We start from the raw sequence: 144,179 nt of genomic DNA on the forward strand, positions 1-144,179 counted from the left end.
TGGGGTTTTTCTCAGATTTGGGAATATTTACATATACATATTGGGATATCTTGGGGGATGGGACACAATTCTAAACTTACAAAATTCATTTATGTTTCATATACATCTTATACGTATAGCCTGAAGATGACTTGGTACATTTTTAGTGAACCTGTGTTTTGACTATGACTCCTCACGGGAGCTCAGGTATGGAATTTTCCACTTGTGGTACCAGGTCAGTGTTCAAAAAGTTCCAGATTTTAGAGCATTTAGGATTTCAGATGTTCAGATTAGGGATACTCAACCTGTAGTTTAACAAGTGAGGCATTTATTTATCTCTCACATCCTAGTTGAAGATCAGTGTGCCACCTGGATGGGCATAGCTGAGCTTTTTTTCCATATTTGTATTGGCGCATTATAGCTGTGCATAATGGTGGGATTTGTTGTTACATATTCGTATGTTCAAAAAATATAACAGTATAATTTAGCCAATATCATTCCCCAGTATTTCCTCTTTCCCACTCCTCCTCCCTCTGCCTGATCCCTTTTATTTAACTGATGTTTCTTGATTTTCATGAGTCCCACCCCCCAACTTTTTTTCCCTTTCTCCTTTATAGCTTCATCAGATGATAGAAAATATTCAACCCTTAACCTGAGTTTGGCTTATTCTGCTTTACATAATGTTCTTGAGTTCTATCCACTTTCCTGCAAATGACAATGACATTCCTTATGGCTGAATAAAACTCCATTGTGTACATCTACCACATTTTCTTTATCCATTCATTCATTGACAAACACCTACACTGGTTCCATAGTTTGGCTATTGTGAATTGTGCTGCTATAAACATAAGTAGGCGTGTTTCACAATAGTATGCTGACTTTTCTTTTGGAAAAAGAAATATGAAGGTGTGGTATAGCTGGGTCATATGGTAGTTCCATGCCTAGTCTTTTGAGGAACCTCCATACTGATTTCCATAGTGGTTGTACTAATTTACTATCCCACCAACAGCGTAAAAGTGTTTCATTTTCTCCACATCCTCTCCAGCATTTATTAGTGTTTGTATTGTTGATAGCTACCATTCTGACTGGTGTGAAAAGAAATCTCAGTGTAGTTTCAATTTGCATTTCCCTAATTGCAAACATGTTGAACATTTTTTCACATATTTATCATTTGTATTTCTTCCTTTAAAAAGTGTCTGTTTAGTTCATTTGCCCATTTGTTAACTGGATTTTTTTGTGTGGTTTTGTAGTTAAGTGTTTTATATATTCTGGATATTAATCCTCTGTAAGAAGAGTAATTAGCAAAGATTTTCTCCCATTGTGTAAGTTCTCTCTTCATATTCTTAATTGTTTCCTTTGCTGTGAATAAGTTTTTGTTAACTTGATATCATCCCATTTATAAACTTTTAATATTATTTCCTGAGCTGTAGGGGTCCTATTGATAACATCATTGCCTGTGCCTTTATGTTGGAGTGTTGGGCACAGCTGTTTTATACAAACCAGGTGAGTGATTGCTCTGCTTCTATAAACATATGGCTTCCAAGGTTGAAGTCTAAGAATGGAGATGTCCTCTTAAGAAAGTGGGGTGGAAGTTCTGCTCACGTTCCACTGAAATAACTTAACCATTGCTGGTAATTTATTCCCCATGATCTTAGGGTAACTTTTTTTGTTGTTGTTCACACAAGAGTGATCACTCACTGAGTGGATATTCCATCTTTTCACATGTCTAATCTTAAAAATCTAGCATGTTAATTAAAACTAGACCTATTTTACAAATAGAAAAACAGCTGCAGGTAACTTCAAGCTCATCTGTTTTACATTTAATCAAAGGATCTCTCCTTTTTAAGTGATATTCAAAAGCTAAAGATTAACCACAGCCTAAGAACAGAAATAATCAAGGAAACATAAATAATCAGGAGACTAACCAGGGAGGCAAGTGGGACAAACATTAGACAGGCAGAGTGAAGTTTGGGGGCTCTAGTAGCTCTGCCACCTTCTACTGGGTTGGGCAAGCCATTCTCCTGTCTGTATTTCCATTTCCTCATCTGCAGAATGGGCTATTGAATTAAATATGTTAAGTGGAGGAAAGGGGAATGGGTAATTTTTTAAAAAAATGTTCTAATTAAGGAAATGACTAGAATAGAGAGATTTTTGGTGACCTACACAAGGAAATCAGTTGAGCCTCCTCCAGTCTCAGAAGACAAGCCACAACCTGCTAGGTGAGTCACACCTGTTTCTCACATTCCTTCCTGGGGCAACTGCAGGTCTGAGTCCAAATAGTAAAAGGTGAATTAGGAAGGGAGGGAGTTTTCTGGGGGTCGAGGCTAGACCCTTGAAGGTTATACTAGTTCAGAAGTCCTGAACCCAGTAGAGGTAAGCTGAGTTTCACAGAAGCATGAGGAGCTTGGAGGAAAGGACCAGGAAAAGCATTTTACCTGCTGGGTGCATAGGACAGCAACCTGGGGTGGGAAGCCAGAGCCAAGGTTTCAAACCCCGGCTTTGGCATGTGGAGGATGTGTGTTCAAGAGAGTACTCGACTTCTGTAGAACTCAGTTTTCTGATGTGTGCCATGCATATCATTTAGAAAAGAGAATTTTTTTTAAGTACACTGAGCTCTTGCCAAGTGCCCAAGTTGTTCTAAGAACTTATACCAGTCACCTCATTTCATCTTCACAATAATAAGATATTTGTAGTTTCATTTAACTAATGAGAAAACGGGAGTTAAGTGACTTCCCAGCTTAACGGAGCAGGCTTTGAACACAGATTTGTCAATATTTCAGTTATTTCCAGTAACTCAATGTCTCGAAGATTATACATGTGAAAAGTATGTTTTTGGAAAGTGAATGCTATAAAGTGCAGAGAGTCATCGTCTGGAATGAATGCAGACACTTATAGATATTATACAGAAGTGACATACCAAAGAAGGAATGGCTTTTGTGGGGAGCTCCCTTGTTTAACTGTCCACTCAATCTGTTTATTTTTTAGGCAGTCAAGTGATAGTTTTCTTGAAGAGACTCTTGAAACAATGAGGCTTTCTAGTTCCAGCTGTGCCAAAGAAACATTAATCTAGAGAAGGCACTTGCTCTTAAAAAAAAAAAAAAAGAAATGAAATGAAGGTTAGGTCAGAGGCCCTTACCAAGGTCCTTTATGCTAAGACATGTGAGTGACTAACAGAGTGGAAAGCACCCAGGGAGCCTGAGAATGGAGTCTTACTCTCATTGCTATCATTCTTACTTTGGGCACTGTCCTACGATGGGGAGTCAGCCCACATCCTTCCCCAGCCCCTCTGTGAAGTCACATCTTGTATGAGACTAAGAAGATTTTTGAGGCTTGAAGAGCAGTTCCTCCCCAGCTGGGGTGGCAGCAGACTCTCAGATCCTGAAGTATTAACTTCGCCAGCACCAGACACCCCCAGCACAAGCTGCAAAGACCGTGGCTGAGAGCAGCCTCCCCCCATTCTCACCCATGTTACAGTCTCCAGGGGTTAGCAGAGACTGTGGAGGTGAGAGGGGCACAAGATGGATTCCTGGGCGAGAAACTGAAGTCCTGGATATAGCGTATTAGTTACAGAATATTTGATATGCCACCACTCCCTCCTTTACAGTTGCCCAGTGTACCCTCAGCTTCCTGGTTATTACTGTCATCAGGCTGCCCCTTGCACCATGCTTGGCTTCACATAAATAAGTGCAAATGGGTGAGGAGGAGGAGAATTCATGAAAGAGCCAGGGCCTGGGTTTTTACAGCTACTAAGGGAAAAAAATCTTTACAGCACATTAATAGTAAAATCCTAGAGAAAACAGCCATGTGCACAGCCAGCTCATAGGGCTGACCACAGACTGGCTGTAATTTCATGGGAAAGTTTCTTAACCTCTCGGAGAACTTCAACATGTTGAGCTTAATAAATTTTCCCAAGGACTAAATGAGAACAGTACCTCCTAATTCAGAGTAGGGCTGTGAAACAAATTAGACCTTTCCCTCTGTACTGGTGCCAAGGCTTGTTTAGAGGTAGTCAAAGAAGGCTGGCTCCTCTCTTAGCCAGTCTAGCCAGTTTTTGCCTCCTGCCTCAAACCCACCAGCATTTAAATTGGCCAGTTAGGGCCGCTAAGAAAATACCACAGTGGCAATATGAAATGACCACTCTGCAAAAAAGAAATGTTAGGATTCGAAATAAAAATACCCCAGTCATGAGAAATCAGAGAGAAGAGGCCAAAGTGGTATAAATCTGGAGGGAGTATTCACAAACTCCATCTTTTCATCTGTGCCTTTCCCATATTTTATTAAATGCATGTTTTTTAAAAAAAATCACAGCAGTATTATCAAAGACGACATATATACAAACATTTTACAAAAGAAAACATTACTGATATCAGCTGTAATAAGGGAGAGCTGAGAATCGAAGCTGTTTCTGGGGCAGTCTCGGCCCTCAAACTAAGACATCTAAAATGTGTTCAGGCAGGCAGTAGAAATAGGCTTCTTTCCTAGTGACAAGCTGTGTGGTCGGTAATACAAACGATGGTAAATGAGGATACTACACAGGCCCAATTAATAAGGAGGGCCATGATAACTAGGGAGCTCATCAAATAACAAACTCAAGATAGTAAAAGAGCTGTTTGCCTTCTAAACTCATTTACAGCTTCCAGATCCATCTGATCTGATCACTTGCAAAGAGGCTGGGTTGTAAGACACTTGCTTCTTACACATGGCTCAGTGCCATCCTTCCCTTAATTCCCAGAGTTAGTTTTCCTTGGACCAAAGGGAAGAAATTTTAGAATTGCTTCCTTCAAGACAGAAGTCAGGAAGAGCTGTCCTCTGATACCAGGAAATATCAAATTTATCAAACTCGGTGTGTGTGTGTGGAGGAGGGAGGGGGGGGCAATAAGGATTTGGGAAGAAAAATGTCTCCTTTGGGCCAAGAATCAAGAATTGTGACTCAGTTTGGTCTGAGATAATCTGATACCCACCCCTCTCCCTTTCCCTCAGGGTACCTACAAGCTGGGTTCATTTCTCAACTCCCCCAGTTCTTTGATCTCCACCTTCTTATACTTCCCGGACTTCCTCCGGTTGGTGATCACCAGGACAACCAGGCCAGCGACCAAGGCTACCACGACCACCACGATGACGGCGATGAGGCCGGCGGTGAGGCGCTTCATGGAGAATTGGGGAGGCTTCTCGTCCAGGTAATAGATGAGCGTCTGCTCCACGTGCAGAGGCTCACCGCGCACCTGCATGTCCAGGCCTCCTGGGCCCGCGAACAGCGACTCGCCCTTGATATCTCTCTCAAAGTAGTAGGCGGCGTCAGCTATGTCCACGTCGCCGGGGACTTTCTGCGAGGCGTTCTGCCACAGCTCGATCTGAATGGTAGGTTCCTCATAGTGCACAGCCGTCAGGAACCTGGGGTGCAGCTGATAACGCTCGCGGAAGAGCCGCCGCAGCTCGGTGTCCAGGTCGGAGTGGTTGAAGGCGCGGTCGGTCGCGCGGTGGCGCATGTCAATGAGGATGTGGTGGGTACGCACCACCTCATCGCAGCGCAGGCTCTGGTCGCCCTTGTCTGTACGGCGCACACCCACCGAGTTCACGCACCAGCACACCGACGTCTGGTTGCACTGGCGCGCCTTGAAGCGGCCCTCGTGGTCACATTCGGGGTCGTAGAGGCCATCATTGTCCAAGATCGCGTGCTCGTTCGGCCGCACCAGTCGACGACCGCTCTTAGGGATGCTCATGCGGGCCTTGAGCAGCAGGCACTTGGAGGTCAGCTTGGAGCAGTCGACCACCACGCCCGAGCCGAGCGCGCGGCATTGGCAGCGGCCCCCAGGGCCATCCTGGGAGCACACGGTCATCTTGTTGGTGGGGCATGTGCAGTTGTACTGCGCGACAGCGTAGCCAGACACCGCCGCCAGCACCAGCAGTGCCAGCAGCGGAGGTGGCGCGAGGCCGGGGCCCCTGGCCATAGTGGGGCGGAAGCGTACGGGGCACTGGAGGATTAGGCGCAGGGGCTCCGCTGGCTCTGACTCCGGCTACCAGGACAGTCTGCAGGCGTCTGCCTCCTGGCCGCTCCTTCCCGCTCTTATACTCCGCCGGACCTGCCCGGCTGGTTCGGCGACTACTCACCGGGGCTGGTATTTGGGTGACACATCACCCCCACTCCTCATCCCACGGAGGGCCCAGACTGCCCTGCGCCGCCCGCGATAGGATCGGGGCAGGAGAAGCTGCTCCCGCCTCCTCCGACCGAAAGCCGGGAAGAGGGAAACCGATACTCACCTGCGGCTGCGGGCACCGGCCCCGCCCTCCTGGCCCCACCCCGGGAGGGATCCGCCCTCTGCAAGGCTTCCAGCCCCAGACCTTGGGCGTCCCTGCGGCTCTCCGGGGCAGGGATTCCCAGGAGTTTCAAGGGGGAAGTGAAGCTCAGGGCAGCCGCTGGCCTCCCCACCCTGTCCCCACACTCCCTTCCTTTCTCTCTCCCTTTCCCCAACACTTTCCTTCAAGTTCTTTCGTTCCCTCTCTTTCTCCCCAAGTTCCAGTAGCACACATTTATAAAGTGCAGTGTTCACAAGCATTATCTCATCCTCACGCCAGCCCAGGCAGGCAAGACGACCTACCATACCCACTATACAGGTGATACAGGTGAGGCTTAGAGACTAAGATCTCCCAGCCAACAGTTTCCTCGGATTCCTGGGAAGGACCTTTGATACCCTGCCTAGCTGTTGTGAGATCTCAAATAAATGTGGAAAAGAAACGGTGCAGAATCTAAAGAAAAGCACTGGTAAAACCTCGGTGTCCCAGTGTCCAATTATTAAAGGTTCCTTCACACGCTTGGTACATTATGTCTGTATTCAGTGTTAGGAGATGAAAAGGGAAAAAAATGTTAAAGAGCCAGCAAGACTATAAGGAGTTCCTGTATAACTTGATTCTAGAAGAGCAAAGTTTTCTTTTTCGGGTATGTCTCTGAATTCCTGCACATAATGAAAGAATGGAGCCGGTGAGAAATTGCTCACCTGCCACTATGTGGCTCCTTTAATGGGATGGAGGAGTTGCAATCTCTTTTTGAATCATTGAGAAAGTTCAGAGTTCCAAAGCTGTGGTAAAATTAACAATAATTAGAAAGCTATAATTATTCCTGGGTCCTCCATCAAAGCACGTTTTATATATTCAGCAGTTAATATGCACCGCCAGTAGCACAGAGGTGTTGTTTAACACATGAAAGGCAGTCAAGGACTCTGTCCCATTAATTTTCAAGCAATTCCTGAAGCAGGTAGCTGGAAACATATTATTCTGCCTTTACAGGTAGAGGAAGTGAATAGGTGAAGGACAATTGTCTACCTACCAACACCAGAAGTTGTTGAATTCGGCCTCTGCTTTCTATCCTCACTGTCTCTGTTCAGTTCTTTGGACAAATAACCTAGCCAGGTTCCCACTTTGTTTTCCCTCTTCAACCCCAGTGCACCCTCCTTCGGAGAGACATTCTAAATCACAAATATGTGCCACCTTCTTTCTACAAAGAGTGCTTCAAGCCTTCTCTTAGGATATGTGGCTCTTAGGATAAAATTCCTACTTCTTAAGTTAGCACATAGTATCCGTTCTATATTACCATATCTTCTCTGTGCCTTAGTTTCTTCATCTGGAAAATGGGGGTAATAAAAGCACCTTACATGATAGGTATGAGGACTAAGGTAGAGAAACTACTGAGAATAATATCTGTTTCCATAGCATCTGCATATGGTAAGCAATGGATAGGTGTGAACTACTATCATTGCCATCTTCACCATCATTGTCATCATCATCATTCATCTTACTTTTGAAACTTCTTCAGCATTCCTAATGGTTTCAAGCCCTAGCAACGTCATCTACCTGGAGTTTCCCCTTCTTGGTCTACATAGTGCACAATTGTGTATTCCTACTCAGTTCTTGAGTCACCTCCAGGAATCCTTCCCTATAGGTCCTCCCTATTGCACTCAGAAGTAGTCATCTTCTCTGTGCTTTCCTATCTTATATATACTGCAAATAGCATATAATTAACATATACTACCTTTTCTGGGCTTCTGTTTCCCTCATCTGTAAAATGGGTATAAAACAGTCTCTACTTCATAGATTATTCTGAGAATCAAATCTAAATAGACGAAAGAGTAGATGCAAAGGCTTTGCAAACTCCAATCATCTGTTAAAAAGAAGTTAGATTACATTTCCATTTTTAAAAATATCTTTCCTATCTTCTTACTTCTTCAGAGATGGACTAGGTTGCTACAAATCTGTGCAACTGGCAGAGCCATCTGGTAATCATTCCACTGGGTCCCAGACTGAAGAGAGGAAAGCTGATGGGAGAGGGTTCTCAGGACTGAGGGATGTTTGTGATGATGTGTTGCCTTCTTAGCTAAGCCAGCCTCAAGTGGCAGTACATTATTGGGGCTAGTGCTCTGAGGTCTCAAATCCTCTGCCTTTTCCAGTTATGTTCTATCTATTCTGGGAAGACAGGAATAGGAGGGGCCCAGCCTCTCTATCCTCTGTGGGAAGCTGGTGGACCAAAGATGACCTCCATATGTCCCCGGTCCCTTTCCTTCACTTCTGTAATTCATGCATCTTTCCACAACAGGCACACAAACACCAGAATGGGTTCATAAACAGTCCCAGCTCTGATACTTTCTTTGTCCATGTCCTGCTTATTTCTGAAAAATAGCATTTTTTAAACAAGCTTTATCTTGTGGTATTTTAAAAAATTTATTTGTAAACATTTAACATAAAGCATTCCATCAACTCAGTATTTTTGAGTGTTTGTAAGTGGGCAAGAACCCCATCTGAGCACTCCAGCTCCAGCACCAGCCTACAGAAGACCCTAAGCAATGTGTATTAGATGAATTCATGTTGCTTTGGCCCAAAATGTTACAGTATTAACATCCTCCTTCAGCAGTCTTCATGTGGACCATTTCAAGACTTCTAGCTTAAGTCTTACCACCTACCGCAACCACAGTTCTCCATCCCTACCCTAACTCACACTCCACTCACTCAATTTCAAGGAAGACTAGATAATGATGCCATGAGTATTACTTTTGCTTTTATGCATGACTCCAAACTTTAATTGGCCTTGTGCTTGGATGGAGGAGGAATGTGATCAGAGGAGGCCAGATTGATTCTGTAGGCAAGGCATGTAGTATGATTGAAAGAAAATGGACTTTGGATCCAGTTAGACTTAGGTTTAAATTCTGGCATCATAGCACTCGTTGGCTGAGACTTTGAGCAAGTTATTTTGCCACTCTGACCTACAGTTTCTTAATTGTCAAATGGGGGTAGTAATGCCTACATTTCTCCAATGTCTATGAAAAGGATGATTTCCCACAACGTTCTTTGCTATTAAGAGTACAATTTTCTCTCCCTCTCCCTAAACTTGACACTTCAGTTGTTCTTGTGCTCTGTTTTATAAACTCTTAGTGATTATCCAGTGCTCTCTGGGTTAAAACTAACACCAACATGTGAGTTTTATATTGAGAGATATGATACACTTATATATCATGTAACAAGACACAAATATAGAACTGTGTTTTACTAATTTAAAAACTAATATCATCCAGAATTATTTTAATGATTCAAGATAAAAATTATCAATATCCAACATAGTGTTTGGCATGTAATAAGTAGAATAATCTTAGCTATTGTTATCTGCTATCTCAGGAATGTGAGAATCTTTGGAGATCATTAAAGTATTCTACAAAAGATTGGTGATTCTGGAGACTGCTGAATATCAAGAGCAAGGAGCTGGGTGCTAGGGAAGAGAGTTGCAGGACACAGGTATACATAGAATATCCAGGTGCAAATGGAACTTTGGTATAATTTCTCCCATTGTTTGCAGCAGAGCCTACAATACCCCCAGGGGAGTAGGCAGGGAAGGTGTTATTATCCCTATCTTACAGATGTGGAAACAGAGGCCTTGGGAGGGGAAGGGAAGAACCTGCCATGGTCACATGCTTTTAAGTGGTAAGGCCACATCTAGAATCCAGGTCCCCTGACTGCAATTGTATGTAGAATTAACAAAGATAGAACTAACAAAGGGATGAAAGAGATTAAGGTCTTATGTTACTGGGGCTTTTAAAATATTTTTTTTCCTTCTTTGTGCAAATATTTTTAGTGAGTTCTGGTTTTATAAAGAATGACCAAATAGCTATTCACGTAGGCTACAGCTATGTGCCCACACCTGAAAACCCCGGGACTTGGGCCATTGACCACCACTTCCTCATATACTCTAGAGTGGAAGCGGTCCTGTTGTCTCTGTTCTGCCTCAAAGAAATAATCTGCATTTGAATCAGTAATGCCCTATATTAGCCATGGACTCTCTGTAGGTCTTTTCCCTTGGCTTCCTTTTTCCCAAAGTAGAGATAATGATGACCTCTTAGAGATGTCATGAGGCACCACAGGCATAGTGTCTGCCTGGTGGCATCTTGGGAAGATTCCTCACCTTTCTTTCTGGCCTGACTGTGGTCCCCTTGAGCCTGTGTAAAGAGCATCTTTTGAGACAGTAGCCGCCCTGGAAGGCCAGGCAGAGCCTTCTTTCCTCTTCAGAGTGCTCTTGGAGCTCTAGAGAAAGCAGGGGATTCTTTAGCCAGGATGCAGGAAGTACAGCGAGAGGAACCTGCTGTGGTGACTGTTGGCTGAGGATGGAGGAAGGAGGCCCCAAGAAACAGAACACAGAAGAGGAAGTCAGCCCAGGACCTGGGAGTGGGGTTGTAGGAAACCCAGTAGACAAGACCCAACGGTAGCCTCAGTGTTTCGTTTCCTTTAAAATGTAACTCCAGTACTATGAAGTATTATTATTGGAAATAGGATATAGACACAGTCTGGATCTTTTTTTTTTTTTTTCTTAAAATGTTTATCATATGGCAGGCCCGTCCCCCTGGGTCTCTCAGAGTGTCCCATGCCAGAGCAAACTGTGGCCTTGAACCATGGCCTGGCCTCTGCCTATAGGCTGAAGAGGGCTGCACAGTGGAGAAATAAAAAAGAAAAAAAAATGTTCATCATAAAAAAAAAATTCACATTAAGTCAATCCCATACATTTTTGGATGAAGTATTTGGGGGTAAGTAAGGTTTCTGTTTTCGCTTCCACTTGAAGTTTTCTTCATTTCCATAGTTTCTGTTGCTATGTAAATTACCATTTATTAATCATCATGTTACAAATGTCTTATATTCCCCCAGCAACTACAGAACAGTTATTCTTCCTACCTGAGCAGGAAGCTGAGCCTTAAAATCACAGAGCTAGGAATCTATCAAGAAAGGATTGGAAGCCAGGTCTAGTGATACAGACATTTTTTTTCCATGACACGGTTTCATTTCTTGCTGAAGGGTTCTGAATGAGGAGAGTAGACCAAAGATGTTAGGATGATAAGCTGGCTGCTCAGGGGACATTTGATCTTTTCACTTTTCCGGGAAGACAGCACATTTTTGTTTGTACTTGCTCATTTGGGTGGGGCCTTACTCCATTTCTTAGGGGGGCTGGCTGAGAAGACTGTGGTCCTGGTGGCTGTTTGAAGTTCATCTGGATTTGAAATGACTGTGATCCCATCTGAGAGTGTGTCATGGTTTCATCTCGGCCTCTCCTGTCTGTGTTCTTCTCTTCGTGATTCCCTTGTTATGAGCCGTGAACCCTGCCTGGCTCCCATCTGGTTCCCTCCAGGGGTAGCTGGAGTCTTTTCTAAGGGATTTCCGGTGGGGCAAAAGCCAGTAAAACACCCAATAACTTTTTACTTCTTTTGTTGTGAATCTGACAGGGCCGGCAGTTTCTGGAGAGATCTGACAACAAATGAAGAAGAATTGGGAAATCTTGGGTTCATGAGGCAGCCACGTTGCTGTACCCACAGAGATGAGTCACCTGTGCTTGCTTTCCCAGGGCCAGCCAGGTGATGTGTGAAGCCCATTGAGAGGGCCTGCAGGTGCTTGCTGCTTCTAAGCACTTCCTGTGTTCTAGAGGTAGGCAGGTGACAAAGACTCTCAATGTGCTACTTCCACCCCCAACTGCCTGCTTTTCTGGGCTGTGCTGGCCCTTAAGATTGTTGAGCAGGATCTGAGGGGACATGTCTCCCAACCAGAGGAGGAATCCCTGTTCCAAATCCTGCACAGGTGCTTTTGAGCCACCTGCAATGGTGAAACTACCTCTTTTCTCAAAAGACAGCCTGTCCCATCCCAAGCGACTTTATGAGAAATTTCACTGTGGTATTCAGGGAGCTCCTGTGCTCTGTAATTTTCACAAACTGATCCAAATCTCTACTCACGGGGTAGCAAAGAATAAGTGTTTTTTTGTCTTGTATTCACTGTTTCCTAGGGCACGGAAGGCAGGTCTCCTGTCCCCAGCTCCTTCTCTCCTGCCCTCTCTCTGCGTCTTCCCTTCCCTCTGTGCAAAGGAAACATCCCTATTTCTCTATCCTTCCTCCTGTGCCAACACCCTGAGTTGCGGTGGGTGTTTTCCCACCAGTGGCCCAATCCAGCAAATGATGTCACCTAACCAGGCAGTCTGGGGAGATGCCAACCAGCCGAGGATCCTGGGGAAGCTGTGAAGGAGGTTCACTCCTGCTGTCTCCTCTCTCTACTTAACTACCCCCTTACCTATCTATGTGTTTCCTGTTTCCCCTGGAACAGCTGGGGTCTGGGAAATACTTATACTTAATTGATAGACTGTGAAGGGCTGGCAGTTCAAAATGTGCTGCCTCCAGCTTTACAACTCCTAAACGAGGCAGGTTTTGTTTTTCTCTCTTCGTAATCAAGGAAGCCCAGGCAACAGGGCTCCAGACTACGTGGATAATAAAATATGCACCTATTTGCAGATAGGCGACGGCAGAGCTGGGATCCACGTTCATTGTGTCTGGGTCTGAGGTTCTGCCTTTTCTGCGACCTACTGGCACACCACATGAATTTCCTGGACCCAACTATTTAAAACTCCAGTACACTGGTGTAAAATCTGCAACTATTCCCCCTATCTCTTTCTTCTACTTTTGCTAAAACAGAGGACAACAGAGGAGGGGACAAAAGTCTCTCAACTGAAGCAAAGTAATCAAAGGGTTCTGGTTCTATCCGACACCTTTCACTTTTGCTGTCTGCCATCTTGGTTGAGCCTTGTCCTTTGGGAAGGCAGGAGGGCATGGCTAGCACTGGGCAATGAACGATGTGTAGACTGTCACAGGAGAGTGAGTGATTTGTCCAAGCAGGAGAGCAGGACAAGTCTTTCCAGTCCCCTTGTAGAACACACTTTTCTTAGTCCTGTGTTGCCCTTCTCATGGATATAGATGCCCAACACCTTGCCTGTGTCACTATCCTGAATGTCACTTGGCTTCTCCCTGCCTCTGCTGCTGTTCACCTTGAGATGTCTCTGGTCACATCAATCCAGGGCTGAGTGAGGTGAGGAGCAGGCCTCCACTCTTACTGTCAGTGCTCATGAGTCACCAGACACACTGGAGATGGAAGTGGAGGCGAGGAAGAGTGGGAGAGAGGAAAAGTTCAGAAGTCCAGGTGTGAAAGAGGAGACTTCATTGTTCAATAATTCTGGGACATATGTACCCCAAACAAGAAAGGGCAAGAAAGTCTCCATTGTTCCCCTGGCCTAAGTGGGATGTCAGAAATTGGATTCATGTTTTTGGATTCTTATGAGAAGTCCTGGCTCTGCAGCTGAGCCTCAGCTGTGAACTTTCAGACCATGACTGGCAGAAACAAGAGGCCGCTCTCAAAAGCTTCTGTGAGGCCAGGGAGGCTACCAACTGGAAGGCCACCAGAAGCCAGCAGGACTGGAGTCCTTATGCCCTGGACCGCCTCTCTCCTCTTACTGTTCTGATTCTACAGCCATCCATTGAACCATCCATTGAACCACCCATTCATCAAGGCTGCTGCCCAGCCATCCTTATCAGATCCTACCATGTGCCTGGCCTGTGCTGGACTGAAGGACACAAGGAAAATCACACCTAACCCCTGACTCTGAGCAGCTCACAGTCCATACAGCAAAGACCATCTAAGGGCGGGGCGGCTTAATATATATTTATTGACATAGGAACATCGAAATAATTACAATAAGGATTATAAACCTCAATTCCCATCCTCCCCACTAATACAATATTTACTTGGAGTTGCAAAATGCAACGATAGAGAAACCTAACTTGACCCGGGCATGGTGGCGCATACCTGTATCCCAGCCTCTAGGGATTCTGAAGCAGGAGGATCACAAGTTTAAGGCCAGGCTGGACAATTTGGGGAGACCCTGTCTCAGAATAAAAATGTAAAAAGGGCTGGGGATGTGTCTCAGTGGTGGAAAGCCCCTGAATTTAATCCCCAGTGGTGAAAAAAAAAAAAAAAAGAAAGAAAAAGAAACCTTACTTGCTCCTAAACTTATTCTTTTTTTTCTCATATGTTTCCAGTGATGACTAGTTATAGAGGTTTGGGAGTAAGGCAAAACCCAACCTGACAGATAATACATTTTCAAAAGGCAACTGAAGTATGTAATATTTGAGTAGAAAAGACAACCTAAAGAGAGAATATTTGAAGACAAAAACGCAAGTAGAAAACTGATGAATGTTGATGCTGGAAAGTACCTCCCAAGAAAGCAAGCCCCGCAGAGCTAATCTGTAGGAGTCATGGGGTCTATTTCCAAGGAAGGTGATGGGTCATTTTCAAAACTAGTGCAATTTTGCCCAAACACACTATTTTTTGTGCAGTTTCCAGTGGGAGAGTCACAGAGCCCCTGAAGTTTATTCATTTGAAGAACCCCTTCTCCCTCATTTTAGAATCTCTGATGGAGTTTAATAGGATCAGTGAAATGACTCATTCAAGGTCACATAGCCAGCCTGTTATCGAAAACACAAGGCAGTTTGGTCTTAATACTCAATATTGAGGATTGAATACAGGAGTGTGCAACCACAGAACCATATTCCCCAGCCCTTTTCATTTTATTTTGAGACAGGGTATTCCTAAGTTGCCCAGGCTGGCCTTGAACTTGCAATCCTCCTGCCTCGGCCTCTCAGGTAGCTGGGATTATAGGCATACACCATTATACTTGGCCTATTACATTTCATTGACACTAGTTATTTAAAGTCTCTCAACCTCAACGTCTTCATTTATCAAATGGGGAAATGATTTTAGCAATGATATATATGTATAAAATTATGTGTATGACTTTGTGTGGGACATTATACACGAACTCAGTCCAATACGTTCTTTTTCGTAGTTCTTTGGGAATCTAGAAGAGGAGTTTGTTGTCTTTTTGTAATCACCTAAAATCACAGCTGCCATCCAAATGGTGATGCATTAGTTTCCTAGACTGAAATGGCCACAAAGTACATGACTTAATGTATCAGAAATTCTTCTCATAGTTCTGGAGACCGGAAGTCCAGCCAAGATATCCGCAGGGCCACGCACCCTCCCCAGACTCTCGAAGAGCGTCGTTTCTTAATTCTTCCAGTTTCCGATGGTTTTCGGTGTCCTTGGTTTCTGGCCATGTGACTCCAATCTCTCCTTCCATCTTCTCACAGCAATCTTCCCTTTGTCTTCTGTCTTCACTTTCTATTTTCCCTAACAGATATCAGTCATTGGCTTTAGGGTAAAACCTACATCCAGGATTATTTCACCTCAAAATCCTCAACTAATTACATCTATAAAGACCCTATTTTCAAATAAGTCACCTTCTGAGATTCTGGGCAAACATGAATGATGGTGGGGGGGGGCACTACTGAACTAAAGTAGTAATACCTCCAAATGCTTCCAACTCCTTCTTATCATTTTTCTTATTTTGACTACAACCCATACCTTCACCTCACATTTTAGGAGTAACTACTTTGTGCCAGACATAGTGCCAGGTCCCAGGACACATAGATGGTTTCTTAAGGAGTTTGTAATATTTTGAGAATGATGCCCATTAAATAGGTTCTCCAGAGCTAAAGTGAAAAAGGAAAAAACCAGACAGTGCAGCATCCCGAGGTTGACCAGAGGGCTTTCTACAGTAGGTGAAAAAACTGCAGTTGGGGGGGGGGGGAATCTAGAAACTGTGTTCTTTATTATACAGATTCTTTACTCACAGGTTCTTTATTCATCTACTCAGAGGTGCAGGACTGAAATGAAAGCACAAGGGGAAAAGAAGGAAAGGGGATTTGGATGGTCTCGCCCTCTAGGTGAAATAGGACTTGGATGGTCTCTTGGTTGTCCGGTCTCTTACTTCAAATAATATTGGACACAGCATTTCAGACAAATAGATATCAATGTACAACAGATAAGAACCCTGCATTATAGCATTAAACTTAAAAGAGAGGATCTATATTATGCTTTATGTTTATGGAAAAATACTTTTTTTAATTTTTACTTTTATTTTGGTACCAGGGTTTGAACGCAGGGGTGCTTAACCACTGAGCCACATCCACAGCCCTTTTTTATTTTTTATTTTGAGATAGGGTCTCTCACTAAGTTTCTGGGATTCTCGCTAAGTTGCTGAGGCTGGCCTCAAACTTATGATCTTCCTGCCTCAGCGTCCCAAGGCACTGGGATTTCAGGCATATGCTACCACATCTGACTGATTTTAATTTTTGGATTGACATATGATAATTGTATGAATCTGTGGAAAACAGTGTGATTTAAACTCACGTGTACGTTGTACAGTGATCAAATCAGGGTAATTAACATACCTATCCCCTTAAAAAAGCTTTTGAGTTCTTTGTATCCTGTTTTCTCCATTTACTAGTTATCTGACCTCAGTAAATTACATTACCTCCTCTGCCTCTTCTTGCTCATTTGTAAAATTTTGATAACAGTAACTTACTTCATAGGGTCATTGAAGGATGACGAGCTAGTCCATGTTAAACACTTAGAGCAAGGATTATCAGATGTTTTTGTTAAAGGCTAAATAGTTTAGGCTTTGTTGGATAAAGACTATATATATATATATATATAGTCTTTATATATACATATACACACACACACACATATATATATATATATATGATTATTTAACAACATGAAAACCCATTATTAGCCCATGTTCCATATAAAAACAGAATTTAGCCAATGGTCTATAATTTGCCAACCTTTAGCTTAGAGCAGCACACAGTAAGTGCTCAATAAATACTAATTTCTGTTATGCAAACTAAGGCTCTTTTGACTGCTATGAAATGCTTATGATCCCTGAAGTATAAATAACAACAGGAAACAAGGTGTATGTCAAACAACTTAGCCAACCTGTTTGTTAAATAATAAGCAAGGATTACCGAGGTATACAGTACCTCCCTGCCTCACCCTGTTCAAGGCCTTCCCATCCATGTCCAGCTTGAGGAGGTAAAGCAGGCTAAGCTCTAATTATTTTCAGAGAAGCCTCAAGCAGGTGGCAAGTCAAGATGGGGGAAGAGTTGGAAGGGGATCACAGGCCTTAGTTCTGGGCAGAAGAGAGAGATGGGAGGAGAAAGGGACCCATCCCATACAACCAGTGTTGCAGGCTCTGGAGCACCCTGCTATCTTTCATCTGTGGGGTGCTGAGAATGTCCTGCCTCTTGCACCTGGAGGAGGCCAGGTCAGCTTCCTCCTGCCCACACCTACCCACTTCAGACACAGACTCTGTCGGGCAGCCCCAAACACAAACTCAACCATCATTGATCCAATTGCCTCATATTATAAATGGGAAAACTAAGACCCAGGTTGGAGAAGTGATTTGCCCAAGGTCCTATAGCGATCATAGCCACACTGGGACTAGAAACCCAAGCTTCTGCCTTCCAGGCCAGTGCCTATTCCCTGCCTGCAGTTATTCAGGTTTCTGTCTTTGCCACATATTGGAAATACCCCAGGAGTTGCCAGTCCAGGGTTTATTGTCATCAGATGCAGCTGGATCACCTCGGATACAGCCCTTGCTGAGTATATTTGCTTGTTTATCAACATTATCAGTTCTGTGCTGGATGTGAAAGATGAAGAAGGAACCAAAGTCTGCCTTCAAGGAGCTCAATTTACAATCCAGTTACAATCATTGTTACTCACTTGTTGGTTTGTGCATTTGTTCATTAATTCAAGGAAATGACCTCAGTAAATCACATAACCTCCCCTGCCTCTTCTTGCTCATTGAGCATATACCATTGAGCATATACTTGGTGTGAAGTACCGCACTAGATGCCCAGAAATAAAGCATCAATAAAGTCTGTGCCTTTATGGAAATTATAAGCTGGGGAGGAGATAAGTAGTTAAAAAAAAAAAACATAGACACAGTCGTATTCAGGCAGTTGTTTGTATATGAGAAAGAGAGAGAGAGAGAGAACCTTAATTGGTATCCTTTGGTGACTTTGTATAAGTATTCTCCATGTGGCCAGTTTCAAGGTAACAACATGGCATCGATTTGGAAAACCTGTTTTTCTATTTGGGAGGGGTTCACACATTTGGCTCTTGCAGCACAGCACTGTGTAGGCACTGACAGATGGTAAGCTTTGAGGGGAAATGAGTGGATTAAGAGAAGAGAATGAGGGAGGATGTGCTGCTGTAGATTGACAGTCAAATGGCCTTTCTAAGGAGGTGAGGTCTGAACAGAGACCTGAAGTGAGGAAGCCAACTATTTCATGAATATTCATTAGATGAGCCTCACAGGCAGCAGGAACCACGTGGGCAGGGGCCCTGAGTCAGGACTGTGTCTGGCCTGTTTGAGGAATGGCAAGAAGGCCAGTAAGTATAGGATTTCTGGGAGCCCATAGGAGAGGAACTTGAATCCAACAGATATGTGTGGGGTGGTGATAGTGGAGCACAAGAATTGAGACAGGCTACCCGGAGAAGACGTGTTTGCAGGGAATCTTAAAATAGGAAGTCAAGTTAACCAGAGGTGAAGAGAGAGAGCAGCTCTGGGCAAAAAGAACAGTGTGGACAAAGGCCTTGAGGGTGGAATGGAATCCCGTGCCTGGGGTCAGGTGTATGCAGGCAGTCCATCCTGCACAGGTCAGTGAGAGTCGCATCATGAAGGGCCTTGGGAGCTACAGAAGTTTTCCACTAGGGAACAGACACAGAGTGTCAATCCTGAAGGACATAGCTGATGGGGAGATACAGGAGGCAGAGAGACTGCTCTGTGCAAGAAAGAAAGGACCTGTGTCTAATTTAGGACAGAGAGGAGGGGATGGACTTGGAAAGATAACCTTATGTCCCTTTAGTGACTTACACTAAGGGCCTTCACCCCGGCCAGCCTTCCTCATCTTTACAATGACCCACATGGGATATGTGGTGTGGCGGATTAGACCTGGTGGCAAATATTTGTCATTCTCCCATTTCTTTCACTTGAAACCACCTGGCCCCATGTCCCACCCATAATCAATAGGATGCAGCAGAAGTGACACAGAGGGACTGCTGAGGCTTGGTCTTGTTTCTGCCTTGATCTCCTGGCATTCTTGCTCTACGGGAAGCCAGCTGTCACATGAGAAGTCTCACTACCCCAAGACCACTGTGCTCTGAAGAAATCTCAGCTTGCTAAGTGGAGAGAGCCATGGCCAGGAGGTGCTCAGCCAGCCTCTGGCTGTTTCATTCCACCCAGCCCAAGTGCCAGGCATGTGAGCTGAAAATGTCACTTGGATATCTAGTCCCATCACACCTTCAGATGACTTTAGTCCTAGCCACCATCTGACTGCAATTGCATGAGACCCCAAGCAAGAGCCACCCAGCTGAACCCCATTTGTGTTTTGAACACAAAACACCAGGAGGTCATAATTGTTGCTGTAAGCCATTAAGATCTGGTGTGGTTGATTATGCAAGAGCAGACAACCAGAGACACATGGCATTATCACCATTTTCGTTGGGGAAATGAGGCTTATGAAGATCAGGAGAACTTGTCTAAAGTCACATGAATGGTAAATGGTAGGTCCAGAACTAAAACCCAGGTGTGCTGACCTTTAGAACTGCTGTCTGGACTCTTTCCTGCTCTATCATGACCATCCCCTCCCATACCCTGGGCCCAGAAAGGTCAGAGAGGGAGGCAGTTAGTCACCTGAGTCTTTCTGCCAGCCCAAAGGGGAGGTCCTTGGTGGCAAGTGTAAAAAAAAAAAAAAAAAAGTCCCTTCTAGCATCCTGGTGCTCAGGAATACTTCTCCTGCATACCCCCATATTCTCCCCCTCTCCATTCAGTTCCTGCTTTCAACCAGCTGTCCACTTGGGAGTGAACAAATTCACATTTTCTGTGCATTACCTGACGAAGCCCTTTTACATGGTGTTAGGTCATGCAGTCCATAGTGTTGTCAGTAGGTGCTGCCTCACCTAATGGAAACAGGCTTAGGCAGGGAAAGGCCTACCCCAGAGTCGGACAGCAAGAGTTTCAGAGCTTAGATTCCAATTCAGGTTTGTCTGTCCTACCATCTGCATTTCTTCCACTGAAAATGGGGCTAATGTTATACACAACTGCTGAGGTGTGTTGCAGAGGTTAGGGGACATGACTCTTGTGGACATGCCAGAAAGTGTCTGATCCACACATATATCCAGTCCATGCTAGAGTCTTCTCGCTTTCTCTCCCTCCATCCCTGCTCCATCCCAAGGAAATCCATAACCTGTCAAGGGCAAGAAAAGTCCTCGAATAGAAAAATAACACTCAATATTTATTGAACTCTGTGGAGTAGGCTACAGATTATCTAATGTAATCCTCACAAATACACCATGAATTAGGTGCTATTATTGTTTCCACTTTACAGATGATGAGGTCAAGTCTCAGACAGGTAAGTAACTAACAGCATAAGTAACAGGTAAGTATAACTGAGATTATATTTCTGGTAAGAGATGAATTTAGGGTCCAAATCTTGGTGTGTTCATCTCCAAGTCTGTGCATTTAACCAGCAAACACTGCCTCAGCCCCTGGACTGGGAGTCCCCACGGCAGGTACACACCTGGCAGGCTGCCTGATGGAGCAGGACTGGGCAGGCTGATTAATGAGGGGACCAACGTGGGGAAGGAATGAGGTCACATTCCAGGAGGCTGAGGCAACACAACCGCTTCAGAGAATTTGCTCTCTTGGAAAAATACTAGCATGGTTGGTACTTGTGCCGAATAAGAGAACTAGACACATAAAAGGGATATGAGGACTGAGCAAGGCATTTCGCCCTTGGATTCAGAGAAGCTAAGAGCCATCATCCTCCAAGGACTTGCTCATGTCCTGCCCACTTCCCATTTCTAACCCCTGTCTCCAGAGGGCCAGCTGGCATTCCCTTCAAGCTTTTATCCCTCTTAGTTTGTGGCTTAAGCACATATCATGTTGTTATTAATGAACTCATTTGTTTTACTGATCTATTTCCAGCACTGACTTTATGTCAAGCACTGTGCTAGGAGAAGTGGACATGGTATGTTTGTTAACCCTTTAGGTCTGAGACATTAAACTGGAAATGAACACTGTTGATGAGTGAAACATAAAAGCAAACTTCCTAGCCTAGCAGGGTGGTGCATACCTGTAATCTCAGCTACTCAGGAGGCTGAGGTAGGAGAATTGCAAGTTTGAGGTCAGCCTTAACAATTTAGCATTCCCTGTCTCAAAATATAATAAAAAGGACCCAGGGTGTAGCTCTCTGGAGAAAGCTTGCCTAGTATGTATAAGGCCCTAGGTTCGATCCTTAGTACCAAAAGGAAAAAAAAAAAAAACTATCTTCTTTCCTTCTTTGTGACCCACACTTCCTCCTTTCTTCCTTTCCTTCCACAGATACCTGTATCTATGCTGAGGGCCATTGCCAAGTAGGAATGACACATCGAAATCCTTGCCAGCGTACCCCATGTTAAATGGACTTGCCTTGGAAATCCGCTGTGACCTTGCATGTGTGTTTGAGAAAGGCGACCCTGCTCAAGGACGAGGGTGGATCTAGGTTTAAGGTATATCCTGCAGGTTTGAGGAAGTATCCCGCTCCTTGGGTTTAGGACGTTCCCGGTTTAAGACAATAGGGGTTTTAGGGAAGTTGGAGGTTGAAGATTATTGCTGCTGGGATTAGGGTGTTCCTGCTGCTTGTTCCCATTGAGTTCCCCTGAGATTAAAATGGGATTTGGAAAAAAAGCCTCGTGGAGTAGGTGAATGGGGCGGGCAGATTTTGGATTTCCCCTGAACGTGTTTGTAGAGGCCGGTGTGAGTTCGGGATAAAGAATTGCTGTTTGAATCTACAAGGTGTATGGTGGCTCGTGATTCTGTGCCAAGCCGAGACATTGGCATATCTACTGTGTACCAGACCCAGTTTTGGTGCTAGAGATAAAGCAATATTCAAGGGACATATGATCACTGTCCTCTTGGAGCTTAAAGTTTCAGTGACGATTGGGGGATTTGACCCAGGACAGGAACAACTTGTGAAGAAACTTGGGGACCATATTGAAGAGTATGGATTTTTATCAGACTAGCAAGAGAGAACCAATATTGACTTTAGACAAAGGTATGGTCTGAGTAGATTTGTGGTTTCAGAAAGGTCCTACACCATTAATGAGGAGACCAACGTGGGGAATGAATGAGGTAACATTCCAGCCACTGGAAAACAACATGGAAGGTGAATGGAAAGAGGTGAGACTAGAGGCAGGCAGATCAGATTGGAAGGCTACTGAAGAGAAGTTATAGTGCCCCAGACCCAGCAGGGTGAGGAGAAGGAAAGAGCCCCACAACTTACTCTTAGCCAGTGACATTGGCATCCTGGATGCTTGGACAAAGCTGTTCCTCTTCAGACTAGTTTTTCAAAAATTATGGACATCTCTATTTAGTGGGCATGGAGAAAAACAAATTATTATTAAAAACTGCACTCCTCTGGCTTCATGCTAATTACATGCACTGACATTTCAAATCATTTGATATTGTCTTTTATTTTGCAACTTCTCTGTTGCTTACAGGTGGGTGGCAGATAGCCATTGTGTGGTTAGTCCGATTACCCTGCTGGAGAAGTCCATGGAGAGGGACAGTTGTCCAGCTGAATTCAGCCTTTGCTGTTTCCACCAGGGTGCCAAGCATTTAAGTGATCACAGGACAGGATCCTCAATAATAGGATAACAGTGATAGGATAACAGACCAGCCTCGCTGTCAGCGGAACACTACTGTGTAACCCCAGCTGAAGTGTCTCCCAGCAGAGCCCTGCATGACTTCACAATCCATGAATTGTTACATAGAGTGAAATATTGGCATCTGCAAGCCACAGTTGTTGTTTGCTGTGTATCAGAAAATAAATGAACAGCCCCATTTGTTGACACTCAAGGAACATCAAAGCTGGAAAGCCTCTGCTCCATTCGGAAGCCTTGGCATGTGATCCCAGAGAGCCCATCAGAGCTGAGTCTCCAACTCCCATTCTACTCCCACGGATTGCTTCTCCTTTCCAGAGGCTGTGCCAGGTAGATCTGGGGAAGCTTGAGGCAGTATGTGCCCATGAGGCAGGAGGAGAGGCTCCCCAAGATTCCAGTAAAGCTCTTTCTAACCTCTTTCTCTCCTTCAGTGGCTGAGAAAGAAGACACATGTGTCCCAATTGCCATTGGCAATTATCTTCTGAACACCAAGGAACCCAGACTTAGGAAGAGGCTGGTGCTACTGAGGGCACAGGGAAGAACCTAGGGCCACAAAGACATAGGGAATCACCAAATAAGCCAGCCCTGCAGACTGCCCTGCTGTTGGACAGCTGCTATGTGAACTAACTGTTTGCCCTTAATTTAAGCTAGGGTGTGGGGGAGTTTTACTTGTTGCTCAGGATAACCTACTTAATGTTGTATTTCCTTTTTCTGAAAAATTGGACATTGGTGAATTCAATTTCTTTCTTGCTTATCCTGAAAACAACCTATGCTTGCTTGCTGTAGCTAAAACCCTAGAATGGAAAGCAGGAAAGAAATGATTTTGATCTATTTGCAATTTAAACCATAAATTTGACTTACTACATGAAACCCATGCAATCAATGCTTCTGAATAGTAAGTGTGCTACAAATGGATATTAATAACAATAATTAAGAAGAATAACAGCTATCATTGAGGAATTATAATACACCACACATTGCTTTAAGTACTATATGGATTACTCCATTTAATTCCCACAATACTTGCATGCGATTACAGATATTTTAATCTCGATTTCATAGAGTAGAAGCTGAGACAAGGAAAACTGAAGTTTATTTTCCTGGGTCACATGGCATCGAGTGGTGGGATTAGGATTTAAACCGAGAAAGTCTGACTTCAGAGCTCTGCTTCTTCGTGGCTATTCTAAACCAAGAAAATAGGAACCAAGAAAGATGTAACGCCAAAAGGGAAAATTAAAGATCTCTTAGATTTGTTAGGAAAAGAAGACAACTGATAGATGAGGTGGATTTGGGACGAATGGATCCATCATGAGGCACAAGTAATCCCTCACATCTTGTATGCCCAGGAACACCACTGAGATTTAATAAATCAATATATTCCATTTTCATATATATGCATAAACACAAACATATACACACATACTTACTGTGGATGTCTACATCATTTCTATGTGGCCTTGCTTACTTTAGTTTTGTTGACTGTGGTAATATATTTATATTTGTGACTCTAGACAGCAGGTCTTACAACCAAGCCCCACAGCAGATTTTTTTTTCCCCCATGATTAACACAGCTTCTCCCTCTGGTTTTGTCCCCTCTTAGCTGACTCTGAACTCAGTATGCTGATACTTTAATTGTGAAGTCAGTTGACTATGGAAAGGAGTAGAGAGGCTGCAGCTCCAGAATAAGTTCATTTGAGACAAGACCTTGGTTCAAGGTCCCTCCTATGTCACCACTCCTTCCATTTAGAGAAAAGGAGTTTCAATCATGCCGGTTTTGTGCCTGTGTCTAAGCATCATGGTGCCAGACATATGTGTACTAGTTAGGCTCTTTTTTTTTGGAGAGGTAAAAGATTTTAGTGTTCTGGCTCAGCTTCTCCTCAGATCCCACCCTCACAAACAGGTTCTCAGGTGAGATCCGTGGATAATTGAGTTTGTATTCAAATCAGACCCTTGCAAGAGCTGTTCAGAATCTGAAGAATCCTTCTCTGTATTCAGTCTGCTCTGAGCGTGCCTGGGCTGTGGTAATTCCTGAACTCCTGGGGTCAAGTACCCCCTGGAGTGTTGCTCCTGGTTGGAGATGGGAGCAATGAGTGGAAATTCTGTTCCGCTAAAAAGTGAACTTTCCTATCAGCCTGCTGAGGAAAGTCTTCTTTTCACTTTTTCATTCACTGCTTAGAATGTGATGGACTCTTCCAGATTATGTTAAGATCTGTCAGCAATGTTGGGTAGCTATTCTGCAAAATAAATAATGAAGATTGCAGTTATCTCCCATGTCAGAGGAGCTTTCCTGCAACTGATTATCTATATTGCCTTATTTCATGCTGTTCCCAAGATACTTGTCCCCATTCTCTCATTTGTACATTAATGTATTCATTCAACACATTCATTCCACATAAAGAGACCCCATTGTTCCATGCACCACTCAGGGAATTGAAGATACAAGATAGGTACAGTCCCTGCCCTCATGGAGCTTAGCAGGGAAGAAGGACCAAGGTCTTGGAGAAAGGTGAGTCTATTATAATGGAAATCGTAGAGTGATATGGTGGGTGTTCTCAGCTAGGACTGGAGATGATGTGGCACTCTGAGCAGAATGAAGGTCAGGGAATACCTTCTTCAGCAAGAGAAATCTAACCCAAGACCTAAGGATGAGCACTACCCAGTCAAGGGAAGAGGAAGAACAGTGTTTCAGGCTATGGCAGGTGTGGTCCATTGGCACTGATATCTACTCCAGCCTACTTCAAGGTTGCTAGCCTGGAAAGCTAGTTTATAGTACAAACTCTGGTGAGTGACCTCCACCCATCAGATGCACTCCTTCAGGATTTGGAAGATGGGAGTGACCAAGTGGCCTTACCTCCTTCTTCTGTGGCTTTTGCTGGCCAAGAAGCACTGCATGGGTGGAGGTCTGGCCTTCCTAAGGCTCCTCTTGGTTGTGGTAGCTTCCTGGTCATTATAGCCTCTAGGTTGTGGTTGTTTGCTGGTTTGGGTAATTTCCTGATCCTGTCAGACAACAGTTGTAGGCAGGTTCCCACTCTGGCTGTCAGCTCCATGGTGGCAGAAAAGGCAAAAGCCCCTCTGGTTGCGTCACATTCACAGTCTGATTGTATCAGGGAAGTGGGGCAGGTTGCTGAACCACACACACAAAAAAAGTGTCCAGAATGGTGTGCAAGACATGACTTATTGGGGAAAGCTTACAAGAGATTGTGACTCCCCCAAGAAGAGTTCAGTGGTGACCGCAACAGGCTGAACGGTAGCATCTCCGTCCCTCATGGTACTTCACCAGGCAGTGCCTCCTCTCCCTCACAGTATTTTGTTCAGTAGCAGCTGGATGGATGAGTGACACATATTCTTTCCTCAGTTCTGTGCCAGTGGCCTCTGAAAAAGGGATTTGATATGTTGGGCTGCAGAAGCAGTGACATCAGCACATTAACTTGCTTTCTTATAAGACCAGCGTCCCAAGGAGCAACTGTCCTGGTGGACATGTAAGAAAGAAGCTTTCTACAGGTAACACTAACTTCCTGTTTCAGTCAGCTTTTTCATTGCTGTGACCCAAAGACCTGACAAAAAACAATTTTAAGCAGGAAAAGTTTATTTGGGGGCTCATGATTTCAGAACTCTTGGCCCATAGATAGCCAGCTCCATTCCTTGGGGCCCTAGGTGAGACAGAGCATCATGGCAGAAGAATGGGGCAGAAGAAAACATTGTACCAGGGAACATTGTACCAGGAAGCAGAGAGAGATCACTGCTCAGCAAAGATAAAATATAAACCCCAAAGGCACCCCCTCCCCAGAACCTACTTCCTCCAAACATACCTTACTGCCTGCCTACAGTTAACCACTCAGTTAATTCCTATCAGGGAATTAATTCACTGATTGGGTTAAGACTCTTATAACCCAAACATTTCACTTCTAAACCTCTTGCATTGTCTCCTACATGAGCTTTTGGGGGACATTTCACATCTAAACAATAACATTTGCCCAAGTTCTTAGTAAGCATTCAAGAAAGTCAGTGTCCTTTAAGATAATATGTATCTGTAGTAATCTGATCCTTGACAAAGGTGCCAAAAATATACATGGAGAAAGGACAGCCTATTTAACAAAATGTTTCTGGGAAAACTGGTAATCCATATGTAAAAGAATGAGACCAGAACTTTATCTCTCATCCTGCACAAAAATCAACTCAAAATGGACCAAAGACCTAGGAATTAGAGCAGAAATTATGCAACTCCTAGAAAAAAATGAAGGGTCAACTCTCATTATTATAGACACAGGCAATGACTTTCTCAATAGGGCCCCTAAAGTTTAGAAAATAATGGCAAGAGTTAATAAATGGGATGGTATCAAATTAAAAAACTTCTTCACGGCAAAGAAAACAATTCAGAATGTGAAGACAAAACCTATTGGGAGAAAATCTTGGATAGCACTCTTTTGAAGAGGATTAATATCTAGACTATATAAGGAACTAAAAAAAAACATAACACCAAAAAACAAAAACTAAATAATCCAATTAATAAATGGACAAATGAATTCAACCGATACTTCTCAAAAGAAGAAATACAAATGCCCTCCTCCCAAAAGGAAAAAAATGTTCAACATCATTAGTAATTAGGGAAATGTAAATCAAAACTACAATGAGATGTCATCCCATACCAGTCAGAATGGCAGCCATCAAGAATACATATAATAATAAATGCTGGAGAGGATGTGGAGAAAAGGGAACACTTTTACACTGTTGGTGGGATTGTAAATTAGCACAACCATTATGGAAATCAGTATGGAGTGTTCTCAAAAGACTAGGAATGGAGCCACCAGATGACCCACTCTTTGGTGTTTATTCTAACAAATTAAAGTCATTGTACTATAGCGATATAGGCATACCCTTGTGTATAACAGCACAATTCACAATAACCGGACTCTGGAACTTGTCTACGCGTCCATCAATGGATGAATGGATAAGGAAAATGTGGTATATATACACAGTGGAGTTTTACTCAGTCATAAAGAAGAATGCAGTTATGTCATTTGCAGGAAAAAGAATAGAACTTGAGAACATTATGTTAAGCAAAATAAGCCAAACTCAGAAGGTCAGGAATTGTGTGTCTCTCTCATATGTGAAAGCTAGAGAAGAAAAAGGGAAATAAAGTTGGAGGGATCTCATGAAAATTGAAGGGAGATGAGGAAACAGGCCAGGGCAAGGGAGGAGGGTAGAAAAATGGGAAATACTGGGGAATGATATTGGCCAAATTTTATTTTTATATTGTGTGAATGTATGAAAGGTGATTAATCCCACCATATGAACAACTATAATGCACCAATAAAAATGTGGACAAAAAATATATAATATGTGTCTGGACATTTTGGACCAGGATTATGCTCATCATTCCCTTACTTTCGCTAGGTTTTAGGGAACACATAAGGGCATTCAGGGTCACTGTGTTTTACTCTCCCTTTTTTTTTTCAGTTGTAGATGAACACAATATCTTTATTTTATTTATTTATTCTTATGTGGTGTTGAAATCAAACCCAAAGCCTCACACATACTAGGCAAGTGCTCTACCATTGAGCCACAACCCCAGCCCCTCTTCCTTTTCTCTGTAAAGATGACATGGGTGGTTAGAACTGTCTGCAGCTCTGAAGCCATTTAATATGTTGTAAGAAATAAATCCCTTTCTGCTTAATACAAGTAAGAGTGGATTTTGATTTCTGCAACTGACAACTTACAGACAACAGGTGAATGTCCACTAGGAAAAAAACTGGTAGCATTCCGAGTATGGCCATCGTGGCAAGGGTAATGCCACTCTAAGCAAGAAGAACTGGCTAGGCAAGAAAGGGCTAGATTATGGAGTGCCTTATGAGTCAGCCTGGAAATCTCTACTGAAAGGGCAACTGAAAGGTTTCAATCAGGTTAACCCCAGGACAGGACCAGATTCATCATTTTCAAACACAAAGCATAATAGGTGGAGAGTAGATGAAAAGCCAGGGTTGGACACAGGAACAGCAGGTGGTACCTATAGTGTTAGTCCTGGATTTAAATACATCACATAACCGTACTCAATTTCATGCTGAAATACTTTTAGTTAAAACAAAGATGTTCTTAATTTTTTTGTATATAAATTAAATTTTTGTTTCTCTCTATTTTATTCCAAATAGTGTGACAGTATGCAATATTTATTGACTACTTGTTGTCCTTCAGTGGATGATTGCAGCCCTGTAATGAGATCCTCTCCACATAGTCTGCCTTCTCTTGTCTCCCTTCCTTCCTTACCCTCCCTTTCTCCCTGTTTACCCTCATTACAGTAGAGGTTTCCTTTCCTCTTCCCTTTGTCCACAGAGAGAGAATGTCTCTTGAGCTATAATTGGCTCCTGGGTTCTCTGCAACTCTTTTTCCTCTGGTGGCTCCCCTACATTCCACCACTTTCCATTTCCATTGAAAACAGTCCTTTCGTTAACTCGTCTCAAATTAACCTAATTTGAATTGTGCCATCTGTTTCTTGCTGGAACTCCCAGGAATGTATGAGATCATTTTTCTTGTAGAATTTTTCTGCATTCTGGATTGGGCCAATTGTCTCATTTCCCTCTCCTCCATACTTCCTGTCAGTTGGTAGAAGGACCCAGAGGCTTGCTGAGATTAGGATTTTAGTATCTTGTTGGGGCAAGGGAATGGGAGGAAGACAGGATGGTTTCTAAGTGACCTCGATGTATTTCCTAGAGCATCTCATTAGGAGCCAGATGCTGTCTGGTTGTCTGACCTTTAGTGGTATTAAGGTTGATTTGTGGGTTCAGGTGTTTCAGCCTTACTGATCCATCATCAAGTTCTCCATCAAGTTCTCATCTGATTTTATTTTTCAATGTCACCAATGCTTGTTAACTAGATGTGTTATTTCATTAGAGAGTTGCAAAATGGTAATTTTCTTTTCAACCCTTCTGCCTGCACTTATTATCTAGGATTCTTCAATAAAGGAGAACTTCCCCTAATCATCCAAAATCTTCTTTTAAGACTTCTTCTCCGTTTTTCTGCAGTTTCATTACAATGTAACTGGATGCGAGTAGGAGTCCCACTCTTGGACATCAGAAGGATTTTCTTCTATTGTCTCATCACATATATGCTATCATTATCACGTATTTCTATTCTACATATTATTGTTATTTTATTCTCATATTTCATTTCAATGTTTACTATACCATATTACTCATAAATTTATCTCTTTCCTTTTCATTCTTGCATCTCTGACTTCCAACCTGAGTTCAGACTATTCTTGACAATTTCCAGCCTTAAATTTTCTGACTATAGAAGCAGATTCTCTTTTCCCATGGAGGGCAAGAAAGTATCCAACCAGGCCCTAAGACCCTAGTGGTCTTGATTCTTTTATTTATCTCTTAAGGAGATTTATCCAAGTTACCCTAAATGGGATGTTCTTCATTCTATGTTTACAACAGCCAGAGCACTCAGAACATCCAGGCTGGAACTTCCTGGATAAGCAAACTTTCTGAGCACCTAGGCACTCCTGGGTGCCTAGGTGCTCAGAAAGTACTCCGTCTGTTTACTCTGTTAGGATATTCTTTTGTTCAACCCGTCTCTCCCATCTTAGTTTCAGATATGAACCTTCACACCCTTGGGCCCTTGCATCAGTTTGGACTGGATTAACTGCAAGTAACAAAACAATCCAGCCATACTTTACAATTAGAAATTACACACACACACACACACACACACACACACACACACACAGAAGTTTATAGTTGCTAGGTCTATGACTCAAAACATCAGGGCCAAGGACTCCACCATTTATTTATTTATTTATTTTGGCACCTGCTTCATGGTTAGATGGGTAGTGTCACTCCAGTCACCACATCTACATTCCAGACAAGTGATAGAAGGGAAAAAAAGAGTAAGTGGCCGCACTTACATCAGATATGTGAGCCTGCCCTAGAATCCTCATTAGACTTTTGCTTACATTTCATCAATCACAAATGTCAAATTGTTGTCTTGATCTGAATGTGAAGCTAGGTATGGGTGTCTTATTAACGCATCGTGTACCTTAAACAAAAAATATAGTTCTGCTAGGGAAACCTTGACTTTGGATTGATAGCAGCATGTGTCCTTTCCCTACTGTTTCTGGGCCTGGAACACCCTTTCCTCCTCACCATCTACTGAGATCTTATTCAACTTTTAAGATTCTCGTGGAATGTCACCTCTTCCAAGAAGTCTTCCCAACTTATCCCAGTAGAAATTTTCTTTTTAATGCTTCAGATTAATAAGCAATCTCTTGGGTGCCTAGTAAATGCCACATACTATTAAGATGCCATGAATAGAAAGAAGTTAAGCTGGAATTGCTGCCCTGAGAGGGCTCAGTTTACTTGTGGTGTCTGAAAAACAGATTCAGGTCATTGCTTATTGGTTATAAAGTTTCTGTTTGAGATAATGAAACAGTTTAGGTAATAAATGGTGAAGACAGTTGTTACAGTTTGTGGTAATGCAAAAGTTTTGGAAATAGAAGGGGATGACAGTTTGAATGCAATTAACACCACTGAATTGCATGTTTTAACATTGTATGATTTATTAAATTGGCAGATTCTGTTCTACAGGCGCGCGTGCGCGCGCGCACACACACACACACACACACACACACACACACACATACAACCCCTTACTAAAATGTCAACACAGTCTAACAAATGCAAGGACAGAAGGAAGGACAGGGTATGTTAGGATGCATAGAAGAGTTATCTAAATTGCCCAGGTTTAGGATCCTGGCTCTGCCACCAATATCTGGACCTACTGGAAAACAGACACAGACTCATAGTTAGGAACAAGACAATACAAGGAATGAACTTGTGAAAAGAAGAGGAAAGAAGTAGGATTGGGCAGAAAAAGGAGAGACTGCACAGCAGATAAAGCAAAATCTGTCAGCCTAGGAACAGCCACCAGAGGAGTCCCATTCTGGGTGGAAGTGCCTCAGCCTTCCTCCCTCCATCTGTCCCACTGCAACTTGGGCTGAACTGGAAGGAGTTAAGGTTTACCAGAGAGCACACAGCTCCCACCTCCTCACCACAGGACAAGAGATCCCTTCTTGAAGGACCATAAATGCAGCTCATTTCTTTCACAGCTGCTATTAGCTGTATGACCTTGAGGCATTTGAACTTTCTGTGCTTCTGTTTTCTATTTTGCAAAATATAACAACACTAGCAATTTTATCCAGTTATTGGGAAAATTCCATGAGCTAATGAATGAAGAGTGCTTAGAATAGTGCCTAGTTGATAGTGGGTACCACTGTGTCAATTATTATCAATAATGCCTTATTAATATATATATATATATATATATATAATGTACTTCATGAAAAAAACACAAAATAAACAAATTACAAATGATGTGATATAAAAAATGTAATTGAAGCCCTGATTTTTCAATTGATCATCTTCATTTCCTTCTTGGACTTATAGTTTGGAAAAGAGATGATAGCAACTGGTAGTGGTTAAGATGGTGACAGTGGATCTAGTAAGATATGAACAGATTCAAAATGCATTTTAGAATTTTAGGAGTTGAACGAAGTGGCTATGGAGACAGAGGAAAGGCATGCTGACTCCTAGGTCTGATAAACTCAGCTATGTGGATGGTGCTGTCCTATGCTGAGGAAGACCAGAAAAGAGAGAGTCAATCAAGACTCCCCTAAGCCTGGGATATCCGTGAGGTGGTGGGGAAGCCAAAGAGGCAGCTGGGTATGAGAGCTTAGAGATGAGACAGGGTGTTTAAATCCATGGGAATGGCCATCATCTTTGGAGAGAGAATAGAATCAGAGCCCTCCTCCCTCGGGCAAGCTTTGGTTCTACCTCCATGTGTTCCCAGCCCTCTTCTTCATGCCCAGTTTTATTGCACCTGCTCAGTTATCATCAGTTCTCCCTGGATGATGACGCCAGCCTCTCAGATTGGTTTCTATGCCCTTTTCTTCCTCCCTCTGTCCTATACTACTCCTCTGTTCTTCTAATCCATCCCCAAAATGCCCACAAATCATTTTTCCAAAAACCTAATCTGATTATGCTAATTTAATATTTAACCTCCTTAAAGTTCTTCATTTGCTTCCACTGCACTCAGGATAAATTCCAGCTTTATCAGCCAAGTTGAGCTCTTCCTCACCCAGGTCTTTTGAATGAAGCCTTACAGCTTGCCTTTCTGGCTCATTCCAACATGATCTCTACTGTGCATTTCACAGTCTAGTCCTACCAAACTATTTGCAAGTCCTCTGTTCCCCCTTACTCTCTCAGGCCCTGCTACCTCACTGGCTTCAAGGATGCCTTGCACACAGAGGAAAATCCAGACTCCTAAGCATGTCTCTCTCTGAATTGGCTCAGACAACACTCCAATATCATTTCCCACCTCTCTTTCTTCCCTCTGTTCCACATTAGCCATTGGTCTCCAGAATGTGCCTTTTCTCTTTTATTTCCCTTTCTTTTTGAAGACTATTTTAGAGGAGTTTTGGGTTCACAGCAAAATGGAGAAGAAGGTGCAGGGATTTCCCAAATACTCTCCTGATCTACACATGCATCATCTCCCCCATTGTGAACATTGCCCACCAAATTGTACATTTTGTTACAAACCATGAATCAACATTGACCCATCATTATTACCCAAAGTCCATAATTGAAATTAGGGTTCCCTCTCGGTGTTGCATATCCCAAGAGTCTGGACAAATGTGTATCTACTATATGGTATCACAGAGTGTCTTCACTGCCCTCAGCATCCTCTGTGCTCCAACCTCTTGGCTGTTTCTTGAACTTGAAGGAAATTCTAGACTTAGCACTCTTGCACTTGCTGTTCTCTTTGTCTTGAATCCTGTTCTCTAGATGGTCCCAGGGCTTAGGCTGTTATTTCAAATGGATCTTCACTTTCATCTTCACACTCCATGCAAGAGAGGCTCTGGCCTCTTTCTCACCTCCTCCTATTGCCTCCCTTTGTCTTCTTACTCTATTTTTTTGTCATTGCATTTTCCCCCGATATTATATTGCATGTTTATCTGTCACTTCTTTATTGCTGGAATATAAATGCCACAAAGGCAGAGATCTCAGCTGTGTTGTTCACTGCTATGTCCCCACTGCTTGGACCAGTTGCTGTACTTAATAAGTATCCTTCAGTAATAGTTAAGTAAATACGTGAACACAGGAATGAACACCACCATTCCTGACAGTCAGTCCTATTCCATCTGATTGACTCCTACTCATTATAGAGACTCGGGTGGCATCAACCCCTCCAGTAGGTCCCTCAGGCCTGTCCACCCAGGCAGGGTTGAGGGCCCTTTGCTTTTCTTCTGGCCCCTCGCAGCCACCTGGGCTTGTCTCTACTATATCACCTCTTACCTTGCACTGGGATGGCAGGAAAAGCCTCCTACCTCAACTTTTAGGATTCTTGAGAACAGAAATAATTTATCTATCTCTCAGTGCCTGGCAGAAAGTAAGTGCCCAGTAAATGATTGTGAAATGAATGGAAGAATGAATATGTGAAAGCTTTATAACAATGTAAAATTTGCACACAACTCTGATGTGCAAAATACCTTAAATTTCTTTGGCAATAACTGACCGACTGTTCTTACATCCTCATTCCTACTAATAGTAGGAAATAATCCTTCAACTTTCCACTTAAAGGCAATGTAGTTTGTTCTGGATTCTACCTAATTCAATCATATTGAGGTTATGGTTTGATTCAGGCGTGAGCCTTGTATCAATACAGTTTCTCTCCTCATTTTAAAGACTTTTCCTTTCCTTCTTTCCCAAGATGATGTCAGGGAGCAGGAGTGAGTTTCTGCTTCCCCATGGTCATGGGAATGGTAGAAAGGAGAGTTCAGATGGGGGAGGAACTCAAGTCTGAGTTTGCTTAGTTCTCAGTGTGCTCCAGAGGGTTAGCAGGGTTGGCTAGGTCCTTTGGTACCCTGAGTAGATGTCTATTGAGGATTTCATAATTCCTGAAGTCCTCTTGATATCCTCCAGCCATCTGTGGCCCCTGATGCTGAAGACTTCATCCCTGTTTTACCCTCTAATTGTGAGGTCCCTACTCTGTGGCTTCTATTTCCCCAACCCTGGACCTTCTAGAAATGTTGTTTCTCTACCCCAAGTTAGTGTGCAGCTTCTCTGACATAACCCTCAAGCACTTTCATGTTGTTATGAATATGGTGCCGTGATGAATCTAGACTTTGGAATTTTCTAGACCTGGACCCTGAGAAGCAAAAAGAGGACTGTTTTGCACTGTTGTCCCCAATCCTTGCTCACAGAATAGCTCCTGCTTCAAAGATGACACCCTTTGCTTGGACTCTGTACTTTTTTGTCTCTACTGTCTCAAATCCTAGTGGCAAAAGAGATTTCTGATACCCATTTCTGCCTGTAAAGATGTCCCTTTATTTCTTATCTTCCCTTTTATTTGCATTTTATAGCTTTCTATGTTCCTCACTTTTGTTTCTTGGGCAATAAGCTTTATGACATAACCACATGATATGGGGATGCTGGAGATTTAAGAGAAAGGAAACTACACTGTAGATGTTCTATTCCTATGATGGATGGATGAATATTAGATGACTTGTGTCATATCAGCAGGTTCTTGCATAGAGAATCCAGGACTCCAAGCCAGATCTTCTAACCACTCTTTCCATTTTGCCGTTTGAATTGAAAATCCAGTTCCTCAACTTCCCAATTTACCTAAATGCAATTTGCCCTTTTGGAAAGCTTTCTCAGAAGGTAATTATATACCTCAAGAACTCTGAACTGTTTGGACTCATTTTCCAAAGTGTTCAGAGCAGTAATTTGTCCATGGGTTTCCCAGTGCCTGTTCTCTGTAGAGCCAGCTAATTAAAGGTCAGATTGCAATTTTGGAAAATGAAAAGACAGCAGGTTGGTCATATTTTCACTACAAAATTCTATTTTAAGTTCCCTACACTTTTGCCCAAATGGCCTGGGAGAAGAATTTCATTTCATGGCTTTTAAAATTTTGTTGGTGTTATTTTATTTCTTGGTACTTAATCCCTTCTCCCCTGAAATCTATGCTAGAACCCAAGTGCCCAAGCAAGACTCGGAGGTCCACTTGGCGTTTTAAATCAACATTTCCAAAAAGGATTCCTGATTTCCGATTCCCTCCAAGCTCCTCCCTTCATCTTCTCCAAATAGTTTTTCAAGTCTTAGAATCACCCATGACTTTCTCCTAGCTCACATTCACTCCAGCAGCCAATTCCATCACTTGTGTTTTTGCAATATCTTCATTACCTGATTTTCACACTGCTTCCACAGCTGCCACCTGCTTCCAAACCACCACGGTCTTTGCCTGGACTATGTCAAGAGCTCCTTGTTGGGGGCTGGGGACGTGGCTCAAGCGGTAGCTCGCTCGCCTGGCATGCGTATGGCCCGGGTTCGATCCTCAGCACCACATACAAACAAAGATGTTGTGTCCGCTGAAAACTAAAAAATAAATATTAAAAACTCTCTCTCTCTCTCTCTCTCTCTCTCTCTCTCTCTCTCTCTCTCTCTCTTAAAAAAAAAAAAAAGAGCTCCTTGCTGGGATCTCTACTCGCACTTTTACTCCCTATCTGCCTGTGTGTGTGTGTGTGTGTGTGTGTGTGCGCCCGTGCATGTTTTCAGTTATTCTAACCTATATAAAAAGTGGCTTAAATGAGACCAGGGTTTATTTTTCACTTATGTGGCAACCTGTGTGGAAGCAATCCAGGGCTTGTGTGTCAGACTCCCTGCTATTGTGTCCCCACCCTCCTTAGGGTATTTCCCTTGCTCACATGACCCAGATTGCTCATCACCACGTCTGTGTTCTGTCCAGTGGGAAGGAAGATATGGAGAAGGAGAGGGAACACTTCTTTTCTTAACTGTTTGACCCACCAGTGGTGCCCAAAACTTCCATTTATCTGTCTTGGTCAGTATTTAGGCAGACAGCCTCACTTGGCTGTTGGGGAGGCTGGGATATGTGACCTTGTTCTGGGCAGTCAGGAGTCCAGCTAAACCCACAGCTCTGCCACCGCACAAAGGAATTGAATGGACATGGGGCTTTCTGCCACGCACACACTCATTACTGTCTGTTTCCCTGCAGTGGACAAAATGGATATTACAAGCAGATATCAGGGCATGTCTCTCAGAAATGGCACCATGGCATTCAAATATGTGCTCAGTGCCTCACTTAATAAATCCCAAGTCATGAGAATCAAGCCTGGAATCAGTCTCTGCTCCCTGGATGAGACCTCAGAGAATACTCAGCCAAAGAGCTTTCAAAATTCTCTCTCATCCCCCACCCCCACACGCTTGGAGAAAGTCTCATGAAGAAGGCTACTATGCAAAATGGATGAAAACTCAGCTGCTCTGTTTGGATCTATTTCTCTTTCCTACCTGAACCTGACTTGGTACAGATTCTGAGTAATACTCCCAGAACTCTTAGGATCGCAGTTTATAAACAACTGATTGAGCAGAGCATCTTCATTTTCCTGAAAAGGAAATCAAGGCTCAGGGAACGGCAGTTGCTTCTTACTGAACGGCTCTCTCAGTGAAGCACAGAGCTAAGTGTCGCACCCCCAGCTAATTTTCCCAAAGGTGGGATTCTTGTGGAAGAAACCCTAAGGGGAATGTCTTGCTAAAATGCAGATTTTAGCTTGGCCAGGGGTCAGGAGTGAGATGAGGTGCTGAAATTCCTCATTGTCAGCAAAAATCTTGGTGATGCTGAAACTGCTTTTGCCAGTGACAATAAATGGGGGGAAAGAGACCCCACTGGAGCAGAGGCCAGATGGGCCTGAATCCCAGACTCCCCTCCTCCCAGTCAGCTCTGGGACTCAGGCAGCCTCAGCCCTTTACCTTGGGCATGACAGTACCAGCTTTGGACCCAAAATTCACCTCTCTCCTCCCACCCAGACCCATCTGAGGTGGGATGGGCCACCTGCAAAGTGGGAGAAAGGATTCCCTCACCCTTTCTCTCCACTCCTTCACTGCCCAGATCCCACTCACTTCCTCCCATTGCCTGTTTTGTTTGCTTAGTTCCTTTATCTTCACTTCTCTGAAATGCATGATCATACTCGCCTTTCAGGTTTGTTGAGAGGGGTAGTGGCTCTCCCCTGTTCTCAGAAGCAATTAGGCCTCTCCCCCAGTAACCCTCAGAAACCCCGCCCTACCCCAGCTCAGGGTTGCTCTGTGTTCTCTACCATCATGGCACCCAAGTGTCACCCCTAAGGGACCCTAGTGTCCCTTCCAGTCTTAGCCTTGGGTCAGGCACTGGAGAGCAGCCTCACTGGGCCAAAACAAACACCCAGAGAGGAACCAGCCCTTCAAAGGAACAAGATAAACCTCGTTCCGCTTCTTTCCTGAGACTCTTGAGAGGTCACGTCATGGAATCTTTCTGTCTTATTCTGCCAGTGAGGAAGCATGTCTGCTTGTCTCCTGTCAGTCATTTTTTTTTTCCCTGATGGACTTATTATGATTTCCCCTTGGCAGGTGACAAAGGCAGACCCACTTGTCAGAATCCTACAGCTGACAAGTGACAAGATTCAAACCCAGACCTTGGAGATGCTATCTGTGTCCTAGAAATCCTTTTGCTGGAGGATACAAACCTGCTCCCTGTGGAGTGGCAGTGTTTGTACATTTTTTACATATTTTTACCTGAGGCAGGAATGATAGAGTCTGGAGGCAAGGGGCAAATGGTTGAAAGCTAAGGTTTCAAGGGACAAATCCCTGGGTTAAATCCCAGGTGAGAGCTATGTGAGATCAGCCTATAAAAAAGAATAAATCCCACAACCTACTCCGTAAGACTGTTGTGGGGATTAATGTGCTTATCCCCATGTCTATCATATAATAAGCACCTAACTAAATCTTAACTATAATTATTAATAATACAACTGAATTCAGACTCTACCACTTCCTCAGTTTGTAATCTTGGATAAGTGATTTAGCCATTACGAACCTTGGCTTCCTTTTCCATAAAATTCCAGTGACCCTCCTTCTATCTGCTTTGGTGTAAAGATGATATAGTCTGACACAGGGAAAAGGATCTAGCACATGCTGGGCACAATGGAGTCGATAATGGGGGAACATTTATTGCCAATGCCTGGTGTTTCCTTCCTGTGAAGGAACCAAATTAGTGTTGCACTCAGGGCGTCCCTCCCCTGACTCTGGCCTTTGAAAAGGTGGGGTAATTTCTCTTAGGTAACATAGGGGGAATAACTGGGCATGCTCTGTTCAGCTCTGCCCATCTTCCTCTTGAAAGCAAGCCTGCCCACAATAATATAGGACCCACTGTTCTTCTTCCCTGGGTGATTCTCCCCTACCCTGGGTGGGCATCTGCTTAACGCTGTGGTTCCCTGCAGACTCATTCAGCCCTCAAACTAAGCTGCATCTTCCAACATGGTATCTCTTAGTAGTCAAGGTGACTTTTGGCTTGTGTCTTTACTTTGGACTTATTTCTCAAATTGTTCAGAAGCGTTATTTTTTAGAAATTATAAGGAAAGTGTTCATTTTAGCTAGTCTTCTATTTAGTTTTCACTGCGATCCACTATGTACCAAGAACTGAGCTGGAGCATGAGATGTAATTGAGACAACACCTGCTGCTCAGGTGTTTTCAATGGCTGTGGGTCACACAGGCGTGCAAACAGACTATAATGTGCAAAGGACTATGGGAGAGAGACTGACTGGCGGTGAGATTAAACTGAATATAAAAGATGAGTACACATGTCTGCAAAAACGTATAGTGCAACATCACTGTTCAGCATCCTCAGGTGCACAATGTCTCTTTCCTGATAGACTGTGAGCAGAAACACAGAAAGTACACCTGCCTGCTGACCACTTTTTGCCTGTGTCTGATCCATAGTAGGCACTCATCTGTTTATCCACTAAATAAATAGTGGGGTGAATGAATAAATAAACAGGATATAATGCAATTAGAAATAGGATATGGGATGGGGGAGGGAAGCAAAGAAAGGAAACTGGAAAGAGATGGGAATGGGTGCTGCCAGTCTGGACTGATGGAGGCCCTGGCCCCTCCTGGCAGTGCCTAAGATGCAAGGAAGGTGCTTTCAGGGATAATATTGACAGGGATGGGCTGAGACCTTTCCAAGCAGAGGAAAGAGGAGGGGAGGATGAACAGGCATCAGAAAAGCTCATGACATGCCAATGTGGGGTGGGGCTGGAGACTTGACTTAATCTCCAAAGGGGACAGGAGTGCCCCCAGGAGGCATCTCTGAATGACCCCTTGACCACAAGGCATGATAGTGAAGCAAGAAAAAAGATCAGGCAGTTAGTGTGCAGAGATGAATCTGCATGGGTGGGGAAGATGGAAGGTGAATAGAGTTGAGAAGGTGGACGCTGGTTCTGAGGGAAATGGAATGTTAATACCTTCAGGACACATCCCCCCCTCTCTCATGGCCAAAGTCACCTGCTTCAGGGATTTTGGAATGTTAATACCTTCCAGACATTTTTCCCTCCCCTAACCAACAACCAAAAGTCACCTGCCTCGGGGAGATTGTCTCTCCTAGCAGTGAATTATCGAGTATTACCTGGGTGGCTCCCCCACAATTGTCCCTTTCCAGCCTTTTTACCATATGGGTGGGATAAAGGGAGGGGACATGAAATGTAAGAAACCTGGAAATTATAAAAAGGACGAGGTTCACCCCCATCCCATGAACACCTTTCTCTGCAGAGAAGTCTGTGTTAAATTTCTTTAAATAAAACTTGCTTTCACATTTCCCAACTGTTCAATCTTCACATCTGGTGGTAACAATAGGACCCCTACTCATCTTTTTCCAGCCTTTAGAGGTGGAGAGCTTTGCACCTGGTACAAGATCAAAGTTAAAATTAAATAGGATTTTTTTTTATGGTTTTGTGCATGTTTGAAAATTTCCATTAAATTACCTTTAAAATGAAAAATAAGTCTTTCGGAAAAATAATGAAAGAAAATTGAGTTTTAAGCAACAATTAAACTGTACTATTAACGAAAAGTTGTTGAAAATTAAGTAATCCTGCCAGATGCCATTAAGGGACCCACTCCTCAGCAGAAGGGCATCAACATAGCATAGCTTGGAAGCAACTCTTAGAAACAATAAAACCGTATCATGTTTAAACGCAACTATTTGAGATTTCCCTATAAGCCAGTTACAAATTGAATTTATTCCAGTAGGGAAATAAGGAAGCCAAAAAAAAAAAAAAAACAGCACGGGAAATAGAAATATAAAATAAAATATCAGAAAGAAGTCCAAATACTTCAGTATTCACCAGAAAACTCACTGATTTAAGTCCCCTGCTGAAAGCCACAGTACAGAGCAGTGAACATCTCACTTTCTCAGGAGGCTTTCTTTCTGGCTCTGCCCCGCCTCCCGGGGTTTCCTCCCATCTCCCCAGTTCCCACTTCTCAGTCTCCTCTGGATCCCTCTCCCTGCCAGTTCTCTAAGGAGGGCTCAATCCACTCACATCTTGCCCCATCTCACCTATACCCTCTGTGTGGTTTGGAAGTGGTTTGAGTGTGTCTTGCATGGTGTTGAAATTTAGTCCCCATCAGGAGACATCAAGAGGGTGTAAACTTCATCTGACTATGGTTTAGAGGTGGGATCTTTGGGATATAATTAGACTAGATAAGATCTTTGGGGTGGGTCCCTTCTGAATGAATCCTGGTGACTTTATAAGAAGAGGGAGCAAGGAAACACACACACACACACACACACACACACACACACACACACACACTGTCTTCTATGGGATGCCCTATACCACCTTGGGATTCTGCCAGCAAGGAGACCATCACCACCTGTGGCCCCTGGACCATTCACATTCAGAACCATGAACCAAAATAGCAAATCTATTTTTTCTATAACTCAGTCTATGTTATTGTGTTAGTAGTACCAGAAAAATGGACCCACACACTATATCCATCCCCGCAGCTTTAAATAACATCTCATCACACCAAATTCCTCTCTCCAGCTGTCAGCTCTTCTTAGAGCTTCAGAGTTACTTATCTAGTATCTTACTTGATATCTGCCCTTGGTTATCTGGTCAGCCCATCAAAATTGGTGGAAACAGAACTCTTGAAATTCTACACCTTGTCCCTGTTCTTCTTCCTGTGTCCCCAACCAGTAGATGGAACCACCATTGTTTTTCCTTTTTATTGCTCAGGCCAAAAGCTGCGTGACCAACCTTAATACCTCTTTTTCTTACATGATCTTGGCTCAGACCTGCTCTTTAAACTCACCTTCTGTTTTCACCCACCCGCCCCCTTGCTCTGACCATTGCAGTTGCATTGGTCTTCTTTTGCTATTCCTACGATACCCCCAAGCTTCTGTACACCCCAGGACCTTTGCATGTATGTTTTCCTCTTGATTAGAATGATATTCTGTTCAGTCTTCACATGGCCCTGCCCTCACTTCTTTCTACTAAAAAAAGGCTCTTGCCTGACTCCCCTAAATAAAACAGAGATTTCCCCTATACCACTCTGTATGTCTTTACCCAATTTTATTTCTCTTAATACTTCCAGTACTTCAAATTATATGTGATATTCATTTATGATCATGTTTCTGTCTTCTCCCCAGCAACATACGTTTCACAAATGCAGAGATATCGTCTTAGTCACAGCCATAGTCACTAGAACAAGGCCTGGCACATAGAAAGTACTTTATTAGCTGATTCTCAGATTAGTGAACAAATAGAGGAACAAATTCACAAAAGAAAGCAGGCAGACCTGTTAGGAGCTAGGGAAATAATAATTTTTCTGTGTCAACTCAGCTGGGCCAGAGTGCCCAGAGATTTGGTCACATATTATTCTGGATATTTCTGAGAGAGGCTTTTTAATGAGATTTACATCAGTAGACTTTGAGGAAAGCAGATGACCTCTATTACTGGAGTAGTCCTCATCCAATCAATGGAAAGCCTGAAGAGAATGAACCTGACCTTCCCCAAGCAAGAGGGAATTCTGCCAGCAGACACCTTTTGGACTTGAAGAGCAGCTCTTCTCTGGATCCCAGCATGCTGACCCACCCTGCAGATTTGGGACTTGCCACCGTAATCATGTGAGTCAGTTAATTCCCTGAATCCCTCTTCATCTATCTATCTATCATCTACATACACATCCTACTGGTTCCATTTCCCTGGAGAACTCGTGATTCACGTGATTCACTAGGTCAGTCTAGGAGGGATGGAGAAGGGAGGAAAGATATGACCTGGGAGGAAGCCTCAAGTCAAGGTATCTGCACGAGAGACTGGGTGCTTGTTGGTTCTACACACCAAAACCCAAACCAGGTGTCCCCGAGCAGCTGTCTTGCAGGCAAGTGGGTTCTTTTATGTGCCTGTTTATACCTTCATCTGGTCCCACCACCTGTTCCACATACACAGTACCTGAGAGTCAGGGAGTCAGGATTTTCACAGATTACAGAGCACACTGTTTCAGTTTGAGAGTTTATTTTTCATTATGCCTCTGCTAGGGAAACCGGTTCTCTTGATATTGTCCTAGCTCAAAATAATTGAGGATGTTTTCAAAGGATTTAGCATGGGAAGAGCAGAAGAAACTTCCCAGAGGTCCCCCGGTTCCTGGTTGTGGCCTTTCCTCGTTACTTTCCACAGACTCAGCCCGTGTCATGCAGTGGAAGGGAGGAAAGCCAATAAGGATCTCTTGTAGGAAAATTTCCTCCTCCCACGGGCATTGGTGCTCCTGCCTGGACTCAGTTTCTCCCCAGCAGGAAGTAGGCTGGTGAGGCTCTGGGTGTGTTATGATGGTATCTAAGTAATGATGGCCCTGAACTTTGGAAAACCAAAAAGCTCAGTGAATTATTATCATTAGTCCTTCTTTAGAAGTGCAAAGAAAGGGATAAGGGATCCTATCTCACTGGAGAAGAGAGGGCTGCTCCAACTAGATTGTCAACCCTACACAGGAGAGATCTTCCCTTTCTCCCTCCCTCCCCACCTCCTTTCTTCCTTCCTGGTACTAGAGACTGAACTCAGGGGCATGTTACTACATGAACTACATCTTCATTCCTTTTTATTTTATTTTTTAAAAATTTCTGAAACAGGGTCTCACTAAATTGCTAGGCTGGCCTCAAACTTTTGGTTCTCCTGTCCTAGCTTTTTGTTTATTTATTATCCCTGCAATGACAAGTATGCACCACCACACCCAGCTAAAGAGTAATCTTTAACAAGTGAAAAATTCTCATGTTTTTCCAATATGTAGCTTATGAAGTGTTTTAAAATATATTGTGTGCTGGAACCTCACAGCTACTCTTTGAAGAAGATATTTTTATTGCTCCAAATTTACAGGAAAAGAAACTAAGGATAAAGATCATAAATGACTTTCCCAACTCCCTCTCATCCTTAGAAATTTACAGAGAAGAATTGGAGCCCATCTCCTTTGGGTTATATTCTTGGACACTTTTCTCCAAACATCAGAACTGGGCCAACTACGTAGGAATGCATTACTTGTGGAGTGTTTTTTAAAAAAAGAAAAAAAAAAAAGCAGGTTTCAGTCTCCACCTCCAAAAGATTCCAATTAATAGGTGTCGAAGCCCTAAAATCCATGTATTTATAAGACACTAAAAAAGTCTCCAGTGCAGCCAGGGTGTTAACTAAGCCCTTGCCATGCTTACTAAACTATGCTGGATATAAGAATAATAGCAAGGAATGAGATAGTAGGGAATGAAATGGACATAGTTTTTACCCTTATGGAAGCTTTACTCTCTCAGGTGAGACGAGTATGCACAATAATCAGAAAAATAAACAAATATTAAAAATTGTTAAGTATGGGGAAGGAGAAAAAGAGGCCAGTAACGATCTGATTTGGATAGGGCCAATAGGGAAAATGACACTGAAGAAGGCCGAAAGGGTGACACTGGCTGACTGGGCACAGGCGTTGGCAGAGAGACAAGTGCGTGCCCATAGCTACTGTCGGGAGAATTTGCTGTCTTTTGGAAGCTGAAAGGAGGCCTACCGCACTGGAGACGGCTGAGCAAAGAGGATGAGACAAGGCCATTATGATGGGGGAGACCAGAGGATCCAGGGCCTGAGGACCACAGTAAGAGATTGAGACTTTTAAGTACAGTGGAATGCCAGTCAAGGATTTCCTGTAGGAAAATTTCAATCAGATTTGCATTTTTAAATGATGTGGATGAAGAGTCATGAAAGGAAGAGGGGCAAAGGGGGATTCAGGGGACCTCTGAAGGTGATTGTAGTGGAAGTCAAAGTGAGAGATGGCGATGATTTAGACTGGCGTGGTTATGGAGGAGCTAGCAGGAACTGGATAGATTTAAGAAGTATTTTGATGAGAGTATAAATATTTATTGAGGAATAGGGAGGGAAGTATGAAAAATTATCCTGGGTTTCAGTTGTTAGTCATCAGAAAACCCAAATGAGTTGAGAGCCATTTTGAACTGGATCAATGTGGAGAAGAGATTTATTTAGGGATATAGAAAGATTGATGGGTTCGTTTTTGTCTTACTAAGTTTGAAAGAATATTTAAACATTCCGGTAGATGTGTAAGAACTTAGCTAGAAATAAACTTTTTTTGAATTTTCAGCTAGACATGGCACTCTTAGCCAAATACGTGGTGAGATCCCTTAGGAAGAGATGGCGAATCAATAATAGGGGAGCTCTGATAGGATTCTGAGGAGTGGGCCAACACAGAAGGCCAAACACTCACCTGGGTGCTGTTGATTTTCTTCCTTTCTCCCCACCCTTTTTTTTTTTTTTTGTGTGTGTGTGTGTGTGTGGTGCTACAGATTGAACCCAGGGTCTTGTGCCTGCTAGGCAAATATTCTACCATTGAGCTATATCCCCAGCCTTTTATATTAATTAGAGACAGGGTTTCACCAAGTTGTCCAGGCTGGTCTCCAACTTGTGATCCTCTTGCCTCAGCCTCCAAGTAGCTGGGAATACAGGTGTGTACCACCACACCTGGATCTGTCATTACTTTTTCTCTCTCTTTTTTTTTTTTCCTTTCAATTAAGAAAATCGGTTTTACAGTCCACAGGCCTTTATTTATTTATTTATTTACATTTATTATGCCATGAACTCAGAGAATAGGTTCCAGCAGCTCAGGATCCTTTCCAATTGTTCTCACAAAATGTGATTCTCTGGGTGGAGCTGGCTGGCACTTCAGCTGAACCCAGAGAGCCTTCTCTTTGGCTTCCTTTTTTTTCTGATCATTTTCCTTCACACATTTCAGGAAGCTGTCTCGGCTCTTAGAGTGCTTCATGTGCTCAATACACACATCAATTCTCTTGGCAAGAATCTTGCCCTTAACTTGCTTATTCACCACAATGCCAACTGCATGCTGGGTAATGTTGTAGACTCTCCCGGTTTTGCCATGATAACGTGTGTGGGGCATTCCTTTCTGAACGGTACCCATTCCCTTAATGTCTACAATGTCACCCTTCTTGTAGATTCACATCTATGTGGCCAAAGGAACAACCCCATGTTTTCTTTTTTTTTTTAACCCCACATTTTCTAAAAGGCCTAGAGAACATATTTGGGGTTCCTCCCCTCTTTGCCTTTGTGTTTATCATCTTGGTGAATTACTGGAAGATGGCAGTTCTGGCCATGAGGCATTACTTCTGAATCTACAAGAGGTCAGGGTAGAGAAAACTGTGATAGCACTCTTCACCCTACAGTTAAGTCTTTGTTCATTGTTCATTTGACTATAAGATGTTGAAGAATGAAGGATGGGACCAGAGTTCATTTTAAAATTTTAATTTCTCTTTTATATTCTTTCCATGTTTAGAGTGAAAATTTTCTCTCTCAAGTAAGAAGAAAATAATAGTAAACATTCATTGTAGAAGAGTAGGTCAGGCACACTGTGGCCGCCCAGCTTCTCTGCCACCTAACAAATGCCCACATAATTGAAGACAAGCAGTGACTTGCAGGCTGGTCCCTTATTCTTATAAAGTGGTTGTATTAGTCTGATCCTCCAAGGATCAGATTCCAACATAAAGCGGAACAGGTCAGCTCATCAATTCTGAACCCCCCAACACTTAGCACACAAGGCACCTCAACGAACTATGCACTCTGCTAAGAGCTTTACAATCGCCATATGACTCAATAGGCCAAAAGTATACTATCTTCTTTTTACAGAAGAGGAAATTATACTCAGAGAAGTTACATTATTTTATTTATTTAGTTTTGTACTACTGAGGATTGTACCTGGGTGCTCTACCACTGAGCTACATCTCCAGACCTTTTAAATTTTTGTTTTTATTTTGAGACAGGGTCTTGCTAAATTCTCCAGCTTGGACTTGAACTGTGATTGCCTCAGTCTCCCTCGTAGCTGAGATTACAGGTATGCATCACCGTGCTGGACATTAAGAATCAAATCAGTTAACGTGACTTCAAAGTCCAGTGGGCAAGATTTTTGGCAATGTCTTTGGCAAAGAGGTGTCTTTGTTGTCTTTTGTGGAATTTTGCATTTGATAGTGTCCATTTTATCAATCTGTGTTATGATTTATGTAGTATGACTTATTTAAATAATCTTTCCATACTTTGATGTCATAAAGATATAATCTTGTATTGTCTTCAAAAATTTTTAAAGATCTTTTTTTTAGTCTATCTGAAATTTATCTTGCAAATAAGGTGAAGCAAGGAATTAATTTTATTTATTTATGTGTGTGTGTGTATGTGTGTGTGTGTGTGTGTGTGTGTGTAGGAAGCTGTCCTAAGACCATGTATTAAAGGTTTTTTCTTTCCCCCCCTTTTTTTTGCTATATCTGACATTTATCTGTCCAGTAACCACAGATGAAGAACCAGCTGAGTATTGGTCAAACACTTTTAATGGGGAAAGTTTTGAAATGCAGAAGGCTAAGAGGATCCAGGCAGAGTTGGTGAGCCCCAAAAGATGTTAATATAAAATAGCTATTAAAATTTTGTGATATATCTTAGATCCATTTTGTAGCAATATAATGTGTAAATAAATAAGCGTGCAGTCTCATTTTTGGCTCAAGTTAGGTAGTCCCAATTCTAGGAAGTCCTCTAAGAGCTCCTTAAGCTGTGTTATGTCTTTTTTTCCTTCTTTTAGTGCTCTTTGTTTCTTTAGAAATTTCTTTGTTTCTTTAGAAATGTTGGCCACATCACATCATTGCCTGTTTACCTATTTTCCCCAACAATAACAAAAAATCTTGAATATAGTAAACCTGCCTAATTTATTTCATATCCTAGGACAGGGCCTTTGTTCCAGTCCACAGTTGCTAAATAAATTAATACGTAACCTTTTGGTTGTACCTGTTTAACTTCAGAGGTGTAAAGTTCATAGCTGATCTTGCTATTGACCAATTGCAGACTCATATGAAATCCAGGGGATAATATAAAAAGAAAACTTATACACACACATCCCAAGTGCCTTTTTAAAGAATGGGCTCCAACAGCAAAACGAGGGGGCAAATCTAAGCCATAGACTATTCTACCCAGGAGAACACCAAAGACAATCCCCATATGGCAGGCATTCAGAGCAGGAAGCCATATTCCTGGAGGCGTCCCAGGTGGAAACTAAGAGGAGATGATGAGATAAATAAAGAAGAGTATTAGAAAAGAATAATGAAAGGACAGGTAGATGGCATGTGATGAAGAGTCAAAAAATTCCACTTATGCAGTTGTTACACTATAAACTCTAATTTCCAATTAAATTAGGTATAATGATATAGGGTCGGTGGAGGGAGAAGAGGGTTCTGTAAGAATGCTAAATGCTTGGATCACCATAGAAAGACAACAGATGATGTGTAGCTAATAAAATAGGAAATAGTAAAATGAGCATAGTGTTCAGAAACACGTAGGTGACTATTTAACTGAAGCTGCATTTGCAATCAAGGAAACAGCTGTGTTTCATTATAAGCCTCCTGGTACTTTTTTTTTTCCTTTTAAAAACTATGTGCATGTATTAGTTTGATGGAAAAGTTTCAAAACTAAGTGAGCCACTGATTTACAAGAGTTTTAGGTGAATCAACTGCCATCTCCTTGTGTGGAGAGCTGTCTGATGCTAGAGTGTGCATTTGGGGCCAGGGAAACTGTTCTTCTGACTCCTTGCTCCTTCTGGAGAGAGAGAAGGAATGTCAAGTACCCGCCCAGACAGTGACACGTGCAAATGTGTGTCTGAGGTTCCTGTCCAATCTCACAATAACTCTTCCAGGTGAGTACTATTATCTCCATTTTACAGATGAAGAAACAGGTTCAGAGACAATACCTGCGCAAGTTGTTCTACTAACTGGAACTAGTAAGTGATAGAGCAATGATTTGAACTCAAGGCTGCTAGCACCAGAAGAAGCAAGTCTGAATAGTAAATTATGAATTATAATATAATTATAGTAAATAATAAATATGTTTATATATACTATAAATGTATAGTAAAATAATACATATTTATGTTATGGTAAATATACTATATATTTATATTTATATAGTATGTGCAAATATACTGTTTAGATAGTTATGTTTACTATATAATATATAAATATTATATTTATATTTATTACATATATTAAATATGCTATAATTTTAGAGTAAATTTGAAGTCCCAAATTTGTTTTCTACACTGCCATATAATTCCCCTCTTCTATCTGCAATCCCTTTCTATGCTCGTCTTCTCATATCTGAGCAAGACTAGTCCCAGCCCCGCATCTGCTCCTGCATCCACACTTAATGCTCCAGAGTATGTCCTTCCATCCATCTTTCTATAGAGATACAAACACATCTTTTCCAAAAGCAAATGGCATCATAGGATGCATCTTGAATTCTTTGGTTTTTTCCCTCATATGTTTTGTCTCTCCATGTCAGTTCCGATTGTTCAATACAATTTCCCCCTTTACACAATCTGTACTTTCCCATAGTATAAATTGCCTTCATTCATTTAATCTCTTGCATATTTCTACATGGTCATTTATCAGCATTTGAGCATTTTGATCCCCATAGCAATATTTTTAGTAAAGTAATTACTATTCTAGCTTGTAAAGACAGAGAATGGACGCTTAGTCAGATAATGCTTTGCTGTTTGCCAATAACCCTACCAGACAGGATTGATAGGGATTTTCCACTACGCAGATAGGACACTCAAGATTCCAAAAAATGCTCCTCACTGGGCAGTGCCCTTGGCCACAGGGAGTGCCTCTATCACTCCTAGCAATAGCCAGGGCCTGTGCCAGGTGGATACAGGGACAGGGATATAAGCCCCTGTTCCTGTCTACTTTGATATGAGCAACTCTTAAGGGTCCTCTCAACTGCAGAGCTCACTCTGGGGTTGGCTGAGAGCTTAGTTACAATCATATCACTGTTGGGCTTCTTCCTCTGCCCAGTCCTGCTGTCCTTGCCCCAGACAGTGCTTTCCAGTAAACTTTCTAGGTGCACTTTCACGTTCAGAGTGTGTCCCCAGGGAACCCAATCCAATACAGTACTCTTCTGGAATTCTGTTCCATATGTTCTTTATATAGCACTCTTTCCCACCTTTGTGCATAGCACTTACCAATCCCTAATATATATTTATGTGTTTACTCATTATCTGTCTTCTTCTGTCTCCAGAATATGTGCTCTATGGAAACAGGGACTTTGCTTTGTTCTCTTTAGCACCTAAACCAGGTTTGACAATAATTAAAAATAAAACACTGTTAGACTAGGGGGTGGTAGCACTTGCCTGTTATCCCAGCTACTTGGGAGGCTGAGGCAGGAGGATAATAAATGTAAGGCCAGCCTGGGCAACTTAGGGAGACCCTAACTCAAAATTTTAAAATAAAGAAATAAAAGGGGCTGGGGACATAGCTCAGTGTGCCAGGCCCTGAGTTCAATCCTCAGTGCTTAAAAAAATAAACAAAAAACATTGTTTAAAGAATTGAATCAATGTCTCTGGGAACTGTGAAGGTAGATCAGAGAAGGAGATAGGACCAAGCCCTTTGGTGGCACAGATGGAGTGTGTCATCACTGAAGATGGAGTGAAGAAGTCCTAGTTCAACCCCATTTCTGGGTATTGCTTTGGACAAGTGTCTTAACCCATCTTAGCCTCAGTTTCTTCATCCATAAAATAAGGCAAATCATCAGACCTATTTTGCAGGGATTTCAGAATAAGTGAATGAGATGCTGGTCACAGCTCCCTCTGGTCAAGGGCAATGCCCAGGGAGGAGCACTTTTGGAGTCTCTTGAGTGTTGTTTTTGCATATTGGACACTTCCTGTGCTACTCTATTCTAAAGCTTTAAAATAGAAGCTAACCCACAAGCTCTCAAAACTCTTAAATGATTATTATAATTCTGAACAGGCTGCTACAAAAAAGTAATTACAAAAATCACAACTCTAAATTATTTTTCTAGACCATTGGGTTAAAATACTGGGGAAAATATAATTAGACAATGACTATCTCACCAACCTGCTGCTGGAATATTTTCCCTAATTACAATGTAGATTTCATTAGCTGGTTCTGCAACATTCAGTCCAGGATAAAAAAAAAAAAAAAAAAAAACCCACTGGACAAATTATCTCTTGTACTCAATGGACAGAGCCTTTCATCTGAGCAACTGGAGCTCTCAGGGCATGTCATCATCATCTGTAGCAACCTTCAATAGTAGGTGTCATTTGGGAAACCAAGGAGGTTGGAGAACAGATTTTAAAGCTTGGTGAGACAAAAATAAGAATCCAGGAAGTAGGCTTGTCTTTGAGTCATTCCATCTGTCGGCTATGCCATTTTGAACAGGTCATTTATCCAACCATCCATCTATCCAATCAACCACCATTCCATATTTATGGAGACTTACTATGTGACAGATGCTGACCTAGATCCTAGAGATAGAGATGAGCCATTTCAGTCAAGAAGCTCGCCCTCTAGTGGAAAAGAGGGAAAACAGCAATTCCATATTTAAGCGGTAGCCCTGGCATTAAGTCCAATGTGTCAGGAGTTAGTCCTGTGCCAGGAAGGAAGTCTGTGGAAATGTGTTGCCCTTCATACTGACCCTGTCAGGAGGAAAGAGAAGGAATGAAAGTCCAGGCAGCTCCCAAAACACGTGGGTAGAGATAAAGTCACGAATGCCACATGTTTTTCATTTTCATGCTTTATGTTGGTTTTGTTGTTTAAAGTCACCCCCAAAACAGTGTTGGAGTACTGCCTATTATTTCTGAGTGCAACAATGAATGTGTTGTATGGAGAAAACAGGCATGTTAAGAAAGTTTCGTGAAGGCATATTCGCTGTGGGTTCTTTGTTAATAAATCATCAATATAGATTAAACAAGGTATCTTTAAACAGAAACACACATAAGAAGACGTTATATGTATCATTGGAAATGATGTGACCAGAGGTTCACAGGAACCTGCATTTTTCCTAGGAACAATTTTCCCTCTTCACTAATCCAGTATTCATAGAGACTATGGAACATGAGTCCTGTAATAATAGGAATCCATAGTATCTCTTATCTTACACAATTTGGAAACCAAGTCCCTGTCCCCAGTTCTTCCCTTAGAGAGAAACTCAAATGTGAAGCTGCGTACAACTGGGCAGTGATATTTCCCCAGGTTCCCTGAAGGTTCAAATGAGCCTAGACACATGCACCTCTTGCTTGTTTTGCATCTGGGCTTCATTGTCATTTTCCTACACCTCCACTGGACTGCCTTGTCCCCTTTGTGCTAGATAAGACTCATAGGTTATGAACAAGTCCTAAGACATGACCCTGGGGAGTCTGGGCTCCTAGGATTGCCAGCCCACTCCCACTCTCTACTTTCCTCCATGCTCCAAGTGGGTTGGAAGGATGGCTTCTCACCCTATGCTTGGAAGGATGTTCTGCCCTCCACTCTGTCAGCCCTATTTGCCTTAGAAGCATGTGGATGATTTTACCTGAGAATCTTTTCGTGGGTGGTCACCTCATTTCATGGATTTCTTCAACCCTCCTTCCCCCTTTTGCCTCCAGAAATCTGAGCACCAGTGTGGTCTCTCTTCTCTTACATGACATGAGTGCTGTGCTCCTTCACTCTTACCTGGTGGGTCCCAGTTTTATAGAGTGTACTTTCTTTTATGGAGGCAAGCTGTGGTGTCCTCCTCTTGTCATTTCTTGACCAGTTTTAATAATGGAAAGAAGTTGGGACTGTATCTGATTAAACTTAGGTTAGAGGGTTTTGTAAAGAGTAGGCATTAACCACCTTTGGTTCCAGGGGCACTCAAGTTCATTTCCTGGGTCTTGCATGCTTAATCAGTGCTCACTGTGCCAGAATGCCAGTAACCTCAATGTTTACTCTATTTTTTAAAAGAAACAGTCTCTCTAAGTTGCTGAGGCTAGTCCTGAACTGTTGGGCTCAAGTTATACTCCTGCCTCAGCGTGCTTAGTAACTGGGACCACAAGTGTATTCTACTATGCCCACGCTAAAAATCTCAGTTTTTGAAAACAGCTATCCCTAGTTTTTGGAAGAATTAATTCCTTATGATTAGCCTGAAAAAGAGGCTTTCTTAATGAAAGTTAAAAAAAATTACTTAATTCTAACATTAATTGTTTACCACTCAACCTGTCAACAAGAACTAATCTAGATTTCTCCCTACTTACCACCATCAAGAAGGTTGTGATGGATTCATAAAATGACTTTCCTTGATCCCATCTCCAGCAACTCACAGGAAAAGGCAGGAAAAGGGACAGCCTTCTGGTGTACTTCCCATAAATCCCTGTTGTCCTGATGATTAAGACTAGAGGCCGAGGAACATTTCAATGGTTATGGAAAAACAAGTAATTAAGAAAATTCAATAACTATTCCTGATTTTATTTAAAAAGAATTTTTATAGAACCAGAATAGAAGGAAACTTTCTTAACTTAATAAAAGAATCTACTAATAAACCCCTACAATAAACACCACACTATATAGTGAGAAGTTAAGACCAATCTTTGTGAAAACAAGGTAATTTATCATCACTTCTTTTTTTTCACCCCATATTTTATTAAAGGCCCTAGTCAGGATGGAACTATAAAAAAAAAAGCAGCATGGAGATTATTCAAGACTAGAAAATAGAACCACCATATTGACCTAGCCATCCCACTCCTTGGTCTTTATCCAAAGGAACTAAAATCAGTATCCCATAGTGATATAGGCACATCAGTGTTTTTAACAGTGCAATTCACCATGGCCAAGTGATGGAACCAGTCCAGGTGCCTGTCAACAGATGAACAGATAAAGAAAATTTTAAAAATTGTAAATAGGTAAAAGAAAGACCAATAGAGTAGAGGAAGGAAAACAGGGTAAGGGAGGAGGGGAGGGAAAGAGAGAGTACTTAGGACTGAAATGGAAAAAAATTATATTGCAAACATGTATGATTATGTCAAAATGAATCCCACTATTATGTATAACTATAATGCTCTCATAAAACCATTAAAAAGAAAAAGAAGTAAGAAATAAAAGATAAAGTGTCTCTTTGAAGGTATGATTTTCTCAAACTCAAGAAAATCTACAAATTATTGGAATTAAAAGGAGAACTGACCAACGTTAACATTACAAAATCCATATATTAATGTCAACTGTATCTCTATACTAACTTCATTTGATAATAATTTTTAAAAGAAGGTCAAAATTTGAAGTAAAGAATACATCTAACAAGTATAAAATTCTTATGAATAAAAGTATAAAGTCTAATTGTAAGATATTAACAAAGTTGATACAAAAATTGATATAATAAAGATAGGGACATATGCAGTGTTCAAAAGTAAGAAGACACTATTCTAAAGATATGAATTTTCTCTCTCAATCAAATTCCACAAAGCTGATGTTGGTTGTTGTTTTGGTAAAATTTTTCAAACTGATTAACTTGGTGTATTAAAGCCCACACTTAGCAAAGATAATTTGGGGGTGGGGAATGGGGAAGAAGGACTTGCTGTATCACCTAAAGGACTCAATATGAAGCTTTAGAAAGTAACGTATTAAGGAATAGGTGGTTAATGGAACAGAATGGTGAGTCCCAAATGGCCAAGCATAGATGGGTTGATACACAATAGAGGTGGCATTAGAAACCAGTGGGAAAATGATGGGCATTCAATAAATGGAATGGGACAATTAGGTATGAGGAAAATATCTACAGGAAAATAACTTTGTCATAAACATTAGAATATATATTATGTTCTTATGGTAGGAAATAGGATCTTCCTATCTAAAAACCATAAGTTATAAAATAATAATAAAAATATTTTCAATGATCTGAAGAATTAAAATTTATATAGGTTGAGCATCCCTTATCTGAAATGCTTAGGACCAGAAGTATTTCAGATTTTTTATTTTTTGAGGAAGATTTTGGAATATTTTTGAACGTATAATGTAATGTCTTGGGGTTGGGACCCATGTCTAGACACGAAATGTGTATTTGTGCTTCTTATACACCTGGTACACAAAACCTGAACATAATTTTATGTAATATTTTTAGTTTGCCTGTGTTTTGACTGTGACCTCTCATTAAAGGTCAGGTCTGAAATTTCCCACTTGTGACATGGTGTTGGGGCTCAAAAAGTTTCAGATTTTGGAGCATTTCTGATTTCTGAATTTTGGATTAGGAATGCTCAGCTTTTAAATATGTAAAAGTTTAAGTAAATTAACAGAGAAACAATCCAGAGGCAGATAATTTTGCAATGCATGTGACCAACGCAAGGTCTCCATCTTGAACATAAAGAACTCCTGCAAATCAGTAAGAAAAACCAAAGCCCTATTATAAAAATAGGCAAGAGGGCTCAGGATGTGACTCAGTGGTAGAGCATTTGCTTAGCATGCATAAAGCTGTGGGCTCAATTTCCAGTACCACACACACATGCACACCAAAAAAAGGCAAGATAAATGAATAAGCAATTCCCAGGTGAGGCCTATGCCTCCACCCTCCACAAATATAAAAATTTGCTCAAGCTTATAGTCACCAAAGTATTTGCATCTCAAACACTGAAATACCATTTCCCTGTCTTTGCACTGGCAAATATATAAAAGCCTGACAATACCAACTGGCACTCACACGAGGCTTGATGGATAGTACAACTCTGAAGAGAAATTTTGTAATCTCTATAAACTTGGAATTGCATAACCTTTAACTCAGAGTAGTTCCACCTCCAGGGATACGTCTCAGAGAAACTCACATATGTTCACAGAGAGATATTAGAAAATATAAATAGCAGCACTGCTTATAACATCAAAAACATTGGAAATGGCCTCTATGCCCCTTAAAGGAGAATAAAAACTAATTGTGCAATGTTTATACGACAATATGCTATTCAGATGGATGAACCAAACAACTGACACATATCACTATGAAAAAATAATAAATCATTAATAGGAGAGTTTTATAGCTCAGGTTTCCAGGATACTCTGAGATTACCATGAAGAGCTCAAAAGAACAAAATGTTTCAGGGGTGAGGAAGACAGGATTGACAGGACACAGGAAAAGTTCAATGGAGACCACAGGCCGTCTCCTGAGTCTCTCTGGGCTGATGTGGCTCTGCTGAGTTGTCCTTCTTGAAATAAGGGCTAAAGCCACTTGGATCTCTTATTTTAGCAGTCAGTGGGCACAGGCTGCCCCCAAGAAAGTGGCATAACCTTGGCAAGGCAACTTCTTTGTGCAGAGGGCAAATTCCATTGTAAAACTTCAGCCCCCTGGGGGAGATTGGAGCTTCCATCCTGAAGGGTAATCTGACCCTGCACCAGAGTATCCACCACAGAAAGAGAAGCAGGCCATGCTTTAAGAAGAAGACAGATTACTAAGCATCTTAAAATATTAATCAGGTTAGCCAGGGGAGAAGGGCTCTTTTGACAGAGGATACTATGTGTATGATATGTCATTCTACCAAAAAGCACTTAGATGACCCACAACAGTTGAATGTTTTAATCTTATTGTCTTAAAAGAGCTCTTCGCAAATTGTTCATTTGAATTGCAAATATTTTCTCTCAACCCATTGCTTGTATTTTTATTTTGCTTTATGAAATTTTAGCTTTATAATGGTAAATGTGTCAATTTTTTTTCTTGCAACTTCTGATGTTTGTGCCTTGCTTAAAAGCAATCATTAAAAGAATGAATGTTTTAATATTCCACTTGCAACATCAGGCTCAACTTCATGGTAAGCTCCCTTTGTTCAGACCATCGCTATTTTCATGTGATCTAAGGCACTAGTCCCTTCCCCAGGGTACTGAAATCATGAATGACTTTTCCCTTTAGATGGCTTACTTTTTATACAGAGATTAAGCCGTCTGCTTAGTAGACCTTCGTACATACCTGCCTGCAAGGGTGCCTCCATTATTTCCACCTGTACTCCAATTTCTCCTTCTAATTGTAATGGTTGGAAAACTAACAATTTTGCTTTTCATACTATCAATTCCACATGCTAATTAGGTTCTATCCCTTAGATGTTCCTTCAGGATATCTGTTAGGTGGGAGTGAGAGGAAGCCGTCTTTCTGCCTCTCTTGGGACGTTTTTTGCTGGCAAGTAGGACTATGAAACTGTGTGTTCCGTATTACTAACTCCCAGAGTCCATTCATGGGTAATGAGGTATGCTTCCTGATCTCTGGATGGTCAGAGCCACAGCTTCCCAAGGTTTAGAGGAAGCAGAAGGAGTAGTATTCATTGCAATTGGGGTAAATCCTTAATTCCAGCAGGCGTTAATGGTGAGCTCAGAGGTTCTTTTCTCTCCAGATGGTCATTAAGAATAACCTGCTGGGCTGGGGATGTGGGTCAAGCAGTAGCGCACTCGCCTGGCATGCGTGAAGCCTGGGTTCGATCCTCAGCACCACATACAAACAAAGATGTTGTGTCAGCCGAAAGCTAGAAAATGAATATTAAAAAAATTCTCTCTCTCTTAAAAAAAAAAAAGAATAACCTACTGGTCATTCTTGACAGCCTCAATCAGAATATGTTTTATGTTCTTATGGTAGGAAGACCATAAGAACCTTTCTGACCATAAGACCACAAGACCGTATTCCCAAAGTTTTTGTGTCTAATTTTCTGTATTAATCCCTTCCTACATGAAATACCTACAGTGGTTTCTGTTTCCCACGTGGAAACTTTATGATAAGATATCTAAATAAGAATACTAACATCACTAATAAAGATAGTAACAATGATAAAAGCAGTAATAGTGACAACTAACATTTACTGAGTGTTCTGTCCTAGGCACTATTCTAAATGTTTTTGCAAGCTTAGTCCTTACACAACCTTTAAGTTAGTTATGACTGGTAACCTCATTTCCACAAGAAGAAACTGAATCACAGAAAGCTTTCCCAAGGTCACACACCTAGGCAGTAGTGTGGGTGGATTAAACTTGGGCCATACTGACATTAATACCACAGAATAACAATGTCTAGGAAAATGTCTTTCTTCGCTATCTCCTGTTTCTCCCACCAGACCCAGGAGTTCACAGCCCCTCACTGTCTTTAGCATTCTAAAAATACTTTATTAGCTACTCATAAAGAACTAGTCAGATCTGACCATAAAAAGGACAATCCCATTATTATGACTCATAATCAATCTCTTCTCCATATGTACTGCAAAACCTGGTCAGCAAGCTCTAGGTAGGGCCTTCCCTATGTCAAGTCTAAATTGGGCAACAGGAAAATTTGTCTATTAACATTATCAATAAATCATCAGGCTTTAAGTGTTCTAGAAAGATTTCAGAAAGGCAAGACCTGGGCTTAATCTTGGGTGAGTCTGGAATAGTTGTCTAAGGAGAATGTTTCATTATCTTGCTCCTGAGTTATCACCACATATCTTCGGGGTGTGGGGAGACACTATTGACTATCTTAACTGACTCTGTTGATCACCAATGTTCTGGGTAAAGCAGGGCTTTGGTTCTGGGTGGGTGGTATCCAGAGAAACTCAAAAGGGCCTATCAGAAGGAACTGGCAGCAGCAATAGGGAGTTTGGGATTCTGGCTGGGATTTCAGTCCCTGCTGGAGTGACCAGGGACAGAGGACAACAGGTGGACTTAGCAGTGTGTCTGAAGAGGCAAGAGCAGAATGGTGCCTTATCCATGGGATGATTATGAGGGCTGGGGTGCAAATCAGAGAGGAGTCTGGGATTGGGCCGACAATGCTAAACCTTCAGAGGCTGATATGTCCTATGTCTTCCTCCTTCCCCAATAAACTCAAAACTGTTCCCCAAATTATAGGAAAGGGAAGAACCTGGGGAGGGAGGATAGCAGGAGGTGTCATATAGCTCCAGCTTTCAAGGCCAGGGATACCTGGGGTATTAGGCTAGGCCTGTAGTGTCACTGCATACCAGCTTGGTCACTCTGGAGACTCAGGCTACCCAGGGATCCAGAAATCAGGCCTAACTTGTAGGTGGGAGATTGGGAGGTTTCAGAGACAATCAGAGCCAGCTGTGGGGGTCAAGCACCTCACGGTGCCTTCCTGCTACACTCCCTCCTTCCCTTCCTCCCCTTTCTCTTGTTTCTTTCCTTTTTTCTAAGATATAATACAACACCATCAAAGTCACCATATTAAAGTATGGTTTTTAGTGTGTTCACTGGTTTTTCAGTGTATTTGCAAGGTTGTACAACCATCACCATCACCACCACCTAATTCCAGAACATTTTCATCACCCCAAAAGGAAACTCCATATCCATTAGCCATCACCCCCACTCCCTCTTCCTGCCCCAGGTCCTGGCAACCATTAATCTACTTTCTATTTCTGTGGATTTGCCTACTGTGGATATTTCATGTAACAAAATCATACCTGTGGGCCTTTCACTTCTGGCTTCTTCACTGAGCACCATGCCTTCAACTTTATCTGTTTTGCCACATGAGTCAGGATTTCACTGCTTTTTGTGGCTGAACAGTATTCCATTGTATGGATACACTGTGCTTTATTTATTTTATTTATCCCTTTATCAGTTGATAGCCAATTGGGTGGTGATATATGTTTTTTTACTTATGCATGATTTTCTTTAATTTAACTAGAGATGTCTGGTTAAATTACTGTCTAAGCAGTTCTGCCTTAGAGGACTCTCTTTCATTTTGGGATTTGATGATAGCTGTTGATTGCCTGAATCTCTTTTCACAAGAAACACAAATATACCCATCTCTAAAATGGCGTCTGACTTCCTTGAGGATCTTACCCCACTTCTGTGGCTCCTGATTAAGTTACACAGAGTACGTGCCACCTCACAGAAATCTTTATTTCTTGGCACTACCGCTGCTCTGCTGGACCTTTGGCCTAGTATGCTTTCCTCCCCAACCTCTGCTTGTCCGAATCCTGTTATCCATTTTATTGAGATTCCATTTTTTTCTAAAAGTCCAGGGCTCCCAGTATATGGTCCTGCCTGTCTGCAAGACCAAAAGAAAGTGCATGCTCTAAGCAAGACTCCCAGCTGAACTCTGTGTGCACAGATCAGGAGGTGGGGCTGCTGTATTCCTAAACCAGAGTCATGGCAGATTTCTTTTCTTTTCCTTATGCAGCAATAAAAAAGGCCCCCATTCTTTCAAAGCCTTGTTTTTATGTTGTTATTTTATTGTTCTCTCTCCTAAGGAGGAAGGGAAAGTCCCTTCTGAGTCCTTGGATGGCTGATTCCCCCCTTGCTGAAGGTAGAGAAGCCCTGGGTGAAAAGAAAGTGCAGTTCATATGGTTTTGTCCAAGTGGAGAAAGAGCTGGGCTGCTCTCCTTGCCCTGCTCAACCAGGTCTGATGCTCTTTCTAATCCTCATTTGCCCCTGATAAACACTATCTGCCCCAGCAGCACAGAGCCCACTTTATATTTGTCCCAAATCAAGTCACCTACGCACCTGTGCCATATTAAAAGGGATACTATCTCACTGCCTGTTTTTTTTTTTTTCATTTAAATCACTTTCTCCATCTATAGATGCTGTGGAACAGAACACAAGATGATGATGGAAATGCTTGAGCAGCTCTCCCTGTAATCTCATCTGCAGTGATAAAAATATTCAGGCTGTACCATGTTGTAAAGCAAATGAAGCCTCATAATTACCCATATTACGTTGCACTTTTGATTAGCAAATACAATTATGTATACAGTTTATAATCTCACCTGCCTTTGTGTTTTTGAGGAAATTGCAAGAGAATAAGTCTTCTGGTACAAGCTGCCCTTTGCTAATCAGTTGATGCAAGCCTCCTGAGCTGTCATTGCACTTGAACAAATGAAGACAGGCTGCTTCTTGGAGGGGCTTGTTAGCTAGCTTTCTGTCACTGTGACAAAATACCTGAGATAATCAACAAGAGGAAGAATTTATTTTGGCTCTCACGGTTCCAGAGGTTCGAATCCATGATCACATGGCCCTGCAGCTTTGGGTCTGTAGTGAGGCAGAACATTCATGGTGGGAGCACATGGTAAAGTGAGATGTTCACCAAATGGCAGTCAGGAAGCAAAATAAGTAATAACAAGGGACCGAGGTCCCAATATCCCCTTCTGGATCATGGGACTGAACTTCCCAGGGACTGAACTTCCTTCCACCAGGTCCCACCTCTTAACGATCCTACCACCTCCAAATAATGCCATGGGCTGGTGACCAAGCCTTTAACACATGGTCTTTGGGGGACATTCAAGATCCAAATGATAGCATGTGTTCAACTCCCACCCATTTTTCAGAACAAATGGTTCTGCCTCAATTCTTCTCCTTATATAGTAGTACCTTCTCAACCATGTTCCAAGATCCTGCTGAATGCCTGAAAATAAGTATAGTTCTGAACCCTATATATGCTGTTTTTATTTATATATACATACCTATGATAAAGTTTATAAAAAAGGTACAGATTAATAGTTATTCATAACAAATAAAAAATAATAAAACAAAACTGTTATAATGATTTACTATAATAAAAGTTATTTAAACAGGAATTAATTGTGGAAATTTCTATTTAATATTTTTGGATCACAGAAAGAGAAACTGCAGCTAAGAGAGAAAACAAGAAAATCTGATATCTGAATGTTACGGAACCCATTCCCCATCAAAAGGAAGGATCTGCCTTCTATTCTTCTTTTTTTTTATTTCTCCCAATTATTTATTCATCAAACTGCTATGAAGTGCCTTCTAAATTTATGGTAGACATTATTTTAGGATCTGGAGTTACAAAGTTTAAAAAGGTTTGGCTCAGTTGAGTGAGGCAGCAGAAAAGTAAAGAGACAAATTAAAAAACAAAATGTGACTGGAGCCACTAGAGAGGTAAGCACTGGGTATTAGAGGAGCCCAGCTCAAAGGCCCTTCATGGGGAATAAGAGAACAGGAAGGCTTTTTGTGGAAATGACATTTGAGTTGAATTTTGGAAGTTGCATAGAAAGATAAAAATGGTGTGACCAGGGAGATGTTTTGAGTATGGGGAGAGGAGCGGGAAAGCCTGCGGGAACTGCACATTTGGGTTGGCAAATGGCTCAGAATGACTGGAGCTAAGAGCCCAAGGTATGTGTGCTTTGGAAGGCAGAGGGGGAGTGGCAAGAGCTGAGACTAGAGGGAGGAAAGGGCACATGTAAGGGTCTTCTATACTTCCATGTTGCATGTGATACAGAAAACTCAGTAAGCCACATTTTAAGCAGAGAAGCTGACACAGATCTGTGCTTCATTAAAAAAAAAAATCCACCTTGACTGCAGTGTAGATGACATGGAGGTCAGGAGATGAATTATTTTTGAAAATGGAAGATGTTCTCCTTATCTGAATCCACTTCCCCTAGGCTTGGTCATAATAGGCAAGATAACAAACCATTTGGAGCAAAATTTTCATCCACAGATGAATTTCTTCTATTGTCAACATAAGAGACAAATCATCCCATGGTTTCAGCTTACATTGGGGTAAAACATGGCACAGGATTTATAATCACAGGATTTCTTTGGTTGTTTGGGGAAGGCAGGAATTGCTATGAGGTGGAACCCAGGAGCCCTGACTAGGGAATGTGGAGACCCCAACTTTACAACCTGGACTTGACTGGGTCTGTGGCTTGGATGAGTTACTTCTCATCTCTGGGTATCATTTCTTCCATCAAAAAAACAAAACAAACAACAACAACAACAAACAAAAAAACCGAGGAACTAAATCATTCCTTGGGTGCCTTCCAGCTCTGAAATCAGTAATATGAGTTTTGTCAGCTGGTTTTAGAATCATGTGGCTCTCAGTTTGGATTCTGCCTCTGTCTTCTGGCTGCATGATTTGGATCAGTTACTTAAGTCCTCTAAGGCTAAGTGTAAAATGGTGACAAGAAAACTATTCTTGCAAGGTTGCTGTGGGAATTAGATACGATACTGTACATAAAGCTCTTAGCACAGTATCAGTGTATAAATGTGTGGCTATTATTATAAATAAACTTCTAAAGTGAGGCTGGATAATTAAAGAGACTAGGGAACAAGGAAATGCTGTCCTAGATCACAGGACAACAAGGAATTAGAGAAATTCAGCCACATGTGAAATCCTTTCTGCCTCAAACCAACCAACATAAAGGGCATGAGACTACCATGCTAACACTGTGATGGGGCGCCTTCTAGTGGCTACATGTAGACATTGACATTTTCATTAAAATGATTGAACAAGTGTGGCTTTGTGGACATATAGATAGACAAACAGGGAGGATTTGGGGGCTCTTTAATCTTAGGTAAAGCTAATAAAGCTAATCTTAGAGAAAGATAGTAAAGTCTCATTAATTACCTCCCTCCTAAGAGTCATTCCTTAGTCAACTTTTCCATAAAAAGACATGTTCTTGGCATTTATAAGAAAAATACTGCAGTTCTAAACGAGAAAATTACATTTTAAATTAAAACATAAATTATTCTGAACATTGGAATTGCACATAAAATCTTTAGGGTAGTTCTTTATGCCACTAAATTGAAAATAATCTTAGAGAAAGAAATCACCCAAAAGACCATGCAATAGCACTTGTGTTAAATAGAAGGACTAGAGTCTTTCCAGAGGTAACCCTGCAACCAAGTTGACCGTATGACTTTGGCCAAGTGGCTTCATTTCCATGAACCTCAACCTTCTCACGTTAAAATATAGAACTCTAAGCCCAAACATCTCCAAGGTCTTTCCTAGCTTTAGTATTTCTTTGATTTGAGAGGAATGTTAATTCTGCGTTAATATAAGGATCAGACTTCAAAGAAAGTTGATCTCAGTTTTCCTTTTTGAACTTGCAGTCCCAATTATAGTAATTTAATGCCATTTATAGAAGTGTTTTTAACATTTTATAAAATCAACAAAGGCTATCTGGAGTAGAGATGGCTAGTCACTAACAAAGATTCATGTTACTCTCCCATTGTGTAGAACTTTGTGGAAAAACAGCTGTCCAATCAGGGTTGCATTTAGCTGTTCCCTTTGCATCTGGGTGGAAGTGTTTTAGTAGTTTTGGCCAAAGGAATGTAAGCAAAACGTATTTCCAAGCTGAAGTAAAGTTATCAGGTGAGTGATTCTCTGTTCTTCCTCTTTCCTCTAATGGGACACTTGTGTTACTTGGGGTCACAAGAGGGCTTGAATTACCTATCAGAGATGAGCCACCCATGAGAGCCACCCAATCAGGAGCACCTGCACTGGATTTTGTGTGAGTGATGGCCCCAAACATTGGAGGTGGTTTGTTATAGCAGCTAGTTTAAACTGTCCTGATACACTGTCCAACTTCATGATGCTGGAATCCAATTTGAGGCACTGCATTAAAGCAAACTCATCTCTCCAACTGATTGCATTAAAGCAAATTCTGAGAAGGAGAAAAGTAAGGGAGAACTGGGAAAAAAATCAAAATAGAGAAAGATTAGTCTGGTCTTTATTCTATGATTAGGAAAATAGCTTTGTTCTATTGAAAAGATTATTATTATTATTATTGTTATTATTATTATTATAGTGTTGCATTATGTGACCAAAATTCATGATAAGAACTTAGAGAAGGAAAAGTTTATTATTTGCTTGGGACTCATGGTTTCAGAGGTTCAATCCCTGGTCTATTGACTCCATTGCTCTGGGCCTCAGGTGAGGCAGAAACATTATGGCCAAAGGCAAAGGCAAACTGCTCAGTTCATGGCAGATGGGAAGCAGAGAGGAAGGGGCCAAAGGCAAGATATCATCCCCATGGGCAACCTCCAAAGATACTTCCTTTATCACGCCCCATCTGAACCACCCGATAATTTATTCATCCACTGATGAGGTTACAGTTCTTGTCATTGCCTACAAGCCCCACCTTCTTTCTGCACCGGGGAATCATAATTTAAAAACACAAGGTTTTGGGGAGACATTTTTAGATCCAAACCACAACAGTTACACAAAGGAAGTCTGATGTGTACTCTTTCTACCTAGTTACCAGTGAGTATAGAAGACACAACTCTTGCTGATTATACCATGTGTGTTAGAACAGAAGAAATTTCAACAATCACCAATCCAGGTAATAAGAGCTAAGGAGTTAACTTGCTTTCTGAAACTTTCCAATTCTTCTGCATTTGGGGGTGATATTGTTAATGGGGGGGGGCGGGTGTATGGGAGAATCATTGGTTACACCCAGTAACAGACAGTAGGTAACTGATGTCTTGTTTTTGACAATAGAAAAAATATGAAAATATGGAGGTCAAAAATGAGCATTTTATTTAGTTACATCTTTCTGAAAATGGAAGACACTAAATGAACATACATAACATTCTATGGAAAGATTTTCTTGAGAATCAGTGATGCAGACAAATATAAACAGGAGTCAGAAAAACCATCATAGTACAAACAGGACTGTGGGACTGATACTGGGAGATGGGAACATCTGACCCAGTTATAGAAATGAAACCCAAAAGCATGAACACACAAAGTTTTTATTAGCAGCTTTGCCTCAAGGAGAGTGAGACAGCACTGATAGAGATCAGGTTGCTCAAAAAACAGAGAAAGGGGACAAGTTTTATTCATGTGTAGGGGGTTGCCTAAGTGAGCTAGAATTAGAATTTTTTCCCTGGTCAAACATCCTGACCAAGAGGAATGGGCAGTCATTTTATTCCAGGAACTGCTGTTTCTTCTGTTGGTGTTGCAGCCTGCACAAATGTCTTGGCCTTGTGGTAAGGTTGGGCTTTTGTAGCTACTGGAGGCACGTGGGTGGGGGTAGTTCATGTTTTTAATGACTGACAGGTTAAGGGACCAGGAGTTAGTTTGTCTTTTGTAGTGATCCTTAGCAGTCTCATTCTCCCATGTAGCTTATTTTGTAGATGTTATTCCAAAGGCATCCTAGCTTTTATGATGCCCTAGTTTCTGTGGTTGACAAAACTCTGGGAGACTGAGGTAGGCAGGGAAGAACACAGACTATACTTTTAATGGGTCATGAGTTAAGATCTAGGGAGTACATTTGCCTTTTGTCCCCAAGGTGGTGCTGACTCAGGCCAATGCTGGCCTCTAAAGCCACAGGCTGAATAAAATGCTGTCCACAATCAGAAAATTACAAGTGCTTAATTAGCAAGAATCCATAACAACTCTACAGAGGAATGAACTTCTAATGATGTAAATGCCTCACGGAGTTAAAACTCTCAGGATTTCATTGTACTTTACAAACTAACTTATTATTGAACGTCATTTAACCAAATCCTGCCAGAGACTTCTTCCAAGAGACCGATCTCATTGCTTAAATTACAGAGTACTCTCTTGTCTAACCACCCTTTATCCTTAAAGTTTCTCACAGGCATTAATAATCAATTCCAGCTTGTATCTGAGCATTTAGCTATTGGTGTTCTTTTATGTGTTCTCTCCCTTCTTAGGTAATAGGCTTCTTTAGGGAAGAAATCAAGATTTACTCATCTTTGTGTCCCCTACTTTGTTCAACATAACAGATATTTAACAAGTGGTTACTGAATTAATGTTTTTCTTTTTGCAATTCAATATGTATAATAATGCTAATAATTTAGAGACCAAATGACTACTTGTTTTCAAAATTTTATTTACACTGAATACTCAGTATTTTCTTTTAATAATTTTATCAGAAGATAAAATTCCAAAACTTAAAATCAGACATTTTATAGTATGTCACAAATGAGTATGGAAGGAACAGTTTAATCATTTTTGAGGAAAGCCTTTTGTAATTCTACAAACACTAATACTTAACAATAATCTTTAATATAGATATGTACAATATGGCATCATATTTAAATTTATGAAATAGTTTAAATCACTAATTTTGTTATAGAACATTCCAAAATTCAAACTAATAAAAAGAATCCAATAATGCTGGTAACATTTGGGAAAAAAAATAGCAAGAGATTTGTCAAAAGTCATGCAATACGTCTAGTAAACTTACACGCAATGACACATGTCAAGTCCATAAATTTAAAGGCATATGATTGACTTAAAACATGTTAGAATCCAAATACAACTGTATAACTCATAGACTGAAACAAGTGCTTTGTGGTAACCTATAAAATAGGTATACAAACTGAAAGTATTTGAATAGACTTCAAAATTCCTAAGAGACTATCCTAGGAAATCTCAATGACAGCAAATCAGGCATTTTCTCCTGAAGTTCAAAGTTCTTAGGAGTATATTCATAAACATTAACAGAGGAAAATAGAAACAACTCAGGTTTTATGAACCAATTTTACCTATTCAAATTTAGTTCCATATAGAACCCTAATCATAACCACAGCTTCTCTAGGAATTTTCCTTTTCTCCTGATTTTGTGGGAATATATTTATTACCTCCCCTGTTCCGGAAGGATTTAAGGTAGAAGACAGATTCGGAAATACCAAAAAGTACAATAATAGGATAAACAAAAAGAAAACAGAGTTTGGGGATTAGCACTCATAAAAATATTTAAGAAAAGGTCAGGAAATAATAACCAAAAATTGTGTTACATTATTTTCTTACAGTGACTTTCTGAAAAATTTTTGAGAAAACAAATTACTGGTGAACTGGAGATGTGGATCAAATTTCTTTGTTCAATTTTGTTAATATTGATGGAGCACATGATTATCAAAATATTGTGTTCTGTTTTTGTGCTTCACTAAAAGAAGTTTTTCATGTGACACTAGATTTAGTCACATGGTAGAGGACAATGCTGGTGAAAAACAAAATGAGGGTACACTGACTCAATTCCCACTGAGAAATCCATCAGCTGGGTACCTGTTGGTGACTTATTTGTAGATAGGTAGATACAAATCAAGAGGCCAGACGAACATGGCTCTTCTTTGGCCATGGGACAGAGCACCAATTCTAGGTCTTATGACTGTAGCAGCTTATCCTCCAGCGCCCTTGTTAGGACCCAGCAAAGTCAATGGGAAGAAGTTAAAGTAAAGAGCAGGAGGCTGACTCAGATTGGTATGGTGAGGCCATAATCTCCACTGCTGCCCAAAGAGCAGCAGGGATTCTGATGGTGCTTGGAGTGCATATTACACAGACCACTTCTGTGGTTGGGGAAGGAAGAACATTCTGGAGAGTAGGCTGAGGCAGCACACTAAACAGTTTCAGGGAAATATGAATAGGTCTATTTATCTTTATTCTATAGGCACAGATTTCAATAAATGATAAAAGATCTTGTATGTAAAAGAGCTAATTAGTAAAAGAAGCAAGGATAAAGGACATAAGGGAAGTAGGGAAAAAAGAAAGGCATTAGGCTGTTCTCCTATGAGGTGTGGCACAGGTTTAAAACTAGATTAACGACCAAATTAAAACCACCTATCTAATGACTAAAATTAACTATTTGCCTTCTTTTTTGAAGGTGAGTGTTCCTAAGCAGTACTGCTGAGTTTTGGTTAGGCTGGGATTCTTCCTAACCCAACTTCATTCCTATGAAGTTCAAGTCTAACAATCTATAAAAGTGGAAACTGCAGTGCTCGAGTGGGGTGGCAATGACTACTCTAGCCCAATGATACCCTTCAGAACACAGACAGGGCCAACCTATCCAATTAGCAATGCCTCAGGTTCACAATATTCTGAAAGGCCCACAAAAATGTTTTCACGTTTTTTTAACTTAACGAAAAAAAAAAAAAAAGAAATTTATGATTAAAACAACAACAACAACAACAAAAAAAAAACCCAAAAAAACATTTTAAACCTAAATTTAAACAAATTCATTTTATAGAAACATAATTTTAAAATACAGTTTTAAAATTTGTAGGGAAGAAGGGGTGCAAGAAAGCAAAGTACTGGGGAGACTGAGGCACTAAGCAACTCAGTGAGACCCTGTATCTAAATAAAATATAAAATTGGGCTGGGGATGTGGCTCAGTGGTTGAGTGCCCCTGAGTTCAATCTCTAGTACACCCTGTCCCCCCCCCAAAGGCAAAGTACCTGGGGCAGAGAAAATTCATCAGATACCTCTAACCAACAGTAGAAAGAAACCAAGATCATTTAAAAGGATTACAATCTATAATTAAAAAGACTGTTCTCTCAAAGAACAATGGTTCAAGGTTAAAATAATGGAGGAAGAAAAGAGAGTCTGATATTACTGGTCTTGTTTCACTGATTTTTCTTCTTTTGAATATTTCTTGGGAATTAGATTTTTAAAGAAAACTGTTTAATATTGAAGAAGTACTTATATCAATCTTCATTAGCCAAGCCAGAACAAGAAACAAAGTTAAGCTCATTATCTTATAATCATGTGCAATATAATTAAATAACAGACTCAGAATGAAGAGACCTGGATATTTTTGAGTTCTTTTTCTGCTTCTGGAAACATTATTAGAGGTGGGTTTTTCTTTTGGAGTCTGCCTCCTGAATTTCCTATATTACAAGCTCTCTCAATTTTAGACTTCCTCTTTGCTTCTCCAAAGCCCTGGCTGCAACTGCCTAAGGTTGGTGTATGTTTAGAATATGAAAAGAGAATAAAGGAAGCAAGCAGAATGACTAGGAAAAGAAAAGAGAAAAATAGTAAATTTTCTGTATTTAAAAAATATTTTATAAGATAAAAATACTTAATGTAAATATTAATACTATAAATATTGTTTTAAAGTTATTTTTTAAATTGTTCTCTCAAGGCCCTACACTATGACAATTACCATCCTTGAGTTCCTTATAGTACTGGACTGGTTAGTAAATATGGTTAACCATTGACATTTAGAAGCCCAGAGTTGAGAACAGTACTTTTAACATTTTCTATCATCCAAATTCATCAGGATTATAGGGATATATATCAATCCGGAGAGCTAAAAATTATCACTTCCTAGTGTCCGTTCCTCCATGTGCAACGAGGAAACAGATCAAAAGACAAGCACAAACGAATAAATTATTGCCTTTCATAGAATCATATACTTCTTGTGCTTGAAGGGAACACCAAAGTCATTTAAAATTCATACACTTAATTTACAACCGAGGAGCCTAGGGTTCAGAAAGATAATATGATTTAAGTCACACAGAAAAGCTTTTACCAGAATCAGATTTCTTGATTTTTTAGTCTAGGACTCTTATATTTGTAACCCTCAAGGTTTTTGTTTTTTTTTTAAATTCACACAGAGTATGGAAAAACTACCAGTTTTCTTTTCAAAATGTTAATCTGAAAACTGCAGAATTTCAAAATCTGAAATTTCAAAGAAGTAGACCAACAAATAAATCATAAAATTTTAGACCCAGAAAGATACTAGGAAGTTAAATTGGACCCTGGCTACAGAAAATAAGTTAGATCAGGGAAGATAAACTACACTTCCCCCAAATCACAAGGTTGAGACTCAAGATAACCTAAAACTGGAAAGCTGCTTCTTTCAATACTGCCTTATTCTTCCTTGGCTACTGATTATAACCAAATAAAGCAAAAACATGGAATCACATCCAGTCTAGATATAATAATTGTTATTACTATACCTGGAGAATAGGTATAAATCAATTCTCTGCTTAATAGAAATTAACAAATTAATTTTGTTAAATTTTCATGAATGAGGCAGCATAATGCATGTTTTCATTTGATAATGTACTTAAGTGTGGATCAAAATTCTGAGTTTTGTTGTTTTTATTATGAGATGGTGTTTTAGACTCAGGAATCTAATACCAAATTAGACTGCAGTTCTTTAGATCAGCAGTCTATATTTTGTGAAAGCAATGACCTAAGAATGATTTTTTCATTTTTAAAATGTTATTTAAAAAATTGAAGAATTTCTGACAGAGACCACACATGGCCAAAAAGCTGAAACTATATAGTAACTGGACCCTTACATTATAAAACTTTGCTGGATTTTGACAGTTCTCTGAGTCAGGGCTATCCCTTTCACCTTGAGGTAAAGACCTTCTCCCTCTTTTCCCAATTAAAGCTTTGCTTATATACTCATAAAAAAGAGAAAAGTTTGCTGGCCTCTATTCAGAAAGTACATGAAACTGGGATTGAATATGTAAAAATACATGAAGACTTTTTTGCTTGTTCTGCTTCTAAAAATTAAACCTCTAGTGGAAGAAAAAAAAAAAATCTTGTTTGAGGGTTACAATTACCAGATCCAGTTAAATGATGTTTTATCAGACTAATGGAAAGTGAACATATAATTGGAGCTAATTATTTATGCATGTGAAATTCATAAACATTTCAGACAGCTGAGAAAACAACATATTGAAAAGTATTGTTGGCTTTTTAAAAACATAATGGAAGCAAATGGGCAATTCAGGACTGAGTATACGCCACAGTGGCAGGGCAATGGCCTAACATATGAAGCCCTGGCTTTGATCCCTAGCACCAAAGGAAGGGGGAACAAAAAAAAAAACTCACCAAAACCAAACCCTGGTAATTTAATTCTCTTCCTCTGGTTTCTTCTGTTGGTTTTTAAAATATTCTCCTCATGCCTCTCATGGCCCCCTACAGCATGTTGTTATTTATTAATTAGTAGTTCTCCACTATGTTAATTATCTCAGTGACCACCCATCCATATCTCATTTGCAATCCTGAATAACAAATACACAAATCTCACCAGAACATATGCAAATAATGGAAGTGCTTCTAATGAGACGTGAGATGCCAAAATGAAAAATAGTGACTAGTTCAGGGAAAAAGCAAAAATTAAGGATAATCCACTTATCAATCTGAAAGTAACAGTAAAGCAGACCACCTGCATAAGTTTTCATAGTCTACTGCACTGCGTGATAAAGGACAGGAACAGTGTGATGGGCCCTGGTTTACACAACATTCTGATAACCACTATATGAAAACAAGTCCATATCTCCTCCTTTCCATAAATTTATGTGGAAAAGTGTAGATTTTTGTTCACTAGAGAAAAATTATTCGCAAAGTCATGCCACAGTTAAATTACAATCATTTCAAGGTAATAACTTTAAAAGTGGGATCTATTCTATAGATTAAAATGTCTTACTTTAATAATTACATTAATAATTGCTTTGCAGTATCTTCAGCCACTTCATTTTCTTGCTTGCTTTTGTAATTGGAAAGGAACAAATTTTCTATTTGCGTCAAGAATTCCTCAGCAATGAAGCAATTAGTTACTTTGCTCAGAGTTTTTCTCAGACACTCCAAAAGCTAGTAAAAAAGAAAAAATTTATACATACATACATAAAAAGTATAAGAAGAAGAACTACTTAAACATCACCATTTTGTCTCTTTCCAAACCTCACATTTCTTAACGATCAAATGAGGAACTCTCCTAAGAATGGCTAAAGGCTGACTTATTTTCAACTGCCTGAGGAAGTATTGGAAACCAGTGAGGAATGCTTAGCTTGGTTCCTTTACAACTTTATGTAAGAAGATAAACCTATGATTGAATATCTGATGGTCTCTACTTGGGACAAATTTGTGACTTTTGCTCCATTTTTTAGTTGTTGCACTCACAAAGTAAAATAATATTAGATTTTTAAAAGAAAAGCTATGGGATCTAGTGATGTAGTAAAATGCCTATTAATTCATTTTTGTCTCAGATGTAGAACACCTAAAAAAACTTAAGTTGAGCAACAAATAAACTAAGATAACTTTTAAATTATTATGTTTTTAGGTTCTATTCTTTTGATAAAAAGGTGAATGAGTAGTGTTTGAAATAATATATTTTCATACATATAAACACAGAGGAAATATAAGCTCTAGATTATGAATTTCAATTTATCTTAATGTTTATATACCAATTTCATTGAACTATTTGCAATATTGAAAACTTGAGACTTAATGGATTAATGTGCAAGGTTATGGGGTCAACCTCCAGCACTACAAAGAAATAAAACAAATCCAAAAAAAAAAAAAAAACATGTAGATAAAAACATAAGTCTCTACTGTTCAAAAATTAGAATGTTAGAATCTACTTTCTGAGAAATGTGTATATTAGTCTTTCAATAGCATATGGAAAAATGTGATTATAAAATTAAGAAGTAAAAGACACTGAAAATTAATGTTTAAAAATTTTCTATTCCCAAATTGCTACCAAAAAAATCCCAAGACAAATGTTGCCAATCTACTCATTATAGAAGCAAAATGAGAAGTGAGATAAAATAATTCAAAGTTCTTATTTCCTACTAGAAATTTAAATAAAAAGACCATTTAAATTTAATTGTTAGATTTGCACTATCATTCTTAAAAATGATCAATAGTTAAGGCTAGAGGGAAAACATGGTGCTTTTGAATTTAATAAAATGAGAAAAATGTTCTCCATTGTGCACAATAATAATCTGCTAAGAAATTTATCAGTCAACACTTGACAAATTTATTCTAAAATAGTATTATTTCTCTGTGCAAGTTTGGGCAACAAAAACACATTACTAATTATCTTCTAGAAATTAACTTTAGAAAGGAAAAAGCAATAAAGAAACTATATAGAAAATGTATCCACAAAGCATTAGGCATCAAGGGAAAACACATCTAGATGAATAGCTCTGGAATCTGTGAACAACAGAATCAATTAAAATGAAGGCAGCTTACTTTCTGCAAACAAGTCAGGTCAGAATCCCGGCGAAAGATTTTATCCATGGGGACACTGCTGTAGAAAGAAATATGAAAACAAACTGATGAAACAAATACTATAAGGTAATCAGTTGTGTAATAAACTATCACTGATGCCATACATCACAGTTTTATATTTAACTTGGGTTTTCTCTAAAACATGATTTAATGAGAAACACTGCAGATGTGCAACCATCTCAAACCACAACACATACCTAGGGGAGAGCCTGTATTTTTCTATTATCCATCTTGTCTTTTCAAATACTAATCCCCACCGAGGTTCTTCTAACATCTGTTGTACTTCAAATTTGTAAGGTAAACCTAGAAAATCATAAAGAAGCGTATTTTCAACTATTTCTTAATCTCCAGTCTTCTTGTAATTACTTAAAATTCCCTTCAGTGTTTTAACAACCACAGCACGGCAGACCAGCTGAACAGCACTTTAAACATAGAGGGCAGTCATTAAATATTTATTGCCTGACTATACTTGGTCCACCAAGCATATTAATGCCAAGCTATTAATAATAATGAAGAAAAGTAAAAGTGACACTTTCGTAACAATTCTACACAAGGCACTATGAGAGGTGGGGTGAGCACATAATATGTTATCCAAACCAAAAGACTTTTATAATGAAAGGAGACAAAATTAATAACTATGCCTAAACCACAGCTTAAACTGGGATAGTCGTAGTCAAGACAAGACATACAGCCATCCTAGTGATAAGTTTGTTTTTTTTTAAAGACAAGTGATATCAAGCAGCATTATTCCTATTTTTCAGAGGAGAAAATTCAAGTTAAGCTATGTTAAATACAATGTTCAAGTTAGTAAAGTTGGAGCTTAGATTTCACATCACCTCCCTATAGATGCTAGTCTAAGACTAGACATGGAATGGGATCAACCTTGGAGAGTAACTGTACTTGAGTCATAGCTGCCATACCAAACTGAAGGAAAAGAGCCCAAAGGGTAGACATCACCACACAGTGAGCCATCTTAGCAATCTGTCACATATCCTTCAACACTGCCATGTAAATCTACAGAATATTAAAAGAACAGCTCAAGTGACTCATTACCAAAGGTTTACCATGTGCCAGGCATCAGGTACTTTAAGTATGTGAAATCATTTAAATGAAGTAGTTACTATTATTGTCCCCATTTCCCATTTTTCAATGAGGACACAGAGCCAGGAAAAGGTTGTGTATAAGAAGGACTTGAACCCCCAGGCTGTCAGGCTTGATAATAAAAATACTTATTTTTTAGTTTAAGGTGGACACAATATCTTTTATTTTATTTTTATGTGGTGCTGAGAACTGAACCCACTGTCTCATGCGTGCTAAGTGAGCACTCTTACCACTTGAGCCACAACCCCAGCTTTATACTGTATGTTTTTAACTTTTGCACTCCATTGCCTCTCAATCAAGGTTTTTTGCCATAACAAGGCTTTTCAGGTTAATAAAAATCCAGCAAGTCAGAAAGCAAGAAAACGGGGGGTGGGGGTAGGGGGGGTGGGGGTGTGGTGGGAATTCGGACATGGTATTCTTCATAATAAAAAAAACATGCTCTAAAAAAGGCCACCCTGGCCCCAAATGTTTGGAAAGAAAGAAAGGGATAGCAAGACTACTGATGAATAATTTTTTTTTTCACTTCTCAATTCTCCCTCCCTCCATTTTATTTCTCCCTTGCAGAAACTTAAGAAGACTGATACATTATAGTACATGGACTATTAAGCAAATTCTTCTGGTGATAACAAATCAACTACGCAGAGATGCCAGCTATAATGGTAACTACCTATTGAAAACCTATTATTTGCTAAATACTTCACATACATTAACAGAATTTCTCACCCTGTAAGCAAAATAATATTTTTTTCTCACTTTACAGAATTAACAAAAGAGAATGAGAGGGCCTAAGTAATCTACCTAAGGTAATATAACTAGTAAATGTAAAGTGGTGGGATCTGAATATAGTTGAATGACTTCTATTCCTAAGGAAAACTGAAAATGGGAATAAAGAGAGGTAAAGAATGCATTTTTAATCAGAGCTGATGGAAAAATATAAACACACAAAAAATACACAGAGATATACTTGGCATTATTTAGAAATTTTTTTCTAAGTTAAAGGCACTAAAGTAAAATTTCCTTTTGTATAGAATATTTTTATCCACTGAAATATTAGAAAAAAATAATCACTGACTATATTTCCTGACTGATACAAGTACAGAAAACACTTAACCATTAGACATTTTAAAGATAGGAGTAGAGTTAAAAGCACTGTAGCACAAAATATCTTGTGACTTCTGTAAAATCTTAATTCTTGTACAAAAGGATTTCCAAGAGAAGCAAAGCAAAGGACCTAAGATTAGAATCTTGCATGCAGTTCTAACAATTGACAAGTCATTAACCAGGCAGCTCTACTCAACAGAACTTTCCATAATGAAGAGTGCTGAATCTGTGTGCTGTCCAATGAAAGCTTATCCTTTCAAGTAATCCTTCCTGGCCTGAGCTAGTTCCTTCACACACACTGGTCTGTACTTTTCTAAATATCTGAGGGTTCCTCCCACAAATCTTCAAAATTCACTCTATTATCTGGCTTTCTGTTTGTCCTCCTTACCTCCATCACCTCAACTCTGGTGGCTTTCTCCTCCGGTATCATACCTGGAAACTTAAGTGGACAGAATGCCTTTATTTTATTTGTTTATTTTTATGTGGTGCAAGCTCTGTACCACTGAGCTAAAGCCCCAGCTCCTGGAAACTCTTTTATGTCAGTAAGTAACAGTAATTTAGAGCTCAATTACTTTGTTACCTGTCTCTTCGAATCATCTTTCTTTGGTACCTGAAGTTGTGTCCTAAATACCATTGTTGGATATGTTTGTCTAGTGTTTTGGTTGTTTCAGACAGGTCTAAACTACTTCATTTTGACTACAAGCAGAATTGCATGAAGTGAATTTTAAACTTCAACTAATTCCATTGAATTTAAGTCATATGTATCCTATATTTATTGTATTAGATGGTATTAGAATAAAGACTCTTAACCAAGATCTAGCCAATAATGACATAAGAAGTAATTTAAATTGAGAATAAGTTGATGGTGTTTCTTTCTTTTATAACTCTTTGTAAAACTATGCTTAGCCAAAGAATGATATATACCATGTGCTATGCTCAAACAGGCATTTAAGACTAAATCTAATGCCAATGTTATACATTCAATAAAACCCAATAGTGTTGACCACCTCCTAGATGCAAGACAACTGATTAGGTGCTCCTGGGGATGCAAAGATAATTAAGACATAGTTCCTGCTCTTTAAAGAAAATGCAATTTTAACAAGACTTGCAAAACAGAGAGTACCTAATGGTAAATGACATGGCTGTAGAGCTGGGAAGTCTAATAAATACAGGACATCCAAGTGAGATGATTAAAAATGAAAAGAAATTATTAAACCAACATTCATTTAGTTTAAACGCCAAGTCTTGTACTAGTAACGGGATAGAAAAATGAGCACATATCCATAATGAACTCATGATTTAATTCGAGGAAATCTGAAATTCTGCAATGGTAGTAAGAACAAAAAGAGAATAACATCCTAGAAGAGCCAACCGCTTCCTCCAACCATTTCATTTCCATCTACATCCTCTTCCTTTTCTAATCTGGTATACATATCCCCTATCCAGCTAGAGTTGATTAGATCACAATAGACATACATTCCAGAGAAAACGCAATGTCTGATGGGATAAGCCAACCAAATTCTTTCATGAGACAGAATGGGGATTAAAAGAGTTAGTCATTGGTAAACCTAATATCACTAGGAGATGATAGAGAGCAAGGTTTTTTTGTTTGTTTGTTCCCTTTTCCATTTCCACTGCAGAGAAAGCAGTCTGCATTTATAAGCACACTTTCATGAGATCAGGGACTCTCCAGCATATACAGCAGTTCTCCTAGCACATACACTGCTTGCCTATAACTTTTCTCCACATTTTCATCCTTTTGCCCAGTTGTCATGGTAACACAGGGGCTATTATGTAAAAGAAGAAGGTGGTAGCACTAAATAGCATAAAAATAGTGATTCTCTAGTTGATGGACAAACTTTTCCATTAAATAGTTTGTATAGCTGTAAATTCTTTGATTTATAAGATAAGAAATAGTAATTAGTTGTTATTGTTGAAGACTTACGATAGGAGCCATCTGGGCTAATTTCCTCACTTATAACCAGGCAGGTAATCTGGGAATATGGTAAAGGATTGTTTCGATTATAGGGACTAACAATCATCCCAATGAACTTTGCACCTCCTCTGGAGAAGTAACTCTATAAAAAAAGTAAAATTAGTTTCAACTACATAAATTTAAAGGTCAGTATTTAATTACACTAACATCTAATGGGGGGGAAGGGAACAAAAAGGTACATTACGAACTTCATATCCAAACATCAACAAAATGAAATGCTGCATGTATTCATTTCACACTGTGAAATTTTTAATTAATTAAATTTATTTAAATAATTAAATTTATTTAATTAAAATGTGTCAAACCCAATCTAAAATGATCCTTATAAAACATCACAAAGCTTGCAAAAATCTACATTTGCTATGAATATGTTTACTAATTATAATGGTTATTTTTCAACTATAATCTACAATAGCTGCCCACAGCTAAAACACTCATATATCAAACAAAATTGCAGGGAAAAAAAACTTGTTTTCTTTAGATGGGTAAATTACATGAATGTTTCCAACTATTTTAACTATTCCCTGTCCTAATTTTTCCTATCATTTTTAGAAGGCTCTGAGAATATCAGTATTACTTTTGTAGCTTGTCTGTACTAAACAAAATTGCTGACTCTCCAAATGCTTATACAAACATGTATTATTATTACAATCAGAGAAAATAATTCAATTAAAAAACCCAGATGAAAGAATATCAAAAACACTATGCTTATTAAAGAAAAAAAACAAAAAAGGATGTGTAATCATGTACAGCAGGCACACATACAATACCTATATACATACCTGGTATTTGGCTTGTGTGTCAATATCTCTTAAAGAAGGATTAGGATCAAATGCAGGATGAGAATGATACCATCCAATAACACTGTAACCTCTAACAGCCAAGGTTTCTGAGGCCTGTGTTTGTGATACAGGATCCATCTCACACTGTAGTCCTGTACTCAGACTGTTACATGGTTCTGCTGCACAGACCTATGAAGGATTGAGCCAATTATGATTATTCTGAAATCCTCTTAATTCTATCACTTGCAAACAAGTTATACTCCCAAAGTGTGATTGTATGCTAAAAACTTTGCATGCATTTTTCTATTTTAATAAGGTCATACTAATGGCTACTTTTCCAAATTGCACTGTATAATACAAGTGCTAAGGTGTTCAACAATTCCTGTTATTTATGGCAATAATTTCAAATTGATATGCAACAGAATAATGCATATCAACTTTCAACTACAAGTATTAATACATATTTTTGGCATCTTAGGAGTTATAGCTCTTTATTGATAAAGGTAGTGAAAGGCCAAGGCTTGGCAGTATTCTCTTTCTTGATGAGAAAAAGAAATAGGTGCTCAGTATATATGAAATGTAAGTCACTTCTGGGAATAATTTGCATGTTCTCACACATACAATAAGTAAAGTCTATTTTGATATAAATACTCCATAAAAATATTTAGTATGGCAGCAGGATTAGATAGTAATTAAAACATTTTTTTTTAAAAGAAAGAACTTACTTCAACTATCTTATTAACTTCTGAGTATCTTCCTCCTAACAGACCAATTACTTCTGCCATAGAGACGTGAGCATGCTAGAAGAAATACAAGATTACTTAGCTCAAATGCACAAACCATCTGACAAAAATCAGAATTAAACTCACTATTATAGGAGAGTCACTTCTAAATACACCTATGCTATTCTAAAATAAGGCCACATAGGTTAACTAGATGTGAGTCTGAGCACAAATTTCATCTTTCTTCACTGCTGGCCGAGAAGTTTTGAAGCAAACACTTTAATACCCCAAGACAGCACTTTTTCATTTTAAAATGAAGACATTATTTGTTCTCCCTATTTAAGAAAAGCATTACAAGGACACAAAAGTAAAAATTACTTGGATCTTTCTACAGAAAACACCACAAACTTACACAACTGTTAGAGTATTGGTAGTTTATTGCAATCAAGGAACCTCCAAATTACAAGTTGTGCTTTGTTTCAGTACTCTAAAAAGGCAGCAGACATGAGACATTAGGAAATGAAAATAGGGTTAATGATGGCAAACAGTCTGCAAAACTCACATTAATTTATTTTCTCTAAAATATGGAAATATGCAATTGTATGGCTTTTCTTCAAAAGAAAAGACTTATTTTTAGATTCCTTGTCTTAAAAGAGGATAATAAAGATCCAAAATAAATGTCTTCCATACTCTTCCTACAATAAAAATACAACAAGAATAGAAATCAGAGTAAGTCAACACAATAGATTATTCTTACCAAATCCATTATTAAAAGTGCTTCTGAAGCTACTTTCACCTGAAATGGCTCCTGAAATTCAAAAAAAAAGGGGGGGGGCACATAAAAATAGAGATTGTGTTCTCCCCAACTCAAATGTCCACCCTTTTCTCATTTGCCTCTTTCAAATTCTCACCACTAATCAAAGTTCAATGCAAATCAGACTTTTTTAAAAAAGAAATTTACCCTTTAAAACCTAGCAGGAAGTAATTCCCTCTCATTTTCCATCTGTACCAATCAATTGGCCCTTAATATATCTTATCTTATCTGATCCTTTCATATACATATTTCTTACATATGCAGAATAAGACAAAGCATTTCTTGTCAGACAGTGACATTACCTATGGTTTGTCATTGATATATAAATAGTACCTGCTTTTCTTCACTGAAAAAATTACAAGGTATCAGTTGGAAGGGATCAAATGAGCTGAAAAGAAAAAAAAATACTTATTTTAAATATAACCCCAACAAGATTAGAATAATTATTAAAAATTATTTACAAATTTGAAAATGTACATCAATAATCTAAATTCAAATTCTGAGAAAAATATAAAATTAGAAAAATCACTTAGTACATTCATACAACCTTTTTGAAAGAAACCATAAGCAACTTAATTTCCTAATACCCAAAGAAAACAGGATAAATGGTCAGCCATGTTTCCTATGCTGAAAGCAGATTTTTAGAAGTTCCAGTAAAGGAAAAAGAAGAAGAAGTAGTTTCCTGACATGAGATACCAAAATTCATGGATGTTTCTCAAAAAAATTTCTCTCAGTACAAAGTGCCCACTACAGAGTAGATTCAATGAATACTTTTAAAATAAATGAGTAACAAATAGTTCTATTAAAGAAATTAATGTACAGAGGAAGTTCTCTGGAAAACTCTTATTATATAAAGAGATGAAAAGGGAGAACCTAAGCAAATCTAAATAAAAAGGCCATGTGTAAACTTGAAAGACATGTCAAAAATGCTTTGATCAGTAAAAAATTGAGTTTGGGAAAAATATTAAGCACATTACAAGGTTATTTTAGGCTATACTCACAGAAAGAAAAACAAGCAAGAATATGTTCATGATGTTATGACTGGAAAAAAATAAGACTATTATGTTTCCACTGTACGAATGAGACAACCAGTGCCAAAAGGACATTGTGTATTATTTAATACTGTATCCCAAGGGCCTAGGACAGTGCCTGAAACACAGTAGGCATTCAAAAAATATTTGTTGAATTAAGAACTTTCAATTACCAAATAAAAAAGAACTAAAGGCCAAGACAGATGAGAAAAATAAAAAGAACAATGGAAGAACATCCCAGAACATTTTAATAACCTTGAATGTAGAACCTCTGTCAATGCTTCTTGAGGGTTAGAGGATGGTGGATTGGCAATTATTGAACCCGGGGGCCCATGAAAAAGCAGACATCAGAAACAAGAATTAAATGATGATTACCAGGAAAACTCTAGAAAAGATTTTTAAACAGCTGATTTGTGAGCCTTTACTAAGTAGAGGGGTAAATAATGAGTTTAGGAAAATTTAAGTCATAATAAAGAGATCTTTCCATAGATATGTCTGATGGGGATAACTGGCTAGAAACCAGAAGACTACACGAAGATTCAAATTATTTTATCCAAATTTAAGCAAGACATACACTATCATTACTTTTCTGAATAACAAGAAATATGGGTTAATCCTGGTAATAAATGTATCTGACTATGTCTGATATTTATATTTATTCCAGTTAAACATTTTATGTGGCAATTAACAGAAGAAAAGGCAAACTTATTGAAATGTTGATGATTAGTGGCACAAAGGCTAAAATGTGAAAAGTAGATCTGAATTTGAAAAGGTCCTGACACACTGAATCGATTTGAAAATAAAAATATAAAGTATAAGTCTCACAAATTCAAAAAATCAAATGTTTGAATACTGAATGAAGAGACTTGGTTTACAGATGACTGTATTCATAGTCTAACATATTTTCACAATAACAGTATTTTTTAGTTTCTACTTCACAGAAGCAATATATAATGTAGCAAATTATATATTACCAGGAATATGGATTCTTAAGCCTTATTGTCTGGGCTTAAATCACAGCTCCAGCAAGTTACTAAAGCATCAGCAAGTTACTAAATTGCCCTTTGCCCCTCAGTTTTCATCTGTAAAATGAGAGTGATAACATCAACTATTACAGAAGGTTTCTATGAGGATTAAATGATTTAATATATGTGAACTGTTTAAAACATAGTGAACTGTATTAGCTATTTTAATTATTATTTCATAAACAAGAACAGGAGGTCTATCCAAGGTCACAAAACTTGCAAGAAAATGATCTAGTGACATTCCTGGGTATCTTGTTTTAAAAGGGAATAGTGACAAAACTATGATCTAATCAGTGGGATAGGTATCTGTAGGGAATGGAGAGGTCTTCTAGAAAACTTCAAGGCATTTGATTTACTTGGCAACCCTTATATTTTGCAAATTACACACACACACACACACACACACACACATTTTTTGGTGGGGAAGGGTATTGGAGATTGAACCCGGGGGCACTTAACCACATCCTCAGACCTTTTTATTTTTTATTAAGACAGGGTCTCACAGAATTGCTTGTAGCCTTGCTGCTGAGGCTGGGTTTGAACTTGTAATCTTCCTGCCTCAGCCTCCTGAGTCACTGGGATTACAGGTGTGCACTATTGAACCAAACTAGTTCATATATATTTTGAGAGAACTAGTCACTTCCTGAGGTTACTTGTCCATGTCTGGAGTTGAATGATCTCCTGTCATAAACAAGGTCCTTTTGAAACATATATTGGATCCCATGCTCACTCACCTGAAGTTTAAAACATTTGATTATAGCAACAAAAAAAACCCCCCCAAATTTTATAATTATTTTTAATTAAAAAAATTTTAACTGATCCATCTTAGTAAATAATAGCATAATGTAGCCAAAGGTCATTTGTCTATACATTTTCTGTCTGATAAGTTAAAACAATTAAATTTATATAACGTAACACTGTACCTTTTTGTTGGTCTTGACACTTTTGAAGGTTTAACAGGTTTGCCCCTTTCCTCTTCTCTTCTTTTTGCCAACTCCTCAGCAGACAGATGCTAAAACAAAACACCAATTGTTATTAAAGAGTCCATCAACTACACAGAGGGAAAAGTAATAAAACAGTCTTTTAAAATCAATTTAAGAACATGTGAGAATAAGATAGACTAAATTGACTTAAATGGGTCTCCTACTGGAGAATTTTTTTAAAAATTATTTTAAATAAAACAGCCATATCAAATTGAAAATATAGTCCTCTGGATATGCCCATTTCAATCAATGGTTTCAATCACACAGGTTAAAGAATCTTAGAATTATTTGAGTCTTTTAGTTTACCTAGTTACTAGTTACTAAGTTCTACTGTGCAGAATTTTCTTTCACAACTGGGACAGCAGTGTTAAGATTAAGAACACATATTTTGTAGGGTGTGGTGGCACACACCTGTTATCAGCTCAGGAGGTTGAGGCAGGAGGACTGCAAATTCAAAGCCAGCCTTGGCAACTTACAAGGTACTAAGCAACTCAGCACAATTCTTGTCTAAAAAAACAAAAAACAAAAAACCATAATGGGTGGAAATATTGCTCAGCAGTTAAACTGCCCCTGGGTTCGATCCATGGTACCAAAAACAAACCAAACCAAACAAAAAAAAACCTCAAAACAAAAACAACACAGTTTCTAAAGGCTGAGAGTGTAGCTCAGTGGTAAAATGTTTATTTAACAAGCTTGATGCCCTGGGTTCAATCCCAGCACTTGGGGGCTGGGTGCAAACTCCAGAAGGATTCTAGAGCCAGAATGCCTTACTCTGCTCTTTATTATCAAAAAGTTGATTTCAGGGCTGGGGATGTGGCTCAAGCAGTAGCGCGCCTGCCTGGCATGCGTGCGGCCCGGGTTCGATCCTCAGCACCACATACCAACAAAGATGTTGTGTCTGCCGAGAACTAAAAAATAAATATTAAAAATTCTCTCTCTCTCTCTCTCTCCTCTCTCACTCTATCTTTAAAAAAAAAAAAAAGTTGATTTCATGCTTCAGTTTACTCATCTTTAAAAATGGGAAGATTAAGAGTAATAATAACAATATCATGGTATTACTGTGAAGTTAAGTGAGTTAATGTTCATACTTCACTAATTTCATCTTTATTACCAACCTTACACCTTAGCTGAGATAAGCTAATGCACCTTTTCCAGAATATATATATATATTTTAGTGTTTTCCATGTCTGCACCTTATCCACTTCCTCAGATAGGAATATTTTAATCCACTTTCAAGATGATTCTTCTGTTGATATTTTGGATCAAATACCACCTCTTCTGTGGAAACCTACCCTGATCATAAGTCTTTGAGAGGGCCTTATAATTCATGGACCAACCTTATGTAACTTGGCATAGGTTGAATAGAAATACAAGTTCCTTATGGTAAGAAACCATGTATTACTTATTATTGTGCCATGTATTACTTATTATTGTGCCTTATTATTGTGTGTTCAGGTGTTAAAGTTAGGGCAGGAAATGGGGATTGAAGAGAGAGAGCCAACATTTATCTAGTACATTATGCATGTTGGCTTAGTGAGTATCTAATACTAAGACCTTTATATACTTCATCTCATTTACTTCTTACAAAAATCCTTCTGTGGAAGTACTATTATTCATGTTTCATAAATTTAAAAAACACACAATTCAGTGAGGTTAAGCAGTTGCTCAAGGTAACAAAGCCATTAAAAACACAATCATGTATTCTTTACATTCTACTGTACTGGCTATTTAGAACAAATTGTATATTTAGAACAGGATGTGCATGTGTATATACACAAACACAAACACAGTTACTGCCTCTGTTTCTTTTTAGGAATTAGTAGAAAAACATTTCAATATTTGTATATCAATGTCTAATGTCTAGAAAACATCATTCAATAAGTATTTAATGAAGTTAAACAGGCATACCAACTCTTTGACTGGGCATACATTCTTGAACTAGAGATAAGATGTACAGGGAGAGAACTGAAGTGCTGAAAATAAGTCAGACTCCTAATTAACTGTAGAAACAAAGCTTTCCATTGTGTGGCTTACTAAAACGTCTAGACGAACAAATTAACATGGGACTAAAGATGTATATGTGTAAACACATGAAACAACTATAATATTATGACATTAAGATAGACAAATGTATATTGACGAAAACAGTTTTCATGGATAGCCATGTAAAAGGTCAAAATTACCTCAAATGTTTGTCCTTCTAAGTCCTTTGCATCACACCAGTTTCCCCATGGATCTCGAACCCTTCGTCTCCTTGTTCGCTATGATGAGAATAAAATAAAGCAAAAGGTAACAAGATTAACTTGGAGAAATGATAGCACAAAACCAAAATAATAACTATATAAAATTTAGTTAACTTATTCATTTAAATATTATCATCTCTGATCATCAATGACTCACTAAACTTTATTAATTTATGCTCAACAGTTAGTACTCAGAAATACAACAGTAATTGTGAGCTACGGGTGAAAGCAATGGCAGCAGGTGAGGAGAGTAGGCCAGACGATGAGGCAGAGACATTGTTTGAAAAAAAAAAAAAAAAATCTGTGATCTTCTGTCCTTTACTTGCATTTAATTTTCACTTCTGTTTATCATTTGGAAGCTAAAAACCTAGGACAAAATTATTTTTACGACCAGAAAGAACCACCAAGGAAATGGCTTCTCTTTATGTCAGCTTTAGAAAGGGGACTATGAAGTTAATACAAGTAGTGAAAAACAGAATTTGTTGATATTACCTAATATTCAGTTTTACAAACCTCAATACTGAGACCTTTAAGATGGATCAGCTATGAAAGGGCAGTATGACCCGTATCATTTCCAGAAAGAAAAAACATCCTTTCTTAATAGAGTAAACCTAGGTAGAAGTGGTTTGCAGCCTCAACAATGAGAAAAATAACTACTAGATAATATTTTTGTTCCCCCCATACATTTTACCTATAATCAACTTAACTTACATGCACAACAAGATTACCTTTTAAATTTTAAAATACAAAATTCACTGATTCTAACAATTAAAGGTAAATGTTTCTCCAAAAAATTGATTCTTATGGAGACAATTTTTAAAGACACAAAAATAATAGAAATGAAAGAGAAAAATAGACCTGAACTATATATATATATTTGTTGTTGTTGTTTTCAGTGGTGCTAGGGATTGAGCCCAGAGTCTCCTGACCTAGGCAAGTCTCTACCACTGAGTCCCATCACTAACCCCCTGAACTGTAAAGTTTTAAAAGATACATTTCTAAATCAAAACTAAACACCCAAAACCACTTTAACAAAACATTATGGCTTTGCATGTTTGTCAATGAATTTTGAGGATTTTACAGTTGGTTTTGCTTCATAAACCAGTATGAAATTGAACAGAAGCTAGAAAAATAAATGGCTAAGGTGAAGTGTAATAGAAAACATTTTCTTCCACTAAATGGCCATTTGTTAAGCAGATAAAGTAGGCATTCTTTACTAAACTGGTAAGGAGCAATGTAGAGGAATCACTTAGAAAAATGGCTGTTTACCATAGACTGCAGACGCTGGGCAAGCTGGTATGCTTCTACTGCATCTTTTCTGTCTCTGATTCGAACTTTATCAACTGGTTGTGGTCTATTATATACAGCCTGTTCTATTGGAGTTCAGGAAAGATAAACAATCTATTATTTTGTGAAGTTCACTTGTTAAAGAGGAAGACACATTTACAAAGACTTTAGCTGAGCACCAATGATTCTTATTCCATAATCATACATTTAATGTACTAATGTTATAGTTCCCAGATAAAAGTAATGCTATTATTAAAAGGAAATTTCAATAAAACGGATATAATTTATTTATAATTTTTGACTACTAAGCTCCCTTTGCTCACTTTGGTAGTCAAATACAGATCATTTTTCTTTTGTAGCTAAGGAGGCTAAAATGTTTTAATTTTCCTGGAAAGCTAATTTATAAATAAAGGGCTTTGGGCAAACCAGGCCACTGAAATGAAAAAGAGGCTCCAAAGCAGACTATAAATTCTCTGTGCACATAAAATAAAATAAAGGTGCTATGAGTTTTCTAGTTAGTTGTTTCACTTTCACAGAAAAGAAACAAAAGTACTCCTCTTAAATAAATCATGGGCTCTAAGACTCTATCTAGTTACCTTATGACTATGCAACTATGGCTATTAGCTTTCTTCAAAAAGTTTTTGTCATGTCAATTCAATGAAAAGATGGAATACATTTTGAAATATGCCCATTCCTCAAATTTAAATATGGGGGAAAATGGGTGAAAGAACTTTCTTCCATTAAAATATTTTGGTACTTTTGATACATTTAAGTGTGGAGGCTCTTAAATTATTTCCTTTATTTAATCATTGCTAGATAGCATTTCTATCGTAAATACAGTAAATGGTAGAGTAACCCTTACCCTAAATGCTCAAAGCCAGAAGTACTTCAGATTTCATACTTTTTTTAGATTTTGGAATAATTGCATGGAAATGCTCCAGTGTCTTTAACTTTTTAAGCACCATGTTGGCCTCAATCTGTATGCATAAATTTAATGGGCCATTAATAGAGTTTTCATAAAATTATTTACTTTTGCCTTACAAAGAACTATACTATTTCTATTAGATTATTTTTCCTTTAAAAACTATACCTTCAGTTTTCATTGTAGATCAAAAAGAAACACAGTTTAATCAACAAAAATTTGATTTACAGCAAAATCGTAATTATACATTTTTTCCATAATGGTTACCTCCTTGAATTCTATATACTTAAATTTACTTAAATTCTAATCGTAATAGAAATTAATGGGTGCTATAAGGATACAAAATATTGAGTAAAAGATGTTGTTGGATTTTTATTTTTACCACATCCAAAATTGATTGCTCCTATCAACTCGAGGTATGTATGAATCCGTCCAATACAATTAACATCCCCACAGTTCTTCAGGCCAGGACGTACTGAGGTCTTATTTAAGTATTTCGGTTTGCATATCTCCCTAATTAAGAGATGGAAATACAATTATTTTGGATAAATAAAAACATAAAAAAAAGATTTCTGGGAAAAACTTATATTATAAGAAATATTTAAAAATTTTACCCATTTCACTGTATAAAGTGTATAGAAAATATAATATATAACCCAAGTGTACTTTTTTCTAAAATCTTTAAACATCTTTAAGTGATGCAATAACTTACAGGTACCTGTACTGTGTTTTACAAGTACTATTCTTTTACCAATAAAAAAGTCAATATTCCAGTTATTCCAGGATCTTTAAATTAGAAGGTTATTTATGTATTGATCCAAATTCAAGTATAAATATTTGAAAAAAAGAGCACTTTGACAATATATTAAAAAGATTTAGCACTAAACTTTTCAATTTTTTTTTTTTAGTGCCAGAGAATGAACCGAAGGCCTCCACACAGGATAGGCAAACATTCTAGTCCTGAGTTCTATCTTCCCCTACACTTTTTCTAATTTTTAAACATATTACTTAGGTCAGATGTCTCTTAACTATTAGCTATCTTACAAATATTTACATTTTTATATTCATTTTAATAATGAATCTAATAAATATTAAGTTCTTACTCTCAGTGGAAACAGAAATAGATATTATAGGGGATTCCAAAGAATCAAGACACTCCCAAAACTCCAAACTTCCTTTCCTGAACTTCATAGTTTTAAAATGTGTATTTATTTGAGTAAGCTCTATAAAGTAAATAAAACACAAGATAAAATAATGAAGAATAAGAAGATATATTAGGGTGGTCAGAAGCCTCTCATTTTCCTGCACAGACCTGAATTGAGATGAGAAAGCAAGACTCTCTAAGATCTGGAGGAAAGCAAGATCTAAGACAGAGTGGTCAAGGCCCTGAGTTGGAAATGACTCTGAAATCATCTTCACCTAGTGTGATCTAGAACACGTTCCTTATCCTCTGTGAACCTAACTTTTCTCATCTGCAAAACGAGGACAAAATTGTCAAGAGGATTGGGATAGCTTAAATATAATGCCTGACATTTGGTAGAAATTCAGTTAACTGTATAGATTATTGTTTTAATAAAAACATTCCTCTAACCAGGGAGTCAGTTACATCTACTTTTATGGAAAGGATTTATCTAAAAACAAATTTGGCAGACTTCTTTTTATTTTGAAAACTTTAAGTCTTCCTTTCTTCTTTTTTTATTTTTTAGTACCACCTCCAGTCCCTAACCAAAATTTCAGTTCTGTTGAAAACATTCCTTTTTGCTTTCACACTGTTCTGTTAAATTATCATATTTAAATAGCAAAACCAAATTGGTTTCAAGAACTAAGATAAACGACTTACTAAACTACTGCCATATCATTTATATATCTATGTAAATTATTCTGCCTCATATGGAATCCAAAATGCAAAGCAACAATTTGATTAAACAAACATTAAGTATATATTGATGATATTCTTATAAACATTTTATTTATTTATTTTTGGTACAGGGGAATGAATTCAGGGAGAGACACCCAGCTACTGAGCCACATGCCCAGCCTTATTTTGTATTTTATTTGGAGACAGAGCATCGCTGTTGCTGAGACTGGCTTTGAACTTGCAATTATCCTGCCTCAGCCTCCTGAGCCAGTGGGATTATAGGGATGTGCCACCAGGCCTGGCTCATATAGACATTTCAGAAGTACTTATTGTTCTGAAGTCCTTCAATTTTGGCTACCCATCTTCTTATTTCCAAAAATAAAAGTAAAGACCAATAGAAATCTCATTCCATTGATCTTTTAAAACGTAAGGGCAGAAATGTAGCCCAGTGATAGAAAGTTTGCTTGGCATGTACAAAACTTTGGGGCACAATCCCTAGCACTGCAAAAATAAATCAAAAAGGGCTGGGAATGTTGGTAGAGTGCTTGCCTAGCATGAGTAAGGCCCTGGGGATGGGGGGAGGGAGGGAGAGAGGGAAGGGAGGGAGGAAGGAAGGAAAGGAAGGAAGAAAGGAAGGAAGGAAGGAAATAAATGAATCATCAAATAAATAAATATACTTTTAAAAAATAGTGTCAATTAGGTAATGTAGAATAACAAAAAGACTTGGACTAACATCTTTCATAGTCACTGGCTGGTTGTGTAATCAAAGACAGGCCTCTAATGGTCACCTGATCTCAGAATTATTCTTCATCAAGTAAGATTATACCATCTGTCTGTTTCACAGTATTACGGTGACAAGTCAAATGAAATAAAGGAAAGCTTTCTGTAAACTGCAAAACACCATGTAAATGCTAGGAGTTGTTCCTCCTCGATATTCTTTACTATGATAGCAACACTAGCCAGAAGTTGTACTTTTAGCACTTTAACCAACTAAAATGATCATGAGGCAAGAACAAGAACAAATCCTCCTGTTGGAATATGGCTGTCTTTGCAAGTCAAATAACGTAATACTGTCTGTATAAAATGAAGACATCTGATTCAACAAATTATTTGTTTCCTTTGATAACATCCCCAGGATATAGCATAAAGTTACTGAAACAAGATAGAAAGACCTGATAAAGTGAAAGAGAAAAACAAGGGACACTGCTGAATCCTCACCCAAGGGCCCATCACCTGGAAGCGCTCCGTAAAGTTGGCCATATACAATTCAATATTTTTGAAACAATAACAGCAAATTGAATATTTAGTGATGACTTAACTGATAAGCTACAAACAAAAATTCAAAATATTTTTGAGTATTTAGGCTAATGAGAAGTATTTTGCCTTGTTTCCTATTCCATATTAATTAAAATATACTGACAATTTAGAAGGTAATTCCATACATTAGAAAATTCCTGTATTCTGATGAAGGTAGATGCTAAGAAATACCTTATTATGCAACAAGTTCAAGATGAAAACAAGACAGCTATTTAGGAAAACTATTTATGCAATCTAGCTACATTTAACGACAGTGTATTCCTCTGTCACCTAAGTTTTCCTTCTTTATACTTAAGGTACATAAAATTTCTGAAAAAAAATTCTCCGTGTACATCTTCCCAACACTGTCCCAAGAAGCTGCTTCTTAAAGGAATCATCAGACCTTTTCTTTCCAGGCTCCAAAACTCTGAAGAACAGATGGATTATGAGAGCCATAGGTTACAATGTTTAGCAATGCTTTTAAAAAAAGATCACTATGAGAAATGTTTAATCTTTCCTCCTGAAATGATAATACATGTGAAAGCTCTTTGGATCACTAGCAAAATTTTAAATTCTACATAGGTCTAGTTAAAATACTCCACAGAATATCAGGTTTTCAAAGCAGCATCCAAAATGTTATTCTTACCACTGATCCAAAATGTAATTTCTAATTTTCAAATAGCGTTCTGGTGTTTTAGCTTGGCGTCCCTCAAAAAACTCAGGAATTGCTTGTTTTTCTTCTTCCTGAATAATATTTCTATCTATTTCTACTTCTTGTTCTGGTGGCTTAAGCTCTTCTTCCTCATGGCTTTCCTCCACCATTTGGCAGGAAGAATGAAAAAGCATTTCATTATCACTAAAATCTTTCTGAATTTCACAAGGCTCTGGAGAAGGACACTGCCTGGAGTCATCTATTCCATTTCCACCTTGCTTGTCACCATTTTTAATCAGTTTATTGCATTTCTGATCATTTACTTCAGCTGAGTCATTTTCATTGTTGCTCTGTTTTTTGGTCCATGATGTAATTTCTGAGCTTGAAAGTGTTTTCATCTCATCTTGTTTTATGTTCTGAAGATATTCCCTGGAAGATCTGCAAAAGAGAATTTCCTGGCTTCTGATTTCTTGTCTGGATTCATGTGTTTTACTATTAGGAATGTCTAACAAGAGACCACTGCTACAATTCTTATGTGATGTCTGAGAAGCCCACTCATCCACCTCATCTGTGATGTCTACTTCTTCATCATCAGACAACTTTTCAATTTTTACAGCATTCAGGTTGGGATCAGCACGTCCCCTTAAACATGATGGTGTCCATGCCTTTGTCCCTTTATCTTCATTTTTAACCTGATGATCACTGCTGCTCTTCTGATTTGGTGTTTCTTTCTCTGGACTCCATTTTACCTTATTAAAAATCAGAATAAGACACCCATAATATTACGGTTTTAAAATTTAATCAACTGACAATAAATAAGATATAATGGTACATTAGACCTTCACTGTGCTTCTCCTTAATGTGTTTAAAACTGCTCTTTAAATGTAAAAGATCAACATTTTAAATTCCCATATATGACTCTTGATTTGGTACTTTTAAAATAATAATGATCTATATAGAACTACCATGTATTTATTTTCAGTATTAAGTTTAAAATAGGCTTGAACTAACCAGAGACTAAACCAACAACTTTCACATTAAGGTATTCTATAAGATATTAAAAATATTTATAAAAGTCTACTTTTCAAAATGACAACCACAGCTGATCATTTCTTATGATGCTAAAATAATCCTTTACTTGGGAATTTATGTCACATATTTACATTCAGTAAGTTCAATCCATCTTTCATTCAACTATAGAAACTATTTTTTTGCAGGTTAACTTAATGCAGCTTCAATATTACAGAGTTTATAATGTTAAGCCATGGTATTATCTTCCACTCCTGATAATACCTGATAATGAAAGAAAAAGATGAAAGTCAATGAGTAAATATGAATTGAAATGAAAGTTTTTATATATAATATTTTTGGAAAATCCTGTAAATGACTGACACATCCAAGAGATATGATAGCTCTAAGTAACAGATAATAGCTCCATTGTCACAAAAGAATCCCAGGATCATGTAAAAAACAAAAGGGTAGCAGGGGGAGGAGGAGATTTGGACATATAGCCTCAAATACCATTAAAAGTCTTCTTATTTATTTGCAGCCTACTACATTTTAAGGTTTTCTGTTTGTTTTGCATTTCTGGGAATCAAACATGGGGCCTCATGCATGCTAGGAAGAACTTTTCTGAATGAGCTAGATTCCCAGCCCTCAGCCTCCTGTTTTTAATCTCAAAATTCTGGATGAAATTTTGCATTAAAGTTAATAAAATTCTAATGTCTGTTATAATATAAATGTATCCTTCCACCCCATATTTATAAGTACAACTGATACTCCAACTTATTCCACATATTCTAATGTAAGAAGCATGGTATAAGAATAATCAGGTGAAGCTGTTTTTCTGTTCCTTATTACCTCAACCTTGATAAACTACTTCAAGTTGCTTTTGTTAGGTTGAAAGAAGTAGCAGCTAATTACTATACAATGAATACATTCCATTACTTACCACCTATTCCCAGCTAACACCAAGACAAATATTGTATACAAGTTAGAACACATTAGTTACATTAAAACACCAAATTTCACTCAGGACATTTCCAAATTTTATATACTTGCATATTTAGAGCTCAAGCAAAATATGTTAAAAAGTTCTAAATATCAACATTACACAGGTGAATATAGCACAAATTACTTGAAAGATTAAGGAATTATATGTCTTTCTGAATATTATTTATTAAAGTTTTCAGAAAATTCTCCACAAAATTTATAAAAACCTAACTACTATTAAATAGATTCCAGAATCATGTTAGCATTTATGTCCTCTAAGCTGTAATAATAGATAAAAGTCTTTATAATGCAAATACTTAAAAAAGAAGAGATATTGTTTAGAGGAACACAAGACCTCTAAGCTTTTCTCTTAGGAATAATCCTTGCCTTCTAGAATGTTTTGGGTAGTTAATATTTACCCTTAAACTATAGAAAATTAGGTAGTATATAAATACTATTTAATAGCAACAGTTAAACAACTAAAGATATACTCTAACGTGTTTAAAGTCAAACATGCATAGTGTTTTATGAGGTTAAAATACTTTTAATATAAAACTTTAAACAATAAGACACTAATACTTACATTATATATTTCTGGTTACTAATTTTGTTCTGCTTACCTTATTTTTAAAGTATTGTCTGGCATAACTCTTTACTTGTAAAACACTGCGACTTCCAATCAGCTTTGCAATTTTGGTCCACCTTCGACCAAATTTAGCCTGTGTTATCAAAATGGAAAAAAATTGCTTTTGATTAGCTTACTTATTAATATTTTAAGCAATGGCAAATTTGAAAAACAATTAAAACTATCTTTATCTATAGACTAAACCAAACAATGAAATCCTCCCTATAGACTATGCTCTTTCAAATCAAAAAGCTCTTCCTTGAACCTGGACTTCTGAAAACAATCCAAAATGATTTTAAAAATCATAGAAAATAATAATATATATGAAGATCCACCACTTATGTTACCTAACTGTATACATTCATACAGCACATTACGATGTTCCAAAATCTAAGATATCTTTTTAAAATAAGTAAGTGCTCAAAAAGGAGGTAGGTGAACGTTGGACATTTAAAGGATCAACTGAACATGTTTTGCACTAATCACAAAATTTTCAGAACATCCATTGTGCCCCACTCAGACACTTTTACTCTATACAAGTATCAGTGCAATGACTTACAAGTTTGAATCACGAATGAAGTATACCTGTATTTAATGCCTCCCTCTTAGTGTCAAGGCTGTGCACCTGCTAACACTGAAGCTGTGGGGAAAATAAACTGGGAACTGGAGGGAGCTCCCATGTTTCGAAGTACAGAAAGGAATACATACAATTTTATACAAAAGAGATTTTTAGGTATCAAGTACAATTCTCATTTAAAATGTAAATCCTCTTTATAATATCACCACACAGAATACTTTCTACTTTTCAAAGTAGCTCAACCATTTCAATTTTTTAGAATTCTTATAAGAACAAACAAACACAAAAAAGAAAAACCACCCAAAACTCAGGGAGGTAGACCCTAGAGGCAGATCCACAGGTCAAACAGTCACGTCTTATCAGTAACAAACAATAACAAATCATCTTCAAAGATCTGACCTGAATGACAAACCTTAACTTACACACTTATTTCTGATATTCATTAGAAAATCTGACATGAACAATTTCTTAAAACTGAAAGTACTTCTGAGAAAATTGTTAGTAAGTATGAATTAATTACTAAAAATCAGCACTTAATAAGGAGCACTGGCATAAGCCTGTAATCACAGCAACTCAGGATGAAGCAGGAGGAGCACAAGTTCTAGGTCAGACTTAACAATTTAGCAAGGCCCCAAGCAACCAAGTGAGATCCTGTCTTAAAATAAAAACCTAAAAAGGACTAAGGTGGTAAAGTGCCCCTGGGTTCAATCCCCAGTACAATAAAAGAAAAAAGAGATCAGCACCTAATTGAGACTAACTTACTGAAGAATTAGTTCTCTTTTTTTGTGTGAGTGGGTAGTAAAAGCAGTTAAATAACTTGATAGCACAGAATGTTAGATCTAGAGATCTAGATAAAAGTATATCACTGGGGACATCAGAAATTTGGACAACATGAACTCTGGAGAAAAGATACTATGAGAGTAGCAAGGAAAACATGCACCAATTTCAAAATAAAGGGACAGTCCACTGCCAAAGGAAAATAAGAAAAAACCTTCCTTAGTTGTTCAGTACCACATAATTCCCTTCTTGTATGCCGGAGAGAATTCAGTATATATGCAAACTCTGTTTTTTGTTTATGAAAGCATTCTAATTCAAATATCTCTTAATGTAGATAGGTAGATTTCTACATATCTCTATATAAGTAAATACATATTTGCTTATAAATGGACAAAATAGGAAGGATATACAAAGATGACAACACTGATTACTTCAGAAGTGAGAGGGAGACTTAACACCCTATAGCTAGATTACTTTTGACTTTTGAGCACACAAATGCATTCCCATAACTACCAACAATGTCAACAATTAACAACCAAAAAATGGTTGAAAACAAACTATTTCATACATATGTATATCTGATCTTTATAAGGGACAAAACATCAAAGCTGTCAGCAGACTAAAATAAATTACTGGTTAATTAAAATTAGACTATGATGCAACGGACTGAAATACCAATATAGGAAAAAAATCACCAGTACGGGAAAAAAACCCTCAATATTGTTTAGTATTTACAGAATTTATAGATACCATGGTTTTAACTAGAAAAGCAAAACATTTTATTTCTCATCATCTATAGAAATGTAAATATTTCAAATTGCATTTACAAATCTTAAATAATTACACAAATATTATATATATAATTTCTAAAGTAATTTATAAAATACAGAGTAACAAGTATCTTAAAAGAAAATACATAATCTACTCTTGCTAAAGACAAATTTCCTGAACATTTTTGTTAAAAATTTCTTCATATTAAGGAATATTTTCAGAAATGAGCATACATCTTTTCCCCATTATATAATCTATGTATTTTTAAATAGATTTCAGTGAAACATTCATACAAAAGACTGTTTTGTATGAATTTATTTTGCATGAAATTATTCTGGTCTTCATATCTATGCATAAAACATTTGCCTGTGTACATAATGGCAAACAGTTTATTAAAGAACAACTCAGCTGATCACCCAGCTTAACACAAAGTTTCAGACAACTAAATATTTTACCTTTTAATCCAGAGAGTTGGTGTCATGTATACAGATAACAGCACAATTTCTTGGATTTTACTAATACCCCAAAAATGTTTATATCAAAGTACTGATTCAAATCTATTTTAGTACCTTAGTTAAAAGGAATTCTCTTGTACTACACTATAAACACCATTACTCTAACTACAGAAAAACTCAAGCTGTTAAATAAATTTAATTAAAAGCTCTGGTCTCTATGATTTAATCTTATAACTCTATCAGTATTTGCTTTTAGAATCATTTTTACTATAAATTAAAAATTGCTCTATTTACCAGCCCTTGTTCAAACAGCTCTTTTTCTTCTATCGTCCACTTTACTGAGTAACTGGCTGGTTTGGTAGGAGAGTGTACCCTGAGGGGAAAAAGAGGAATTGCAAAAAAATTTCTGAAATGGAACATTCCTTATGTATGCAGCTAAAGATTATAGATAGCCATGGGCTAAAACGAATCAAAGAATTAAAAAATGAAACAAAAAAAAAAAAAAAAAGAAGGCTACAGCCTCTACCTAGGGGGAGAGATTTACCCTGTCATGTATCTCTACTATGGATGATATGAACCCCAAAAGAGATAATCCCCAGGTTTGAGTGAGGATAAAACTAAAGACATCAAAGGAAGTCAATGTAATAACCAACAAAACAGCCCTCTTAGAATGAATACAAAGCAGCAGGTGTTAATACATTCCCCAATCCTAAAGGTATCTAAGAATTTACAATGATTCCAGAAATATCTCTGATTTAATTACTAGGTAAATCCATATAAATACTGAGCCAGAAAAGAAGTTGCAAAACCATGGCATTACACTTACTGCTTTTAAAATCATTTTAGTAAATTAAAAATAAAATGCTGATGAAGCTAATTCACTCAAGTCATTGATCTTTCTATTAATTTCACATTGTTATTGTTCACTCCACAAAATACAAACATCAAAGGCTGCTCAGCGGTCAAGTTCTTGCACAATTACCACTATATAAATTATATAAATCCATTTTTTTTTATACTGGGGATTGAATACAGGGGTATTTTACCACTGAGCTGCATTACGAGTCCTTTATTTATTTATTTTGTTTGTTTAAATTTTGAGATAGGGTCTCAATAAGCTGAGGGTCTCACCAAATTGCTGAGACTGGCCTTGAACTTTCACTCCTCCCACCTCAGCCTCTGAAGTTGTGTAGGATTACAGGCCTGTGCTACTGGGCCTAGTAATCAATCCATATTTTAACCAACTATATATATACTTACAAGTTTATAATGCTAAATAATTTTTTTACTTACAAGTTTATAAATGCTAAATCAATATTTTCCAATTATTGGGAAAAAATATTTGTAAGATAAAGTTTCTAGATAATGCTTGAAAGCCATAAATCCAAATTAGATTTCTGCTGAAAATTAGTTAACACAGCAATAGAATTCAAGTTAATATACAATGTATTAGGTAATAGGTTTCTTAAAATTTACCCATAAATCTCTATGAATCTATCTTTCCCATAATTTGATGAATTTGCCTCTATGGGTCACAAAAGAAATTCTAGCTAATAAATATCCACATACTTATGGCAAAATTCTTACATCTGTACTAGAAACTCTGTTTTTATATTTATTTTGTTTTTTAATCAAGAGGGCTTTTCCTCAAGATAACTATAATTTTTGAAAAATATTCCATAATTTTAAATGATCAGAAAGATTTTAAAAATATAAAACAGAAGTACATACATGATTTTTGCTGTTTTCTGCAGACTGCACCACATGAAAAAAAAAAATAAGGAAGCTTGAGAAGAAATTTCTAAAAATGCATTTATATGTTTAACAGTTTAAATTGATTTTACCTGTTCATTTGTTTTTTATTATCTTCCTTTTTATCAAGCCAGAATTTTCCTGGAAGTGATTTTTTAGATAAATAATACCTGTATGATTATTAAGGACACTTTTAAAATAAGATTAATCTCATAAAACTTTTGTGTGACATATAAAATTGGCATTTATAGACTCATGAAAGTCATACTTTGTTTGACTTGGAAAACTTGAAATTGGCAAAACCAATTCTGAAAGCCTCTTCTAGGTCCGCAAAAATTATGGTAAAAATATCATACCTCAGTGTTGTTACATGTATAAATTATATGTAATATCACACAATGCCTGCACAAAATGTGCTATGTAAATGCTAATTTCTCTTATCTTCTCTATTAGAAGTGAGAAGAAATAGACTTACTGTTTAAAACTTTTTTTCTAAAATATACGGAGAGTATAATAGATGAATTAGATTAGTTGTCTACAGTAATTTGAGAATATTGTTTCCATATTTCTAAAGATAACAGAGAATAGTTCAGCATTCCCCTCTACCCTAATGAAAAGAACACTGAGATCAAATCTACAAAGGATCTCCCTCTCTCAAGTTCTTGAAACTAGCCTATTGCAATACTGTCATTAATCTAAACTACTATTTACTTAACAAATATTTATTGACTACACACTGCTCCAGGTATTATGTTAGGTACTATGAGTTGAGGACAAAAAATATAAGTAGACATTATCTCTGTCTTCTAAATGCTTACATATAATTCTCCTCTCATTAAAATTTCTGTTACCATTTCTTAAGTAACTACTTCAGTGTTCATTAACCTAGAATTCTACTGTTTAATATAGTGGCTACTAGCCATATGCGACTCTTGAGCACTTAAACTCCATAACTGGCACGAACTGAACTGAAATGTTTTCTAAAGATAGAAAACAAGGGTTCCAAAGACTGAGTATGAAACAAAGAATGTAAAACATTTCATTAATAATGTTTACAAAAAATATTTTAAATGATATATTATTAGAATTATATATATAAATGATATATTATCAAAATAATTTTATCTGTTTTAAATAACTAGGAAATATTAAATTATATGTGCCTCTCATTGAAAGCAATTATTTAGGCTATAACTGCAATGTTTGGGAAATGTTAAAAAATAAGAAAGTCTATAAGAAGCTAACCTTTGATAATTAAAATCAACACAGCAATAATTGGGATGAATTAAAAATAAACCATAATTTATTAGACTTTTAATAATCTTTATAAGTCATATCAGAAATCATTTTGTTCAACCTTTCCATTTAACATATAAGAAAACTGAGTCTCAAAGTAGTTAAATAACCAATATCACACACACAAAAAAAAATGAGGATAATAAATCAAAGGCATTTCTGTGTATCAGTGACAAATCCTCTGAAAGGGAAATGAGGGAAAACTACCCCATTTACAATAGCCTCAAAAAAAAAAAAAAATACACACACTTGGGAATCAACTTAATGAAAGAACTCTACAATGAAAACTACAGAATGTTAAAGAAAGAAATTAAAGAAGACCTTACAAGATGGAAAGAGTTTCTCTTGCTCTTGGATAGGAAAAATTAATACTGTCAAACTGACCATACTACCAAAAGCACTATCCATACTTAATGCAATTAAATCAAAATCCCAATGTCATTCTTTATAGAAATAGAAAAAATAGTCATGAAGTTCATCTGGAAAAATAAGAGACCCAGAAAATCTAAAGCAATCCTTAACAAGAAGAGTGAAGCAGGTGGCATCACTATACCAGACCTTAACCTATACTACAGAGGAACATAACAAAAACAGCATGGTATTAGCACCAAAACAGACTTGTAGACCAATGGTACAGAATAGAGGACACAAAGACTAACCCATATAATTATCGTTATCTTATATCAGACAAAGGTGCAAAAATGTTCATTGGAGAAAAGGTAGCCTCTTCAACAAATGGTGCTGGGAAAACTGGAAATCCATATGCAACAAAATGAAATTAAACCCCTATCTCTCACCATGCACAAAACTCAACTTAAAGTGAATCAAAGACCTAGGAATTAAATCAGAGACACTGCATCTATTAGAAGAAAAGGTAGGCCAAAATCTCCATCATGATGGATTAGGCTCAGACTTCCTTAATAAGACTCCAATAGCGTAAGAATTAAAATCAAGAATCCATAAATGGGATGGATTCAAATTAAAAGGTTCTTCTCAGCAAAGAAACAATCAGTGAGGCAAACAGAGTGCCTACATTTGGGAACAAATCTTTACCACATGCACATCAGATAGAGCACTAATCTCTAGGATATATAAAAAACTCAAAAATCTCAACACCAAAAAAAAAAAAAAAACCCAATCAATTAATGGGCTAAGGAACTGAACAGACACTTCTCAGAGGAAGATATTTTATTAATCAACAAATATATAAAAAAAAATGTTCAACATCTCTAGCAATTAGAGAAATGCAAAATAAAACTACTCTAAGATTTCATCTCACTCCAGTCAGAATGGCAGCTATTAAAAATACAAACAACCATCAAGTGTTGGTGAGGATGTGGGGAAAAAGGCACACTCATACATTGCTGGTGGGACTGCAAATTGGTGCAGCCAATATGGACAACAGTATGGAGAAACCTTGGAAAACTGGGAATGGAACTACCATTTGACCCAGCTATCTCACTCTTCAGTCTATACCCAAAGGACTTAAAAACAGCATACTGTAGGGACACAGCCACATCAATGATTATTGCAGCACAATTCACAATAGCTAAACTGTGGGACCAATCTAGATGCTCTTCAGTAAATGAATGGATAAAAAATATGTGACGTATATACAAAATGAAATATTATTCATCATTAAAAGAGAATAAAATCATGGCATTTATAGTAAATGGATAGAGTTGGAGAATATAATGCTAAGCGAAGTTAACCTATCCAAAAAAAATCAAAGGCCGAATGTTTTCTCTGATTTAAGGATGCTGATTCATAATGTGGTTGGGAGGTGGGCATGGGAGGATTAGGACAAAGCGGAGGGAAGAGAAGGGAGGAGATAGGGGATAGGAAAAAAGGTGGAATGAGGTGGACATCATTACCCTAAGTACATGTATGAAGACATGAATGATGTGACTCTACTTTGCATACAAGCAGAGATATGAAAAATTGTGCTATTTATGTGTAATATGAATTGTAATGCATTCTGCTGTCATATATAACAAATTAAAATTTTTAAAAAATGAGGACAAGAGTCTAGTGGCTGAGGCTGAAACACAGATAAGTAGCCACAATTCTGGGGATAAAATATTCATTCTACAGTATTTGCTTTATGTTTTGTACTTAAGATTCTTCCCACAAAACGCCTGTAAATTATAGAGTAAAAAGTGAAAAGAACTTTTACATATTATAATTTTGAATCCTTAGAAAAATGAACCTCTTTTAAGTTTTAACTCTGAAAATGGAAATTGGCTTTAAGGTTCTGACTGACTTAAATATTCTATAGCTTCAATTCAGTACTCACATATCATCTAAGTGTTGGCTGACAACAAAATTCTAAAAAATATTAAGTTGGATCTCAGACTAAGCAATAAAACAGAACTTGAAGAATAAAATAAATGCTTTCTCATAGATAGAAAATATTGTATTACATGATAGCTATCTGTAACCAAGTAATACCCATCTAGGAACTAGAGTAACCTCTCTCATCATTTTTACATTGATTTTTTAAAACTGAAACCATAAATGCCCCTATAATCACTAAAGGATACTCTTCTTCCAACAACATTTTCTCAATGACAGCTCTGTTCTCTTCACTGATGGTGCTATCAAGAGTCCAAGGCTATTAAAAAAAAAAAAAAAAAGGATTAAGAACACATATTTTTATTATGTTTTGGAAATATTTTTCATGTTTTAGTAAACAAAAATATATAATATTATAATTACAAATAATAACAGCTACTATGTATTGAGTGCAGACATCTTTGATTCTCACAAAAATTATGAGATAAAACTTTATGCTCACTGATAGCACTGTAGCATTTTAGGTGGAAGAAAGAGTTCTTAAACCAGCACTGTCAAATTCCAAGGCTCATGTTCTTCCCCACAATGAGATAATAATGGCTATTATATATGAGGAGTTATTAGGCATCAGATATCTTACTAGACACTTAACAAATTTCCAAAACTTACAATTCTTTTTTTCCCTCAGCCACAATCTCTCCGTGGATGATCATGCATATTTTCAACTCCAAAGTTATAAATTAACAGCTCATATATGTTCTCCAAGCTTACATCCAACTGTTCACTCAAGATTTATCTTGGATATAATTGGCTTTTCAAATTTAACATATTCAAAATGAAACTTACCATTACACATCTCCAACTGCTTCTTCTGTTGCTTTTCCATCATCGTAAAAGGCATTACTAGACACTAAGTTCCTCCATCTAAAAACCCAGTAATTATTGTGGATTCTTTCTTTTCCCCAGTCTCCATATTCAATCTGCCAACCAGCTCTACCTCCAAAATATAATTCAAATCTGTTAATGTCTCTCTCTTTTGCTACCACTAGGGACAAGCCATCATCATAAATCTTACTTAGATTACTTCAAATGTTTCCTAACTGGTCCCTTTGATTCCACTCTTGCTTCCCCTCCAATCTAATCTTTACCCTAGCATCCCAAATTAATTGTATCAAAATGAACTTACACATTTGAATAGAATCTATGTAAAGTATTTCAATGATGATTCAGTTCTCTTAAAATAAAATGTAAGCCCTTTAGCATAATTTAACTCACAAGCCCTAAATGACAAGAGTTCTTACCTGCTTTCACACCTCTCTTTCCCACTATATTCTAGACATGGTATAGGGCTCCTTCCTTCAACCAGAGCTTTTGCAGTTGTTATTCCTTTTACCTAGAATTCTTTTCTTAATTCTTCACATATCTCCCCATTCTTCCTATTAATTTTTAGCTTAAAATATCACCTCCCCAGCTTCTCTCATTGACAATTTATCTCAAGGAGGCTCCCCACCCTGGTCTTCTCATCAGCACTTTATTTCCTTCATAATCTACAAATGGTTTGCCTACTTATCACCTCTCTCTCCTATTGAATGAATACAAACTCTTTGAAAGTAGGACCACATCTGTCTTGATTATAGCTGTATTCCTAAACCTGGACTAGTGTCTGGCATATAGTAGATATTCAATAAATAACTGATAAATAAAGAAATGAAAGTAGGGTTAATCCCCACTGTTTACTTGAAGAAACAAAGGTTCACAAACCTGAGAAGTGGCAGAGTCAAGAATTTGTACCTAAATCCAACTGGCTCCAAACTTGTTTCTCAATAGGACATTTTTCAAAATTGAAAGAAAAATGAGGTTTCTTCCATTATGAAAGTAAGAAAAAAGTTCTTATGTATTATCTATGTTATTTCTGAAAACTAGCCCTCTGTTAAAAATAAGAAAGAGGCACTCTGGGCAATGATAACAGTTTCATACAATACTTACAATAAGGCCATTCTCATTTCTCCATGATGAGTCCAGATAGTGATCTTGTAAAAGTGATGCTTTATTTTCATCATTTCTGTAATAATTAAGAAAATGGCTATAAGAGATAAGTATTGGTTAATGCCTATAGCTCATACTCAGGGACTCTGGTGTAGGTTTCTTTCTCCCCTTAAAAAGATTTAATATAGCAAAAATGCCTACTGTACCTCCTTGGCCTATAAGGAAAAAAATACTGCCAGGCAACAACCACAATATACTCTGTGGCCTTGAAGTACCACTTCAGTTTTGACTCGTGTACCCATATGTGTAAAAGAACTCAACTTTGTAATTATACCTTTTAACTATATCTAAACCATAAAAAACTTCCATCTATAGCATCAAACTCAAAATGAAGAAAAAAAAAACTAGATAGAAAAATCAAAATAGAAATTACTAAATGAAGTTTTAATGACATCCCATACATTTTTCTTTTTTGTAATGGGGATTGTACCAAGAGATACCTCACCACGAGCTACATGCCCAGTCCTTTTTATTTTCTAAGACAGGGTCTCACTAAATTGCTGATGCTGGCCTCAAACTTGCTATCCTCCTGCCTCAGAGTCCAAAGTCGATGGGATTACAGTAGTGTACCACCACACCTAGTTCTACTCATATAATTTTTAAAAATTAATTTGGGTTATTTGGAGGTCTTCTATGACCATCAGGGAATAAAACTTTATTAATTTTCTCACTCCTTTCATTGTACTAACAAGTTACAAAGTACACTACATAAGTAAAAAGGCTGGCTCATTAAGTTTTCAGGACCACAAACTGTGATATAATTAAATTTAATATTTTGCTTTTGTACACTTGAAGTTACAAGTTTTCTAGTAATGACTTTTCCCTGGCCAAACTTTTCCCCAGGTTTAAATTCAAGGACCAACTCTGATCTGGAAGAGGCTAAATAAAGGATTCTGTCTCTTGTATCAGCAAAAGGAAATCTTTGCCCAAATAATTAGGTCTACCAAGTGTATGGGAGTTGGGACTATTATCATTTCAAGTTCACTGCACAAATCTCTTCACATAGTACTCTCTAATAGGAAGGATTAGCAATATCTATGCTCTGGTGTATGTATATGAACACTACCCAAATCTTCATACATAACACAAATCAACATGTATAAGACTAAAATCACTTTTTCTTCCAAATCTGTTACCCTTCCATTGTTCTTTATCCCAGTTAATTGCACCATCTCCTCCCTGGTTATCCAAACCAAAAGTCTGAATCTGCCGCCGTTCTTTTTTCACAATCCTTATTCAGTCTGCTTGACAATTCTATTGTTTCTCCCTTTTCCAAACCTAGTCTTTCCACTGTATTCATACTTAGTTTGAGATCTCATAGTTTCAGACCTTACAGTTTTTCTGCCTAAGTATAAGAGATAAAGCCAACAAGCTATTCATCTTTCATCTTTTCTTCACTTTTTTCCATCTGTCACTATAAAACGTTTACTGTGTATCTTATCCAACAGGAATATTAGTTCTGTATGAGGAGGGACTTGGTTTTTACAACAGCTATATACCTAGGCCTGGCGGGCGTGTACATGGTGCCAAATTGACACTTGATTGAATGAACAAAGTAGGTGGGTCACAAATCACACAGGTCTCTAGTAGGGAACTGAAGATTCATCACAAAACCAATTGGAGACTGAAGGGAATAATATTCACATTTGGTAAGAAAGACTATCTTTAGTAAAGAATAAAGGGGGTCAAGGAGACAAAGACCAGTAAAGAAATGATTATAAAAATACCAAAAAAAAAAAAAAAAGGTGGCAGCAACTTATACCTAAGGAACAAACAGTGTGACCAGAAGTAAATACATTTGAAAGGATATGTAAACAGAATGAACAGTTCCTTAACAACTAATAGAATGGGAAAGTAGTAAGAGTTAAAGTTTTAGATCTGTGTCTTATATGACCGGATGGATGGCTGCCAGTGCCACTTAGTAAACTAGGAAACATCAGAAAGGCAGGTCTGGTGGAGAAAGTTTGTAAGTTGAGATTTAAGTACTTGTGGGACATCTAAGTGCTGACAGATTCAGAGAGTTGAGTAAATTACTCTGAAGCTCAGGAGGAAGATTTGGGTTAGTGACAGATTTGGGAGATATTAGCGTGTATTAGGTTCAAGTTAGGGAACTTTCATGGAAGAATACTGGTAAAATTTCATATGGAGCATCTAACAAAAATTACGTTTTAAGAGATGGTATCACCAGTGACTATGAAGAAGCAGAAGACCTATGACAAATCCCTTTTTTAATATTGTCATTTAAAGAACAAGCAGAAGAAAAGGAAGACAAGAAAGAACGATAAGAACAGAAGGAAAACTAAAATGCCATCTTTTAATTTTGGTACCTAGCACTCAGAAAATGGTTAAAAGCAGTATGCTTTAAATTTATCTTCAAGAATTCCACAAATGCTATTATCAGCTGTAATTACACACTTCAGGGGGCACCAGTTATACTAATTCCAGATGACTGTAGCCCCATTTACAAGAACATAATGTCAATAAGGCTCCTTGGAATCACATAAAGCAATGAATCTGACCATCAGGAGCCAATAATCTTTGTAGTTCTGTTTGTATGAGACAGATTGAAGAGCCACCACTACACCTAAGGCTGAAAAAACAGGAAGGAAGAAAACGAGAAAAGGGAGAAAAATTAAACACAATCAGAAAAATTAAGATAAACCATGAAAGAGGCATAGAGCCAAAATCCTCAGATGATCTTCCAAGGCAAACTCATTTCCTTATGGACTGCAGATTAAGTATCCCTGTCCACTTATTTCATTGACTTGTTATGAAACATAAATTAAATCAAGCATTCAAAAATACTTTAAAATTTAAAGCCTACACAAATGTGAACAATTGTTATGAAAGACTTCCTACTTATCTGTATAGCTTCGGGATGCTCTGCATAAAGATCCATATTCCTCACATTTTTATAGTTCTTTAGAATTCACACTTGAAACTCCCTATCTTAGTGCCTCATGGTCAAGGTGGCACTTTCTCCTTCTGAGCCCTGATATCAAGAGGAATCACATGAAATTGCCACTTCACATGTCAAAAATGGCCTATGTAACGTAACTCGATGCAATTAGAACATAGATCTGATTCCTATTTTGTATAGACTTGAAAGGGACAGGGAAACCGAAGATGGTGTCTTGGGCCATTACTGAAAGGAGGCACATTTCTTACTTTGAAAGCAGAGGCGCATAGGAGGTTGTTTCAAACCATAACATCCTGTTCTGCAGGAATAGGTACTAAAGTAAACCATCCCCGAGGATGAGGACTCATTTGATCTTCACAACGACCTTACGAGGTATACATCATGACCCCCAACTTACACATAAGCAGTCTGAGGCTCAGACAAGTTAAGCGTCTTGCCCAAGGTCACAAGGCTGGTAGAACCAGCAAAAGCAGAAGGAAAGTCCAGAACTGTCCAGAACTCTAAAATCTGACCCCTTTCCTTTAATTCATGCAACTACCCCTATGTAGAAAAAGGAACGAAACGACTCGTCCAAGGTCGCACGGATAGCAAGCGATGGAAGATGAGTCCCTGAGCTCAGGTCCGGTCTACTAGGTGCCCTCATTCTAGTTACTAATGGGCAGATTCTGAGGCAAAGGGAATGCAAGAAGGCATCTGAATTGTGGGAGCAAGTGCAATAAGCTAAGAGAAAACTGCTCCCTCACAGTATCTCTGTAAAAAAGTTAAAGAGCCATGCGGACACTTGAGTACCTGAGCTCAAGTACCATTCAGCTGGGCTCAGGGCAAGCTAGCGGGCGGAACCCGCGCTTCGACTTCCGGGACCAGAGGAGACTCTGGCCCAACACACCATCTTCGGTTTCCCTGTCCCTTGCCGGACTCGCAGCCAAGGATCCACGGTCCTCCCCTCGCATCTGTGCCCGCCCCCATCCCGGGGAGACCTCGTCTCTGCGCCTCACCCTGGCTGTGCCGCCGCCGCCGCAGCCACCACATCCCCTTCGATATCCACATCTGCCTCTTCCGCAGCCATCATGGCACCTGACCCCGTCAGTCTTCCCGAGAGATACCGCGAGAGGTGGCGCGCAGGGGGCGGGGCCGAGGTCGTTTCGTCACGGGGCGGAGTTGAAACCTCGCCCCGAGCTAGGGAGGCGGGACTATGAGAGGAACTGGGTCTCCAAAGGCGGAGTTTTGGTTTTAAATGTTTTGACATGTAAAGAGATCTAGGAAAGTCACCCAGGCAGAACTTCTAGGAGCTTGTGTTCCAGGACAGATTCTTTGATGCCTCACTTCTCTCATGTGTGCAATGGGGATACCAGCAAGTATCTTTCTAGTCAGATGAAAAAGTCAAATCGGACCTACTTTGTGAACTCCTCGGGAGGCAAAGGTGAAGGACACATTTGGGCTGGTTAAATATCTCTCTGTCGCTCTCTTTCTGGAAAACTTGACTTGTGTGAAGTGCAGAAAGACTTACATTTCAAAATGTAACAAAAATATATTAATATAACTTATGGTTGTGTTTTTTATGGCGATCTTTACAATTTAAAAATCACTCTCATGACTGTTAATCCTTATAATAACCCAGTAAGGCAAGCAAGGCCATATCATCAGTTACACTTCACAGATGAAAAACTGAAGCTCAGAAAATTAACATGATTGCCCAAGGACAGCTCAAGGAATTCAGATCTTTTTGACTCTTCCCTAAGTGTTCACTGCATATAAATCACCATTGTTAGGAGCTCTTGAGGATAAACACCATTTCTGCCAAAAATTGATGGCTTTTCAAGAACTTAGACATTGCCCCTTACACATTCCTTTACTTACTTCACCAAGGATTCCCATTGACTCATTTGTCTTCATCCCCCCCACCCCGCCCGGTTATGAATACTTGAAGGATAAAAACTGTCTGATAGTCCTTAAACTACCAACATTCAGCATGGTGTCAGGAGTGTAGTAGTGCTCAATAAATGTTGAAGAAGTGAATGAGTCAGCAAAATGAGCTTATTTCCCACATCATTCTTAATTTGTCTCATCTCATTTTTGTTTGTTCTCAGAGAATAAGGTGGGCTGAACCATGAATGTAATGGAAAGAAGATGGAGAGAAAGATTTTTAAAGATGAGAACCCAGTGCTCAAAAACTGAACAGTGTGAGGGCCCATTCTCAGGCCACCTGAAGGTGCCCTTCTGTTGTCAAAGCTCTTATCCAGTGACCAGCTCCCATGCAAACACCATGTCTGCACAGAGTAGATATTTTAAAGTGTCTGTTTAACTTAATTTAGAGCAGATTTAGGATTTGTTATACATGGACTAGATAGTTAAAAAAAATGTTAAATAGAGCTGGGTGCAGTGGTGCATACCTGTAATCACAGCAGCTTGGAGGGGAGGAAGGATTGCAAGTTCAAATCCAGCCTCAGCAACTTAGCAAGACCCTGTCTCTAAATAAAATATTTAAAAAGCCTGTAAATGATGTTGCTCAGTGGTTCAGCGCCCCTAGGTTGAATCCCTAGTGGAAGGAGGAGAAGGAGGAGGAGGGGGAGGAGGAGGAGGAGGAGGGGGAGGAGGAGGGGGAGGAGGAGGAGGAGGGGGAGAAGGGATGTGCCTTTCACTGACATTTACACACCAGGTCTGGATGAGGACCCTGGCAACACTGGAAATTTGTTGTATCAAATTAGATACAACAAATTAGTTGTATCCTAGAGCATGATACACAATACTGTGTGAACAATGTCTCCTGAAGGCTTTGCTAGTCCAGGACCCTACAATGGTAGGCATTGAAATATAGATGGAAGGAAGGAAAGCTGGGCGTAGAATTCAGATACACTCCAAGTCATCTCAATGCCTCCCTCGATGGAGTCCTTTGTTAGGAAAAAATATCAATTGAAATCCATCCAATACTGACATGGCTATTACACTCACCACACCAGAACATTAAAACATTCTTCATAACTGTATCGTGTAAGTTCAATAAGTTAATAGAGGCACGGAAAATACAAAAAGGATAAAATTCAACTTCTGGGGATGAAAACTATAATGTGTGAGATGAAAAATACACTATCAAGATTGATGACATGTTAGACATTGATGAAGAAAGGATCAGCAAACTTGGATACATAACAAAAAGAGACCAAAAAAAAAAAAAGGAACACACAGAGAAATAAAAAAATTAAAAAATGAACAGAGAATCCATAAAGGAACTTCAAGCATCTCAGTATGTATGCAATAGGAGTCTCTAAAAAGCAGGGGTAAGGGATCATAGAAAATATCTAAAAAAAATAATGCCTGAAAAGAATGTCCAAATTAGAAGAAAACTATAATCTCATAGATCCTAGAAACTGAAGAAACTCCAAGCAGAAGAAAATAAATAAAAAATATACTAGGATCCATTATGATCAAATTACTCAAAACCAATGATAAAGAGGAAATTTTGCCAAAGGAAAAAAAAAAGGCATGTTACCTATGTAGGGACAAAGAATGACATCAGATTTCTTGTTGAGAACAACGAAAGCAAGAAAACCTAAAAGCAACATCTTTAAACTAGAGAAGGCGGGAGGGTAGCAAATCACTTCACTTAAAATTCTATGCCTAGTAAAAATACTTTTCAGGAGATGAAGGCAACCTAAAGACTTTTATATGATATACAAAATCGGAAAGAACAAGAAACATTAGAGGACATCTAATCAGGCAGAAGGAAATTACGTAAGATGGAAATATGGATCTACACGGAAGAATGGAGATCAGGGATAACAACTACATAGGTACATATGCAAGATTTTTTCTTAGCACTTAAATCTCTTTAAAAGAATATTAGCCATTTAAAAATAATACCAATATACTGTGAGATTCATAACATATAAGTAAATAAAATGTGTGACAACAATGTAAAATCTAGGAAGAAAGACGTGCAAGCACAAAATTTTAAGGTTCTTACACCATACAAGAAGTAGCATAATAGCCCTTGAATATGCATTAGAAATTATAGTATAAACCCTTGCACAATTACTAAAATAACAAGACCATGTTTGAATGTTAAAAATTGAAAAATACATTAATAAATTACTTGCAACTTTTTAAGTAATAAAAGGGGGTGATTATTAACTTGCTAAGGGACACAGATCTAGGAAGTAATGGAGCAGGAATTCAAAGGGGCAAAGATATTATTTTTCCTACCCCAGACTGTCTTTCATGTGTGTGTGTGTGTGTGTGTGTGTGTGTGTGTGTGTGTGTGTGTACACATATGTATATCTTCAGAGTTAAGTAGGAAGACCACCTCATCAGTGTAGAGATGGTCAAGTAAATGTAAAGAAATGGAAGGACATTTAGGCCTGAATGAATGTGCACAGTTAAGTTCACAGTGATAGATGCTGCCAATTCCTTTCCAAGCAATGTTGAAGAAAAAGGAAGCTGGAGTGTTACAGGTTGCTGGTTCTAATATGGCAGAAGATTCTAATATTTTCTGTCTCATTGGTCTAATCATGTATGCTCTGATAACTCCTATGGTAGGAGGATGATTTTTTTTTCTTTTTATTGTTTTATTCCTATGGACTACATCAGTATTAGTTTCATAGCAAGCATTCAATAAATATTTGTTGAATAAATGATCAAAAAAGAGACCAACCAAAATGAACACAGAGAGGAATTTAAAAAAAATTAAAAATCCATGGAGAATCACTGAGTTGCAAGGCAAATTCAAGTTCCCCCAGTATATACGAATTTGGAGTCTCTGAAAAGCAGGGATGAGGGGTTTTGCCCCTGTATGAAGCCTCCTTGTTCTAACTCCAGATTCAGAAAGCCATAAACCTACATATATTATGACTTATCTTTTCACAAAGCAAGAGAATGGACAGATCATACTGATGCGAGCTTTACAGACAGGTGGCAGTTACAATTCTTGATGCAAAGAACAACTTGGCAGGCTGGTAGGCCAATCAGTCTTGTGAGCCTTTCAAGTAGTACGAGTCACTGGGGTCTGGGCTCTTTGCTCATGGAGAGGCAAGCCAGTCTGCAGGCTCTTCAAGCATGTGTGCTCCACACATCCCTCCACTATCTGACCTTGTCACGTCACTTTTACTATTGTTTTCTTGTTTATTTACAAAAAAGCAGAGGGCAAAATGGTTAAATTCAAGCTAGTTGTCTCTGCAATTAACAGTTTGCTTCCTTTAAACAATGTTAAAATTAAAGTCTTAAGGGGGATCATATATTTAGATTTTTATTTTTGAAATTAACTTTTATTTTTACTCTTAATCCTCTTAAAATGTCATTATATATTTAAAAATGCATAATGCTTATATAGAAAAGAACATTTTTATTCGTTCTGATTCTCTGTTTTCCTGCAAACTGAATGAATATTGGGGTAATTTTAGACTGTAGGGGGAGAAAGATGAATTATGGATAGAGAGGATGTGTCAAGCCAATATGAACACTTGCCTATCCCAAATATCATGTAATGCAAGGTCTTCTTTGACCCTCCTAGGATTCCTGCCAAGAAAGTATTATCATCCCCAGATCAGGTAACTTAAGATTCAGAGAGTGATGACTACATAGCTAGTGAATATCAGAGCTGGAATTCCAACCCAAGTCTTTCTGACTCTGTACTGACTCAAGTATACTTTCTTTTTTCTTTTTTTTAAGTTGTAGGCCCAATACCTTTATTTATTTATTTTTTATTCATGTGTGCTTAGGACCGAATCCAGTGCCCCACACATGCAAGGCAAGCACGCTACCACTGAGCCACAATCCCAGCCCTCAAATATACTTCCATATTAGTTACAGTTTGGATTTGAAATGTCCCCCAATGGCTCAGGTATTGAACACATGTTCCCCAATGCAGCAATGTTCGGAAATGGGGCTTTTTGGAGGTGATTGGATCATGAGGGCTTTAATCTTTTCAATGGAATAATTCACTAATAGATTCATAGCTAATAGACTACTGGAAGATGGTAGAAACTGTAGGAGGTGAACATAGGCGAAAGGGGTGGGTTTCTGAGAATGTGCCCTGGAAGCTTGTGTCTCATCCCCAGCACCTTCCTCTCTTTCTCAACTTCCTGGCTACCATGAGTTGAACAGCTTTGTTCCTCCATTCCCTTCTGTCATACTGTCCTGCTTCACCACAGGCTCGGAAACAATGGAGCCAGCCGACCTTGGACAGAAATCTCTGAAATCATAAGCCAAAATAAATTTTCTTCCTCTAAGTTGTTTTTCTTATGTATTTTCTTATGTCACAGTGATGGAAAGCTGACCAATACAATATTATAATAGAAATAATAGGGTATTTTGCTATACAATGTAAGCTGTTTTTTTCATGTTTGGTTTAAGAATAATTCAGAAGTAGAAGATTTTCTTGTTTCTTTGAGGTATTTAAGTCTAGAGATAAATAGAAAGTATATTTGAAGGGTTAGAACCTTGTTGTGGGTTTACAAATTGTTTTCATCTAACCATCAATACTGTCTATACACTTTGTTGATCCTAAAACAAAGTTAGAAGGAGGTACCATACCTCCTTCTAAATCCTTGTGGATGTTGTTAAAGGAACATTCAGCCACTTTGCAGAAGCATAACCTGACAGCACTGTATATCTTTCACTTTATTTTATATTTCAACTACATGGCTTTTGAATGCATTGAGGAGACAGCTTATTTAGTTCTTGTTTTTCCACATTTCATTGCATTTTTATTGAACAAGCAAAGTATAATTGTAATATTAATCCATAAAAATCTGGCATGTTAGCCTTCTTGTTAATTAGCTCAGATTTGTAAATGCTTTAAAAGCAGGAAGTGTCATGCAGCTGCTCCTGATATTATTATTACCTTACTAGCTGAACCGTCAGCTAAATGATTGCCGGGGATTCAAAAGAGTTCCCATTTTAAAAATACAATAGCTAGTGAGAGGGAAGGAAAACCACTTTATCTATATAGAGGTGAGATAATAGATGAATGCAGACATAGACTTATGGGCTACACTTGGCAGGCATGGGATATTGCTTGAATTGTTCCAGGAAATCAAGCTGCATTTTATTTTCTTTTTTCCTCTCTCATTCCCTGAAATCACATAAGGTAGCTACTGAAAAAGCTGTTCTCAATATGTTGTAAAGAAAGTCTGCCAATGCACTTCTTACATTTTAATTACAGTAATGCTACATCCATCTGACATTTTTTGGAAGGAAAAAAAAAAGGTGCCAGCATTAATGAGCTCCTACTGTGTGCCAGGCATTTTGCATACATTATTTATTTACAGCCAGACAACAGATCTTTGAGGTAGGAAGTGCTCTTTCTGTTTGCAGATGTGGCAACTGAGGCTCAGAATAGATGAGTAACTTACCAAAGAAATGTAGCTTATCATCTTTTTATTACATCATTCTGCTTCAAATTAGGTATAGATATCATTATTCAGATTTAAATCTTTTCTTATCAGCAAACCCTAGTGGAGGGATTTTACTTTCTTTCTGATAGATCCAGGTGGATGGGCGTGGCCAGGCCTGGGTCCCATGCCAACCTTGAAGCCAGGAGGACTTTGTGTCATCAGGATCATATGGAATATAGAGGAATGGGGGCTCTCCAAGCAAAATATGATTTATTTTTCAGAGATCAGAAAAAGAATTTGGGGCTGACAGAACAACAGGTGCCCACTATGTTGTAATTTCCCTCTGTTGCCCGAAAACTTTGGTTCGGTTTGTTAACCACCACAGACCCATACTAGTATTACTCAACCTCTATAGACTCCTGGTTCTTCATTTATAGGGTTAAATGTTGGTGGCTAAAAGACCTATATACTTATTGATTGCTATGGATACAAAAGGCTAGGAGAATGTTGGAGTCTACGTGGATTTGTATATGTTTATAAATTAAAGTATGCACCATAATTGAAGTATTCCTTCTACCTGAAGTCCATACCTTTCTCCCAATCCCAGCCCATCCACCTTCTCAGAGGCTCTGGCTGCCTCCTTACCTCTAAAAGGGCAGTAAATTCTGACTCAGCTCTGACCTACTATTGCCAGGCTGGAACTTTGGTTCAAAGTTGCTAGAGTTTCTGATTTTTCTTTTTCAGGGAAGCCAGAAATCAAGATTAATTTGTAAAAGCCAATTCAAGATTGAAAAAATAAAAAATAATTAAATCAAATGAACCTTTATGTGGGTTGTATGTCCCCTACAGTTGGTAACTTTTGGCCTACTTCCTTCTCTTATATCACATGTAGTGTGGCTAGGATTTTTTAGAATTGCAAAAGAAAACTTCTTTTATAAACACTTAATCACTTGATACTGAGTGGGTCATGGTATAATACACACAATGTTTATTTCTGCTAGGTTTCTTTAGGAAAAAAAAATCCCACCAAGTATAATTGATAATGTTGTTAAAATGAGAACTTGCCCCTTGATCGTGAATGAGCACATCTTTGGGTCAACTTTGTTTTCAATTTTGGTTTTCATTCTGCATTTCTTCCCATCATAAGGGGTTTCCCTTGAATAGTTAATTAACTCCTTGAGAAATACAGTGGCTGCTATAAAGTTATCCATTAATTTAAAATTTGTGTTTTTACTTCATTCAGAGGTCCTAAGACTACTGTGCTAGATGCAGTAGTCACTGAGGTGAGCAAGATCTTATCACCACTGCCAAGAAGTTCATACTCATATAATATATTCATATAGTTCAATAATCATTCCACAACAACAGAACAGATGCCATGTGCAGAGCGCTGTGTCTGCCTCCATGGAAGTATGATGGGGCAAGGCTAACTCTGCATGATAGGAAAGTCTGACCTTTTTTGTGGGTACTGGGGATTGAACCCAGGGGCACTCAACTACTGAGCCACATCCCCAGCCCTATTTTGTATTTTATTTAGAGACAGAGTCTCACTGAGTTGCTTAGCATCTCACTATTGCTAAGACTGGCTTTGAATTTGCAATCCTCCTGCCTCAGCCTTCTAAATTGCTGGGATTACAGACCTGAGCCATGATACCCAGTGGGAAAGTAACCTCTTGGGTACTGCCTCTCATCCTCTCAGTCTACCTCTTACTATAACTATTGCCATAACAACCACTTTGCAGAAGCATAACCTGACAGCACTATGTATCTTTCACTTTCTGTACTAGGACATCCTTGGCTCATGCACAACCTGGAAAAGCAAGAGTGTTAACATCCCATGAGGCGTCTTATGACCTATAGGGAGCAGGAGGTGATTAATAAATCATAATCCTATAGGTAACAATTCTGAAATTCATTCCACTAGATCCTCAAATGGTTTCTGAAGGATGAGGCCCAGTTGCCCACAGAAAAGAGCCCTGCAATAATTCCCTCTTACATCGACTTTTTGTCCTTCACTATTTCACACTTTCCAGTCCTCCATCCTAATCCTTGTGTTCATTTCCCAAATAAATTACTATCTTAACGTCTGTCTCAGGCTCTGCTCCCCTAGGGAAGCCCAAGCTAAGAGACTAAACATGAGTTTTCCACAAGGAGATACAGAGGAAAAGCATTTGAAGCAAAGGGGAAAGCATGAGCAAAGTCAGGAGGCATGAACTGCACAGACATGTTTATGGCTTGTCAGTAATCAGCTGTCGCTGAAGCATGGGTAAGTGGAAGGCATGAGGAAGAGGGAATTACTGGAAGGTGTGTTGATTGGAAAAGATCTATCAAATACGCTGACCTGAGAACGTTGAGAAAATGTTCACCCAAAGTTTTGCTTGTTTTCCATCACAGGCTTCTGTATTGTTCTCCTCCTCTGGGAAATCAGTGGCCTGTGGACTGAACCATAATTTGAGACCCTGAAATCAAGACAAAATGAAATATTCTGGTGAAAGATCACATACTGGAGAACAAAACTACTGATAGTGTACATATTATCTTCAGTAGAGTATGATGAGTGCATGATCATCTTATTATGACTGAAAGAGGGGGATTCTGAAAAACTTCAAGATCAGAAAATGGAAATGAAATTTACGACACCTATTATTATCCATTAAAATGATGAAAGATAGCAGTACATTTTCATCATTATGAACAAAAAAATTTATAAGTGCTTTTGTGTAATCATTCCTTACTTTACTACTTAATTTGCCCATTGGGACTTAAGTTCTTCAACTACAAATACTCTTCTCAGGAGGGGTGATGCTTTTAGGTTTGAGAGGGGAATTGGGAACTTTTTATTATATTATATTTTATGTAACACCATATTTCATCCTGGTAATGGATATTAAACTACCCTATTATTTATGTGCCACTAAAAAAGAAAAAGCAATGTTGATTACATTTTCACACAGTGTCAGTTGCAAGATGCATCCTGATTTCAGAGATTTGAGAAAACATGTGACTTAAAGCCGATGCCTACTATTTCATTTTCCCCACCTGAATGGATTCTGTAAGATAGAAATCTAATCTGTTCAACTTTGACTCTTTCTAATACTTGGTACAATTTTGGATATAGGTATGATTCATAAGTGTTCAAATATTTGTTGTATTACACTGAAAAGGTCCCTATCTTTACCCACTTTGACATAACTCTTAATATCTTACCTCAGATAGGACATTTCATAGGAAAATATTTTATCACCCATCTCAGAACCCTGTGTAGTATAAGGAAATACACCGATTAATAGTCAGCATGAACAAAAATCTCTCATGACCGCCCTCTATGAAGCACACCAGTCACCTGGGTGGAGAAACCAACTTGGTCGCCTGGAGGCCATAGAGGAGAGCCCGTTGTGATTGCATGAGTGGAGCCCAGCTGTGGATGCCCAGCATGGATGACTACACAGTCCTGAGAGTGATCAGGGAGGGCTTCTTCGGCAGAGCTCTTTCGGTTTAGCAGGAAAGCATCAATCAGATGTTTTCCATTTAGAAAAAAAAGGCTTCTACGTCTCCCTCTGATAGACAGAATTCTAGGAAAGAGGCTGTTCTGTTAGCCAAAATGAAACACCCAATATTGTTGCCTTTAAAGAATTCTTTGAGGCTGAAGGACATCTGTATGTGATAGAATATTGTGATAGAGGAGATCTACTGCAAAAGATTAAAAAGCAAAGAGGAAAATTATTTTCTGTAGTTATGATACTTAATTGGTTTACACAAATGTGCTTTGGAATAAACCACATTCACAAGAAACATGAGCTACACAGAAATATCAATTAGAGGACGTCTTCCTCACCCCAAATGGAAAAGTAAAAATGGAAGATTTTGGATCTGCACGTCTTCTCTCCAATCCCATGGCATTTGCTTATACATATGTGGGAACACCTTATTATGTGCCTCCAGAGATTTGGGGAAACCTGCCTTATAATAAAAAGTGACCTCTGGTCCTTGGGATGCATTCTATATAAACTCTGTACCCTTAAGCATTCATTTCATTTAACTGTTTGGAAAAGTCTTATTCTCAAAATATGTCAAGGGTCCATCCACCCACTGCCATCTCATTATTCCTATGAGTTTTACGTCATGCAGATGTTCAAAAGGAATTCTTCACAGTGCCCTTCAGCTACTACTCTGCTCTCCAGAGGCAGTTTAGCTCTCAACTAGTCCAGAAGTGCTTACTCCCTGAGGTCATCACAGCATAAGGAGAATAAATATTAGATGAAACCAAAATGTGTAAGCATAATACACCAAGAAAAACCAACCCCAGGAGAATGACGATAGCTCTGGGAAACGAAACAAGCATGATGCAAGGGGGAGAAAAAGAAGGTGTAACCATCCCAATTTAGAAGGCACTAATACAAACCTGGGTGAAAGTGCATTGTGGAGAGTAACCAGAGGAAAAAAGAGTCAGGTAATCTGTCAGTCTTTCCATGAAAGCCAGTTCAACCAAGTCCTCAGAGGCAGCAGTGGGAGAAAAATGTACCCAGTACAACTCCTAGAGCTTTGGAAAATGCACCCATACTCACCTCCAGTTTAACTGCAGAGGATGATGGAGGTGGTTCTATAATACAGTGAAAATAGTACCTGTAAGCAGTGACTCAGAGACCCTTGACACCCTATCGAACATCCTTAACACTGCTGATCTCAGCTCAGCATTTCAAACATGCATGATATATAGACGATTTTTGAAAGGCTCCTTGTCTGGATGAAACAGAAGCATCCGACAGAGTTGATGGAGGTTCCAATTCTGTCATTTTGGATCCAGACAGACTTGACCCTAGGCCGAAAGAAGAAGACATGGGCTCTGAGGAAGAAGACCACAAGCTTGGCTGAGTGTCATAACTGAGGAAGCAAGCTGAATGGCAGGGTGTGTGTGATGTATAACACCTGCCCCAGAGAATGTGTTGGAGTCCCATGGGAGAGATGTTTCAAATGAGGAATTCGTGTTTGGAAATATCATGAAGAGGAGTGAACTGCTAATACTTAAAATTGCTCCTGACTAGCATCAGAGTTTTAAAAAATCTAGAACTCCTCTGAGAGAGCACAAGGGAGAAGGTATAAGCAGATGGCTATGAGCTTTGCAGTCTGATAGAACAGAGATTGGATACTAGCTCTACCACTAACTAGATGCGTGATTGATTGTAGGAAATTAGTTCTTTGAGCCCCAATTTTCTTAATTATAAAATGAGGATAATGATGCCTACCTCAGACGGACGCTGACCACATAAAATTATACTAGCTCATATGTTAACTATTCCTGTTGCTACAACTTCTGTTTATTACCATGTAACACTTTTTACATTTTCTTAAGATTTGCAGGTCTAAATACATGTAATTATAATATAAAAATATCTCACATCACCATTTTTTTTTTGTTTATACCACCTTGAGAACTCAAAGTGTGGAAGATTTTTCACAATATATTTTGTATATATTTGTCCCCATGCCATGGTTTGTATTTTATCACATATGTAAGAAAAGGACTCCCTTAAAAAATCGTTGTTTAGGTAAATGTGGTAGTAAAGATAATTTTGAAAGTATAGATTTTGTATTAATTATTTACATGAGAGGGTGTGTTTGGAAGATCACAAGATGTCCCTCATTGTTCTAATCCTTTGAAAGGATTTACTATGGAAGAAAATCACTGGACATCGAGGAATTATTCGCAAACATTTTCTGTGGAATTCATTTAGGGTGGGAAGAGAGTTTTCAAAGTTTTGCATGCCTTTATTTGATTTAATTTTATGCTCACTGAAGCCCATTTATATCAGAGTCACCGGCACTTTGAACTTGCTGTGATCTTGCTCTGCTTAGTAGCCAGATGATATTTGGTAAGATTCTTGGCTTCTAAGCCCCATGTCTTGGAAACAGCCCACACTGCATTAGTGAAGATTCTGGGGCATTCTTCTTACTGATCCTACTAAGCCTTTGAAAATATACTATGACCACTAGGAAATTTCAGACTTAGTCTGAACTTGGCATAAAAGGATCCAAAGACATGGAAGGCTCCGGTGCCTGGAGTGCAGTGGTTACACCTCATTATCCCCAGAGTAGGGGCCCCCTCTTCCTTCCCCTTGGGTCTCTGTGTCTTCCCATCCTGGCCTGGGGCCAAGGCTGCCTGAGCCATGGGAACAGCACAGAGTCATCTCAGATGCCTCCTAGGAGAGGCTGTGAGGCACACACCACCTCCTCATACTCTGCTATAGGAATCTCATCTTCATTTCAGTTTTGTCTACCCAGGGCTTGTTCTAACTTTAGAATTTAGACAGATTCTCAGAATGGAAAAGGTGATTTTGCTGGAGTGAATAGTGAGTGGTGGTGGAGTGGGAGTGAACGGTCTGGAATCTGGCTGTGCCATTTTAGTATTGGTTGTCTTTGGAAGTATAGTAGTACTCCCCTATCAGCAAGGAATATGTTACAAGATCCCCAGTGGATGCCTAGTACCGTGGATAGCACTGAACACTATATAAAGTATTTTTTTTTCTATATGTATTCCTATGATATAGTCTACCTATGATCATGTTCTACCTTTTCTTTAAAGGAAGCACTTTACAGCTTTTGTCCACTATATCTGAATTGCCAGCATCACTGTTCTTGGACTTTGGGGGTTGTCACTAGGTAAAATAAAGGTTATTGAACACAAGTACTATAATACCGCCATAGTTGACCTGATAATCAAGATAGCTACTAAGTGTCACTAATGGGTGAGTACCATATACAGCATGGATACATTGAACAAAGGCACATTTCCTCCAAGAGGGATGCAGCAGAAAGGCTGGAGATCTCACCATGCTACTCAGAACTATATGTAATTTAAAACTTATAAATTGTTCACTTAATGTTTTTAAACATCTTTTAACTGCTGACCTGTGGTTCAGATGTCTGCTTTTTGCTGGGTGCTGGCCCATGGAGTAGGGTGGGAGCTTCTAAGACCTGCTGCATAGTGTTGAACATGCTCCACCCCAAGGACTCAGAGGTGAGGAGACTCTGTACACATATTTCCTTCTCCTATGACAAGTAGACACTGGAAAAGTGGTAGGATTGCTATGTTTTATTGCTGTTCTTCACTTTAATTCCCATTGGTTCTCTCTCCTTATCTTTCATCTTTTTCCTTCCTCCACTCACTTTTGGAAAACTCTAAAGCAAAGTGTCAATCCAGAGGATAACTGTGTAATCTGGTAACTTTGTTAACTGGATCAAGATATTTAATTCCTTTGAACCTTTTTGTGAAAAACCATATTTTTCACTTATCCAAATATTTACTAATTCATTTACTAATCAAATCAGACTTTGGATGCCAGGCCCTGAATGAGAGATACAGAGATGTGGATACAAGGATGGTTAAAATATGGTCACCGTCCTCCCCCCCCCCCCACAGGATGGTCAGAGAAGGGTAGAGAACTGTATGTACTTAGCTCACAATGTTGTTTTGTTGTTTCAATAATTGAGTAAAATATTGCAGGTAAAAATTCTGTGAAAAAAAATGTCATATTATGAAAAGTAAGCTATTAACACTTTTGACTCTTCAAGTAACTTCTGAAATAGCTTAATTTTTGTCGTCAAAATGTCCTTGTTGGGTTGACTCAAATTGTTAAATTGCATGATAAAATCCTGTTGAAACCACTGAGATGAAGAACAGCAGGCAACCACTATTTTATGTCTGATGTACATTCGACTTCTTTTACAAAGACCTAAGGAAACGTGTCCTCAATATGGTAGATGCATCTTTCTCATTTTAACAAGCCATGCATTAGCAAACCAGGGCTGCTGTGACAGTTCCTCCATGGACCACTTGGTGGCTCCCTTAAGTGTTGCCCTCCTACATGATTCAAATGACTGCCAGAGTTAGAGTCTGGCATCAGCCTGCAAAACAGAAGTGAGAGGGAAGGAGAAGGGCATGCCTCTTCCCTTTGAATAGCTGCCCACCTCTTTCTGCTTATGTTCCATGAGCCCAATTTTAAAATTAGATGACTGAACTTCAGGGAAGACCTTTGTTGCGGACATTCTGCCACATCCCACATCCTATCTGCCCAAACATCCAGAAACCAGCCCCTTCTCACCACCCTTGCTCCTTTCTCGATTATTAGCGCCACTGTCACTCTTCCCTGGATGACTGCAATGGCCACTTAACTGGCTTCCCTGCTTCTACTCTTGCTCTTGAAATCTTTGCTTAACACACCTTGTAGAATGGTTCTTCTGGAATGTAAGCCAGATTTTTTTCCTCCTCTGCTCAAAGCCCTCCAATGGCCTATGAGGTCCTCTGGGGTTTGACCTTCCTTCCCTCACCCCTCCCTCACTGGAGTCAGTCACACTTGTCCCTTGTTGGTCCTTAGGATGACAAACACATCTTTTGACTTGCCACCTCATCAGCCTGGAAGATTTTTCCATCTCGGATATTTGTTGTTCTCATTAACCTTACTTCCTTACTTCCTTGGCTTAAATATCACTTTCTCATAGAGATCTACCCTGGCTGCCCTATTTAAAATTGCCAGCCTAACCCCTCACCTCTCAGCTCTCCCAATCTAACTGTTTATTTTATTTTCATGTCAGGTACATCTTCTAATGTAGTCATCCCCCAGTAACCATGGGGGGTACTAAAATCTGTGGATGATCAAGTCCTTTATGTAAAATGGTGTAGTATTTGTATTTACAGATATTATTTGTATCTACAAATATTCTCCTGTGTTCTTTAATTAGTTGTCATTCTGTATCGTGTAGGGAATGGTGACCAGAACACAGCATCTACACATATTCAGATGCAACCTTTTTATCCTAAATATTTTTTTTATCATGATTGGTTGCACCTGTGGATGTAGAACCTGTAAATATGGAGAATCAACTGTATATGGCATACTTGACTACCTTTACTGATTTGTGTGTGAGTCCGTGTCTGTGTATCTTTTCTTGTTAGAATGACAGCCTCCCGCAAGCCAAATATTTTTTTTTCTTCACTGAATATCCCCAGTACCCAGAACAGTGCTTTGCTTGGTTTGTAATAGATAATAAATATTTGTTGAATGTAAGATTCAATGATGATATGGAGCTAAACACAGCTCTGATGACATCAGTTGAGGGCTGGACCCACTCTGCCAGAAGCAAGGCTAATTCTAGACTTTTCAGTTTGGGGAATTCAATAAATTTCCTTTTGCTTATTCAATGAAAAGGCTACTTAATGAAATCAAGTGGATCTGGGTTTCTGACACATGAAAGAGAAGAACTCTAGCTTCCTCAGGAAGCTCTGGTCGACTTGGAAGTCATAGAAGACTTCTCTGAGGAAGTGATACTTAGGTATATTTAAGTGATATTTCTTTAATTATTAATAGAAACTGGTGAAATAAGATGAGGAGGAGGAGAGATAGTACAGGGGGAATGTTCTAGAATGGTGGATGATGGAAGCCGCAAGGTGGGCAAGAACTGGAAGCTGTCCACTGAGGCTGAGATATAATGAATGAGGTAGAGATTGAAGCCAAGAGGTAGGCTGAGGCCAAATCACAGAGCCCTTGCAAACATTAGAGAGGAGTTTTAGGCTCTTCTGCCAGCAATGGAGAGCCATCTGTGGGTTTTAAGTAAGACGGTGACATGATCTGGTATACTTTTCTTTTTAGATTACTCTGAGTATTGGATGGTTAATAGATTGTGGAGTGTGTGTGTGTGTGTGTGTGTGTGTGTGTGTGTGTGTGTGTCTGTGATTTAGTGGGACTGTTGTGAAAGTGGGGAGAGAAGGAGTCCAGATGGGATATGATAGTGTTTGAATATGGTTAATGGGTATTGGAGAAAAGTAGATGAAATAGAAATATATTTTGGAGGTATAATCAACAGGATTTGGTGACAGATTGGCTGTGGGGGTGAGGAAGAGGGAGGCAACAAGAATAACTCTTAGGTTTTTGGCTTGGGCAACTCGAGGATGCAGGTGCTGTTTGCTGAGATACGGAAGACTGCAACAGGAGCAGATTGAGAACGAAGCCCCTGGTCAGAGCAGCCTGGTCTGATGCAATGTGCTTTTTTGGCTGAGTACTGGAGACATTTTCTATCTAAGTTAGACACTGAAATGTCTTGACTATATTGAAGAAGCAATTTTGTGTAGCACAAATTTTCCATAAGAAAAAGGTAAGGACAACGTCTTGTTTGCTCTGTTTTTCTCTCTGCACATAATTTGGTAGTATATGCTCATAAAGCAAGAACTCAAAGCCCAGCTGAGAGTGGTGCCTTTCTGGGGTTGTGATGTTGAGTGCAGTGATTGGAGGAGTATTAAAGAGTACTGGAGGAGTATTAAGGATTGTTTTGCGCACCCTTGATGGAAAGTTCCAAAGGGTAACATCATATGAACATTGGACTAGCTAGCTGGTCTTTGGGGTCCTTCCTACCTTGCAGTTCAACAGTTCAGTCGGTAGGAGGTGTTATTAAAAGAAAGCAAAGGCTGGAAAGAATGAAGGAGGCCTTGGGATATAACAAAATATAAGTAGACTCTAAGAATTTATTCATGTCCTCAATGTGAGAATTTACTTTCTCAGAGCTTTCAGGATTTTTGAGCCATCTCAGTAGACTTATTGTCTGCCCATTAGTATCAAAATGTGAACATAAATAAAAGTTAAAATTTTGAACTAGCATAATATTTTAGGAGCGTAAATTTGGGGTGAGGGCAACAGAGAATATGAAGTGTATTGCTTTTGGCACTAAAAAAGCATGAGTCATGGAGTTAGATACTGAAGTTTGAATACTTATTCTGTCAAGCACTAACTGTGTGATCATTAATAAATTACTCAGCCTCCCTGGTTCCCACTTTTCCCAAATGCAGAGTGCAGGAATTTATGGTTTCTGCCTCATAGGAATGTTGTGTTCCTTCACAGGGTTGCTGTGGGGATTCACCAAGCTAACGTACATTGCAATCACTACTTTAATATGTTTTACTGGAGGCTTATTCTTCATCTTGGCAATCCTGTTTCTTATTTTTAAGTAAGGTAATTGACTTACTTAAAAAATGTGATGGTGAACTCACCCATTAACTGAGTCACAAAGGATTTTCAAAGTTAGTACTCAAACTGGAACACTCAAAGGTGTTTCAGAACACAATGTCCTTGGAGGATATGCCTTTTGCCGCCAGAGTCCTGGCTATATCCTGGTTGTGGCATTTATCACACAGTATTGCAACTGCCTGCTCAATCTGTACTCCCATTCCCTATGAGGAAAGGGCCCGAGATTACTTATAGTTAAATGCCCAGGACCTACTATAGATCCTGGCTCAATGAAGTCTCCCAATAAAGATCATTCAGTGATTGATTGGATGAATGAATCACATCATTAATTAACATAATTAATAATCATGGAAAATAGGCAGAAAATGCCATATTTGTCACCTTAACAGAATTTCCATTTTTCTTTGTGTGTTCTAAGCAGCAAGAGTGTTTGGAAGCAGTACAATAATAACTAAAATAATAATAAAGGACCAACAGAATTCAATAAAGCAGATGCACATGTTGGCTTCACAGTGATTGAGGAAATTGGAAGTCATGTTTGAGTCTTGTGCAGGATATGATGGCAGTCTCTGGGGCTTTGTTTACTAATTCAGCTTTGGTGAGAAATTTTTGTCTTGTTCTTTGTAGAAAAGTAACGTAGACAACCAGCCTATCAATGGTGTCAAGAGAAAACCAACAAACTCATGAATTATGATTATACTTGTTTTAGCTCATTTATAGGGAAATTAAACACATTATTAGCACCATGTGCAAGAATTGCATATAAGCAAGGGCACAGGGCAAGTTAGGAAACTGTCTAACACCTGACCATTTACTCTGCTGCAGGCCAGAGGTTTAAGGGAGCTTAGGTTCTGGTTCCATCTAAGAAATCATATTACCCAACTATTGGTTCTGAACCCATTGAATCAAAGAGAAGGAGATGAAAACATTAGACTTGGACTGGAGAATGTAGCCCTGACCTAAAACAAAACTGGCTTCTTCAGACCCGACTACCTAATCACAGGCTAGGACAGCCAGGCAAGCAGCTCCCTCCAGAGGATGAACCACTCACCTCTCAGAGGAAGAGAAAACTCACAAGTCACATGAAGGGAAGGAATAGTAAGCTGCAAGGAATAGCAGTCCCAGATATCTTAACCCTAACGAATACAGGATTGAAGACCAATGAAGATTAAACTATTGCCAGACTACCTATCACTAATAAGTTAGTAAGGGGTAAAACACCCAAAAATTTACTCTAGTAGAAATGTTCTGGGTATCTACTACTGTTTAACAAAACATCCCCAAGACATCCCAAAACACAGTGGCTAAAACCAATTATATGTGTATGCCAAATATATATGGCATGATATATATTATATTATATCAGTATGACTGAGAAAGTTTGGATTAGTCACTTAAAATAATCATTGGGAAATGCCACATTTTTCACCTTAACAGAATTTCTCTCCTTTTATGTCCCAACCAGCAAGAATAAATGGAAGCAGTACAATAGTAACTTTAATAAGTAAACAAATCAATATTCATGAGAATTCAATAAAGCGGATGAAAATCTGTCTCAACCATATGTCAAGTACTTGATTTAAATATACATACATTTTTCTTTCACAGTGTCTTTTAGCTGGGTGTCCCTCACAGCATGGAGGGCTTAGAGTAGTTGGATTTCTTACATGGCAGCTGGCTTCCCTGTGGGAAGTCCAGATGAAAGTTGCAAGGTGTCTTATGGCTTAGCTTTGCAAGTTCCTAGGACAGGATTTCTGGTACATTCTATTGGTCACAGAAGTCATTAACATTGACTCAGATTCAAGAGAAGGAAAACTAGACTCTACCTCTCAATGAAAGGAATAGAAAAATTTTTAAAGTATTTTTTATTTCGGAAGTTTCATCATGAAACATGGAAACAAGGAAAATCAGCTTACAATTTTTCAAGGAACTATATTAAAAGCACATTTTTAAATATCTTGTAATTTTCATTAGAAATCAAAAAATTTAAGTGTTATTATTCCCATTTTAGGTGAAGAATCTAAGGTCCAGAGATTATATGCCTTTTTTGTCAATAGGTGGTAGGGTAAAAAATATATATATATCTGATTTAAAAATCTTTTTTCTTTCTACTGATTACACCATCCTTCATCGATTACAAAACTTTTATTTTTACAAAAGACAAATTGCAGCTCTCTAAAAAGATCCGTGGACTACTGGGCTTTAAAAATGATTTTCATGACAGTTTTTCTGGTCCAATATTTGCTCTGGTTCAACGCTTAATGATTTTATCTTGAGCAAAACCTATCCTGTGCTCATGGAATGGCCCACTAGGCGAGAAAGGCTGTTTTTAACCAAGACTCATCAAGGGAGCTTTTTCTACGGGGGAACCCAGGAGAGCTGGCCACCTGCCACATTGTTGGAGGTTGGGTTTGCTTTTCCACCTAGTGTCTTGAGGTGTTCTTGCTCCTCCTAGAATCTAACCCAAAGTCCTCATGTCTAAAACATCCTTTAGTTGTGGTTCAGAATTCTACAACACCCACTCTTAATGATAAACACTTTAAATGCCTCCTGAAAATTCTGAGAGGGAAATCATACAACTGACATTCTAAGCTCTAAACAAACCATAAAAGAGAAATAAAAGCAAGGTGTTTATAACAAAACAATGTGTGTTTTAATAAATAGATGCTGACACACATCTATATGAGATGGTATTAGTGATTCTCAAACTGTGAAGAAGGACCAATGATAAGTTTTCTTATTTATTATAGATGGATACTTTTGTAAAACATAACGAAACTGTTGCAGTGACGTGAATTTGCTGTAACAGTTCCTAAAAGGATCCCTGCTCTTCAGTGAGTGACTGATAATGGCTGGTTACAATTTATAGACCAACTCTGGTCTCAGATCCCACTTTGGGTAGCATTGCTTTAGATAAGAATAATAACTATCCCATTAAGTAGGTATTATTTTATGTCTCCAGATTATATGTGAGAAAATCGAGGCACAGGGAGGTTAAATATCTTCTGAAAAGCTCAGATTCAAAACCACACATTTTGGCACATAGCCAATACCGGACTTTACCTGTTACAGAATAAGATTTGGTGCCTCCAAGGTGTGCACAGTCTGTTAGAAGAAACAGAAAGAAAAATAATAGGTTAATCTTTTTTAAAATTGATAAAATATTATCATCAAGTAAAAATTGAAGTTCAAATTACTCCATTGAAATTATTCCCGGCTCCCAGATAGCCCAACACTCAGCATTTTGACCTCAACATAAATAGCACAACTATTAGAATCAGTCACATCTCATTGTGACTTTTAACCAGCTCCTCCTCCAAAGGCCTGGAGAGCAGGAGAAATGTCACTTCCCATCCCCAAGTATAACATCTTTTCAAGCAAAAATATGTGCCTCTACTTAAGGAGTGTGTAGGGGACATGATGAGAAATTAACTGCCACATCTGTTCTCCTGTCTGCTCGTGAGCAGCCTGTGATCACAAACAACTCATTTAGGGCCATCGTCAATCTCTCCCCAAGAGGTACCACCCCCACACCATTTGTGGACAACGCACTCTGGTGTGTGAGTCACCTCCTAGGCTGAGTAGCTGTTGACTCACAGCTTCAGAGAGCTTCCTATTGAGCCAGCACTTGCCCTAAAGCCTTGGAAAGAGAACAAAACAACTTTTGAAGGAAATGAACACCATTCCTTTGTCAACTATGAGACTGTTATGGCTGGAAATGGTTCTTGTGTCCCAGCGGCAACAGAATCCAAGCTTCTGCAGATTCTTGAGGCTCAGCCCCACCACCATGGCTGGAGGGGCAGCTTCCTGAATCTCCAGCAGTGCTACCAGGGACTCTGAGGGCTAATTATTCTGGAGTGATATTCATTGAACATTTCTTATATATTAGACATTGTAAAAAAATAAATATATATAGCAGTCACCCCTTACTAAGGGGACATGTTCTCAGACCCCGAGTAGACGCCTGAAATCATGGATTGTACTGAAATATATAATTAATGCTTTTTCTTATACATATATACCTATGATAAAGTTTAATTTATAAATTAGGCACAGTCAGAGGTTAACAGCAATAACTAATTATAAAATAGAACATTATAAAAATATATTATAATTAAAACGTATGAATGATTCACTTGCAAAACTTTTCACTTAGTATTTTCAAACTATGGCTGAGTGCAGGTAACAGACAGGGAACCCTTGGCTAAGGAGGTACTGTGGTAGCAGGTAGATGCTATCATGATTTCAGTTGCACAGTTGATTTAAACTGAGCCACAGAGAGTTGTCAAAAGTCAGAGAGCTGGTAGGTGGGAGAGCCAGGGCCCTTTGGCTCAGTGGGGCTTGCTCTCAAGCACTGAGACTTCAGGCCCATCTATTGTCAGGGTGGGGCCTCATCCCTCCATGGGGGCCTTCTCCATTCATTGAACGTGTGCATTGGAGTCAGTTTTGCTGTGGCGCACAGAGAGTGGTGCAAAGAGTACAGCATCACGCCAAGGTCAAAATCCTTGATCTTTCACCATCTCATGATGGGTATTTAGTGTCTCCCCCTGGGTTTGACCCAAGAAAATGATATAGGATAATGTGTCTCCAAAGTTATTTTTAAATAAGGATTGGTATTTTGATGCTGAGTTTGCAATATGGAAGCTCAGGCACCTCACGTCAGCCTGCTCCATGGTAGGTACCCAACATATGTTATTCCCCCATCTACCCCAAAACTCATGAGAGACACATAATGCACATATTCAAAGTAATTAGAATTCTAATGGAAGCATGTTAGATTTTAGGATGGTGCACATAAAGAATGTGATGAAATGTGATAACACTTTTCATTTTTAGAACTCTTAATGCTCAGCACCATTCTAAAAAAAATAATGTTATCTAATTTAGTCCTAAAGATTCTATGAATTTGGTATTATTTTGCCCAATGAATAACTGAAGACATTTTATGTGCATAGCACCAAGAAAGAACATGCACGCTGTGAGAGGTAGAGTTTTTGAGGTATAATTATAGACACTATTTACTGAACATCTACTGTGTGCCAGGTACAGGATATATTATTTGTGTTACATATGAATATACTGTATGGAGTTCTCACAGTGTGTTTTATTATCAAGTTACATGAGAAAACAAAAACAGAGAGTTTAGGAAACTTGCCTCAGGACTGAAATCTAACTTTTGTGTCTCAAAAGTTATTTTTTAGTAAGGGATGGTCTTATTCATGCTGATTTTTCAATATGGAAGCTCAGTTGAATGTAAACAGGGTTTAGTATCACCTTCATGTTTATTTCAAGCTGCCTATAATTCTATTCCCTTTAAGTACATTTTATTTGTTTAGGTCTCTAGATGTGCAAAGACAAAGGTACAATCCAAGTACGTGTTTATTCTGGAAAATAAGTTTGAGAGTGAAGGTAACAGCTGAACACATTTGTGAATTCCAAGGCCAAGGTGTTATAAATGGGAAAAACACATCACGAGCCTGCTGGATTGACCAGAATATTCAGGAACAACATAGAGAGGGAGATTTGGCAAAAGATGAGGGCCACACCCTTCCAACTGTTTCCTAGTAATCCTTCCATGAATGCCTCTCTGAACTCTGAATAACAAGGTATGGGTAATGAGAGCTTTCAAGACTTATTATCCAGGCTTAGTCAACTCCAAATCTGGGCCCCTCCAGTACAGCAATGCACAAGTTTAGTGAACATGTTTGACCCAGCCCAAATGCAGAAATTGAGCAGAGAGAAAGTTCTGCATATGGTATATATCTGAGATTCTGTGCCATCAGATAGGTTGTTATCCAAGTCATGGTCACATTTCTATGTGGGCAGCAATTTGTGACTTTCAGAAAGCTAAATATGAGTCTTGGTGCTGTTACCAGGTTGGCCTGTGTACAGAAATATGGTTCACAACTAAGGAAAATGATGACTAAATTTGGTGAAATAGTTTTTTTTAATTTTGTTTTATTCATCATCTAATAAAACAAAAGTTTAAGCAAAAGAACTCTTGGGATAGATTCCCACTGTAGGTAAGAACCTAGGTTTGAACTCATGTCTATATGACTTTAAATGTCTGTGTTCATCTTACATCATTACACTCTTCTCTGACAATGTGAAAGTTTGTTGATTTGTGCCAAGGAAGTAGACCTTTCCTAGATGAGTTAAGAGGCAAAGGATACTGTAACAAGAGGTTCAAGGCTCAGAATTGTGGGTTGAAGTGCTAACATAAGGTAACACTGTACAGATGATGTAAGGAAGAAGCATTTGAATCCATTGAAATGTGTAGCTCGCCATTATTTGTTCATTTGCTAATTCAATAGATTTTATCAAGTGCCTCTATATTCAAATGACATGTTATCAAATTAGAATTGGAATTTACTAAAAACTTTTGCCAAAGATCACTGCTCTTCATATTTAGAATTTCCTCTTCTCCTTTTAAATTAACAAGTTTACAGAATTTTGTCTTATTGGCAAAACTAGTAGCAAGAGTCTCCTTAGTGGAATAAACTATGGTTAATAGTAATAGATTAAGAACAGGCACAGGTAAAGATAAGCAGAGAAAAATATTATTGGCTTTTGCCTGTTTGTCTTGTTGAATTTCGGAGGTAAAAGTGAGCTGCCCAAGCTCTCTTAACCACCTGTCTTGGCTCCTTTCTTTTTATACTTGCTGACAGGATCTTCCTTCAATGTCTCACAGTTTTTCACTTGGATTATTATAATTGCCTTCTAACAGGTCTTCTTGCTTCCGCACAGCAGCACAGAGATTATCAAGAAAGCAATTTTTCTATTCTGCATTGTTCCTCAAAACCATCAAGGGTTTCCATATTGCCTTAGACTGAGCTTATCAAACTATAGTAATGTGACCTGAGTTCCAGACAGTACTCAAAGCCATAGAATAAAGACAGTGTTGCTTTAGAATGCTAAATTAACTTGTGGGCTAGCCATGAAAGCCCTTACTTTTTAATTAAAATTAATATCTTATAATCAAAATTTTCAAAGGTGAATGAGTTGACAGATTTCAGAGAGTTTTTTCTAAATTATAGCAACTGATGTCAGAACACTTGGGAGTACAAGGTTATTCTTTTCTACCATTAGGGATGCTTCATTGGAAAAAGATGATAATGTCCTGGGCTGTGGATAACTTCCAAGTCCTTGGTTCACATCCCAGTTTCTCCAGGATCTATTCATGCCTGACTTGACACAGGCCTCCCTTGGATCATTCCTTTGGAACTCCACTTGAAAACTGTTATGGTTTGGAACTGGGATGCTCCCCTAAAGTCTTGTGTGCTCAGAGGTGGAGGATTTGGGGAAGTGATTGGATCATGAAGGCTCTGACTTCATCTGTAGATTAATCCATTGATGGATAAATGGACTACTGGGAGGTGGGATGTTTTTAGAGGAAGAGGGTCACTGGGGTGGGCCTTGGAAGGGTTTTTTTTTAATCCCTGGTTTCCCCCCTACTCTTTTTCTTTCTGTCTTCTTCCCAGCTCTGCTAAGGGCTGAGCATCTTTCCTCTGCCACACCCTTCCACCATGATGTTCTGCCTCATCTCAGGTCCAGGGAAATGGAGCTAGCCAACCATGGATTGGAACTTTTGAAACTGTGAGCCAAAATAAATCTTTTCTTCTCTAAGTTCTTGTGTGTGTGTGTTTTTTTTAAAGATATTTTGGTCCTAGCGATGAAAAGCTGACTAACACACCAACCATCCATACCACTCAGAAAACAGCTACTGTAACCTTCGAGTTTTAGCCACAAACAGAAAATAGAGGCTCAAATAGTAATGAATTTTATGTAAGAAAGTTGAAGCTCTTGCAAAGCTGGCAGAACAAAGGTCAGGGGAAATGGCCAGTGCTCAGGAAGTGGGGAATTGCAGGAGGTGCAGAGAAACATGGCTGATGCTCTAGGCTGGCCTGCCGAGGGAGCATCTACTGATCTTTAAATCTTCCTCCATCCCTTTTTTATCTGCCCTTACACTCCCACTCAATCTCTTTCCCTACAGTGCACAGGATTTGGTTCATATCCTCCCCTATTCCTTCAAACTCATGGCCTATATGGATTTCTACCTTAGCAACTGTGAAGATTCTGTGCACTTTAACATCCATGTGCTTGCTTTCTTCATTAGATTCTAGGTTTCTTTTTTGGGGGTTGGGTACTGGGGCTTGAACTCAAGTGTACTGGACCACTGAGCCACATCACCAGCCCTATTTTATATTGTATTTAGAGACAGGGTCTCACTGAGTTGCTTAGCACCTCACTTAGGCTGAGGCTGGCTTTGAACTTGCCATCCTCCTGCCTCAGTCTCCCAAGCTGCTGGGATTACAGGTGCACACCACCACTACCAGCAACTCTAGTTTCTTAAGAGCAGGGACCACATCTTGTTTTGTACTTCCAGAAGTCAGCTTCATGCCTGACACACGGTTTTTATTCAGTATGTGTTGGAAGAAGCAGGAGGTTCCTTTGATTGCTCCACAGTGCCAGAATCCTATAAGAACAAACTCAATCAACCCAGAAAAGACAGGACCGAGGAATGTTTTTGCAGACTGTGTGTGTGTGTGTGTGTGTGTGCATGCACGCATGCATATGTATGCACATCGAATGTGGATATGCGTGCACATACATGTGCACACACACACACAAAGACCTTTCTTCATATCTACAACCAAAGATTTCCAGCTGAGATGCTGGGCAATTTCCTTTATAGAAATTGGCCAGCAGTATGATGATTAACTTTCCAACCAACTAACCAAACATTTCATTGTCAACTCAGCAATAAGATGTGTTGTGGGACAGGGACAAGAGGTCTTGGGGGATGAGAGGGAGGCCTCACTAAGCAGATGACATTTGAGCTTGACCTTAAAAATGTGTAAGTGTCTTATGGTAATGGAGACTGTGGGTATTAAAGAAAGGGCAACCTCCAATGGTCATGTCAAGAGACTTGGGCTTTACAACAAAGAGCAAGCAGGTAGCTATGGTGTGTGTGTGTGTGTGTGTGTACGTGTGCACGCTGGGGTAGAGGGTTGATAGGGAATGAATAGCCACAATGAACACCTTTATGTACTAACATTTGCTCACATTTCAGAGAGTGATAGAGCATTTTTGATCTGGGAAGTCTCTACAATATCCAAAAATTGTAAGTGGCCAATATGATAGGAGAATGGATAAACTATGGGGTCTTCACTTAATATATTATGTATTACCAACCATACTATAATTATATAATCTGAATATTATAATGAAAATCTTGTAATAATTTCAAAGAAAGTTTTTTTTTTCCTCTTATAAATAACCCTATGTGAAATAGCAGGGTTTGGTGTGATCATATGTATTTTAAAATAAAATTCTAAACAAGAGGGAAAAAAGGAGGTAAATGCTATTAGTAGTGGTTGTCCACTTTGGGTGATTTTCCCCTTTGCTCCTATTATTTATTTTATGCTTCTCAGTTATCTATAATAAAGATGAATTTTTAATAATGAACTTTTGGAAACTTCATGTCCAGTTTGAAGAATTTGCTGACAATCTCTTTATATTGCGTAGTTAAAGTATATTGTTCAGAGGAATTCTCTGTGACCCCCACCCCCCGCCAAAAAAAAGAGAAAGGGCCATAGTGTCTAACTCTCCAAAAATACAGAGGCTCAAGAAAGGAAGTCATGGGCCTGGGGACTTGATCCTTGTTGTTCTTTCCCTCCCCAGAGACAGGGTAAGTGGCAGTACTAGAAGCCCTCCCCAGATCAGACGGGCAAAGGTGATACAGCCACAATAACTAGACCCAAAGGAAACTAAGAAGACCAAATCCCACCCAACCCATTCAGCCTTGATCCTCTTTGGAAACTTCCCAGTGGCCTTCTGGACTCCCCATGGATACTCCTTGCAATACATGGTTCACACATTGGCACCAGCCCCCTCCAGCCAGAGTAAATTTGGATGAGCCTGACCCTGTTGGATGGTCTGAGTTTGTGCAGAACAAGGCTAATTCTCCACGAGATCCGTATTAGTCTTTAACTCTCTCTATATTAGGTTTCACGAGACCAGAAATTCTATCTGCTTTGTCATATCTTCAGCACACGACAAGAGCCACATGCATAGTAGGCACACCACAAGTGTAGAATGAATGAGAAAGTGAGAGTGAATGGAACAGTGAGTCCTCTCTTCGCCAGGTCAAGCAGCCCCAGTTCCTTCAATGCTCCCTCTTTTATCTGGTTCTTCAACCTTTCATCACTTTCTTTTGGACAAGGTCTATCATGTCAATGTTCCTATTAAAATGTAGAGCTTAGGGATCCATACGTCCTTGTATGGTGTAGAAGGTACACAATTCATAAGAATCATACCTTATTAGAATGACCTATTTTTATGATGAAACTCAAGATCTTAATAGTTACTGATAAAGTCAATATTGCTTAAAAAATTTTAACTATAATTTTAAGGCTTAAGACCACTGTAACCAAATCCAGAAGTACTGTGTTCTCTCTTCTGGCCACTAAAGATGCTGCCCAATGTAGTGGGAAAGACACAGGATGAGAAATCAAAAGCCTTGGGCTATCCTCATTACAAAGATAGTAGCTATCCTGGGTATCAAGAATTGTGCTAAGTACCACCCCCCCAGGTGTCCTTGTCCAATCCTTTTTGTGAATATAGATACTGTTTTTATCCATATTTTAAAAATAGGAAAATTAAGGATCAGAGGAGCCAAGAAACTTGCCTCCGTTTGTCTCTTTCATTTAACTGCTAAGGAATCTTGGTTTGATCACTCAGACTTTCTGGATTTCACTCTCCTTGTCTATCAAATGGAGATGATAACAATACTTGTCTTGGAGGGTTATTGAAAGGATTTATTAAAGCAGTGCATTTAAGAGTAACTATTAAAACCTATGTACTTGCAGTGTATTATTATAAAGGATCAGATTTTCCAGAACACCGTCTAGAGACCTAGACTCCAATTTCCTCTCCCTTACTGCCTCTTCCAGATTGCCGTCAGTCGATATAACAAATGTTTTCTTCCTTTCTCTAATCCTGGACTTCTTTTTTGTAGATTAAGAATAATTAGTCCCAAATGGATACATGAAAGCTCAATTTCTGCCCAACATACATCACACTATCTACAAATATGCATTTTACATTTTATTTATTATTCTTCATTAAATCTATTTCAAGTGAAAACAAACAAAGCCATGCCTTCCAAGTATTAAAGTATCTCATGCCAAGGGCATCGGACGATGCCATGCTCTTCCAGCAGAGGGCACTGTTTCTCTACAAAGCAGACAGTTATTAGCCTTCAAAATGGGATCACCAGATTTTGGAAAGGGGTAAATTTTCCCAGGAACACCAGATATACGTATGTACTAAAGTACTAGGAATTAATAACAAGGGTAATTTTATTGGGTTTACTTTCTGAAAAGAATTTTTAGCGCCTAAATACTGATTTGTGTGTTCTGCCATATTAGAACTGGTATTTCCCTCATTTAGTCATCACAGAATATAAGGGTTAGGGCCTTCACTATTTAGCCCACAGGTCTCAAAGAAGCAGAATCCAGGCCAAATTCTTGTCTCTGCTCAAGTTTATTACTATTTTTATCATCATATTAACAGATGAATCAGGAGATTGCCCATAAAATACAGATGTATTTGCATTTCTTCAAGAACAAATCAGAAGCTGTCACGATGCTGAGAGTGTGTGAGAGACAGCTGGTCACCTACTGGCTGAGCCCATTGCCTTCATGGTGATAATTGCTGGAATTCAATAAATTGCTACTCTTGCGGACAGGGCACATGCCAGTGAGGTCCCCTGTCCTTGTCTAGCCTGCCCATTTCTGTTCATTTACCTTGACCTAGGAGCACTTGAACATGTGGCCCGTGGATTCTGGTCCAGCCTCTTCGTGTTACAGACGAAGAAACTGGAGGACAGAAACGGATGCTCTAGGTTCAACCGTGGGTGAGGTGTAGAGATCACCCCTGAGTTTTCTCAGAAATGAATACTGATCCTGACTCCTGCTCTTGCCTTCATCAGAAAGCTTCGGTTCTTCCCTTCTCCCTCCCAGGAGGCTGGAATTCCCAGGCAGGCGAGAATGGCTGTGGGGAGGTCCCAGAAAAAAGTAAGACTCAAGAGGAGGATCTGGAGGGCAGAAAGAGGAGGAGGGGAGAGAGGGTGGGAGAGGGCACCAATTTTTCTAGGGCCCTTTTTGTGGCTACTGTCAGGCCCAGTTCTGCTTCTTGGAGTCCTATTTGTTCAACTGATGGACAGGACTTGGAAAGCACAGAGTAGGGACCTTGGTTTCCTCATCTGTGCAATGGAACACTGTTGCTTTGTGGAGGTGGTAGGACAATGATCTTGAGTGAAACATCTGTGATTCATTCACTTATTGACTGCCTGACTAGATGTCAAGTGTGAGGGTCAGGGGCTCAGCTGTGTCCAGAACATGAGGAGCCCTCAGCAAAGGATAGTGATTATTAGGGAGAATAAGGAGAAGGCAGACTCCTTGTTTTCCTCTCAAGACTCTATTCCTTTGGCTCCAACCCGCCTACATTTTAACAGCCATCCTCCTAAACCAGAGGTTCTGATGTTGGCTGCACATTAAAATGTCCTGGAGAACTTTTAAAATATTGATTTCCAGGTTGACCCCAGGCCCAGTAAAGGAGAATGTTCAGAGGTGAATCTAACCATCAGTGACTTGCCTGACTCCAAGGTGCAGGTGAGAACCACTGTTCCAAATCCCCTTGTTCCACCCTGGTCCCAGCCTCTCCCTTGCCTGAGAACCACTTTTACTGTATATTCCTTTCCTGGAGTCTTACCCCTGGCCTTGGAGTTTGGACATGTTAATTAAGTCCTTCTGAGCCTCACATTAGGAAAATATGAATTCTCATAATAGGAAAGTAGGGGTGTGAGAGACAGTTGGTCACCTACCGGCATCCAGTACCTACTCTTTCCCTCCAAGCAAAAGACAAGAGGAGGTTTTGTGGCTCCGAAGTTTATTCAGCCAATCCCCTTCTGCTATGGTTGCCTTAGGAATGAGACTGTGTTCCAACTGTGTTAAATAAGGTGTGAGGGGGCTTCCAGGAAGAATGTTTTTGCTCTCAAGGGAACCAGAAGGCGCCATGTGGCATCTTGATTTGGCACTTGGATCTACTGCCACCATATCGTGACCAGCCTGAGGATGACTGTGGCACAGGGACTGAAGATTCTAAGACCAGGATTGGTACTAGAGATTTTAGAAGGTTAAGTCACAAGGATGCTGAGGAGAAGAGAATTAGCATTGACTGAGTTCCTATCATGTGCCAGACCCCCCACGAAGTCCAGCAGGATGCTGGCTCATGCAAGGCTGGCATTATAAAGTAATCAGCTTATAAAGTTAGGCTCTATTGATCTTAATTTCAGCTCCAACATTTTGGTAAGTACTTTTAAGCTCTCTCAACCTCTCAATCTCAACTCTTGTCTGTGAGTTAGGATTAATAGAATATTGCCACCTTGGGATTGTTGGAAAGATGAAGAAGTGCCATGTAAATAAGTTAGCACATCATTAGGACTCAATTCTTTTATTGACTCTGTGAGGATGTAATTGTTGTTAGCATCATTCACTTTTTACATAGAAATAAAATGAGGATCCCAAAACCCAAACGGATTGAGCTAAGATCCCATCATATCTAAATGACAAAGCTGGGACTTTTGAGAATTCTTGCTTGTGCTTCTTCTTCCTCTCTTGCTCACCAAACTCAGTCAAGGGCCTCCAACATCCTCTTGCAGTGAGTGGGGATGGGGAATCCTTCCCCAAACACAGTGTGCAACCAAACCAAGTGAAAAGAAGAGGTGGAGACTGAGACAGCGTGTGACTGAGTAGCTGTGAAAGGCATAGCTTTAGCACATGGTAGGCCTGTGAACAGTGAAGGCTCAGAGGCCCACAGCCTCACTGGGTTCACAGAAATCACATGCCTGACCCAACCTACCCTGAGATGGGGCTTCCAACTTTTCAGAGTGGGACAGCTCTGATTGCTATGTTGAGATGACATTTGCCTTCCTTGAACTTACCCATTGGTTCTAATTGTAGCTTCCAGGAAAAGAGAGAACAGCTCTCCAGACTTTGCTACATGGCAGGAAGCCCTTTGGAAGCCTGGTGATGACAATTCATTTCACCCCTGAATCTACTTTTCATGACCAAGCTGTTCCTTCCCTGGGGATTCTTAACTGATCCCCAAACAACAGCTTCCAAGTCCACTGCCATTCTGGCCCCTCTTTCAGACAGACACACACAAATGGAATCAATACTTAGGGAAGGATTTTCTAATAATCAGAACAGCTCTTCAATGGGTCCAGTGGTCAGTTTGAAACTTTATTGTTGGTATATATAAAAAATTTACAGGGGAAAAATTATTCCCTAATGTGGGGATATTTGTTTCTTTTTATTTGTTGATATTACATTTTCTTTGGGACTCAGGTTAACATCCACAGAGCAAATAACCAAGATCCTTTGGGTATGATTTGGCTAGGACAATTAGCAAGGTGCTCTAAGTCTGCCCTAGCCATGGACAGAAACATGTCCTCCACTAGACTGACCACATCTCCCTCCTTAATGGCATGGGGATCAGGGTGGGTAGCTTGGGCTCACTGGTTGTCACAGGGTGCCTGGAGGAGCCTATACACAGCTCCTGCAGGATCCCAGGAACACTTGCTTCCTCTTCCTGTCTTTCTAAATCTTTCTCCCTGCTTTCCTTCTGAATTAGTGAATTCCCCATATTTCCCCAACAAATTCCTTTCTGGCATGTATTAGCCAGATGCAATCTCTGTTGCTTGCAGCCAAAGACCCCTGATTTATTAGGTAACAGAACAAAGGAAAAAAAATAACATTATGAGATATTAGTAAAATAGTCTCAAAACAGAAAAAAAGAGAAAAACACACATATACTTACTTTTATCTCTATTATTATATTTGTTATAAATGTTATATTTATTTTATGATACATATTTATGAAGACTATTTTTATTTTAATGTTTTTAAAATTAAGTTTTTATGGTAAAATTGTATGTGCTCATTATAAAAAATTTGGAAAAATACAGAAAAATAATATATTGCATATTCAATACATAAAGTTACTGCTTAACTGCCAGAAGTGTGAGTCTATGCCCAGGGCAGAATTTATGCCATTCCATACTAGCCCCAGCTTTGCGGTTACCTTTGGGTCTGTTTTTATTTCACTGGGAATGTGGGCCAGTGCTTATTTTCACAGCCAAATTAATTAATGAGAAAATCCTCAGCCTCTCCATTTATCACTTCCAAACACCCACTTTTGATGAGTCAGTTGCCATTTGAACAATATAGGATGATTTTCAAATTAATTAAAACAGGACAACAATACGGCCCATTTCTTCCTCGAATGTCTCCAAGGGATTCTGACTTCATTAATCTTGGGACCACTACTCTCAAACAGGCAAAGGGCATTAATCACATTTCTCCAGTGGGAGAGGACAGGACCCAGGGCCAGTGAATGCTTTTCAGTTATAAGGAAGTGCTGGAGCAATTGGGATCTCATATCCAGTTTGGAATCCTTCTCAAAAAATACTGTTTTGCCACCAGACAATCAATCAGCCATATTTATATATTTAGTGAATACCTGTAGTGTGCTATAAGGACTTAGGGGAATGTGAAATGAGAATAAGTAAGGCCCTTTACAGTCCCTGTAGTAAGCAAGACAGATTTGTAAGGAAATAAAGAAGTTCAGAGGCAGTGCTGAATTGATCATTCAGCATAAGGCAGCTTCTGATTGTTCTCTGAACTCAGTATAAAGTCAAGTTTCTTAGCGTTGGTACCTTTTCCTCTGCATTTGCCATTGTTTATTGGAGTCTGGTGTGTAGAAGTATGTGCTCATTATAACACCCATCTCCTCACTCAGTGCTCTGAGGGCGCAGGAAGGAGGCACCCTAGCTTTCATCCTGCAGAAAGGGTATGGAGGCCACCTAGCATAGGCTCCATCCATTCTGCACCTTCTTCCTGGTTCTCCTCCTGCGACACTGTGGTTCATCCCCTCTGCTCCTTGGCCTCTCTTAGCCCAGCTCTCTCTTTCCTGAATGTGAAAAATCGAGTCAGAAGAGAGTCTCATGAGATAGCTCCACCTGGATTTCCTGCAGGCATGTAGAACTCAGAATGCCTTAGAGCAAAGCCAGTCTCTTCCCTGTCAACCCCCTCAAAATAAATGAATGAATGAATGGATGAATAAATAAATACATAAGTAAATTAAATAAACTCTCAAAACTATTCTTTTATTTCTAACTCTGGAAAATAGTGCTATGTACTGTTACCCCAGCCAGGATCCTGAAAATCAGCCTAGACGCCTCCCTCTTCGAAAGATCCCTCTCCCATCCAATCATCCAGTTAATTCCAAAACGTCCCCTTTTCTCCATCTCCCAGCCTCCGGTACTTGTTGTAACACTTGTCCTTTGTCTGCTTTGTACTGCGTCTTCCTTTTTCTTCTTCTCCAATGTTCACCCCTCTCCAGTAGATCCTCTAGGCTACAGCCCAAGGGGACTTGTAAAAATGCACATATGATTATGCTATTCCCTGGCTTAAAACCACTCAAGGGCTTCCAAAGCTCTGCTCACAAACCCAAGCTTTTATCCATAACATGAGAAGTCTCTTAGGATCCGTTTCTAGTCCCCTTCATGCTTTTGCTGTGTATTTTTTCCTTGGAAATTTTCTCATTCCCTTCCTTGCCTAATTCCTATATATCTGTCAAACTCCAACACAGATCACTTCCTACAGGAGGCCTTCCCTGACTCCTAAGATGAGAAGAATCTTGATAAGGAAGAAAGACAGAAGAACAGCTATTATTTCCTTGGAACCTTCCTTCTATTGGTTTTCCAGGTCAGACTGTCAGTCATTAAACCTGTCACAGTGAACTTCTTGACACAGTGTCCCTTCCCAGGTTCCTGCAGCCAAGCCCTCTTATTCTTTTGAACACAGGTAATAGCACCCCTGTAGCTGGCCCTGGGTTCCCTCATAGCCCTTGAGTCTCCAAATTCCACCCACATCCTTATATACCTCCCTTTGTAAATAAACTGCCTGTGATTTACCCTAATTTGGGTGTCTTTCTTATCAGGACTCTGATCCTTCAAATTTTCCAATAAAAATAGAATTACATTTTCTATTTCACTATTAACATTTCAAAGCTCTATTATCCTCATTTCTGGTTGATCTTTCATGGGCCTTGGCTTATAACTTTAACCAAAAGCTGGGGGCAAAATGGCTTTTCTATCCTATTTACCAAAACAATGAAAAACAAAAAAGCTATAAATATTTACTAATTTTAATTCCAGGACATAGATCTTATCACAAGAATCATAAAAGACAATTTTATGTGTCTTCACTAGACTATGCACACCTTGAAGGTAAACACTGGCTCTTTTCCACCATTTAACACCCAAACCACACCTTGGGCCTGGAATACAGTTGATAAGTAATAAATATTTAATGAACAAATCACTAGTAAGTCTTATCAAAATATATGTAGTTTAAATGAATGGGGGAAAAAGTTGATGCCTCCAATCTGAAAGTCTTAGCAACTGAGCCCCCTTTACTGCCCCCATGCCAGGGTACTAGAGTGTTATTTTGGCAGACGTGATAATTCCCTGAAATATGTTTCCCACCCAAAGCACCTTTGGACCACATCCTTGGAGAGAGAGAGAGTACTGCCAGAGGAGAATCACTACTAATCCGGCTCTCATTCCAATCTTCTCCCTAGCCTCCCCACCATCCCACCCTTTCAGATTTGACAACTCTGTAGGAAACCAATTTGCTGTTAATCACAAGGGAGTTTTATTTACTCTGTTGAAAGAATTGAAAAGCAGTCATTTTTATTAGTGCCACAGCTGGTTCTTCCATCATGGAAGAAATACAATTATGCATTTTCCTATGGCTGAATGCAGACAGCTACTACCTCATTATTCATTTGGGTAGGAAGCGAGCCTTTATAATGAACAGGGGGGAAAATACACCCAGCCCTCATTTATAAAGGGAACAAATCTTAGTTCCTGGAATGACATTGCCCTTGTCACCATAGAAAAAAGATTTTTGGGGGGGTTATATAATAGGGTTCGATAGCTTCAGAAGCAGAGCTCAAGGCAGTCATTAGAGAGTAGTAGAAAGAGCATGGGCACTGGCATCAGGCCAGCCTGGTTCAAACCCTGGCTCTGCTTCTTATCAGCTGTGGATGAGGACATGTTAGTTCTTCTGAGCCTTCAGTTACTTTTCTTTCTTTTTTTTGTCTTTTATGCATTTGGTATGTAATTATACATATTTATAGGTAAATATAATATTTGATCATTGTATAATGATCAAACTAGGGTCATTATCATATACCCATGACTTTTAATATCTATCATACTTTTTGGTAGTAAGAACATTCAAAATCCTCTCTTCTAGCTATTTCAAAATATACAGTTTTGATAACTATAATTATTCTACTGTGTAGTAAGCAGCACAACAGAACTTAATCCTTCTATTTAATGATCTACCACCCATTGGCTGCCCTTTCCCCATCCCTCTGGTTCTATGAGCCGTGATTGTATCCTCTACTTCCATGAGGTCAATGTTTTTAGATTCCATAGGAGTGACATCACATGGATTTGTCTATCTGTGCCCGGCTTATTTCACTTAACATCATGTCCTCCAGGTTCATTGATGTCTTTGAAGATGAAAGGATCTCATCCCTTTCCGTGGCTGAATACACATGTTGGTCCCTCTGCCCGAGTTACATGCCCTCCTCACTTCCTTTATCCATCTGGAAAACTTCTTTTCTTAAAAGCAATGGTTCTTCTTCAACCCCCCCCCCCCCGCCTGCCATAGTCCTTGTGAACCTCTCTTTTTCCATCACCCTTTGGATATACCACTATAAGAAGTGGCCACACAACACAGTGGACTTGTTTGCTTACTTGTCTATTTAAGCATCAGGTTGTAAAGAA

General features: G+C 38.9%; 2 protein-coding genes and 3 pseudogenes across 9 annotated transcripts; 2 read left to right on the forward strand and 3 right to left on the reverse strand.

Moving 5' to 3' along the window:
- Positions 1–4,164: 4,164 nt before the first annotated feature.
- Positions 4,165–6,225, reverse strand: Tacstd2 (tumor associated calcium signal transducer 2). The gene has a single exon (XM_005326016.5). The coding sequence runs from the start codon at positions 5,925–5,927 to the stop codon at positions 4,965–4,967; it is 963 nt and encodes a 320-aa protein (XP_005326073.1). The 5' UTR covers positions 5,928–6,225; the 3' UTR covers positions 4,165–4,964.
- Positions 6,226–10,822: 4,597 nt separating this feature from the next.
- Positions 10,823–10,944, forward strand: LOC120891078 (small nucleolar RNA SNORA42/SNORA80 family; annotated as a pseudogene).
- A 3,015-nt stretch (positions 10,945–13,959) lies between these two features.
- Mysm1 (Myb like, SWIRM and MPN domains 1) lies at positions 13,960–108,026 on the reverse strand. Of its 8 annotated transcripts, XR_013427812.1 has the most exons (23): positions 107,904–108,026; positions 103,929–104,004; positions 102,191–102,261; positions 98,444–98,521; positions 98,331–98,354; positions 96,894–96,972; positions 94,015–94,113; positions 91,397–92,151; positions 87,979–88,109; positions 86,657–86,760; positions 85,328–85,405; positions 83,085–83,173; positions 80,439–80,493; positions 80,049–80,099; positions 79,295–79,369; positions 78,570–78,758; positions 77,737–77,869; positions 73,787–73,892; positions 73,551–73,608; positions 72,016–72,167; positions 36,162–36,353; positions 25,775–26,295; positions 13,960–25,157 (listed from the first exon to the last, which is right to left on the reverse strand). XR_013427812.1 is itself a non-coding variant. In XM_078026352.1 (21 exons), exons 1-20 carry the CDS (start codon positions 107,975–107,977, stop codon positions 72,012–72,014), a joined length of 2,481 nt encoding a protein of 826 aa, XP_077882478.1. In that variant the 5' UTR covers positions 107,978–108,026; the 3' UTR covers positions 36,338–36,353; positions 72,004–72,011. The 8 variants fall into 8 exon arrangements, 3 of the variants coding, with proteins under 3 accessions (XP_077882478.1, XP_005326072.3, XP_021582497.2); XR_013427813.1 differs by having other exon boundaries at positions 13,960–26,295; positions 73,551–73,605; XR_013427811.1 differs by having other exon boundaries at positions 13,960–26,295.
- On the reverse strand, positions 42,172–49,155 carry LOC144368070 (large ribosomal subunit protein eL21 pseudogene; annotated as a pseudogene).
- A 9,643-nt stretch (positions 108,027–117,669) lies between the features above and the next one.
- Positions 117,670–118,621, forward strand: LOC101954914 (serine/threonine-protein kinase Nek3 pseudogene; annotated as a pseudogene).
- Positions 118,622–144,179: the final 25,558 nt, after the last annotated feature.

The sequence above is a fragment of the Ictidomys tridecemlineatus genome, chromosome 11 (assembly GCF_052094955.1).
Source record: "Ictidomys tridecemlineatus isolate mIctTri1 chromosome 11, mIctTri1.hap1, whole genome shotgun sequence".
Lineage (NCBI taxonomy): Eukaryota > Metazoa > Chordata > Mammalia > Rodentia > Sciuridae > Ictidomys > Ictidomys tridecemlineatus.

Coding starts and splice junctions, on each gene's coding strand:
- Mysm1 (XM_078026352.1), bottom strand. CDS start 107,977: ATGATGGCTGCGGAAGAGGCAGATGTGGATATCGAAGGGGATGTGGTG. Junction 98,522..102,190: donor AAAATGTTGTTGGAAGAAGA/GTATCCTTTAGT, acceptor ATAATCATACAG/GTATTATTTATCTAAAAAAT. Junction 94,114..96,893: donor AGCTGTTTGAACAAGGGCTG/GTAAATAGAGCA, acceptor TTGATAACACAG/GCTAAATTTGGTCGAAGGTG.
- Tacstd2 (XM_005326016.5), bottom strand. CDS start 5,927: ATGGCCAGGGGCCCCGGCCTCGCGCCACCTCCGCTGCTGGCACTGCTG.